The sequence below is a fragment of the Arachis hypogaea genome, chromosome 7 (assembly GCF_003086295.3).
Source record: "Arachis hypogaea cultivar Tifrunner chromosome 7, arahy.Tifrunner.gnm2.J5K5, whole genome shotgun sequence".
Classification (NCBI taxonomy): domain Eukaryota; kingdom Viridiplantae; phylum Streptophyta; class Magnoliopsida; order Fabales; family Fabaceae; genus Arachis; species Arachis hypogaea.
In genome coordinates, this window is record NC_092042.1 from 53164947 (window position 1) to 53304336 (window position 139390).

The 139390-nt window shown below is 35.8% G+C and overlaps 12 protein-coding genes and 1 non-coding gene across 22 annotated transcripts; 9 read left to right on the top strand and 4 right to left on the bottom strand.

Moving 5' to 3' along the window:
- Window positions 1-7069: 7069 nt before the first annotated feature.
- On the top strand, window positions 7070-8560 carry LOC112703073 (large ribosomal subunit protein eL28z). The gene is made up of 4 exons (XM_025754385.2): window positions 7070-7154; window positions 7232-7403; window positions 7651-7814; window positions 8258-8560. Exons 2-4 carry the CDS (start codon window positions 7256-7258, stop codon window positions 8396-8398), a joined length of 453 nt encoding a protein of 150 aa, XP_025610170.1. The 5' UTR covers window positions 7070-7154; window positions 7232-7255; the 3' UTR covers window positions 8399-8560.
- LOC112704327 (small nucleolar RNA R24) lies at window positions 7952-8040 on the top strand. The gene has a single exon (XR_003154960.1). It is a non-coding gene; the product is annotated as a small nucleolar RNA R24 (small nucleolar RNA).
- Window positions 8561-10100: 1540 nt separating the features above from the next.
- On the top strand, window positions 10101-11150 carry LOC112701466 (uncharacterized). Its single transcript, XM_025752216.1, has 3 exons — window positions 10101-10338; window positions 10421-10531; window positions 10798-11150. Exons 1-3 carry the CDS (start codon window positions 10101-10103, stop codon window positions 11148-11150), a joined length of 702 nt encoding a protein of 233 aa, XP_025608001.1.
- A 3173-nt stretch (window positions 11151-14323) lies between these two features.
- Window positions 14324-16254, top strand: LOC112703077 (ESCRT-related protein CHMP1B). Its single transcript, XM_025754389.3, has one exon. The coding sequence runs from the start codon at window positions 15408-15410 to the stop codon at window positions 16017-16019; it is 612 nt and encodes a 203-aa protein (XP_025610174.1). The 5' UTR covers window positions 14324-15407; the 3' UTR covers window positions 16020-16254.
- A 674-nt stretch (window positions 16255-16928) lies between these two features.
- On the bottom strand, window positions 16929-21258 carry LOC112703074 (jacalin-related lectin 19). Of its 3 annotated transcripts, none has more exons than XM_029287980.2 (6): window positions 21037-21258; window positions 19183-20509; window positions 18901-19074; window positions 18612-18792; window positions 17564-17776; window positions 16929-17467 (listed from the first exon to the last, which is right to left on the bottom strand). In XM_029287980.2, the coding sequence occupies exons 4-6, from the start codon at window positions 18675-18677 to the stop codon at window positions 17129-17131; spliced, it is 618 nt and encodes a 205-aa protein (XP_029143813.2). In that variant the 5' UTR covers window positions 18678-18792; window positions 18901-19074; window positions 19183-20509; window positions 21037-21258; the 3' UTR covers window positions 16929-17128. The 3 variants fall into 3 exon arrangements, with proteins under 3 accessions (XP_029143813.2, XP_072055581.1, XP_072055580.1); XM_072199480.1 differs by having other exon boundaries at window positions 18086-18792; window positions 21037-21214; XM_072199479.1 differs by lacking the exons at window positions 16929-17467; window positions 17564-17776 and having other exon boundaries at window positions 18437-18792.
- A 12952-nt stretch (window positions 21259-34210) lies between these two features.
- Window positions 34211-35972, top strand: LOC140174362 (uncharacterized). The gene is made up of 3 exons (XM_072198807.1): window positions 34211-34772; window positions 34886-35070; window positions 35172-35972. Exons 1-3 carry the CDS (start codon window positions 34211-34213, stop codon window positions 35970-35972), a joined length of 1548 nt encoding a protein of 515 aa, XP_072054908.1.
- Window positions 35973-45437: 9465 nt separating this feature from the next.
- Window positions 45438-48866, top strand: LOC112703079 (IAA-amino acid hydrolase ILR1-like 4). 4 transcript variants are annotated; one of them, XM_025754392.3, is made up of 5 exons: window positions 45438-46199; window positions 46509-46634; window positions 47022-47336; window positions 47857-47985; window positions 48317-48866. In XM_025754392.3, the coding sequence occupies exons 1-5, from the start codon at window positions 45849-45851 to the stop codon at window positions 48719-48721; spliced, it is 1326 nt and encodes a 441-aa protein (XP_025610177.1). In that variant the 5' UTR covers window positions 45438-45848; the 3' UTR covers window positions 48722-48866. The 4 variants fall into 4 exon arrangements, with proteins under 4 accessions (XP_025610177.1, XP_025610179.1, XP_025610178.1 ...); XM_025754394.3 differs by lacking the exon at window positions 47857-47985; XM_025754393.3 differs by lacking the exon at window positions 46509-46634 and having other exon boundaries at window positions 45651-46199.
- Window positions 48867-48911: 45 nt separating this feature from the next.
- LOC112703078 (uncharacterized) lies at window positions 48912-53110 on the top strand. Its single transcript, XM_025754390.2, has 11 exons — window positions 48912-49428; window positions 49526-49768; window positions 49861-50022; window positions 50095-50204; window positions 50362-50470; window positions 50839-50994; window positions 51139-51254; window positions 51375-51541; window positions 51922-52052; window positions 52125-52257; window positions 52513-53110. Exons 1-10 carry the CDS (start codon window positions 49084-49086, stop codon window positions 52230-52232), a joined length of 1647 nt encoding a protein of 548 aa, XP_025610175.1. The 5' UTR covers window positions 48912-49083; the 3' UTR covers window positions 52233-52257; window positions 52513-53110.
- A 7142-nt stretch (window positions 53111-60252) lies between these two features.
- On the top strand, window positions 60253-61751 carry LOC112703080 (uncharacterized). Its single transcript, XM_025754395.2, has one exon. It carries the CDS (start codon window positions 60253-60255, stop codon window positions 61666-61668), a length of 1416 nt encoding a protein of 471 aa, XP_025610180.1. The 3' UTR covers window positions 61669-61751.
- Window positions 61752-64893: 3142 nt separating this feature from the next.
- Window positions 64894-69326, bottom strand: LOC112703081 (putative leucine-rich repeat receptor-like protein kinase At2g19210). Of its 2 annotated transcripts, none has more exons than XM_072199484.1 (13): window positions 69042-69326; window positions 68416-68956; window positions 67804-68285; window positions 67572-67707; window positions 67408-67479; window positions 67247-67318; window positions 67071-67151; window positions 66827-66972; window positions 66502-66740; window positions 66255-66381; window positions 66103-66165; window positions 65673-65862; window positions 64894-65384 (listed from the first exon to the last, which is right to left on the bottom strand). In XM_072199484.1, the coding sequence occupies exons 1-13, from the start codon at window positions 69118-69120 to the stop codon at window positions 64949-64951; spliced, it is 2664 nt and encodes an 887-aa protein (XP_072055585.1). In that variant the 5' UTR covers window positions 69121-69326; the 3' UTR covers window positions 64894-64948. The 2 variants fall into 2 exon arrangements, with proteins under 2 accessions (XP_072055585.1, XP_025610181.1); XM_025754396.3 differs by having other exon boundaries at window positions 66502-66743.
- Window positions 69327-86895: 17569 nt separating this feature from the next.
- On the bottom strand, window positions 86896-88879 carry LOC140174363 (protein FAR1-RELATED SEQUENCE 6-like). Its single transcript, XM_072198808.1, has 5 exons — window positions 88728-88879; window positions 88369-88633; window positions 87176-87961; window positions 87016-87084; window positions 86896-86934 (listed from the first exon to the last, which is right to left on the bottom strand). Exons 1-5 carry the CDS (start codon window positions 88877-88879, stop codon window positions 86896-86898), a joined length of 1311 nt encoding a protein of 436 aa, XP_072054909.1.
- A 29071-nt stretch (window positions 88880-117950) lies between these two features.
- On the top strand, window positions 117951-119960 carry LOC112703083 (GDSL esterase/lipase APG). Its single transcript, XM_025754400.3, has 5 exons — window positions 117951-118480; window positions 118595-118725; window positions 118797-119030; window positions 119114-119369; window positions 119456-119960. Exons 1-5 carry the CDS (start codon window positions 118210-118212, stop codon window positions 119650-119652), a joined length of 1089 nt encoding a protein of 362 aa, XP_025610185.1. The 5' UTR covers window positions 117951-118209; the 3' UTR covers window positions 119653-119960.
- A 29-nt stretch (window positions 119961-119989) lies between these two features.
- LOC112703082 (protein CHUP1, chloroplastic) lies at window positions 119990-122762 on the bottom strand. 4 transcript variants are annotated; one of them, XM_025754399.3, is made up of 5 exons: window positions 122615-122762; window positions 122271-122517; window positions 122094-122173; window positions 120985-121629; window positions 119990-120918 (listed from the first exon to the last, which is right to left on the bottom strand). In XM_025754399.3, the coding sequence occupies exons 2-5, from the start codon at window positions 122419-122421 to the stop codon at window positions 120196-120198; spliced, it is 1599 nt and encodes a 532-aa protein (XP_025610184.1). In that variant the 5' UTR covers window positions 122422-122517; window positions 122615-122762; the 3' UTR covers window positions 119990-120195. The 4 variants fall into 4 exon arrangements, with proteins under 4 accessions (XP_025610184.1, XP_025610183.1, XP_025610182.1 ...); XM_025754398.3 differs by having other exon boundaries at window positions 120985-121737; XM_025754397.3 differs by having other exon boundaries at window positions 120985-121740.
- Window positions 122763-139390: the final 16628 nt, after the last annotated feature.

A 139390-nucleotide genomic window follows, 5' to 3' on the forward strand; every position in this document is an offset into this window, starting at 1 on the left:
TTGGTAGAAATTTAGGTACAATTAATTTAATTTTACGTTCAGTTAATAATTAAGAATCGTTAAATAAAAATTTATTTAAATTAATTAAATTATTTAACAATTTTTAATTATTAACTCCACGTAAAGTTGGAGTTTTCACCATGTGAGTTTTTTCCGTTTTTTAAGTGTGTGGTTTCTCTCATCTACTGATCTTTACTTGACAAGTACTGACTCATACACTGCTCTTCTTCTAATAATAATAATAATAATAATAATAATAATAATAATAATAAATAATAATAATGCTATATTAGCTGAGTTATAAGGATGATGGATCTAGTATTACGTATTGGTGACCTCATAATAGGTTCTCAAAAAGTAATAATAACGATATTCGTTGTTCATGCAGTTAAAAATAAGAAATGGTAGAAGAAAAAAATTTCGTATATATTATAAGAGTTATATTAGGTAATCAATAATTTTTTAAACAATATGAACAACTACCAATTAAATTAAAATATACTACATTTTTAAATTATCTACCTAAATCTTAATATTAAAATAACGATTCGCACACCTAATGAAATAAACATTCGATATATCTATTGTTCACGTTATTTCATATTTTCATTGTCTACCTGTACTTTTTCATATTATAAATACTTTCCACTTGCTATGTTATTCATGTTATTTTCTTACTGATACTTAAATTAATAATATTTTATTTTATTAATAGTATTTAGGATTTTATATTTATTAAATACATATTTCTCAAAATATTATTATTATTTTTGTACAGTGAAAATAACATTATTACTCTATGTTACACGGACCTATATATTAGTTTTTTTGGGGTTTGGGTGGTGTTTTCTAGATTATACATTAGTTTTTAACTCGACCTAAATCGACTTATATTTTGTAAACGACTGTCATTTATGTTGTGATAAATACAATAGATATGGATACCCATTAATATCATGGTTGGGTGACTCAGTTCTTATTTTACCAAGAAAGAATTTACATTAATGAAGGTTGAAAATTTTCCTTCATTATGCCTATAAAAGGAGGTTAAGCCTCCGTCAATATTACACAGCAACAAAAGTAATAAAAAAAGGCCAACTCTCTATCGCTTCTTACAAATACTTCTCTTTCTCTTATATATATGTCATTCTCTCTCTTTTTACTTTTAATACTCTTTTCTATCTTTATATATATATTTATGCAATTTTCTCTCTCTTTATTTTTAATACTCCTTTCTATCTTTGTATATATATACACATTACAACATATAATATTATATATATATATATATAAATTATTATTGAACTAATTATTTTAATACTAGAGTCTTCTATTTATATATCTTTATTTTACATATCTTTTATTTATTTTACCACACGTTATCAGTACGAGACTCTGATCAAATCTTTAGGAAGACTCAGGTAATATTTTCATTATGTCGAAGCTCTCTCATCTTGAATTCAATGCTCTTGATATATTTGGAAACAATTATTTATCATGGATATTAGATGCGAAAATCCATCTTGATTCAATGGATCTTGGAGATACCATTAAGGCTGAAAATAATGCATCCCAAAAGGATAAAGCCAAAGCCATGATTTTTCTTCGTCGTCATCTTGACGAAGGGTTGAAAAATGAATATCTCACATTAAAAGATCCTGCAGATCTTTGGAAAGACCTTGAAGAAAGGTATAATCATCAGAAAACGGTGATACTTTCTCAAGCCCGATATGAATGGACGCATTTGCGTTTACAAGATTTTAAATCTATAAATGAATATAATTCTGCAATGTTTCGAATCACCTCTCGAATGAAATTGTGTGGGGAAAAAATAACTGATCATGATATGTTGGAGAAAACTTTCTCAACCTTCCATGCTTCGAATGTGCTCCTGCAGCAACAGTATCGAGAAAAAGGGTTTAAAAAATATTCTGAGTTAATTTCTTGCCTTCTTGTTGCCGAACGCAACAGTGAGTTGTTATTGAAAAATCATGAAGCGCGCCCAGCTGGCGCCGCCCCATTTCCTGAAGTAAATGCAGCAAATCATTACCCCAGAAGAGGTAAATGGCAAGCTTTTAATAACAAGAAAAATTATGGAAGGAAAAAGAATTATGTTCAAAAGAGAGGATCTCACCAGAAGTGGGATAAAGAAAGGAATATTGGGCAGAATAAATCAACCGAGGAGAAATGTTTCCGTTGTGGTGGAAAGGGCCATTAGTCTCGTACCTGTCGTACCCCAAGGCACCTACTCGATCTTTACCAGGCATCTTTGAAAAAGAACGACAAAGGAAAGGAAACAAATTTTGTTTCAAATGAGGCTGAGAACTCCACCACTCATTATGATGTATCTGATTTCTTTGAGGATCCTGAAGGAAATATTGGTCATTTGATCAATGATGGAATAGTTTAATACGTGGGATTGTGAAGTATCTATGTAAATAAATAATGTAAAGAACTTATAGTTAAGTTTTATTTTCTATGTATTTAAGTTTCAAATGTGATGTACATAAATAATGAAATATTAATGTTTATGAATTTTGAAATCATTAAATGTGTTATGTTTTAAAATAAAATTTTAGTATATGACATTATTTTCTGTACAGTGTTTCTTAGAAAAATAATTATGATCAAGTATTCAATTTAACTGTGCATACTACTCATTTTATTATTAATTGTTTTTTTGAAGAGAATGGCAAGGATATGTAATGAAGACGTATGCCTTGCGGATAGTGCAAGTTCGCACACTATTCTCAAAAGTGATATATATTTTACCCATCTTGTGCCAAAAGAGGAATATGTTAATACTATTATTGGCTCAGGCAATGTGATAGAAGGCTCCGGAAGAGCTATAATTTTGTTTCCTGGAGGAACAAAATTTATAATAAATAATGCACTATTATCTATCAAGTCTCTGAGGAACTTGTTGAGTTTCAAAGATATTCGCCGAAATGGATATCATGTTGAGACAATGAATGAGGGAAATCATGAGTATTTATGTATCACAACTCATGATTCAAATAAGAAAATTATATTAGAAAAATTATCCTCACTTTCATCTGGGCTGTATTATACCAAGATTAGTGCAATCGAATCACATGCCATTGTAAACCAGAAGTTTACTAGCTCAAATGAGTTCATAACTTGGCACGACCGATTGGGTCATCCGGGAACAACCATGATGAGGAGAATTATTGAAAACTCTCATGGACATTCACTAAAGAACCAGAAGATTCTTAAAACTAGTGAATTTTGTTGTGCTGCATGTTCTCAGGGAAAGTTAATTTTAAAGCCATCACCAGTAAAGATTGGATTTGAGTCTCCTGAATTCCTAGAAAGGATTTAAGGTGATATATGTGGACCTATTCATCCACCATGTGGATCTTTTAGATATTTTATGGTCCTGATAGACGCATCTTCGAGATGGTCACATGTGTGCTTATTATCTTCTCGCAACCTGGCGTTTGCGAGATTACTGGCTCAAATTATTCGATTAAAAGCACAATTTCCAGAAAATCCAATCAAAGCAATTCGTCTTGATAATGCTGGTGAATTTACTTCCCAAGCTTTTGATGCTTATTGTATGGCTAATGGAATAAGTGTTGAACATCCAGTAGTTTATGTTCACACACAAAATGGGTTAGCAGAGTCACTTATTAAACGACTCCAATTAATTGCTAGACACTTACTTATGAGAACAAATCTCCCAACCTCGGTTTTGGGGGCATGCTGTTTTACATGCCGCAGCACTTATTCGTTTGAGGCCAACGAGTTATCATCAGTTCTCTCCTATGCAATTAGATTTTGGCCAGCAGCCAAATGTTTCCCATTTAAGAATATTTGGGTGTGCGATATATGTTCCTATTGCACTACCTAATCGCACCAAAATGGGACTCCAAAGAAAATTGGGAATATATGTTGGATATGATTCTCCCTCTATAGTGAGGTATCTTGAGATACAAACTGGAGATGTATTTAAAGCCCGGTTTGCGGATTGTCATTTTGATGAATCAAAATTCCCAACATTAGGGGGAGAGAATAAGCTTCCTGAAAAGGAACTTAACTGGAATGCATCATCGTTGATGCATTTAGATCCTCGATCAGGGCAATGTGAACTGGAAGTTCAAAAGATTATACATTTGCAAAGAATAGCAAATGAATTGCCTGATGCATTTTCCGATACAAAGAGGATTACCAAATCTTATATACCAGCAGAAAATGCCCCCATTCGAATTGATGTCTCAGTAGGACAAGTAGCCACTGAAGCAAATTCACGCCAGAAGCGTGCCAGGCCTGTCAGTTCCAAAGACAAAAATCCTCGAAAGAGAAAAGAGGTCAATAATATTCCTGTTGAAAAATACATAGTAGAGACACCTGCAGTTGTCCAAAATTCTGATATAATATTAACGCCAGAAGACGTTCAGGTACCTGAAAATTGTGAAAATGACAAGATCTCGATAAATTATGTCTTTACAGGAGAGAAATGGGACCGAAATAAGACAATTGTCAATGAAATATTTGCATATAATGTGGCATTGAATATCATGCATGAAAATAAGGATCTTGAGCCAAGATCAGTTGAAGAATGTCGACAAAGAAATGATTGGCCAAAATGGGAAGCAGCCATGAAGGCTGAATTAGACTCACCTGCAAAATGTGAAGTCTTTGGACCTGTAGTCCGTACACCTGCAGATATAAAACCTGTTGGATACAAATGGGTATTTGTGAGAAAACGAAATGAGAAAAATGAAGTTGTGCGCTATAAAGCCCGACTTGTAGCACAAGGTTTTTCACAAAGGCCCGGTATAGATTATAAAGAAACGTATTCCCCTGTAGTGGATGCTATAACATTGCGTTATTTGGTCAGTTTATCTGCATATCATAAACTGCATATGCATTTAATGGATGTGGTAACAACCTATTTATACGGCTCATTAGATCGGGATATCTACATGAAAGTCCCTGAAGGACTAAAGATATCTAAACCATCCAAGGAATATTCGCAAGGGTTATACTCAGTCAAATTGCAAAGATCTTTATATGGTCTAAAGCAATCTGGACGAATGTGGTATAATCGTCTTACTGAGTATCTGGCCAAAAACGGTTTCAAGAATGATGACATCTGCCCATGTGTTTTCATAAAGAAAACTACATCTGGGTTCATTATAATTGCTGTGTACGTTGATGATTTAAATATTATTGGGACTCCTGAAGAGATTCCAACAATTATAAAAACTCTAAAAGAAGAGTTTGAGATGAAAGATCTTGGAAAGACTAAATTTTGTCTCGGCCTGCAGATCGAGCATATAAAAGACGGGATCTTTATTCATCAAACAACATACACAGAAAAGATCTTGAAGAGATTTTATATGGATAAGTCACATCCATTAAGTACCCCAATGATCGTAAGATCTTTGGATGTGAAAAAGGATCAATTCTGTCCTAAAGAAGAAAATGAGGATATCCTTGTTCCTGAAGTACCATATCTTAGTGCCATTGGGGCACTAATGTATCTTGCTAATAATACGCGACCCGATATATCATTTGCTGTGAATTTACTAGCAAGATATAGTTCCTCTCCAACCAAAAGACATTGGAGTGGAATCAAACAAATCTTTCGATATCTTCATGAGACGGTTGATATGGGATTGCTTTATCCTTATGGATCCAAGTCACAACTAGTTGGCTATGCAGATGATGGATACTTGTCTGATCCACATAAAGGGAGGTCTCAAACAGGATACCTGTTCACATATGGTGGTACAACTATATCTTGGAGGTCCACGAAACAGACGATTGCTGCAACATCCTCTAATCATGCTGAAATACTGGCGATTCATGAAGCTAGTCGCGAGTGTTTTTGGCTGAGGAGTCTGATTCAATATATTCTATCATCATGTGGACTGATTAATCATAAGATAGCTCCAACAGTCCTGTTTGAAGATAATACAGCATGCATTGCTCAACTTAAAGGCGGATACATTAAAGGCGATAGAACAAAGCACATTTCTCCCAAATTCTTCTTCACTCATGATCTTCAAAATCAAGGGACAATTGATGTCCAACAGATCCGCTCAAGTGACAATCTGGCAGATTTATTTACAAAGTCACTCTCAAAATCCTCCTTTGAAAGATTGGTACATGAGATTGGGATGCGCCGATTTCGAGACATTAAATGATGACGGCAAGAGGGGGAGACTGTACTCTTTTTTCCTTGGTCAGGTTTTTTTCCATTGGGTTTTTCTTGACAAGGTTTTTAATGAGGCAGTCCCCATTACAAAGGATATTGTACTCTTTTTCCTTCACTAAGGTTTTTCCCACAGGGTTTTCCTTTAGTAAGGTTTTAACGAGGCAATAATTCGAAATGGTCATCAAAGGGGGAGTGTTGTGATAAACACAATAGATATGGATGCCCATTACATTAATGAAGGTTGAAAATTTTCCTTCATTATGCCTATAAAAGGAGGTTAAGCCTCCGTCAATATTACACAGCAACAAAAGTAATAAAAAAAGGCCAACTTTCTCTCACTTCTTACAAATACTTCTCTTTCTCTTATATATATGTCATTCTCTCTCTTTTTACTTTTAATACTCATTTCTATCTTTAGATATATATTTATGCAATTTTCTCTTTCTTTATTTTTAATACTCCTTTCTATCTTTGTATATATATACACATTACAACATATAATATTATTATATATATATATATATATATATAAATTATTATTGAACTAATTATTTTAATACTAGAGTCTTCTATTTATATATCTTTATTTTACATATCTTTTATTTATTTTACAACAATTTACACGATATTAATAAATAATCATGTTTTTTCTGATACAACAGCATTATTGTTTTCGGGTCATGACTTTTTTTTTTGTTTAAAGGGTCATGAATTATTATTACATTTTGCTTAAAAAAATGAACTTTTTTGTCATGGAAAGAAAAATGTAGTTCAACCACCTTTTTTGTTTGGAAACGGAATATAATGGACCAATGAATCCTTTTCTAACCCGTTAGTAAGCCCAATTAGGATCCGGTCCATTTCCGAAAGCGATTAGGGTTTGGCATATTTTTAGTACTATAAAACCTGAATGGAAGAAAACCCTCACATTCTCTTCGCTCTCCCTCAAACGCAAAAGGCCGAGCAGGTTTTTCATTTTCCCTTGTGATTCTTGTCATTGCTGTTTCTGATTTCAGCTTCGGATCTCACATTTTCCCGTTTCAGGTGAGTTACTAGAAGGAGAAGAAAATGACCACCGTACCGGGACAGCTGGTTTGGGAGATCGTGAAGAAGAACAACTGTTTCTTGGTTAAGGAGTTTGGAAGGGGCACTCAGAGCGTTGAGTTCAGCAGAGAAGCCAACAATCTCTACAACCTTAACTCCTTCAAGTACTCTGGTACTAGATTGTATCCTCATCCGTCGATTTTAATTTGTGAATCTGTTAAATGTATAATAAATCTTATAAGAAATGTAGTGTTGAGATAGAATTTCTGGTTAGGATTTTGGTAATGTGTTTACTTGTTTGAGGTAAATGTGATCTAGGTTTTTATGTATGAAATGTTTAGTGTTTAGTTTTGTAATGTGGATCCATTGGATCTTAGATTTTGTATGAAGATCAAGTGTTTGAAATGTATGGTATATAGGTTTGGCAAACAAGAAAACTGTTACTATTCAGCCTGCTGGAAAAGATCAGGCTGTGTTGCTTGCTACAACAAAGACAAAGAAGCAAAACAAGCCGGCTGCATTGCTTCATAAATCTATCATGAAGAAGGAGTTCCCTAGAATGGCAAAAGCAGTGAAAAAACAGGTAGGAAAAATTTCTTTGGGTCTGCTTTCTTGTTGATTGTGTGGTATTACTCGTGAGAATTTCATAATTCATAGTATCAAAAAAAAAAAAATTATTAGGTTATGTTTTGTGCCTATGTGAACATGAGTCGGTTTCCATCGGCAGTGATGAGGCTCTAACATGTAAGAAGAATTCCTAATTGGTTTCTTCAGTGAGATGTACTTGTTACGCTTGGCTTCTGAGCTTTTTTCCATTTTAAAGGTCTTAAATGAGCACAATTCTATTCATGTCTTGCTGATTTATCTTTTATAAAATGTGTTGCTGGTATCCTCTGTGTCCTTTCGTTGTTCTACACTTCTACTGCAAATTATTGTTTTTGTTAGCTCCATTGAATATCTTTTCTTTTTGGAGTAATTCCATAAATATTGCTGATGTTTTATCAATGTTTGTGATCTCTGGTGCAGGTTGCAGCTAACTACTACAGGCCTGATCTCACCAAGGCAGCTCTTGCAAGGTTGAGTGCTGTCAATAGGAGCCTCAGGGTTGCAAAGTCTGGTGTCAAGAAGAGAAACAGACAGGCTGTTAAGGTCCATGGCAGGAAGTGAATTGAGAGTGTAAAAATCTCACTTCGTTTTTTTTCTTGCCACCATTTGTAGTTTTTGTTCTAGATTTTTTGAGTCTGGATATGTTTGGAGTTTTGTTTCAAAGGCAATTGTGTTTTCAATATGAGACTGGAGCTACCATGTTATAGCTATCAATTGGGATAATTCTTTTGTGTCTTGATACAAGTTCTTTATGGATTTTAGTTGTGTTCACAAACATTTAAAACGGAAACTCTGAAGCTGAACCTCTTTAAATGCAGGATATTTTTTATTTTTTAAAAGAGAACTTTTGTAAATCTTCAGAAACTGAGTTACGAAAAAACAACATATGATATAATCATTGTTTCGTTGTTTCATTCGCAAGGCATAAAAGAGCTTAGAATTTATACTTTTGTTGGTTAAGAAAATAAATGTGAATTTAAATTGAACAATATTTCGGAATGAAATTATATTCGTGATATTACTTAATCTAATGAGAAAAGGACAATTTAGTCTCTAACCTTTTAACCTGAGGATATTTTTGTCCCTGAGCATTGGAAAATATATTTAAATCCCACGTTCTTGAAAATAAGACTGATCAGTCCCTCCGTTTATGAGCTACCCTCAAAGCAGACGGTGGCTCCCCCTATGCTTACCTAGTTCAATAGCGTTCCAATGTGGCACGTTAGTGGGATGGAGGATTTGAAAACGGGACACATAAGTCCCTCTCACTCAAAACGACGTCGTTCTGAGTGTTTTCCCTTATATATATTGTCGTCTCTTTTTCTATGTACAATCCCTATTACACCCACAGAGCTTTTACAGAATTACATAAAACCCTAAAGAAGATAAAAAATCAAACGTAGGAATACTCTGTTTCTCCTTCCAAAAAAATCACCATCCAGACTGAGAAGGTTCCGGTGTGCATTCAGTGTGAATCCAGTCTGAGTTGTCGTCTTCGTCACTGAAGGTAAGAATCAGTTGCATTGCTTAGTGAGTCGATTATGTAGTTCAGTAGTTATGAAAGTATGAACTGTTGTACGTGCATGGTGATAGTAATGGTAAAAACTGTATGTGCGTTGTAACAGTGAATTTGATTCAATGTTAGGGCAAAGGAAAGTTCTTGGTTGATTTCTATTTCTATTTTTTTGTAGGGGATTGATGTATGAGTGTCTAGTTAGTTTATCGTTGATTTCTGTTTTTTTTTTTCTCCAGATGGTAGATGTGTTTGTGGTGCTAGTTTTCTACCATGGAGGTAGTTTTGTCAGAAACAGTAATGGTTCCCTTGTTTATCAAAATGGAAAGCTAGAGAAATTTTCGAAATGGACCTGAATTTTGTAAATTTTGGGGACTTGATCACACTTTTTAAAGGCTTGGGGTACCAGTCGTACAGGGCAGTTTATTGGTATGATCCAATGAGTGATGACATTGAGTCGGGGCTGCACAGTTTGACAGGGGATGCAGGGATCAATGCCATGCAAGAGAACATAATGAAGAATACAAAGACGAATGAATTTTAGTTGTACTTTGACCACCCTGTTGATGAGCCTGAGATTGTGGAGGATGCTGGAAACAAAGGCAAAAGTCCTGTGTTAGAAGAGATTCAGAGTTCATCTTCAGATGATGGGTATGAGAGTACGGAGGATGAGCCCTAAAGGATTTGTATATTCGGGAGGTGGTTTGGGATTGTGCTAGATGCACCACCATACCCGAATTCAAAGAACAGATGGAGAAGCTCAAAGGCATTAATCAGGGGACATGGGAATATCTTTCCAAGTTTGAGCCAGCTACTTGGGTGAAGGCGTATTTCTCCCATGGGCCAAAAGTGGATAACCTCACGAATAACATGTGTGAGGTGTTAAACTCAAAGATAGTCAACTATAGAAGCAAGCCTATCCTCACAATGTGTGAAGAAATAAAGTGCTATCTGATGCGGAGAATGGTTAAGCATAAAGAGCTACTAAGTGATTATACTGGAACGCTCGCACCAGTTCAGCAGAAGAGGATGGAGCGTCTAACAAAGGCCTAGCAATAAATGGCGTGCAGACTGGACAGGTGATGACGCACGCAAGCGTTTCAAAGTTACTCGTAAAGCTACCAAGGTGGACGTTGATCTCATCAGGCAGACCTACTCCTGCAACAAATGGCAGCTGACTGGTAAGTTCTAAGTTACTCTAACGCATTATTTTAATACATGTCGAATATATGGTTTAAGTTGCTGGCTGATTGATGTTTTAGTATATGGTTTTCAATATTTTAAGTTGCTGGCTGAATGATGTTTTAGTATATTGTTTTCGATTTTATTAAGTTGTTGGCTGAATGATGTTTTAATATATTATTTTCAATATTTTAAACTGCTGGCTGATTGATGTTTTATTACTGGTGCATTCAATTTTGGTTCATGATGTTGTCTTTTGTGTTAGGCATGCCATGTATCCATGCCATAGCAGCAATAAGGAAGAGGCATGATCATCCAGAGGATTATGTGCATCCATGGTTATGCATGGAGTCAATACACAAGACATATGCTCATTGTATTCAGCCTGTGCCAAGTGAGGAGTTCTGGACAAGGACTGAGTACTCAAGGCCGGATCCTCCTATCATAAAGAGACCAATTGGCAGGCCAAAAGTGCATAATAGACAAAAGGATCCAGCTGAGCCAATGATGCAACAAGGAGATAAGTTGAAGAGGTCATTCAAAGTCACTTGTAGTAAGTGTGGTTCATTGGGATATAACTACAAGACATGCAAGGGCGCTCCATCTGATCCCAATTGAAAATCTAAGACAAAGAAACCCAAGAAGGGTTCCACATCTCAGTCATTGGCAGTCATCCCATTGTCACAGTCAGCTCCAAATGATAGTGTAAGTAATTTGCTTTAGGAGTAATCTGTTTGATTTCTTAACTATGCTAGGAGTTTATGTGTTTACTTGAATGTTTATTTACTAATCTGTTTTATATGTTTAGGAGTAATTTGTTTGATTTCTTATCTATTTTGGTCAGGATGCTCCACCTACTCAGGATGCTCTACCTAGTCAGGATGCTCCATCTGGTCATGATCATGACAAACCTAGTCAGCAATCCACACCTGTTGTAACTTACTAACTGTTCAATGTGCATCATTAATTAATTAATGACTACTTTGTCTAATTGGTTTGAATAATTACAATGCTTTTCAACCCATCTCTCAACACAAGTCTCAAGTGGTATCATCACAGGTCTTTCCAATCCTGTGGCAGCAACACCAGCAGCACCCTAAGTCAGGCCAGGACCAGCAACCAGGAGGACACCGTTTAGACCTCCACTCCAAGTTCCATCAACAGCGGCCCAAAAAAGTCAAGCAACTCTACCGAAGATGAAGCCCAAGCAGAAGATATTCAGGCCACCAGCTCTGTTATGCCCCAGTCCATAACCCCCCTCAAAGTCAGCCAAACTCCGCTGGCCCACAACCACCTCAAGTCCTACCAGGAACAAGTGCAGCAGCTACCCAGGAGACATTAGTGGCAGCAAGCACGGCCACAACCAGATTATTCAAATTCATCCCTAATCCACCTACCATTGTGCCAAAGAAGTGAAGAATTGTGTAGCTTAAAGTTATGTTGATTTTGGAGTTTAGGTTTATACCTATTTCTGCACAGTTTGGCTTATGCTTTGTATTTTGTGTTTGAGGCTTACTTTTGACATATTAAACTTCATCAAACTATTCAATTTATGAGACTTGTTCATTTTGGAAAGATTTAGTAAACAATGGCTATGAACAACTTGTTTAGCAATATAACATTCTCTTTCTAAATTATGCATGCAACTACTGCCTCTAATTCCTCAATGTTTCCATGTTTATTTAGATATTCAAAACATAAGTTCAACATACTGATATTATAACTCGAGTTCCATTTAGATTACAGGACCATAACTTGTCAAAATGGCATGTTTCAATACATAAGATGAACCTACAACATACTATTCTCTATCATGATTGTTATAGTTCATCTCTCAAGCAATAGCTACAAAAAAGGAAACAACAACAGCAAATATAATTATAGAAATACACAAGGCTAATGGGTTTTTCTTCTTCTCCAAAGCAATAATCTTCTCCTCCAAAACAACCATTCTATGATCCAATTCATCTTCCTTTTTCTCTACCTCTTCTACAACTTCAACATGTTTCTCAACGAAATGTCTGCTCTCACATATGCAACAATTGCTTCCTATTCTGGCAAGATGCTCATCGACTCAAATAAAAAATTTACAATGAGGTTTCTTTCCCTGTCAAAATCATCAAAATCATCTACTGCCCGCATCCATCTCAGATCAAACCAAAGCCAGAATTTTTAAATTTACCTTATAGAATGGACAATCCAAGAAGATTCTGTTAGGATTGCTGCTAGTCCTCGACATATACATTATTGCATAAACTCCACAAAAGCACCTAGGGGCGACGGCGTCGTTTGGATGGTCAGCATGAACACCACATGGAATTGAGCTTGAAACAGAATTTTCTTCTCTTACTTCACTAATGCTTCTTCTTGAGGTTGATGATGCCCTCTTCGTCGCCATTACTGAAATTTGAACAAGTCTTCTCCTCACCACCAGCCGCCACCACGAAGGAACGACCCAAACGAATTTTAGTATTAGGGCAGCACTCAGAACGACGTCGTTTTGAGTGAGAGGGACTTATGTGTCCCGTTTTCAAATCCTACATCCCACTAACGTGCTACGTGGGAACGCCGTTGAGCCAGGTAAGCATAGGGGGAGCCAGCTCAGCGTTTTCTGTCCGCTCTGAGGGTGGCTCATGGATGGAGGGACTGATCGGTCTTATTTTCAGGAACGTCAGGGATTTAAATGTATTTTCCAATGCTCAGGGATGAAAATGTCCGCGGGTAAAAAGGTCAGGGACTAAATTGTCCTTTTCTCTAATCTAATAAATGATAAATGAGTTGTATCCATTAGAATAAATAAGGAACAAAAATGATTATTAGAGTAAAAGTGATCGAGATAAAAAAGAATAAAAGAAAGATCAATAAAGGGAAGAAGAAAGATTTTGTATGGAGGATGTAAGGATCGGTGATCGATAAAAATAAACTCAGCTTGACTCATTTGTTACCGAGTCATTCCCAAAGTTTGTGCTTCATTTACAGAAATGATTACAAAGTTCAAGATAACTTATGCGTTGGCTTGATGTAGCTATGGGCTAAGCTTTTAGATTATCACGATTTACACATTTGTAATTTGTTGTAGATCATTCACATTATTAGCATCCTTGTGTCTAACAATTTTCTTGTACTTCAACCCGAAAGTAATCAAGTTGGGTTCCATGTGATGTGAGACAGAAGCTAGTGAACTGAAGGTCATATTATAAAGAAAGAAAAAATAGAGAATGTAATGGGAAGTGATTTGTTAACTATAGTTCCGCCCAAATTTACCTATTAATCCTATAACTTGGCCTAAAATTTATCTATAAATCAGAATTATTGAATAACATATACTTCATATTATATTTTTTTTTATTTGAGTGTTGGAGTCTTTTTACAGGTCCCAATGGTGAAGTATAGCTCGATCTGTGCTCTTAGGACAAAAAACTCCAAATAGACGGAAGAAGGAGTTATATCTCAGCACTAGAAGGAGTTATACTTCGACTCAGATGACTGTGTAGAAAGTCAGAAAGAGTAAGTAAGTTGAACTTAAAGTAAACAAAATGCCACTCCTAATATATCCTACTAGCAGAGGACACTCGAGCCGTTGCATAGACTAATTGATGCTTTGTCTATTAACAAATGTTAGCAGTTTCTCTTTGATAATTTTGTACTAACTGAAGTAGAATCACATGGTATTTTTTATGTTAAGACAACCATCTCTTTGGGGTTTTAGTCTTCTCTTTTAATAGCAAAAAATGAAAAAATAAAACAAAAGAAAAAAAGAAGACAACCATCTCTCCAATCCATCATGTTAATACAACCATATTAAATCTAACTAATTAACTAAAATTCCATTGAGGATAAGAGTACTAACGCAATGATATTTGGCACCTAGTGATTGTATCTCTATCAGAGTTCAGGAGTGAAAAAAAACTGAAAAAGTCATACCAGATTACACATAAATGAACATAGACCATAATAGAATTTGTTTACCACCCATTCTAAGTCAAGTGGTTCAAGTCTTCTAACAAAATATTCAAATGTACAGTACCGCTTATTATCCAGAATATATTCAAAGATTATATTCACAAAAAGAAATCACAAATGATATAAATCGAACATTATTAGCAATATATATAAATAAGATAGGGAAAAAATCCATTTTAGCGAAGAACTCACGGTGTTGCTAGTATATATATATGATGATTACTTTCTCCACTACTTTTGCTGTATGACATTGGTTTGTATTTGCATTTAGAATTGGTGTATTGACACTGGAAATTTGAAATTCTGTAAGGTGTTTGATGAGATCAAAGGGTTTATGATTAGTCGTACATCGTTGAACGATCAAAGTTTTATCATACTTATATTTTTGCAAGCCACCACTAGTCTTAAACTGGATCACGTGGTGTTGTGATTGGGCCATTGCAACCCGCTAGGCTCAGGAAAGTCCCCGGGCCATGATCTGCAGAGATGCAGACTCGGTAACGAGTAATCTTCGCGCTGCCAAATTGTCTGAGACACGTGTGGAGCCTTCAATTTGCCGCCGAAGCACGTGGTCGATTTTACAGTGATTCACATAGGTGGGGGTGCTACCACCAACAGAACGGGGCTTACATCCATGTGATCTGCATTTTTTGCATTTTCCAATAAATAAATGGGCCGTGTGCGAGTCTAAAAAGAATATTACAAAAAAAAAAGCAAGTTTCCAAGAGGAAGCCCAAATCGTGTGCTAAAAGCAAAACACTTTCCCTGTTTCCCACAATACAGCTTCCCATCCAAATTCATATTCTCTATCTTGTTTTCTTCTTTCTCTCCGTTGTTTCAAAATTTTCAAATATTGTTTGTGGAAAAGCCCTAGGTATCCTTTTTTGGAACCGTTGAATCGAATCGATCATCATGGGGAACACGGAGAAGCTGATGAACCAGATCATGGAACTCAAATTCACCTCGAAATCGCTACAGCGGCAGGCACGAAAGTGCGAGAAGGAAGAGAAATCGGAGAAGCTCAAGGTCAAGAAGGCCATCGAGAAAGGGAACATGGACGGCGCTCGAATCTACGCGGAGAACGCCATTCGCAAGCGCACCGAACAGATGAACTACCTCCGCCTTGCATCGCGCCTAGACGCCGTCGTCGCTCGCCTCGACACGCAGGCCAAGATGTCCACCATAAGCAAGTCCATGGGGAACATCGTCAAGTCCCTCGAGTCATCGCTCAACACCGGAAACCTCCAGAAGATGTCGGAGACAATGGATCAATTCGAGAAGCAGTTCGTCAACATGGAGGTCCAGGCTGAGTTCATGGAAAGCTCCATGGCTGGATCCACTTCGCTTTCCACGCCGGAGGGTGAGGTCAACAGTCTCATGCAACAGGTCGCCGACGATTACGGCCTTCAGGTCTCCGTCGGACTCCCTCAGCCGGCAGCACACGCCGTGCCGGCCATGGAGACCGAGAAGGTTGACGAGGACGACCTCTCCAGGCGCCTCGCCGAGCTCAAGGCTAGAGGTTAACTTATAATTTTTTCAAGAACGGTTGGAAGAATCGTGTTTTGAATGCAGTGTTACATAAGCTACATTGTTAATTATCGTTACTATTACTAGAACTAAATGATGTTGATGATCATGATTGCTGATACTGAACCTTATTGAGAATGAATGAGAGGAGTGGTTTGTGTATATTTTACTGAATTTGGTTCCTAAGATCTTGTTGCTGTTTTATTATGCAGACTTAGCTTTATGTTCTAAATTTCTTTGTTTATTTGTTTGATTGATAATCTTTTCAGAGATCAAATTGATTCATGCATGATCGTTTAGTTCATAGTTGCATTTGTGCCTCCTTCAATTCCATATGGTCCAAAGCTTCTGTAATTGCTCTCAAATGTCAATTACCTACAATACCCACTCAACTTGACCAATAACTCATTTTGGTCATTGTAGCTTAAACTGTGAGACAAAACCATAATTTTATAGTATCAGAGTGAGATAGAGTGATGATGAATAATGGTTTTAGACGTCTCCTATTCTGAGCTATTAAGCTACAGTTCATTCCATTCCAGTTTAACATGCTACTTTCCACATGGAATGATCGCATTTTCTGCTAGGAATCGGATATATATTATTTAACTAGGCACTTCTATCTATGTATATGGTTAGTGCGCATCAGCTTTTTGAAAATGAAGCGAAGATCTTTCTACATTTACGAATATTTTGGCATCCAATTCTGTCAGACTAAAGCAATAAGCTACTCATGTGGTTTATATTCCGCCAACAAAACCAGAATACAATACCATCACTTTTAACCTACTGTTTATTCAAGATATTTTATATTCACTCGTGTTTCTAAGTGGATATAGATGGTGTTAAGTTCTTTACTAATCAATTACATTAGAAAAACAAAATTACTTAGAAGAATAAAAATCGTATACAAAACACAATTTTATTTTGTTATGGCTTGTTAGCTAACATCACAATATCCTCGTTTCACATAGACTATATTTTATTCTCAAACCAGACGATATTCCTTACATAAACTAGTAAAGAAAAACGAAAGTTTAAGATCACAATTCACAAACATAACTGCATAAGATATCCACACTCTGAGTACTAAATTCCCTATGTTCTTACTGGTTCTCCTTCAGAGACGTAGATCTTGGAGCAGTGCTTGTAAGCCTGTACAAGCCTCTCTGAACCTTGTTCATCAGTGACTTTGACGACGGTGCACTTGCCAACGTGAATGTAAGCGAATCCAAATACCAATCGCTTCGCCCCTTGAACCCCACAACTTGCCCTCCATCTACTGAGAAGGTGAATGGGGTGCCTTCTTCAACTCCGTATGGTCCAAACGTTCTGCGGTTGCTCTTGAACGTCAAGGACCGAATAACTGGGGTGCCACCACGCACAACCGGACAGTAGTGACCACTAACACTGATCAAGTACTCATCTGGATATTGCAGCTTAATCTGGGAGACATCAAATCAAACATGGTATAAGTCAATCCAAGACTTAGCTACATGAATCAGATGGCACTTAGCCTTGTATATTTGTTTTGAACTTACCTCAGCTGTTCTTTTGCCTCCAACTCCTCCATGTTTTTCAGCAGTGAAAGGCTTTCCATTCTTATCATAAACCACACGGATCGAGTCTATACAGCGATCATAAACTAATGTGATTTCTCTCACTCCTGTGAAGTTCCCATCATCCCAGCTTTTCCCTCCATTTCCTCCCCATGATCCCACTGTTATGCTTTTCTTCTTCTTACCTGTTCCTTCCTACAACATTTTTTAGACTATATGATGATGAAAACAGATGAAACTTGACTGAAAAGAAGCATAACAATGTAAGCAGTGCTAAAACTTTTAACAATAGCATAAATGAACAGCATGACCATTGTTATTCAGACCAAAACTTTGCCTTGCCAATTGCTATAGATATATTCTTACAAGATGTTCCTATTTAACTTTGGCAATATAAAACTGGACTAGTCCCTTTGCATGAGTAGTTCTACTGAACAAACATTGAAGACTAAGAAGATACACAAATTAGATTGTAAGAAACAACAGGGAGTTGTTCATACTTACCATAAGGGCAATTAGATTGTGAGATGATGTATAACTGAGATCAAAAGAAGTTATGTTATGACAGCACAACTATTAACAGTGATGGGAACTGATGTTTAATATAGGCAATCAAAGTTGGTGCATTTTATGCAGAATCTGATTCTAAGAGAATATCGCTTTTGAATTATGATAAAGCAGTGTCCCCATTCCCTATGATACTCCATTGACACGCCAAATGGAATACATAACATCTGGCAATATTTGTCTAAGTATCCTGTGTGAAGGATGGTAGGAATCATGCTCAATATAGAAAATCTTCCTCGGAACAAAATTACCAGCAACTTCATGACATGAATTTTAAAAAGGAGACGCTAAGAAAAGAATAGTGCCAATCGAATAAATTCCAAATAGCAGTGTTTAAACAATTTTCTGTCAGCCATTTACAAATTTTGTAGGGTTTCCGCTGTCTCCACATGCTGTAATCGAAAACTCCAGAACAATCTAAGATTAATCATCTGGCACGACCTTGATGCATACAATGACTTACACCAGTTACACCAGGTTGAGCTATGAGGAGCACATTTGTCGTCCCCAACTTCAAACTCCTCACCATTCAGGTTTTTAATCTTGACATCTTTCAAGAAGTGCCGCCAGCATTTATTGCTCGGAGTGCTATAGCTGCAACAGATTGGATCCTCGCCTCTGAACCTTATCATTGTATACACTAACTGCAATGATGTCACATTGGAAATAATAGCAAAGTAAGATTTTGACAGAAATAAAATAATGCCTTGCATAATCACTGAACACGTATTGAAAATCCAAAAAAGAAATACCTTGAGGAAGTCACTGCCACGGGGTGATATAATAGTTACCAAGACAGGATGTGTCCGCAACGAACCATATACTATGTCTTCAAGACGTGCTGAAGGAGATTTGAAAATTTTAATGCTGAGGTCTGGCAATGGAGGAAGGCTGATGTTGGTCAAATCCTCATGTATAGCAATATTCTGGATTAAGCAACCAAGTGAGTAAAAGTATATGAAAAAATAAGATAAGGAAATGGCATAGGATCAAAGCAGCAAAGCAAATATGAGATGAAATTTGAAGAAAAGTACCTTACTGGATTGGAGAACCAATTTAAATCCTTTACTATCGAACTTACGAATAAACGCTCTTGCTAAAAACCAGAATCTGTCACCATGTACAATATCTTGGTCTCGAGATTCTAGAGAAAGTTTGGCATCTCTGAGGCAGAAAGGATCAATACGAACGTAAGGCATTGTTTCACCTTTGTACTCAAAGGACAGAAGATTAGGGGTGTCTATTAGAACAAAACTCAACTTGTTGCTTCCTTTCAAAACAATTCTCCGGAGCTGCGGGTTAGAAATTGTAACATATTTCATCTTATCGGGTAAACTCAAATCCAAATTTTCAAGCAAAGGAAACTTGGAGATTTCATTTTTACAAAACTCACGTGTCACTTGAGGGTGATCTAATGACAACCTTCTCAGAGACTTACAGCCCTCTAAATTAACTTTACAAGATGTTGATTTCTTGCCACGATACCAAAATGTGTCTAGATTAGGAGCACTGAGATCAACCGTATTCAGTTGCTTGCAGTGGTGGACGTCAACCCTATTGAGTCGAAGAAGATTTGAAACCTGTAGATTTTTCAAACCTGCACACTCTATGAATCTTAAATCCTCAATTGAGCGACAGCCAGAGATAAAATTTTGAACGTTGTGCTCAGCTAAGTCAATTTTTTGCAGACAAAGCCTACGAAGATATGGAAGCATTATGTTATCGCAAGCATCCAGTTTACAGCCACTCAACCTTATCCCAGTCAATGTTTTGGACAAAAAGAATGTTTCTGGCAATGAATAGCGCCTGCTGTTTTTTATGCCAAAATGGAGATCCAGTTCTTTGATACACATTCCGCTGGCAATACTTAACCAATGGGCTACCTGTGGAGCAGCTTTTAAGTTAAAGGATGTCATATGCAGCACCAATTTCTGAATGTCCGGATTTTCCTCAATGCGGGTTTGTAGACTGTTAGATACATAATCTTTAAATCTCTTTTTCTTGTTATAACTATTTCCATGTCGAATTCCTGCAATGAACTTTCTTTCATCAAAAACCAAAACAGCATAAGAATACCACAGTGCTCTCCATCTCTTGGACAGTACACTGGTTCGAACTGCATCATCTACATTACGAAGCTGGGCAAAGATGTGATGGATGACATGTTCGGGCAGTTGCGAGATACGATCTATGGATTGAACGCTCTGGTCCATTTGGTTCAAATCTTTTTCACCTCGAATTTCATTATGTCTAGAACCCTCTTCAACTAAGTTAAAACTATCCTCTTGCTTTAGCTTCCTTTTCCTCCCCAAGCGCGTCTGAATTTGCATTCCTCCGGAAACCATTTCAATGGGCAGATATCTGGAGTAAAAACAGCCATAATTAGTAAAAGAATACCATAATAATAGTCTGAAAGATTTGTATTTAACACACCAAAGATTCAAAGAAGTGCACATAAAGGGCCACGTTGAGGCTCATTCTATCCTCCTAGCTATAGAATTGATTAATATTATCCAACTATCATAACAATACGACAGATAATCCAAAAAACAGAGTCCTGGCTATAATCAATTTAGCTACAGTCCTACGCTACTTGAAACACAAACTATTTACCAATTCCCTACCTTACAAATTATGAATATCAACAACGGAAAAAAGTCGAGAACTTCAATAATTAGCATTAACAACTCTCTGCAATGCAGCACAGCCACCCCCCCCCCCTCCTCTCTCCAACAAAAGAAGCAGCAAGAAAGAAAAACACTTTTTCAGAATGATTTTTGACCGAGCTAAGTTCATGAATTCCGGAGTTAAAGAATCAAACTAAAACTAATCAATCAAGCGTAGATGACTTGAAATTGACGACATTGTTGACGAATATGATAACATACCGTGGTTAATAAAGCGAAGCATGCAGCATGCAAGTGAAGGACACCAAGAAATCAGTGCTCGCGTGAACGCACGCAAGGATTTGGCGGGAGAGGAAAGAAAGCCCCGAACTTGACGTAACTTTCTCCACAAGCACGAGCTGAAGAGAGAGCAAGGGTTTCAGAGAGAGAGAGAGAGAGAGTGACATGGAGAAAAGGGGTTTGCTTTATATAGAAATTAGAAATAGAAGGATGAAAAAACCGTGGGCTACTGTTGTATTGGGCCACAAAATTGGAAAGTCAAAGCAAAAATTAATTTGATTTCTAAAAATAGAAAAGTTTTAATGTTTCCTTGTTTCAATTAAAAACTTTCCACTTTTAATTTTCTTAATTTGTTAACAAAATCCATACTAAATACTTTAAAAACATGCAGTATCAATTTAATAACATTATTCGCAATTTCATATAGTTGACACTCGTATAAAATTATTATTGTTATTAATTAATTAATTATATATTTAAATTATTTTATAATAAACAAAATAAATAAAAGTATGTTAATTGTTAAAAAAATATTGATGTCAAAATCGCGTGTCTTATAAAAATATATGATAAAAATTCACATGCAATTGTTTTTATATGAAATTGTTAATGAAAAATTATTAGATAATAATTTTGTCAAACATATCAAATCATCTAATTATTTTTAACTAACAATTTTATATAAAAACAATTACACACGAGTTTTTACCAAAATATATATATATAATATGATAAATATCAATTTAGCTTTAAAAATTATGCATGGCAACTATAGCCAAATATTTTATAGAATAGTTATTAGAATTGAACCGATATTTAAATTGATCTAATTATTAAGTTGCTGGATTATTGGTTAAAATAATAACTAGAATCAATTAATTTGGGCATAATTATATAAATTTTTATTTTATTTTTTTTATTTTTATAATAAATATCTTTTTTAGTTTTATTTTAAATTAAATACTTATTATTTTAAATTTTAATAATTCATCGATTGGTATATATTTATTATAAAAAAAGTTTAAAGACCAATAATATTTATTATTTTTTGTCAATATTTTTAGTTATCAGTCTAATTTTTTTAATTTAATAATTTAATAATATATTTTTATCTTATACTTTTAAATATTATTATTAGCTAATTATTAATATATAAAAATAATAAATTTTATTGATTCTCTAACATTCTTTATTTATTATACTCTTTAAGTATTTATAGAAAGAAAAAAAGATCATAATTATAGAAATTAAAAATATATTACAATTAATAAAAAATATTTCCCTTTTAAATTTGTAAATATAGTTAAATTTTATTTTGTAATATATTTAATAAAAAAATATTATGTATAGCAAATAATAATTTTTTTATTTTAATCAAATTTTATATGGTTTGATCAAGTTTATTTATACAATTTTATCGAATTTGATCAAATTAGACCAAATTAATTACTTAATCGATTTAAATAATTGTCTAACCTCAAGACTAAAGTTAATGATCGGAGGACCGTATTTATAATTATATTTTGTAGATTTATAATTAGAGTAATGTTATATATCATAAATTTTATATGAACTAAATCTAATTAAGTTAGATAATAAAATTTGAAATAATATTAAATATAATTAATTTTTATTATATTAAATTAATTTAGTTAGATTTGGTTAATAAAAAAATTTAACATGCAGCATTATTCCGGTTAATTAATTAAAATAGTAATAATAGAAAAAAACTTAAATGCTAATCAGTTATAATAGTAAGGGCAATTTACTAAAATAAACAAACTGTGTGAAATGTTTACCCAAATACATAAAATGGGATCCTGTTACTTGAATGCGCAAATTCAATTATATGTAATCCGTGGGAGGTTAGAACGGTTTTGCTTTTCTACGTAAACCGTGGGAGGTTCCCACGGTTTTTGAACATTGAGTTGCATGCATAAACCGTGGTAGGTTACCACGGTTTATGAAGAAAATGATATGAGTATAAAATCCGGTAACCTACCGCGGTTTATGAAGAAGTTTGCATAGGCATAAACCCCTCTAACCTCCCACGGTTTATGCATTGTAGTATATAAATATGTAATCCGTTGAAGGCTATCACGGTTCATTTGCTTCACCAAAAAATTTTGAAAGTTGTTGTGTTGAGAGGAGCTTCTGGAAAATCTTTGAAGGTTTGAAGGAGGAATCCGATGGAGCCAGCGGAGTCTGAGGATCGCTTGTACCGACTAAATGGTGTTGCTCACGTGGCAGGATACCTCGATGAAGAGGTAAGTTATTATTATTAACATTGTTATTAATATTGTTAGTAATGTTATTTATATAAATGTTGACGTTATGAGCGTTGTTATTTGTAAAATTATTTTTTTATGTGTTTATTTAAATCGTTATTCTGATTAATATTATCTATATAAATATTGATATTGTTATGGTTATTGTTAATATAAATATAATTGTTTATATAGAAATTGACATTATTATGGCTATGGTTAGTAAGAATAATTTATTTTTATTCTTCTTGTTATTCCTAGAAAAATTATTTATATAAATATTGATATTATTAGGATTATTGTTGGTAAAAATATATTTTCTTATGTTTATCCTTATTGTTACTCTGATTAGACTTATTTATATAAATATTAAAATTATTATTGTTATTGTTAGTAGAAATATTACTCGTAGGTTAGAAATTTCTATGACCATGGTTATTGTTAGTAGAATTTAATTTTATTATTTTTATTGTTATTGTAGTAATTTTTTATAAGTTATTTTTGATGGTTTTAGTGATGGATTTATGTTGAAGGTTTTTTTTACCCACATTTTGCAGCCTGGTAGGGTTATTAGCGGCGTCAGAAGACAACAGAATATGCCGTTACATGATCGGATTATACCCTATCTGGAGACAGCGGGGTTGTATCATTTGGCTAGGCTTAACAGTCAGTGGTTCTGGGTCGATGAGCCTCTCCTTAGCGCATTTATTGAGCGGTGGCGTCCTGAGACGCACACCTTCCATATGCCTTTTGGGGAGTGCAGTATTACTTTGCAAGATGTGGCATATCAGCTTGGTTTGCCGATCGATGGTGAGCCCGTTAGTGGGTGTCTGACCGAGTTTGAGAATTTTATGGAACACGATAGGCCAGCATGGGTGTGGTTCCGGGAGTTGTTTGGGGAGTTACCTCCACAGAGTAAAGTTAAGCAGATGACAGTGTGCTACACATGGTTCCATGAGAGGTTCTGGGTTCTCCCAGCAGATGCTAGTGATGAGACCGTGCGTGTATACGCTCGTGCCTATATTCTGATGCTGTTGTCCTCTCAGCTGTTTGCGGACAAGAATGCAAACAGGGTCCACCTTCGGTGGTTGCCTTATTTGGCATCGTTGGACGACTTGGGTAGATATAGCTGGGGCTCGGCTGCGCTGGCCTGGTTGTATAGATGTCTTTGTCGTGGAACAAACAGAAACGTTGTTAACTTGGCTGGGCCGCTTCAGCTTCTACAGTCTTGGATTTTCTGGAGGTTTCCCACTCTTAGGCCGAGTGGATTTGATAGATTTGGGTTTCCTCTTGCTTCCAGGTTTGGTTTTATATTTTCGGTTCTTGAATTATTCAACATCATGTGTTATTCTTCATTTTGACATCATTTGAATGAAATTCGTAGGTGGGCCACGTTTATGCCGAGAAACGATGGAGGGGCCCAATGCACGCCTTTTGTTGGATCGATTGCGTGTCCATGATGTGAGTTACTTAGATATTGATCTTACTTGCATTGGTTTATGCTAAATTTTCTGTTCTAACGACATTGTAACTGTTTTGATACAGTTTCTGTGGGAGCCTTATTCTTCTGTCGAGGTTGCTGCTGTTATTCATCTCGAGATACTAGTTGAGGAGCACCGTAGGCTTTGGACTGCCCTCACTAGCCTGATATATTTTGCGGCGATTGAGTGGCACCAGGTTGATAGGGTGCTACCACAGTTCGGCGGTGTTCAGCATCTCCCTCAGCCGGCTCTGAACATAGATTGGTTACATGCAAAGGATGGCAGGGGTGGTGACCGGTGGTTCCCCACATATTACCGGGAGTGGCATCAGTATTGGGACTCTCGGGTTCAGTCAGTCATATGGGTTGATCGAGTCCCTGACCCCGGTCCATCATCAGAGTACCTGGATTGGTGGTGCCGTGTGGCGCACAGATTCCTATCCCTGGATGATGCATTCCAGGATCCGAGGCCGATTTTGTTGTCTGAGGAGGCACGTCACAGAGGGTTGTCCCAGGCTCCTCCCAGGGTGCACGTTTACGACAGACCGGATAACAGGCGAGTCGATCGCCGTCGTCGCATAGGCACCAGGACGACGGATCGAGAGTGGCGGGAGTTCGCCCACCGTTTGGAGGAGAACCTCCCTGGACCTGAGCATGGGGATGCAGTGGATTATCGTGTTCCTCGACGCAGAGCCAGACGTCAGCCTGGGCGGGATGGTCGTGCAGGGGCTCGAGGTCCAGGACCATCCGTTGGGGATGATGGCACGCAGCACGCTGTTGGTGAGGATGTAGGTGTTTCAGCGTCAGCTATGGATCAGCCGACGTTCGATGTGGGTAGTAGCTCTCAGCTCTTTGCGAACATGCCCCCACATGCATTTGCTGAGTTTACTACGGCGGCTGTCGGGATGGAGATCGATGATCCCGTTACTCAGTCAGAGTTCTACATGGATATAGCAGACATGCTCAGGGATGATGATGGTACCCATTATAGGCCACAGATGGCTGATGACCCTGCCCAGTTCCCTGATCAGCAGCCACGGGTTGACGACGTTCAGGGTCAGCTGCCTGTTGACCTGAACCAGCCTGCAGCATCCCCGTCTGATCCCTGGTTCACCTTAGGAGGGACACCTGCTTCCGCATTTAGTGCTGTTCCCGGACAGCCATCAGCACCAGCGGCAGATCAGAGGCCGAGGCGACTTAGACGTCCTCCATTGTGTGGCACAGGAGGTCACCTGCTTCGTCAGTTTGACGATGATGATAGTGACACCATTGAGGATTCTGATTAGTTATGTCATATTCTCATGTCTAGTATGAACTTTGTCAGTTTATTTACTTAGCATCTTAGTGAGATGTCTTATCTTTATGGTTTTGTATAATGTTATGTTTATTTTCATGTCTAGTATGAACTTTGTCAGTTTATTTGTACTTGTATAATGTTATGTTATTTCATTCAGAATTATCATGCGCATTTTTAATGATACAAAAGTAAATCAGTTCAAACATATAAATTAAACGCAATTTACTAATACGAAATTAGCGCATTAAAATAACATGTTGGCAGTCATAGACTTAACCAACCATACATGGCTAAAAAAAACTAAAACCACATAGACCACATCATAAACGCAATTTACTAATACGAAATTAGCGCATTAAAATAACATGTTGGCAGTCATAGACTTAACCAACCATACATGGCTAAAAAAAACTAAAACCACATAGAACACATCATAAACGGCATGATCTCTAGGCTTACCCTCCACCAGTCTGTCTTCGCTGGTCACAGTTCCTGCGCGTATGGCCAGGCTGACGGCATAACCCACAGCGCTTAGGTTGGTTCTCCTGAGACTGATCCATACTACCACGGATCCTGGTTGCCCTAGGACGACCCTCCTTTGCACGCCTCAAGTCAGGGTCAGGTATGATAGTTGGCCCTCCATATGGAGGCCACAGTCCTTCAGGGATAGGTGGATAAAAACCCTGCTTGTAAACGTTGAACACCTCACTCATACGATATACCTCGTGAACATATGACGCCCAATTAAGGCGGGAGTATGCGCAACACGCAATGGCATGGCAACAAGGATAGTGTAGCGCCTGAAAGTGGCCACAGTCGCATGTGTTATCTTTAAGGGAAACCCTATAGCTTCCCAGTGAGAAGCTCCCGGTTGGTGTTGTCTCGGCGACCGTGTACTCGGATTGATGCCTGTCATACAACGTCACCGTGAAGCACCTAGAGTCTCTTATATTCCGATCAATAGCCTTGACCAAGGCCTGACAAAACTCATGCCCAGCACCAATTTGTGCCTCTGCTGCCTGTCCGCGGACCACAAACAGCTGAGCAAGCCTCCCGTAAGTTGACTTAGCCAAAGATGTGACCGGGAGGTTGCGAGTTCCCTTTAACACCGAGTTCACACATTCACTAATGTTGGTTGTCATGTGCCCGAACCTTCGACCGCTATCCTCATGTTGGGTCCATTTGTCGTACTCCATCCGGTTGGCCCAGTCACACATTGCTGGATTCTCAGTCCGCATGATGTCGAACCAGTAATAGAACTCTGCTTCAGTCTTTGCGTAGGCAGCATTCACAAGCATCCTCCTTGAGTCCTTACCTTTGAACGTAAGGGCAAAATTGGCCGCCACATGCCGAATACAGTACGCTCGGAAAGCACGGGGAGGGAGCCAGCCGTTCTCCGGTGCCTCAAGCGCTGCCTTGATTCCATTATGCCTGTCAGAGATAACAAGGATACCCTCCTGAGGAGTTACATGCTCTCGTAGGTTGGACAAGAAGAATGACCACGACTCTGCATTCTCACCCTCCACAAGGGCAAATGCAATCGGCAGGATGTTCGAGTTCCCATCCTGCGCTATTGCCAACAGCAGCGTTCCTCCATACTTACCATACAGGTGGGTACCATCAATACTGACAAGGGGCTTGCAATGACGGAATGCCTCAATGCACGGTGGAAATGTCCAGAAAAGTCGGTGAAAGTACACCGTCGACTCGTCAATCTCACCACGAAGCCGAACGGGAGAGGTCTTCAACACCGTGATTGTTCCAGGCATTGTTGACTGGACCCCTAACATCCAACGTGGCAGGTCCGCGTACGACTCTTCCCAATCGCCATATATTTGTGCCACTGCCTTCTGCTTGGCCATCCAGACCTTCCTGTAGCTAGGCCGGAACCCGTAATCAGCTTCTGTAGCTTCTTGCAAAACCTTTACCGTAACCGCAGCGTCTGCCCTAACCAACGGAAGAATCCTTGCACAGATAACGTGGTAATCCAGCTGGCGGTGATCACTCGAAATAGAGGTTGCCAAGCATGTGTGTGGCCCGTTGTACCTCCTAACCTCCCAAGTGCCCTTGCGTGCACGCAGGGCTACTCGAATCAACCAAGTACAACCCTTCTCGAATTCCTTGCATTTTCCATGATACTTCAGATGATCTGATTCAATGACTCTGTACTCAACACCTCGCCGGATGCTATAGTCCTTCACACTCAGCACAGCTTCATCCTTGTTTTGGAATGATTGCCCGATCTGAAATTCTGTAGAAGAGCCCCCGACTATGTTACCTCCGTCCTCCTGTTGAGCCAGAGCATCCAAGTTTAGTGTCGAGAAGTGTGGAGGGTACTGTTGAGAGGCAGAACTTGAAGGCATATGCTGCGTATGTGGATTTGCACCTGTGTCATCGTCACTGTCCCCTGCGATATCAACAGGCTCCTGCTCAGAGTCATCGTCACACATTGCGTTCTCTACTCGATCGGGTCCACCGAAGCCTTCCATATAAGTTAACAGGCCACCCCCAGTGCCGACATCGTGAGGAGGCTCATCGACTGCTGCATTCTCCAAAGTTACAGAACCAACAACCTCTCCTCGGCCTAAATCCACTGCGAATGAAGGGGATGCTATCGGTTGATGACACGGTCTGACGGTAGGCATGGAACTAGATGCACCTCCGGCGGCAGTGGAGCCAGGAACTGGAGCGGATGCCCCAGAACTTTCAACACCGACCTCCAACTTCGCGAACAACTCATGGATTCTGATCTCCGGAAAACTCCTTACGCAATGGAACAAAACCCTAAGATCTTCGTCAGCCTTAACCACAAAGGTATCATACTTAACACCGGTCGAGACAACTGCGATGGGGATCTTGTAGTATAGTTTCTTCACCCACTTGCTACCAAACACGCCAAGCTTCTGCAAGATGCTGTTCTTCAAATCTGATAAGGAGCTTGACGAACTGATGAAAACACTCAGTGGTTCTCTATCAGTGAACTTCACACCCTCGCTTTTGCTTTTTTTAATTTTGCCACAGCAATGCACTAAGGCTAGAAAACTCTCTCCCTCACCTGCCATTGTGAAAATGATCTCTGATGGAGCTTTAATCACTCACATATATATAGAGTTTCAGTGATTGTAAACCGTGGCAACATTCAGGGTATTATGCACAACTCTCCTCCAACATAAACCGTGGTAGGTCATAGAGGTTTATACTCATCTCTTTTTCCTCATAAACCGTGGTAATCTACCACGGTTTATGCATGCCTTGCTTTCTTCATAAACCGTGGGAACCTCCCACGGTTTACGTGTAAACCCTAAACCGTGCTAACCTCCCACGGATTACATATAATTGAATTTGCACATTCACGTAGGAGAAATCCATTTTATGTATTTGGGTAAACATTTCAACCAATTTGTTTATTTTAGTAAATTGCCCTAATAGTAATAATAGTTAAATAATTTTTTAGTTTAATCGAATTTTATCAGGTTTGATCAAGTTTATTTATACAATTTTATCGAATTTGATTAAATTAGACTAAATTAATTAGTTAATCGATTTAAATAATGCTCTAACCCAAAGACTATAATTAATGATCGGATGACTGTATTTATAATTATGCTTTGTGGATTTATACTTAGAGTAATAAATCAAATTCAACCGAGTTAAATAATAAGATTTGAAATAATATTAAACATAAATAATTTTTATTATGTTAAATCAGTTTAATTGGACTTGATTAATAAAAAAATTGAACGTGTAATATTATTTTGGTTAATTAGTTATAATAGTAATAATAGAAAAAAAACTTGAATGCTAACCAGTTATAATAGTAATAATAGTTAAACAATTATTTTTTAGTTTAATCGAATTTTATCAGTTTTGATCAAGTTTATTTATATAATTTTATCGAATTTGATCAAATTAGACCAAATTAATTATTTAATCGATTTAAATAATGGTCTAACCCAAAAAAGACTGAATGACCGTAATTATAATTATACTTTGTAGATTTATAATTAGAGTAATATTATACCTTTAAATTATTTTTATGAACCAAATTTAACTAAATTAAATAATATGAATTTAAAATAATATTAAATATAAATAATTTTTATTATGTTAAATCAATTTAGTTAGAATTAATTAATAAAAAAAATTGAACGTGTAACATTATTTTGATTAATTAGTTATAATAGTAATAATAGAAAAAAACTTGAATCCTAGCTAGTTATAATAGTAATAATAGTTAAATAATTTTATTTTTAGTTTAATCAAATTTTATCAGATTTGATCGAGTTTATTTACACAATTTTATCGAATTTGACCAAATTAGGCCAAATTAATTAATCGATTTAGATAATGGTCTAATCCAAAGACTAAAGTTAATGACCGAATGATCGTATTTATAACTATATTTTGTAAATTTATAATTAAAGTAATGCTACTATTGATCGAAAAATATTTTTGATACAAGTAAGATGAATCAAAACAAGGTGTATGGCCTTTTCGAAGAAGATACAGGATCGGGATGAAGTTGAAAGTAATCAATTCTAACTTAGGATTTGATTGTGTTGTCGATCGGAAAAGTCAAATCGAGTAAGAGTCTCGATTCGAAGAATAGGAAGAGTTTTCGAAGAGCTGTTCGAGTGTTGATGAAAGTGGAAATTTGTGGCTTATATCACACGAGGAAAATATTGGAAATATCCACAATCACACAATGGAAACGGTTACCAAAAGTGATTGCATTTCAATTTGTGATTTTTCATTTAATTGTAATTAATTATCATCAAATTATTCGTTATGTAAGATAGTCTATAAATACTATGAAGTGTTAAGGAATATGAGTTAGAACTTTCACTCAGAAAAAATACTCTAAGCATTCTCACATCTCAGCGATTCCCTGAGTTTGCAATCGAGTTACACTTTCTTCTTTAATTCATTTTCTTTTCTATAAAATTTAACATTTCAATTAAGTTTATTCTTCCAGTGTTCTTTATTTCCTTTGTCTATTTAATCTTTCCGCACTTCATTCTGTTTGATTAGTCTTTCAATTTAATTTAAATCATCGTTATTGCTTTTCTTTTAATTTTCAAGCAAATCTTCCTTTTCATAATTTATTTAGTTTTTATTTAAGAACTTTAATTTCCAAACTGCATTTATTAATTTTACAAATTTATTATATTTTTATTGTCAAAACTCGTCTAATCGAAGACGCTTTGATGCACTTCTAGAAAACCGGTACTCGCATAGAGGAGTTGGTTTCGCTCCCAGACCATTAGAATCGAACCACCATCGATTTGCTAAAAATCGACAGAACAAATTGGCACGCCCAGTGGGACAATTTTAAATCAAAGTGTGTCAAAATAACTGCTTTCTAGTCATTTCTTAGTATATGCGATTACGAAGTGGGAAGATCATTCACATGGCTGATGAATTATCAAATGTGAATGATAGTTCTTCCACCAATAATAGCATACCAGTATCCATGCAACAAGCCGACGTGTCTTCACGTTCGGAAGCTAAGGTGCAATTGGAATTGAAAGCATAGTCGTTACGACTATTCATACTGGAAATGTTGGATGCAATACTCGTCCACGTGGCCTTGCACCACCGTATCAACCTCCATTAACCGCTAGTTGGCTCCCTTATGGTCTTCCTGCTGGTTATACCCCACCGATGGGCGGATTTATGCTACCTATCCGCTTTGGGAATACCAATGGAGTGAATAATATGAAAAACCCACAACAACACTCTGAATATTCTCGTGAGTATCATATGGACTCCACTTCAAATGCTACCAATTCAATGGCAGTATATCGACAACAAGTGGAGGAGAATCACCATGATTTGGTTAATTTATTGACTTAGTAAATGACTATAATCTTGAACCCATGATGGCCGATCATGAATCGAGATTTGAGCATCTTGCTAGGCAAGATGAGAGGATTGCTCAAATCATCGATTATGATAAAGGCGAGAGGCATAATGCTCGAGGAACTAATGAGGGGATGGAAAATATTTTTCAAAATGAAAATCATATTCCAAATCGAGAAAATCCTCGCATGGTTCATCGACATGAGAATGCCGATAATGTTTTACATGGATTACGTGGTGATCGTTATCAGGTCACCCGAATCGTAGAGGAGGTTTTAAATTGGGTTGGATTAAATATTGGTTTTATGAATCAGCCACATTTTGTGTCTGCTTTTTCCTAAGTAGTTCAAATGGCCGAAGTGCTAAGAGGAATGAAAAATCCAAAAATAACCATAAAATTTGCTGTAGAAGTTGGAGAATCGACAATTGAACATGTTTCTCGTTATTTGGTCGAGATTGGGAACCTAGCCAATGATGAAAATTTGAAAATGAAAATTTTTTCTTCGTCATTGACGAAGAATGCATTTACATGGTTCTCGAATCTTAGACCAAATTCGATTACAACATGGAATCAGTTGGAAACTGCTTTTCATGCTCAGTTTTACCGAGTGGAAATGAATGTAGCAGTTACCAATTTAGTAGCTTTGAAACATGAAGATGGTGAAACCATCGACGATTATTTAATACATTTCAAAAATGTTAGAAGTAGGTGCTATGTGACATTACCTGAAAATGAGATAGTGAAAATAGCAACTATGGGGTTTGGATTTTATATGCGCAGGAAATTGCTTAATGTGCATATTCCTGACTTGGCTCACCTGGCTGAAAAGGTTCGGCAGACTGAGCTTATGAAAAAGGAGAAAGAAAAACATAGAACTGAACAGAGGTCGAAAAGTAAACCGTTTACTCAAAAAGAGAAGGTTGCTTATGTAACTATGGAATCCTCAGAGGAGGAAATCGATTTTGAAACAGAAGTCGATTTGGCCAAACTTAAGAAAGGCCCTCCATATGTTTGTTCTTTATTAAAAAAACTCCCTGGTAGTGAAAAGTCGAATGATTCAAAACTTAAAAGTGGAAAGAAATATAGTTTTGATATCTCAAAATCTGATCAGATTTTCGATGTGTTGCTTAAAGATAAACAGTTGGTTTTACCTGAGGGTAGAACTTTGCTTTCCGTAAAAGATTTGAAAGGAAAGCCTTATTGCAAATTTTATCAAGCAATAAGTCATTCGACTAACAGTTGTGTCCGTTTCAGGGATTTAATTCAAGAGGCAAACATGAAAGAATGTTTGAAATTTGATGATGGCAAGAAGGAGATGAAAGTTGATGTAGATCCTTTCGAAACTGATGCAGTTATGTGGAACCCTATTTTTGTGTGAATATGCTAGGAATGTCTTACGATTTTGATGTGGCTCTTGATGATTTCGAGTCACAAGTAAGATCTGTGTATCCTAGAACATGGGATGATTTGTTTGACTTCTAGTCCAGTAAAAGATCAAAGACCGGGACGTATCTCTGTGTCCACGGTGTAATGCTATTTTTGATGCTGAAGCAGCAGCAATTTTCAAAAAGGAAAGAATGAAAAAGGAGTTGGCTCACAGGGAGGAACACGCACGTCAAAGACAGCCAATTCGATGTGTGGAGGGCTCAAGTTCTAAAATCTCTCAACATGATGTGACCACCCCTTTAAGCTGATCTCATGCTATTGGTGTTCAGTGGATTAGAAACTGTCAAGATTTTCAAAGGCGCGATCACTTGTATCGACGTAATCCTCAATGGGGGCATCGAGCACCATCTCGAAATCAATATGCCACTTATCGAGGGCGAGCTAGAGGATACCCAAGAGGAAGAGGTGGAAGAAGAAGTTTCAACCAGAATAAGAAACTTCAAATTGATGCAGGAAAAGAAGCAAGCAAGGGGGCAACTCCCTCTGTGCATTTCCGAATTGTCTTTCCTTCTGATGGGGAGACTTATCCCAAAGAGATTCAATTTCTAGCAAAGATGGAAAAAGGGAAGGCAGTTGCTCAGTCTTCTGGGATAGATAAACATAAAGACGTCGATATCGATGAGGAATATTTTGACGAAGGAGATGATGACATGGTAGGGACGATTTCGATAATTCCTACTGAGTACCTTAGAGAATGTGAAGGTAATCCGGATGAGGATTATGATCAGGAGGATGAATAGGCTTTCTCTTTTATTCACATAGAAGATGAGCCAGGTTTTTTCTCTTGCCCTACTAAGAGACAAATGTCTCATTTGCGTCCCCTTCACATTGTTGCTGTTGTGAATGGGTTCAAAATAAACAAGGTACTAATTGATGGTGGGGTAGTAATAAGTCTCTTGCCTGAAAGAATGTTAGGAAAAGTAGGGAAACATTTCGAGGAGTTGGTCCCTACAAACATCATTGTGACTGATTTTAGTGGAAATTCTACGCCAGCAAATGAGTTGGTCACATTGACGATGAAAGTGGGGTCTTTGGAGAGACACTCTGTATTTGTGGTAGTGCCATCAAAAGCTAGTTATAATGTCTTATTTGGGAGAGATTGGATCCATGGAGTAGGTGCTGTATCATCTACAGTGCATCAGAGTGTGCTTCTATGGACTAAAGAAGGCAAGCCTGAAATTGTCAAAGCAGATTTGAGTCTTTATGTCGAACAGATGCATGTCGATTTTAGGATATATAATCATAAATTGAAGCCTTTAAATGTTGATCGATCTCTGAATTCTTATAATTATGAAGGGTGCTACTTGACTTCAAAAGGACTTTTAGTGAAGTTACGCTATCTGGATATACCCTTCAAGCCGACGGGTTGGGATTGTTCTTCTTGAAGACTTCGAAAGGCTAAACCATGTACCAGGTTGAGGAAGTTTCCGATTACCTGGTAACTTTGCATAATTATTTAAATAATTTCCAAATTTTAGAAAATAAAGATGATTCTTCTGATAAAGTTGAATCAGATAGGAGTAGTAAATCTACTAGTTGTAGTATGTTTGTTTCGACACCTCTAGTCGAATGTAGTTATGATTCTTCTATTACTTGTAATGAAGTTAATGATGTGAGTCGGACTGCCGATTTAATAGCAGAGGCTCATTGTGTGGAAATAAATGTAATAATGAATTAATCAATGATCAAGTTTCTTTAATCTCTGATTCCATTGATTTTACTTGCGATTGTATTTATGATTTGGAGCCTTTGGAATTTGAAAAGTATTCAATCGAAGATGACCATTATAAAGGGTTTGAATCTCAATATCCTTTAGAAGAAATTAATTTGGGGACTCATGATGATGTTCGAATTACATATGTTTGTAAAAATCTTGTTGATCCTTTTCGAACTGAGCTTTTCGATCTGTTACATGAGTTTAAAGATTGCTTCACATGGGATTATCATGAAATGCCTGGTCTCGATCATTCATTAGTAGAACATCGATTAGCATTAAAACCGAATGCTCGACATGTGAAACAAACCCCAAGACGTTTTGCTCCTGAAATCAATGTGAAAATTAAAGAAGAGATGGAACGCTTGATCAAAGCAAAATTTATTCGAACTGATCGTTATGTGGAGTGGGTGTCGAATATTGTTCCAGTGATGAAGAAAAATGGAAAATTGAGGGTATGTATCGATTTTCGAGATTTAAATAATGCTACCTCAAAGGATGAATATTTCATGACAATTGCGGATATGTTAATAGATTCTGCAGCAGAAAATGAAATCCTTAGTTTCATGGACGGTTATTTTAGATATAACCAAATTTTTATTGCGGAATATGATGTGGCTAAAACTGCCTTCCGTTCTCCTGGAGCGTTGGGTACGTATGAGTGGATGGTTATGCCTTTTGGTTTGAAAAATGCTGGAGCAACTTATCAACAGGAAATGAATGCCATTTTCCATGAGTTTATTGGAAAATTTATGGAGGTGTATATCGATGACGTGATGGTCAAATCGATTTCTATAAGTCAACATATAGACCACTTAAGAAAAGCATTTTTGACTATGAGAAAGAAATGATTAAAAATGAATCATTTGAAATGTGCTTTTGGGGTATTGGCTGGAAACTTTTTAGGTTTTGTTGTTCATAAAAAGGGGATAGCTATCGATAAGAATAAAGTAGATGCAATATTATCTTTGTCTGCACCTAAATCGAAAAAAGAAGTACAATCGTTTTTGGGGAAGATTAATTATCTTCGAAGGTTCATTTCGAATCTTTCAGATCGAACAAGGGTGTTTGCGCCTTTAATAAAATTAAAGAATGGTTCAAAATTCGAATGGACCATAGAGCATCAGTTAGCATTCGATTCAATTAAAACATATTTATCTAAAGTCCCAATTATGGTGAATGTTCGTCTATTTGAACCTTTAAAATTGTACATTGCTGCATCTGAAGATACTATATGGTGTATGTTAGCCCAGGACAGTGAAAACGGATATGAGAGGGCTGTTTACTACCTTAGTCGAGTCTTAACCGATATCAAGATGAGGTATTTCCTGATCGAGAAATTATGTTTGTCATTATATCATGCTTGTATGAAATTAAAATGTTATATGGTGGCTAAATCGGTAAAGGTGATTGCACAGACCGATGTCATTAAGTATATACTTAGTTTTCCTATGCTAAGGGGGCGTTTGGGAAAATGGATGTTGGCATTAACGGAATTCGATTTGCAGTATGTCCCAGTAAAGACTGTTAAAGGACAGGTCATTGCAAATTTTCTTGTGGATAATTCGAAAGATCTGAATGACCAGGGGGCAAATATAGTTGATGTAGAGGTCAACTATTGGAAATTGTATTTCGATTGATCTAAGCACAAAGATGGTGCAGGGGTTGGAATCCTCATTATCTCACCAGAGGGTATTCCATCAGAATTTTTGTTCGAATTAAAATCTCCTTTCTCTAATAATGTCGCTGAGTATGAGGCTTTAATTTTAGGTCTCGAAATTTTAATCGACAAAGGAGCTTTAGAGGTTCAAATTCTAGGTGATTCACAGTTGGTTTTAAAGCAGTTGTCAAAGGAGTTTAAATGTAATAATGAGACGTTACAGAAATATTTAGTAACTGCTTGGGAGTTGTTAATGTCTTTTCGAAAGGTATCTTTGGTACATATCCCTAGAATTCATAATGAAATTGCCAATGAGTTGGCTCAAATTGCTTCGAGGTATCGAATTAGCCCAGAAACTATTAAGAAGTTATCTAGTATCCATCAAATTTTATTGCCAGCAAATGAAAGAGAAGTGATATGTATGAATGAGTGGGAGGACTCTGATTGGAGAAAGACTATTGCTCAGTATTTGAAAGATCCCAATACCACAGTCGATAGAAAATAAAATTACGAGCAATGAATTTCGTTTTATTGGCTGATGAATTATATAAAAAAAGGGATTGATGGAAGTTTGATGAGATGTTTGAGTCGAGAAGATTAGAATATTGCTTTGGGTGAAGTTCATAATGGAATTTGTGGTGCTCATCAGGCATGAAAGAAAATGAGATGGGTGTTATATCGCAATCATGTATACTGGCCATCTATGATAAAAGATTGTATTGATTATGCAAAGGCATGTCAAGAATGTCAGAAACATGGGTCGATACAACAAATTCTAGCAACCGAATTACATTCGATAATAAAGCCTTGGCCATTTAGAGGTTGGGCTTTGGATCTAATTGGGTTGATTCATCCTCCTTCATCGAAATAACACAAGTTTATTTTGGTGGCTATTGATTATTTCACAAAATGGGTTGAGGCTATTCCATTAGTAGAAGTTAGTCAAAATGAGATAATCGACTTTATCGAGAAAAATATTATCCATCGATTTGGAATTCCTCAAACTTTAAGTACTGACCAAGGAACTATGTTTACTGGCCAACGAATTAAAAATTTTGCGGCCTCAAGAAATATTAATATGGTTACTTCGATTCCCTATTATGCACAAGCTAATGGGCAAGTAGAAGCAGCGCATAAGATATTGATAGGCTTGATTAAAAAACATATCGGGAATAGGCCTCGAACATGGCATGAGATTTTAAGTCAAGTATTATGGGCTTATCGAAACTCACCAAGAGGTTCGACAGGGACTTCAGCTTATAAATTAGTATATGGCCATGATGCAGTATTGCAATTAGAGATTAATTTAAATACTTTAAGAGTATCGAAACAGAATGATTTTCCTGTTGATGATTATTGGAATGCAATGTTTGATGAGTTGAATGAATTGGATTCAGAGCGAATTTTGGCACTTGAAAATGTAATTTGACAAAAAGAAAGTATTGCTCGAAGTTATAATCATCGAATCAAAGAAAAATCTTTTAAGATAGGAGAATTAGTTTTGAAAGTTGTTTTACCTATGGAAAAGAAATCGATATTTTTGGGTAAGTGGTCCCATAGTTGGGAAGGTCCTTTTCAAGTGATAGGTAAATATTCTGGGAATGTCTATTAGATTAAAGATATTGAGTCGGGAAAAGTGATTAACTCGATTAATGGGAAATACTTGAAACTTTTCTATTGTTGGCAAGCATAAAAAGTTAACATATACGGAAAGCTTAAGAAATAATAACCATTACAAAGTAAAATTAAAAATAAAGTTATAAGTAAAAGGGATTCAAGGTGCCAATAGTTTTTGCCAAATCAGAGCGCAGCTTTGTTCTCTTGTTTTTCAGGAGTGTAAGCATTTCAATCTGCTTGAACTTGTCAGCTTGAATTTTCTCAAGTTATTTTTCATATTCTCCTCGTTCGGTATCGAGTGAGACAAGTTTTTGGATAAGGAGATGCTGCTCTTGTTGGGCTGCAGCAAGAGGTTTGGCTATAGTGGCTCGATTTTGGCGAATGGTAGCAAGTTGTTTTTGAATTTGAGCCAATTCTACTTCGAGTCTTGCTTCTTCTTGATCATGGAAAGCTTGTACAGAGATAGCATGAGAGATTTTCAGATCAAATTCTTCACGAGAAGCTTGAATGGGTTGAGCAGTTGCAAGAATATTGTCTATTTTTGATTTGGCTACGACTTCTTTATTTTCAGTTTCTTGAAGTTGAAACTAAGACGCAACACTCTCATTGAGAAGTAGTTTGAATTCTTGAATCGAAGCAGAATATGGTGTGTTGGTTGGGAATTTAAAAGAGAATTTCAAAACATCAGCCAAGATTTGATTGAGAATTGGATTATTAACCTAGGCGGTAGGAGGATGATCCAAGAGCTTGATGAGTGATCGAAGTTGTCCCCGAGTGGTAGAATCTAATTCGATCAAAGGCCTTGATGTGGTAGGTCTTGAAATTGTTGGTGCAGGTACTAGTACCTTATTTTCTTGGATGATTTTATTTAAAACAGAAGTCAGATCTTCCAAAGTAGCACTGGTTGAAGTGGTAGGAACATTTGATGTTTCTGGTCTTGGTCCTAGAGAAGTTTGGAGTGAAGGATCAGGTTGCAACTCTGGAGGGGTTTCTACAACCTTAGATCGAGAAGAATCTGAATTAGTGGTGTCAGCAGCCTTAGAAGCAGAATCGGAGTCTGGAACCGTTTGGTTCTCTTCAGTTGGGGCAGCTTGATTGTTGAGTGAGGGTGATTCAAGTGGATGGGTTCCTTTTGGAGATTGCTACAGAGGATTTTCTGTCAGGTCGATCACTTGTGTTGCGTGGAGAAGAGGTGGACGAGGAGCAGGAATTGATTGTAGAGATCCTGTGAATTGAATTGAATCATGTGATGTGAAATGATCTGGGTCATTTTGTTGTTGAGGGATTAACTGATCGAGAACTCCAGTAAAAGAAGCAGCATGGGCAACATTAATGGGCTAATATAAAAGGTACACAATTATGAGTTTAAGATCTATTTTAAACTAAGTAAGAAGTGTATAGTGATAGGTGTGTTACCTGAGGAATTCTGGATCTTAGTATTAGTTGAGTGCCAGGATCAGAATTGGCTGCCTCTTCCAATTGAGAGGAAACAACAAGAGAATCTTTATTGGCTGATTCACTCTCATCCGCGCTCTCGCTTGACGATTGCAAAATTAGCTGTTAAAAATCCAAGATCAATTATGTTTTGAAAAAGTACATAAGAGTAATATTCAGAAGATGTTTCGAATTTGAAAGTAGAGTCATGAATAGAAGGATTACTCTGCGAGAAGTCCTAGTAGGAGTTCTTTTGATCTTATGTGGTGGTGGCCGAGCAGCTTTAGCTTTCCCTTTATGTGATCTTTTTGGAGAATTTTTAGTAACAGCTGTTCGAATAGCAGTTTACTGAATGTCTTCTAAGGTATGGGTATATCTTGAGTAATAAGCAGTCCACCATTCGAGACAGGATTTAGTGATAAATGAACTGCGTTCATAAACCAAGAAGTTGAAGCGGTCTCTTCGTTTTTGATTTTTTGAAAGACAAGTATTGAAATCTTCCTGTGAAGTCAGAGTGATTTGGCAGAATGGTTCACTGTGTCGAGGCTGAGGAGTTGGGATAGCATGAGAGAATCCCAATTGTCTTGCGATTAAATGGGGAGCATACAAGGTTATTTTGAATCTTTCTTTCTTGTACTGTGGCAGCCCTATTGGTATCACTTGAACTGCCAAAAGATGTGCCCAAGTTCGATTTTCAAGATCGCTTTCCTTATTAGTGTTTGGAAAGAGTAAACGATCGAGCCAGACAGGACCGCAGTTGCGGCGTAAAAAAGGAGTGAAGTTGAGTTAATCATTATCAAAATTTTTGCAAGAATGAAAAGGATGAAAACAGACCAAAATTTGTCTTCATTCGATTGGGTGTCTAGGAAATTGGGTTTGTATTCGGATAAACGAAAACCCTCGATGTGTTGTTTGTCAGTGCTACCCCCTACAGGTTTTATCATGTAATTTTCGAAAATAGCAGTCAGCCATAATTGAAGAAGTCAAAGTGGACCTCCTGTGTTGTTTATTTTGTTGTCTCGGAGGTCATAGACAAGTAAGCCAAGTTCTTCGAAAATGTGCCCGAGAAGAAGTTTGGCCAAGTTGAAAACTTTTTTCTCATGTAAAAGAGCAGCTAAGGGAAGGAAGATTTTTGACACCTGAACACTTCGAGAGCAGAACAAAACTGCATTTAGCCAGTAGAATAAAAAGGCTATATATTCATCATTAGTGATTTCTGTACCATCTTCGTCCATGTTATGAGCGATGAAGTCACTGTAATGGACACTGAAAGTGACATTGTATTGATGCTGAGGTTGCATGTCAGGAGTGCAGTCTGAAAAATTTATCGGGAGCCCTGTAATAGCGGCTACATTAAGGAGAGACATTCTAATCATTCCACAAGGAAAGTGGAAATTATTGGTAGTTTAGTTCCAGAAACATGTCACTGCTCCAATCATCCAAGGATGTGTAGTGAGTGAAAAGTGAGAAAGTCTCAACAGTTCTTGTATTCCTAGGGTTCCCCAGGAAGCACCCTTTGTGGGTTCGAGGCGTTGATACCAAGTTGTAAAATCAAACCCTCGAGGCTTAATTTTTGGGTTGTTTCGAAAAGGTTTCTGATTGATAAAGTTAGAAATGTTAAAAGCTTGGTTTATCAATAAATCTTCTCCTTCAGCATTTGAGAAGAACGAAGCTTTTTGTTTGCCCTTTCAAGAGTTTCAATCGGCCCGAAAAAACAATGTGTATCTGCACCAATTGTAAAAGGGATAAGAATCCTGTTATCGTTGGTTTGAAGATGGGGGTCATGAATAATTTCATCATTAATTTGATTAAGGATGCAAAGAACTGGCGGTGATGGTGGTGCAATGGCATGGTCTTTATCTTGAGTAGTGGTACGGGAGGAGGAACCAGCCATTGTCGAGGAGAATTGAAGGTTGGAGGTTTTTGTGAGAAAGTTTTGATGCGAAGTTCAGAAAATAATGAATTTAGGAGACTCAAATGAAGTAAGAATGGTGAAATTTAAAAGTATTGCTGTAGCCGTTACTGTGGAAGAGATACAGATAGAGGTAACTTCGTGAAGAAGATGAAGTGGTGGAAAGAGAAAACGTAAGTCTTGAAAGACGTGTCGAGTGGATCAGTAATAATGGGAAGTTTAAATGTCAATTATTATTGGTTTGAAAACTGACGTTTTTTGGATTAAGTGTTTTATTGATTTGATAGTAATATCGAAGCCAACCACATTAATCCAAGGGAGAAATTTGTTGATCAAAAAATATTTTTGATACAAGTAAGATGAATCGAAACAAGGTATATGGCCTTTTCGAAGAAGATACAGGGTTGGGATGAAGTTGAAAGTAATCAGCTCTAACTTAGGATTCGATTATGTTGTCGATCGAAAAAGTCAAATCGAGTAAGAGTCTCGATTTGAAGAATTAGGAAGAGCTTTTGAAGAGCTGTTTGAGTATTGATGGAAGCGGAAAAGTTTGTGGCTTTTATCACACGAGGAAAATATTGAAAATATCCACAATCACACAATGGGAACAATTACAAAGAGTGATTGCATTTCAATTTGTGATTTTTCATTTAATTGTAATTAATTATCATCAAATTAACCGTTATGTAAGATAGTCTATAAATACTATGAAGTGTTAAGGAATAGGAGTTGGAACTTTCACTAAAAAAAAAAACACTCTAAGCATTCTCACATCTCAGCGATTCCCTGAGTTTGCAATCGAGTTACACTTTATGTAGGGTTCCTTCCACTTTCTTCTTCAATTCATTTTCTTTTCTGTAAAATTTAACATTTCAATTAAGTTTATTCTTCCAGTATTCTTTATTTCCTTTGTCTATTTAATCTTTTCGTACTTCATTCTGTTTAATTAGTCTTTTAATTTAATTTAAATCATCGTTATTGTCTTTCTTTTAATTTTCAAGCAAATCTTTCTTTTCATAATTTATTTAGTTTTTATTTAAGAACTTTAATTTTTGATCTGCATTTATTAATTTTACAAATTTATTCTATTTTTTATTGTCAAAACTTGTCTAATTGAAGACGCTTTGATGCACTTCTAGAAAATTGGTACTCGCACAGAGGAGTTGGTTTTGCTTCCAAACCATTAGAATCGAACCACCATCGATTTGACAAAAATTGACAAAACAGTTACACATCTAAATTTTTTTATAAATTAAGTCTAATTAAATCAAATAATAAAATTTGAAATAAAGTTAGATATAACTAATTTTTAGGGCAATTTACCTCTATAAAATAAATCCTGAAAACTTTTACTTGTTTCACTTTCTATATAATCCGTGGGAGCCAACCACGGTTTCAAAATTATACATAAACCGTGGCTAACAGCAAATGATTACATGCAATTCATGCTCAACGTAAATCGTGGGAGGCAGCCACGGTTTACCTTCGGTGAATGCAACACATAAACCGTGGGAGGCAGCCACGGTTTATGAGAAAGATTTTGTGTGCATAAAATCTTGGAGGCAGCCACGGTTTATGCATGAGTGGCTATGTGAAGTTGGGTGGCTGAGAGAGAATCCGAGGAGTTTTGTGGTTTATGGCCTCACCAAACTTGTTTACGTTTTAATACGATTTGAATTGTATTAGTATATTTTTATTTTTTAAAATCAATTTAATTTTATGTAAATAATTAGAATTTTAAATTATAAAATTTGTATTAGTTTGTAATTTAAAATTTAAATAGACATAATTTAAATTAATAATTTATAAAATTGTATGTATTCGTATTATTGTATTCATATGAATATTTGTAACAAACTATAACTAACTATAAGTTTACAAATATAATACTATAAGTTTACAAATATGATACTATATAAATCAATGATATGTGTAAACTTATAGTTAGTTATTGTAATTGTGTAAAATAAAGTACTTTACAAGGATATTTATTGAAACTAATATGTTAATTATTTATATACTTAATTTGGACACTATAATTTCGCATTAAGATAAAAAAACTATTAAAATTATAATGGCTTATTATAATCAACCACTATTAATATTATTGCACATCATTCGGCCACTATATTTATAATTCAATGATTATAATGTAATTTGAAGTAGTCTAAAGTCAAAATACATGATATAAGACATCCAACACAATTACATTGTGAACTTTACATATATACTCAGTAAAAAATAAATAGGCATATTAATTCAAAAATTAAATTATACCACTCAATGATATTATCAGATGATAATTTAAAATGTTGAGGATAAATAGAAATAAAAGATAAAATTAGATGATAATTAAATACATTTATATTATTTTCAAATTAAAAGAATATATTTATTTAAAATAATATGATTACGTTTATTTAAATTTAAAAATTTTTAATAAGAATATATTTATTTAAAATATTAAAATTTAAAATTTTAAATAAACCTATTTATATTAATTTTAAATTTTATTTAAAATAATACGAATATGTTTATTTAAATTAAAAAATTAAAATAATAAGAGTACATTTATTTAAAAAATTAATTTAAAAATAATATAAATGTATTTATTTATTAGTTAAAAACTAACAACTGTTATTTTTTTAAATCGAATAAATATAATTAATCATATGAGTATAATAGTAAAAAAAATCATATGAATACAATAATACGAATACATACAATTTTATAAATTATTAATTTAAATTATGTCTATTTAAATTTTAAATTACAAACTAATACAAATTTTATAATTTAAAATTTTAATTATTTATATAAAATTAAATTGATTAAAAATAAAAATATACTAATACAATTCAAATCATATTAAAACGTTAAAACATAAAGCTCCTCGAATTTTCTCTCAGCCACCCAATTTCACATAGCCGCTCATGCATAAACCGTGGCTGGTTCTAAGGTTTTATGCACACACCATCTTCTTCATAAACCGTGACTGCCACCCACGATTTTCATATTCCATTCTCCAAAAGTAAACAGTGGCTGCTTTCCACGATTTATGTTCAGCTTTCTTTGCACGTAAATCTTTGCTGTCAGGCATGGTTTATGTGTATTTGGAAAACCGTGGTGGTTAGTTCTCACGGATTATATAAAAATTGAAACAAGACATACACGTAACCAGTTTCCAATTGTTGTAATCAGGTAAAAGTTTCTCACATTTATTTTATATAGATAAATTATCCTAATTTTTATTATGTTAAATCTATTTAGCTAGATTTGATTAATAAAAAAATTGTACGTATAGCATTATTCTAATTATAATAGAAAAGTTGAATGCTAGGCATTTATTTTTTATTTAGGAGTTTACTTTAGCAAACATGAAAAGCAATTACATAGTTTCAAGTGGAAAGAAGATAGTAGTAATAGAAACGGCGTGTGATGCCGGCCACCATAGTTCAATGAAATGAAAAGAGGCGTTATTATTATAGTCAATGCAGTAATCAAGCATGCCAAGGAACTATAGGCATTAACATGTGGAATATACAAAGATTTTTTTAACTTAATTATGCATCTGAATAGTGAGTGATGAGTGTAGCCAAACATTCAACATCTTTGACCCTCTTTTCCATCACATGCATACATGGAGTACCTATCATAGGATCCGTACCCAAACGGCACTAAGAAAAAGAAAGAGAAAGACGAAGTATTTACAGTACTTGTCTTAGGGAAACGTTTTGGAAAAAAATGAAAATTGTCACGTGCTGCAACTTTTGCGGTACCGTCCTCGTGAATTGACACGAGTGGCCGCCCCCTTTTCATAATGGCACGTGTTCCACATTTTTTAGTTAAGCATTTCATCTTATTACTAACTAGTATTTATTAGTTTAATCCACACCTGCTAATGCTAATTTATTGAAATTCAATTAAGCTTTTACTACCATTTTAATTATAGAGTACCCAAAACTCAATTAAACTTCAGGTATTCTATAATAGTATTAGCACCTACCCTTCATCCTCTGCTTCCTTTGATTCTCTCTCTCTCTCTCTCTCTCTCTCTCTCTCATTCACTAACTCAGACCCACTTCAATAAGATCAAAGTTGAAGATGATGATGGGTTTGGTCAAATGGGTCAACTTGTTCATCATATTTCATTTGTTTGGTGCTGCAACAACAACAAAACCCATCATGGCAGCCTCAGATTCTTCCAAGTTTCTGAATTTGGCGAAGGAACCTTGGGTATTTGATTGGATGGTTGAGATCAGGAGGAAGATTCATGAGAATCCAGAACTGGGGTATGAGGAATTTAAGACAAGTGAGCTTGTAAGGACCGAATTGGACAAGCTTGGGATCCCATACAAATACCCAGTTGCGGTAACAGGTGTTATTGCTTTCATAGGAACAAAAAAGCCTCCTTTTGTTGCAATTAGAGCTGACATGGATGCTCTCCCTATGCAGGTTCTCAACTAGATTAGTAGATTTCATCTCTTAGTCTCTCTCTCATATCTATGCTCACCATGTGTTTGTTGAATGATTTTGACTTTTTCATTTTTTTTCTTTTTTGCCAAAAAAAAGAGGATTATGAATTTTATCCTGGTTTTCCTTCCTTTTTTGGGCCAAGAAGGTCTTCAAGTTTTAGTCAAAATAAAGTCTTCTTTTCCAATTTGTGGGTCTATGTTTAAATGTTCTGTACTAAGCGGCAACTGTTTCATCTATATTTCCATTTATATTTATTGTTTTTTGATGTTTGGGATATGTGTACCTTAGGAACTGGTGGAATGGGAGCACAAGAGTAAAGTGCAAGGCAAGATGCATGCATGCGGTCATGATGCTCATGTTGCTATGCTTCTTGGTGCTGCAAAGATCCTCAAAGAGCATGAAAAAGATATCCAAGTGTGTGTTTTGATCCCCCCCTTTTTTTGTGCTCCCTAAATAATTATATGTTTTGTTGATAAACTGATTTTTCAAATCATTTACAATGTGTGTGTGTGGTCATTACTCTCCAGTTTGCCATCTTCTAAATCTCAAGAATGTTTGTGGCTCTGCTGTTAAAGTTACTGTCTTTTTTATAATGCATATGTAAATGTCAAACATGGTTATGTGTTTGATACATGCCAAGATTGCTGCGACCATTCTATTAATACATCCATGATTGTTGTTATTGTAACAAACGCATCATCTAGGAGCATTATGGCTAACCATTCTTTTTTCTAAATTGGCATGTTTTTTGGTTTTATGTATTTATGTATCCGTGATATCATTCCATATATTTTTCTGTAGGGAACTGTAGTTCTTGTTTTTCAACCTGCAGAGGAAGGAGGTGGAGGGGCTAAGGAAATTTTAGATGCTGGAGCCTTAGAAAATGTTTCTGCCATATTTGGATTGCATGTCGCACCGAAGTTACCTATAGGCGTAGTGGCATCTAGATCTGGTTCTTTCTTTGCCGGAAGTGGCTTCTTTGAAGCAATAATAAGTGGCAAGGGAGGTCATGCAGCCATTCCTCAGCATTCTATAGACCCCATATTGGCAGCTTCTAATGTGATTGTTAGCTTACAACATATAATTTCTCGCGAGGCTGATCCTCTGGATTCGCAGGTAAACTTATTTTCTTCCTTTCTGGTCATGCTATTTGTTCATATTTGATCTTATTTTATCCTTAATTACTGCCTTAAAACAATCAATTTTTACCACATCAAGTATTTTGCAGAGACAAAGATAAGGTTGCAAATCAATTTCTTCATCTATGATTTGCTTCCTTTGCTTTCACATTCTTATTTAAGTTTAATTTCGAAGTATCAGTTCCACCCTTTTGTTACTTTGCTTAATTTGAGACATTGTGTTTGTTTAGCATTCTACAAAGGCATTATGAACCTCTATTATGAGTTATTTAAGAGTAGAGATTGTTGGAGTCACACTGTCATGTCCACTGTCTTGGTTTTTTGAAGGGGAAAATGTTGGGAAACATTCCATAACTTCATCTTTTCACAAAGACTATTGAATATAAAAACTAAAAAATAAAATAAAACAAAAATATTTTTCCAGATGTAATTCCTTGTCTAGAAAAGCATTCTCCTTTGTCTTTCTGACATAAAACACATAAAACATATCCCCACAGGTTGTGACGGTAGCGAAATTCCAAGGAGGTGGTGCATTCAATGTTATTCCAGATTCTGTCACAATCGGTGGGACTTTCCGAGCTTTCTCAACAGGGAGTTTTATGCAACTGAGACAGCGGATTGAGCAGGTATGTCACAGAGAAATGTGATATGATTTTCTGGTCATCAATTCACCATCTTCTGTATGTTTCTCATAGCAGTGTATTAGGGACTAGGAAGGGATTTGAGTTCCCTAATAAGTTTCACATGTTAAGGTCATGGTGGAAAGAGACTTAGATCTACTCACATTAGAAACTCTGTTGAGCTTTTGCAAAGTCTTTTTGTTTGTCTTTTTGTTTCAGGTTGTTTTCACTGGTTTTTAGAAAACACTGAAAATGGAAACAGAAGATAAAATGCAAAACAAACATATCTTTATCTTCCTATACTATTCTCTTCTGATTTTTTCCAACATTTGTGCAGGTTATTACTAAGCAAGCTTCCGTGCAAAGGTGCAATGCAACGGTCAGCTTTCTGGACGACAAGCCTTTCTTCCCTCCAACTGTAAACCATGCAGAATTGCATGACTATTTCCAAAGTGTAGCCGGAAGCGTGCTCGGCGGCGATAAAGTGATTGACATACAACCATTGATGGGATCGGAGGACTTTTCGTTCTACCAACAGGTCATTCCCGGTTACTTCTTCCTCCTTGGAATGGAGAACACGGCGGTTGAACACCTCGAATCGCCACACTCTCCCCATTTCAAAGTAAACGAAGATGCACTCCCTTATGGAGCTGCACTTCATGCTTCATTAGCTGCTAACTATCTTCTCAAAATTCATCAAGACTTGCCAGTGGTAAAGGAGAAACACCATGATGAATTATAACACACATCATATCATCATGCTTTCCGCTTCACACATACCTTATTTGTAAATCTATTACATTCACAGTGAAGTCATTTGAGATCATTGGCAATGACCATATATATTGGAACAAATATTAGAAAATAATCCACAATTTTTCAGATAATTAATTATTCATTCTTATTATGAGCTTCATCAAATAGATTCCACCGTGAAATATTTCAATTGTAAAAAGAATTTGCAAAATTGAAAGCAACCGTACTATACAAATTTAAGCCCAAGTGTCCAAAAATAAATAAATCAAAACCGCCACAACCCGAACACTAGGCAGTTTCATTTCTCTGCGTAGTGCAGAGCAAGTTCAGCTGCCGAAACGCGAAAAAATGGCGACCATTTCAAGCCACTGCTTCAGGCATCTGCCACCGCGTATCCCAAAGTTTCGAGCTTCATCTTCTCTTTCTCTCTCCACTCTCTCTTGTTCTCTCGCCCAAGAAGAAGACTTGGATCGCAACGGCAACGCAAGCTCCATAACCACCACCAATGGCAACAGTTCCTCGTATTTCCCGAAGCGAGGGCAGACCCTGGAGTTGGTGTGCGAGTCCCTCGCTTTCAAAGGGAAGGGTCTCTGCAAGGTCACTGACACCGGCTTCGTCGTCATGTGCGACCGTGCTCTACCCGGTGAGCGTTTCATTGGCCGTGTCACCCGCAAGAAGGGAAATTACGCTGAGGTGCCCCGTTTTCTTCTAGAAAAATCTCAACTTAAGTTGTGTTGAAATTTTGATTTTGATGAATTAGGGTTCTTTTCTATTTGGTTAAGAAGAGCAGGTAAGTAAGGTGAAGACTATTAGTCCTCCACGTGATATTGTTGATGCCCCTTGTGAGTATGCTTCCCATTGTGGAGGATGCAAGACACAGAACTTGTCTTATGAGGCTCAACTGAGAGCTAAGGAGGACCAGGTTCGTGAGTTGGTGGTGCATGTTGGAAGGTTTTCGCATAAAGAGCTCGAATTGGAAGGTGTTATGAAGCCAATTGTTACATGTCATATTCAGTTTCATTATAGAAATAAGGTTCAGATTCTAGTGTTTCATTTCTTGTTTAAAGCAATGGTGTTATAGGTAGATGCAATTTGGTGATAATCATTATGTTCCTGATTATGCAGATGGAATTCTCATTTGGTCCTTACAAATGGTTACCTAAAGAATCATTGCATGAAAGGCAGGCTGGTAGTGATAATTATGCACTAGGGTTGCATGTGCCTGGTTTTTTCGATAAAGTTTTGAATGTTGACAAGTGCTTGTTGCAAAGTGATCCTGCTAATAAGGTATTAGCAATTTGGAAGTTCATTCAATTCGGATCTTGATTACTTCCGTTTTTGACTTGAAAATACGAATAGGTTCTTGCAGCTGTCCAGGATTGCTGGAGAGATCCTCAACTCGATTTTTCTCCCTATGATGTTCATTCACACAAAGGGTTTCTTAAGCATTTGATGCTGAGAACTGGAAGGTATATGAATTTATGTCTTGTGATCTAAACTTGACTTGTTTTAACTTTTAAGTGCATATACATATGATACTCTAGTTCTTGTATCTATGAACACAGCACATCCTTTATATTTGTAAGGTTTGTCTTTTATCAATATAACATACAATTTTTGTTTCAGGGATGTTGTGACTGGTCATCCTGAAGTTATGGTTAATTTTGTGACCTCTTCCAACAAACCAGAGCTCTTGAAGTTCCTAGTTGATAAACTTTCTGCATTTCCTGAAGTGGTTAGCATTAAGTTTTCTAATTACTTCTGTCAAACTACTTTGCCTTATCCACATTTTGCTGCTTTCTTACCATCCAAGTTGTTCTACCTAACAAACAAAGCTTTTCCCTTGGTGAACTTCAGGATTTCTACAACAGCCTTATCATTTAAACTTCCATAAAATATAGTGAGAGTATGAATTGTTGTTTTTTGTTCTACGTGGTTCCTCAACCTGTTTCCAGTGCAAAGTTTACTCCATATTTAAAAGCTAACAGTCACAGAGTTTTCGGAGAAATTATCCCATGGTTTACTTGTTAACTTGTTTCCAAACTGTGTGTATACATTTTTTTTAATGCTTTAGTCATTTTTTGTTTTGGGCATGAATGACAGGTGAGCATCATAAACAATGTTAATACTTCTGTTGGTAATACATCTGTCGGCGAGGAAGAATACACTTTGTATGGGAAATCATGCATAACAGAGACCTTAAGAGGGCTTACATTCCAGATATCAGCAAACTCATTCTTCCAAACAAATACTCATCAGGTTTGCAATATGCCAACAAAAACTTTTTATTATATATTTAGATACTGGATCTACCGCAGAGCAATTTTTTCCCTTCCCTTTTTAATTTTTAAATTTAACCATGAGACTAAATAAATAAAAAATAAGCAATTTTTATCCTAGTAGGCAGAGGTTCTATATGAGCTTATTGAAGAGTATGCTGGGATAACGGGAGATGGTTCAGAAGTTGTCCTTGACCTGTTTTGCGGAACAGGTACCATAGGTCTCGCACTTGCCAATAGGTAACTTTTTTATAATTAAATGGTTTTACAATTTTAGGTCAAATTGTCAAACACTAAGATTAGTGTAGTATCTCATATAGTTAAGATAAATTCACAACTTACTTTTACTTCTCTTAACAGTGTAAAACATGTCTATGGCTATGAAGTAGTTCCTCAAGCCATAGCAGATGCCCGTCTTAATGCCGAGATAAATGGAATACACAATGCAACATATGTCCAGGGGGATCTCAACAAAATTGATGAGAATTTCGGGAAGAATTTTCCTAAACCTGACATTGTCATTTCTGGTATTTCGGCCTCTAAAATCCTACTTATTTATTCATTATATATACTTTGGTTGTGCTTTAAGTATTTATTTGATTGTAGTCTTGATGGGGATTATCCTTGGCAAGTGTTGTTCATTTTGATCATTTTTTAATTCCATTCAAACAAGCAGAGAATGAGAGAAGTGTTCTGTAAATGAAAAATTATCAATTGTGTTTTACTAATTTGTATGCTACTGCGAGGAACTAGCATATTTTGTTGTTTCTGCTTCAAGAGTCTGACAAACAATTTCCATTTCCATTGAAAGCATTTTTTGAACTGAAGATCATCCATTTCCAGTATTTGATGTAATTGTGCTCGATCCCAATGCATTGTACCTCTCATCATTATGAATTTATTGCAGATCCGAATCGCCCAGGAATGCACATGAAGTTGATCAAATTCCTGCTAAAACTTAAGGCACCTCGCATAGTATACGTGTCATGTAATCCTGCAACATGTGCACGTGACCTTGATTATCTCTGTCATGGTGTGGTATGTCATTTTTCTTATATGCTAGCTCTGGTTCTTTGAGATTCAACCATTTGAGTTGAAGATTTTGTGCAGGCAGAACAGAATATAGAAGGATGTTACAAGCTAGTAGGGCTACAACCAGTTGACATGTTCCCACACACACCTCATATTGAGTGTGTATGCCTTCTAGAGCTTTGTTAATTTGCGATTGCCTTTCCATGCGAAGGTTCGACATTGTCTCATTTTCTCTGCTATGTTTGTGGTTTCTTTGAACTTTTTGGATATCTGACAAATTGATTGAGAATTTTGTGCGAAATATCCCACGTATCCCTTCATTTGGATTGTTTACGCATGTTCTTGATAAATATGAGGGCAGTCCATCTCTAAATACAATCATGTTTCTCTAGAGGGTACTTCATTTGTTTTCCTCTTTACTCCTTGCTTTGTTTCTTGTATTCTAATTGTGTGACATGACTTTCAGGGCATAACAAGCTTGGTACAGGATATAAGTCAAGGTTGGGTGTTCAAGGTAGAGATAGCTGCGGAAACTCATGCTTCTTTGCTGCATGATCTGACTAATGTGTGCCTCCCAAAACCATTCTAAGAGTCTCATAAAATTGAGTTCATGGTGGACACCCTCAAAGGCTGGTTTCATGCTTAGCATAGCAGCCTTCGAATGTGGATTACTGTTGGTTGTTGATTCCAATTCATATGACAAGTCTATCATAAAATGGATCATATTCTTCACTTGTCAGAGCACACTTAAAAGAAAGGTTAAGCAGCAAGTCCATCATGAAATATTGAATGTTTACCCTGACAAGTTAATAGTATTTAGTGTATACTAAAAACAAGGACTATATTGGAAAATTTTGCTGTAGTAAACTGCTAAATTTGAGTTTATATCCTTTCTTTTTCTGGGGATCCAGAATTTGTTCCCTAAAGAAGTGTCCTAGTAGTTAGTACAGAGCACAAATGGCCCATATATGTTTTAGGGCCATTTTTCTTTATTCCCAAAGTACCTTTGTACAAGTGATTTTATTCGTATTTTAATTCTATTATTATTATTATTATTATTATTATTATTATTGTTTCCCATTCCACCGATATAATTGTAATAGAAAGTTTTCAAGTATATCGGTATACTGGTGTTTCAGTGATTTTTAACCGTTGATCTTAATTATATATATTGTATATATTTTTTATAATTAAGATCAACGATTAAAAATTACTGAAATACCGATGTATTGATACACTTGAAAATTTTTCAATAGTAATAATAACTACAACAAAGCCCTATTTCAGTGAAACAACAATAATAATTGAGAAAACTCCAGTGTCATAGCTTTTTGGTGTTTTTTTTCTCTAAAATAAAAGCTAATATAGGCCGTGTTTATATGTCGATGAGTTTTAGTTCATGTGGTATATGTTTTCCTTTCTTATTAAAATGTTTTGGTTCCAGTCTCATCTAAGTCAAACTTGACAAAAAAAAATCTTATATATGTGAATGTAATGTGTGTAATTGTGTATATTATTTAGGATCGGGAATTGTTCAACCCATAGACAAACAAAAAAGACATCGTTTAAACTAACTTTGCGTTGGTTGAGTGGTCAACTCACTTGTCTGCTTAAGTAAGTGTCGGGAGTTCTAATTCCGCCTTGTGTTGGGGTTCACGTTGGAGAACAAAAAAGCTCGTTTGAATGTCTTGAACGTCACATTGTTATGTTTGGCAATTTCTTGAAACCCCTAACCCAGAATTGCTTTCACCTGTGAACGTACGTTCACAAGAAGCTAAAAATTCAAGCTTCTGCGTTCACGTTGGAAAAATTAATAACCGTTGGAAGAGTTAGGTAACAAATTTATTTTATATCTATCAACTGTACCCTTCTTTTCTTCTATAAAAAGGATACCCATAACCACATAATTTCACACAGTAGTAGTTCTTTCTATGTTCTTAGTTACAAAATTTTTTTTATCAAACTCTTTTATTGTTCATATGATATATATTGTTGGTTGTAATTATTATATACTATTTGTATAATTTTTTTTTGTTTTTGTTTTTTATTTTTATTGTACTTTATTTATTTTTATTATATAATAATTATAAGTAATAAAAGAGTCATAAATAATAAAAATTTACAGTCCAAAATATATTAAATTAAAGAGTACTCACAGAACTAAAATAAATTATAAAATCTTTTCTTTTTGTTTAACATTATACAATGTATAGTACTCTCTTTTATATTTTTATTTTTTATTATTTTTTAGTTTATATGAATTTTTTTTATCCTTTACTGTTTTTTATGTTTAATATGTAACGTGTCTTTTTTATTTTTATTTGACTTTGTTTTTTTTATTTTTTACTTATTTTTATCATTGGCCTTTTTTATATTATTTTTCAGTGTTTTAATCTCTCATCTCTCAAATATGTTATTAATTTTTTTATGGTATTTTTTTATTTCTTTCTCATATGAATTTTTTTTTTATGTCCTGTATTTATATTGTTAGTTTTATATGATATATATTGTTGATATATATTGTTTATATGAATTTTATTTTTCTTCTTTTTTATTATATTTCTTTTATTCATATGATATATATATTATTGATTTTATAAAATTTTTATCGTTTTTTATTTACATGAATTCTCGTTTTATATTTTATTATACTTTATTTTTGTTTTGGCTGAAATTTTTTATTTTTTATTCGATATGTAAAATTTATAATTATAATTTTTATATATTATATTTTATTGTAACTTTTTTTATAAAATGAATTAATAAGATCTATTCAAATATTTAAAGTAAAATAATAGAATAATATAAAAAATTATTTTAATTGATGTCTTTTTTAGTAATTTTTCATCTAAAAGTGATTTTGAATAGTATAACCCAAACAACATTTATTTTACTATAATCAATTTTGATATAAAAATTGCCAAACATAAATCACGTTAACACAAACTTACTTTTCATTAAAAACAAGTTTGCAAAATCACTTCTATACAAACTCTCGTTTGTAAACTGAAATCCAAACACACACTTAGTCTTTAATCTGTCAGATTGAGAGATATCATTTGAGTAAACTAAAAAAAAAAGACACCGTTTATATAATACACCGACATGGTAAGAAATGAGATTGTTGGATCATGGCTTATCATGGTGCCTCGAGATCAGCGAGGAATGTGTCAACTTTATCATAATTAAGGAATCCATCTGGTTTTGTACATGCATGTCTCTGTGTAGAGAGTGTAGTAAGTATTATTTGGTAAGAGCGTGAAATACTGTATGTAATTCACAATGATAATGTATGAATGAAGTTGTGGTAGCTAGCTAGGAAGTAGGAACAAAAGAAAAAGACATAGATGATTGTGTGGGGCACGTGGGCGTGTGCACGTATGTGGTGGTCAACATCAACCTCCATTGTAGGGTACTCTGTAATGTATCATCCATTGTGACAAGCCTAAAGATACATGCATGCATAGGATCGGAGAAGTAAAACACTCACTACTGCTTTAATTGCTATATAGGTGAATTCAACAAGCTTGCTTTTTTTCTCTGCGACCACTGATGATGTTGATATATATGTGTTGGCCGACATACATGGTCATTTCAATTCTGTAACAATACCTACCTATATATCATTCATGCAGAGAACCAAGACATACATACATACAATAGTTGGCAATGCCCCACTCTTCAGTTTTGGTATTATTACAGAAATTAATTAAAACTTGGTCTTGTGAATAGGGCTGGCAATGGGGCGGGTAGGGGCGGATTTTTACTCTACCCGACTCCGTTCCGTCGTACAATAATCCGTATAGAATCTGTCCCATTTTTATCCGTAGGTAGTAAAATGTTGAACTCTAACCCGCTCCTGCGGATACCCGCCCCGTCTCCAGGGGCAGAGCTAGAGTAATTTTTAGGAGGGGGCCAACATAAGAGTATAATATTAGAAGAAGAAAAAATTAAAATTAAGGGGGGCTAATATAAAAATTAATAACCTTTATACATTAAAATTTTTTATTTAGGGGGGCCATTGCCTCCCTTCTCTAATACTTGCCTTCGCCCCTGTCCGCTCCTATCCGCCCTTATAATTATTAAAATCCAGTAAATAAAATTAAATTCAAAATTTATATAACTATCATCACATACATAACATAAATTAAAGTAAAAATTTAAATATAATACAATATTATTAATTATTTACTAATTATTTTACATATATTAAACATATTATATATTAAAATTATATATATTATATATATAGCAGGGTGAATAGGGGCGGGTATTACTTAAACCCGACCCCGTCCTTTCCAAAAATCTGCCCCGGTGCGGAGTACGTAATTACCCACCCCAAATGAGTAAAGACAGAGTGGATACCCACAAACTTGGATAATATTACCATCCCTACTTGTGAATAATAATAATAATAAGACCCTAGTGTATTTTTTTAAGTATTTTAATAAATGCGTTACGATTTTTTAATGAACATGTTACAAAATAAAAAATGTTTATTAGTTACTGAGTTATAACATTATTTTCAGAGATACTTTGTCGGTTATGATTGAATTATAACGATTAGATAAAAAACTATTCAAGGATTACAACCAGAGAGATGGATCATAATTGGTAAGACGTCATGGACTCATGGTCCATATAGCCTACCTACCTAGCTATATCTTAACTGCTATTACATCTTTTCTTTCAATCCTTAGCTTGTCTCAATCTATAATAACAACGTGATTTAATATTATTTTGTAGTTGTCCTCATCTAAATCAATACACATTACTCATCTTTTTACTATTGGCCAAAATATAAGACTAGTAGATCATTTTCATGTTAATCTCACAATAAATTCAATAATTAAAGAGTGTGTATCAAATTTGAATGCAATAGCTCAAGTACTTTGATCACCGCCCCTTTTATTATCTTCTGACATGATTTAGAAAACTAAATTGAATAATTAATACCGTACCGCGTAGGTGCGCAGTCCATAATTTGGTACTTGACTTGAGCCAAGTCAACACATACAAATGTTAAGTCAAGTGCTTCACACAGGTATTGTTATTATTAGTTCATGATTCTAACATAGATTACTACCAGAACTCTCCTTCAAAAACTTGAAATATGTGGATAAAAACAATTTAGGACGAAGAGAAAAAATGTTCAAAAACATTAAACATCACATCATGTAATTTGAATAATATAATAATAAAGGGATAATGTTAAGGATATGTAGATGGATGGTGGTTGGATTGGATGGGAGGGTTGGTCCCCATCGCGGTTGAAATTGAAATATTTTCCAACTATGCGGGTGAAGCCTATCTATCTCATTGGAATTTCAACCAATGAGATATTGCCACGTGTAAACATTGGTGCTGAGTTCACGTGTGAGTCGTGTAGCGGGGACCATAAGCAGCTGGCTATATGGAGCCGAGCCGATAAGCCAACCCCATTTGGGCATCCATAAAGCCCGACATAACGAGGCGAATGGTATCCGCACACTGTAGGCCCAAATCTGGGCCCACCAATTTGACAATCTCTTTTGGTCCTATCTCTATATATCTCTCTTCCATTTAAATTTCAACCTCCATCTTCGTCAACAAAAATTTAACTATAGCATTTGAAAATAAGTATGATTAATTGTAATAGGACCACAATTTGATATTATTGTTTATAAGCAAATGTATAGAAGGAATTTAGATATAATTCTATCATTAGTGACTATTTACGTAAAGATGTCTCCATATAAAAATGAGTCAAATAAGTTAAATTATTTAATAATTTTTACCTATTGTCTTTATATAAAAAAATAACTTCATCTGAATAACCACCTTTTATCGTTAACTATATAGTATATAATAGGCAGAAAATTAATGTGGTGTAGTTCGTTCCAATTGGAAGATAAAGCCAAATTATTTGACTGAAGCTTCAGGAACATAATTGTGGGGCTAGAGAACATGACAACCTGAGACAGTTAAGAAGCTGACCACGACACTTGAGTTCAGGAATTTCGGTTAAAGATAGAACGTTAAAAGATGCATGGTGAATTAATTTTAGATACCAAGTCATTTACATGAGTTATTATTGCTACCTATGTACCTATATTGTACATTGTAGCTTACGCTTTTAATTTATGTATTCTTCTATAGTGGATATTATATTTATCTAGGCAAAAACTTTCTTCAACCACTATACCTGCTTTAAATGATTTCTATGAAGAAAGTTGAAGCTCTAACATTTATATATGTCTTGACCTGAATAAAAGGATATGGTAAAAGAAGAACATGAGTTGACAACCTAAGAGGATTTGAGGAAATACATATATGCTATGGGAACCCATTATTCACTGAGCTGTGTAATGATGGGGCGCATGTGACCGATGAAATTAGCTACCTATATGCACTGATCAGAACTCAGAACCATTTCTGTGTCCCCGTGGGAGCAATATAATGCAACAACAACAACAGCTCCTAATAAAGTTAAACTAAATTTGTGATGAGACAAATTTGTAGAAGCAACTTGCTTTGTTTATTTCTCTATCTACTAATCTGGATCCCTTAATTTGCTAGCCTGCCAACACGTTTCAATGTTCCACTACTATATATTTCTTAATAGAAATTATTATTATCCTATGATAACATATTTTTTAGTAACATCCTTTTTATCAAGTTTTCATGTCCTGCAAGTAGTGTACACTTTGCTTCCTATATATATTATTTAATATATACACTAAGTTTTAGGAGTTTCATATATATAGATATGTATTTTGGTAAAGAGAATAGAGATATGTACATACACCAGAGAAGACGAAATTGGGGTCCTTATCCCTTAATATATACAACTCATAAAGCATTTATATGAAAAGCAGAGCTTAGATGCTTAGGAGTCATATATACTAAGTAAAAATCAGAGACTTGAGTCATCAACTCCATTAGTTTATTTTTTTCAACTTTGAAGTGAAAAGTTGAATCTAACTTCAGCAGTATAGTGTGCTTTCTGATTTTAATCAGTAGATTCCTCTAAGAGTTTTACCACCCTAACTTAAACAAATACTGTGGTATAAAGTGAAAGCATCAAAAGTGCTATGATTAAATCTATGATTAACAAAAAAGTGGGTGATATTGTTTAAAGATGCTTCCACTTCCACTGCAGTTTTCACTGCAACTGTACAATGCGCATGGAATATATATAATCAACTCAAAACTGGTCAGAGCTTTCCCACTTAAAAAGTATAATATTTTGTATAAGAAGAATAGATATTTAAGGTGCAGCTGTTTACATTATGGTAAAAACCTCACACATACATACAATATTTTATAAAACAGTAAAATTTTATAACAAATAACATTATTTTCATAAAAATAAATACTGAATAGCACATTCAATCAGTTTTAGATTTAGATTCAAAATTCTTTTCTGAAATCTCATGCTCCTTTCTTTTCAAAAATACAAAGTCCTTATCTTTTTCAAAACCATTAAACTGTTCTAAAACTGTTAAAAGCATACTAGTTTATACTAGCTAGCCTCTTCTTTCTTTCTTTATTTTATTTATATTTCCCCTGGTATAATACATTCCCAAATGCCTATTATTTAATATGCAATTCCTGACATACTTTGTTCAAGTACCAATAACTTGTTTTTATTGTAAAAGCATGTACCTTTTCATTGTTCCTATCTAATCTAATATCTATATATATAAGCTTCTCTTCAACAAACACAAAGCACTACTACATGGTATCTGGAGGTACAGTAATCTTTATTCTCTCATCACATCACATCATTTCCTTAAATATATCTGTTCTCTGCTCTAAGTACTGAAAAATTTAGAGTAGTCCTTAGTTTTACCATTCACAGTATTTAAATTAGTTGTTACATAATTTGTATCCTAATGAATTTTAACAAGGCAGAGTTAATAATACTATCACATAAGCTGACATTTAATCTTCTTACATGTCTTATCTCTTCAGTTGTTGGAAGGATTCTCACCCTGTTGGATCCAGCTTGAGTTAATATTCTGTGTTCTGGAAGCATCTAGATAGATCTACATTTGGTAAGCTCTTCAACACTGCATTTATTTTTTGTACCAAACCACAGTTATATCTTTTTCTGTGCATTTCAATTCTCTTATATATGTAAACATGATATATAGGTAATAACAGTAGCATCACAAGAAGTACCACTTTGTCATTCAAGTTCAAACTACCTAGATCTTCATCCATGGATGGTCTGAGTTGGGATCCTTCTTCACAACTTGCTGTTAATAACATACCAATGTTGGAAGGAGAAGAAGACTACTCCATCTTTGTTAATAATCACATGCAAGAGATGCACAAGTCTCATCATCGTCATGGATATCCAAATTCTGAAAAAGTGATGATGATGATGAGCAACATGGTTCAGTACCCATCATCAGCAACACCAGAAGCTGAGATTGTGAGTTTTCCACAGAGAACAAGAAACAACAACAACAATTTTAGTATGGCGGTGAAATCATCATCATCATCATCAACCGGTTGGGATGTAAAAGAAGCCTTAACATCTAATCACCAATCATGGCCATCACTTTCAGTAGTCAATTATGTGCCAGATTTCAATATGGCCCACCACCACCACCACCACCAACAACAACAACTCATCAACAGCACAACACAATCATCATCATCCCTTGAATCACTCGATTGCCTGCTTTCAGCTACCAACAGCAACACAGACACTACTACTGCTACTACTTCTCTTGAAGAAGATGATAGCATCTCCATCATTCTATCTGACTGCAGAAACTTCTGGAACTTCACTACTAATTATGGAGCCATCACTGCTGCTGCTGCTGCTTCCTCTGCTGAATCTGAAACCAATAATGTTTCCAACAAACAGAACAACATGCAATATCATCATCACCATCATCAGATCAATAATAAGGAGCTCGATGAAACAGTATCTCAAGCTTCAAAGAGGACAATCAATGACCAATATGACCTTATCAAAACTTCTTCTTCTGCTGCTGCAACCACCACCACTGGTCCCTACTTCAGTATCTTCCACAATTCTTCTTCTTCCGCCACTGAAAGCGGCGCCTTCAAGCTTATCAAAGAGAATCCTCTACCAAGATCCAAGAAACCAAGATGGGAGAATAACAACAACAACAACAACAATAAGCATGGTGGTTCATCATCCAACATCAACTTCCAGCAGCCGAATTCATCGCATTCCACCATTGACGAACCAGATCCAGAGGCCATTGCACAGATGAAGGAGATGATATATAGAGCTGCGGCATTTCGGCCTGTGAACTTGGGATTGGAGGTTGCGGAGAAGCCGAAGAGGAAGAACGTGAAGATATCAAGCGATCCTCAAACGGTAGCTGCAAGGCAAAGAAGGGAGAAAATAAGTGAAAGAATTAGGGTTTTGCAGAAGATTGTTCCTGGTGGAAGCAAGATGGACACAGCTTCAATGCTTGATGAAGCTGCTAACTACCTCAAGTTTCTTAGGTCACAGGTCAAAGCTCTTGAAAGCTTAGGGAACAAGCTTGACACCATGAATAATCATAATGTTCCTCCTACCACCACCATTGCTTTCTCTTTCAACCCTTCTTTTCCCATCATGCCATCTTATTTTCCCAACCCTAAACCCTAGCAATCTCATCTTCCACATTTAACGTGTAATTTAGGAATATTTACTTCTTCTTCTCAATTATAACATGTCATATTTATAACTTATTTCTGCATTAAATGTGCTTTAAAAACATCTCCATCTATTTAACAAGACGCTTAAAAACAATATATAACCTCTAAATAAGTACAGAAAGACTATGCTATTTGAGTTATAACTCGTTGGTGCGATTTGATTTTCATGTTCTTTGTATGTTTAATTGTTAATTATTAATTATATGCACACTAAATGTGTTTTAAAAATATTCTGATATATGTAAGAAGAGGTTCAAACAAGGAACCTATAACCTCAAACTTTAATTTTCATCTCATCATGAAAATATGTGTATTATTTTATGCATTAATAATTTAGTTACTGATTTTTAATATACATAGTTAAAATGACTAACTATCACTTAATTTTCATGTTATTTGTATGTTTAATTGTTAATTATTAATTATACAGCATAGTAGTCAATGCGTACCATGCATGCATGAGAGAATATATAGAGTGCTTTTGGTTAATACTACTAAACTATTATTACTAATGCATGCTTTGATGATCATACTTTTTGAGTTTTTTTTTTTCCCCACTGCAGTTAAATTTTCTTTTAGTAGGAACCAAGATGGTTTAATTTACAATGAAAGCAGTGAAAGTAATAATAATGAAAGGTGAATTCATTTACATAACCTTTTAGCTTGCAGAAAGGTGTAGCAATTATAACACCTATGATTAAGATGAAGGGTTAGAAAGTGGTAGTCACTTTATTATTAGGTTTTGAATAAATGCAATAATAATAATGGGTGAAAAGTTGAAAAGTCTTTGCATTATTTTCGTACGAAGTTATTGATTCACGTCAGATAATAATTTAGTTAAACATATCAAAATATTTAATAATTTTTAATTAATAACTTTACATAAACACATTTGGATGTAAATTTTTGCCATAACAATATAATGTATGTAGTTAAATAAAGTGCATTTTTCTTGGAGATATTGAAGAGGTATTATTCTATGGAAGATAACCAAAGCAAGAGACATTCTCTTAAGAGTAGTGAAGCTGAGTCAGTGGTCCTGTCTCCTTGATTCAACCCAAAGCGTGCTCTTGAAAATCACTCTTTAAGACTCATTGCTCAGCACGTGTATGTATATGTGTGTGTGTGTATATTCTTCTTTTTTGGCACCACTGCTTTGTACTATAACCTTGATCTATGTCTTATTTAAAAACATTCCAACATTCTCAAACTCTTAATGAAACTAATGATATTGTTAATGATGATGACTATGATAACGACGGCTACAATAACAAAAAATATATAAATATATTATTGGCTCGAATATCTTGACTAAGCACATGCCTATGTGCTATACTGTTGTTGTGTATCACTGCATGTGACATTTCCCAGTACAAAATTGAAACCTTTCCGCTTTTACTCTGTCATGCTTTAGAACTATTCGCCCTTTTTGCTCAACTTTAATTTCATCATCAAAATATACAAAAGTCTATCCTAATCTCCCACTACTTACCCCTTCTTTCGGTTTCAAGCAGTCTAACAAGTTAATAATAAAAGTCTTAGTTTATTCTATTTATGACAATTGTCTTTTCAGAGAATATAAATGTTGTTTAGTTAAGATCTCTAATAGCAAAAAGTTTTTAAAGTTTTGTATGTATGTATTATAATATGTTCAATTTTATTTTATATCTTGAATGAAAAGTTTTTCATTTTAAATCTTTTAATATGAGCACTCTTAGACACTCTTAGCAAAAAGTTTAATATAGTATAGATAATTTTGAATATTAGTATGTAGTACTAAATAATGTTATGTTATTATTCATTATTCTGTCTTTTGAAATAGAAAAAAAAAATAATTGTATGCTGTTTAAGAAGTTAATATATTAAGATAGAAGATATGTACTTAGCGTTAAAATTAATATTATTGATTCAACATAGAAATTTGTATTTTTTGAACTCTAATAAGAATAGAAGAATATTGGTTGACCTGTCTAATATTTTAGATTCACAACATAACTCTTCCTCACAATTTTTTTCTTTGTTTTTTCCAATTTGATTAAATTGTTTATATTCAAATTTTATAGTAATAGAAAGAATATGTAAGTGTGGGTCATGCATGCTCTTGAAATTGCTGCCAGGAAGTGAAGGTTGAGGATAGGAATAGAAAGAGATAAAGAGTGTTAATGAGAGAAAATGAAAGAGATTATGGTTGTTATTGGTTTCCTTGCAAAATATATAGAATTTGTGGTGTGAAAGGGACAAGATATTTGGCTTGTTTTGGATATTTTAAATTTGAATTTGATTTCTCAATCAAGAAATCAAATTACCGTTAATTCATTGTCTTCTTGCCTTTCATAATAAATGGGAGGAAGCTAAGAGAAGAGAATAAAGACATTTGGACTTTGTTTTCATACATTTTGTTGTATTGTGCTTTAGGCTTCTAGCTAATGATTTCACATGATCAAAATAACATGCTATAGTTTACTTATCAAGTTAGCATATAAAATTATAGTTTAATTTTGATATACTTAATATAAGTATTTTAACTAATGGATTATACGCACATCTAGTGAGACATGTGTATGTTTAAATGATTTTTAAAAAAAAGTAAGTTTGAAATTTTTTTTTGCTTTTCTGACATTGCATATTCTATAAAATTAACATGCATTCTTTCTTATATGTTATATGTCCACGAAAACTTTTCAATTGGATGAAGGGAGATCAAATAAATAAATAAATAATCAAATTCGTCTTTAAAAAGATCAGTTATTTAAATTAATGGCATTAGTCTTTTAGTTATTTTTTTTATTGACAATGACAAAATTTGTTAACGTGACATGTTAAGTGATATTATAATACATATAGAAATTTTAATTGACTATTAGCATGATAAGTTAATGAAATTAGATCAAATCAGAACCTAATTGAGGGAAGAACTTGAGGTATTAAAATCCTTCAATTTGGGATTGAGTTGATCTAATTTCATAAACTTATCATGTTAATCGCTAATTAGGATTACTAGGTGTGTACTGTGGTGTCACCTGACATGTCACATCAACAAAATTTGATGGAAGTACTAAAATGACTAACTTAAAATCTTTGAAAGAGGAATTTGATTAAAAAAAATCTTTCAAAAACTAATTTGGAGAATAAATTATCTTTCTGAGACTAATTTGATGATTTACTTAAATAAAAATAAAAAAATGGAATAAATAATTAGATTTATACATTTTAAAATTTACAAATAATCTCTACCTTTCTAGGGAGCTCTGTCCACTAATTATATCAATAATGCTGCCCGGTAAACTTTGATGAATGTCAGAATCATGCAACAGATGATTAACTACAGTAATCCTATTTTGAACATCATCATCATCAGCTGGCAAACATTTTTTGAGTTGAGCAACAACATAACTCATTGCTGGCCTGTTAATGGAAGCAGCTGCTACACAAGCCATTGCAATATCCAAGACTTTCTTTGCAGAGTCAACATCAAAGTTTCCTTCTAATCTTGGATCCACAACATCATTCACCTCTCTTTCACTAAGCATTGATCCAACCAATCTAATTATGTGAACTTTCTCTTCTGTTTTGGTTATGGCTGGATGCCCTGTAATTATCTCAAGCAAAACCACTCCAAAACTATAAACATCACTTTTTTCACTCAACTTGCTTGATCTGTGGTACCTACACATTTTAACAAGTAATAATATATTTATTAATACACACCAATCTAAATTAAATTAAAAGGGAGTAACAAAATCAAAATGGTGATTACAATATATTAAGATATAACCTTTATTTTTTGTGCTATTGTTATATGAGCTTAATTTTGATGCACCGACAGTGTAAAGTTTACATAGTCGTGCAATCACATAAGTTCTTTTGGATTACTATTCACACGGTCAATATAAAATATAATTATTTTTACTTATGTGACGTTATGTAATTGAATACACGTGTAAAATTACTTACAGCGGATCAAGGTATCCGGGGGTGCCAGCAACCACAGTGCACATGTGTGTATCATTTTCATTAGGGTAGATCTTGGCCAAACCAAAATCAGCCAATTTACCTCTAAATTTTTCAGTTAGTAATATGTTCTTTGACTTTATATCTCTGTGAACAACTCCTGGACAACAACCTTCATGTAGATACTCCAATCCTACATGCATACACTCCAAATATAATTTATGTAAAAACATTGTTATTTTTTTTCAATTCAATATGTATCTAATGAAATTACTTCTCCCAAAAGTTTAAACTAAGAGGAGACAAGGATCGAATTCTAGACATTTAAATCATAAAAACTCTGATACTATGTCACGAAACTACTTATCTTAACAAGTTTAAACTAATGAGAAGAAACAGATAAATAATTATATCTCTAACAATATATACTAACCTTCTGCAGTATCCACTGCAATTTGAATTCTTTGTTGCCAACTCAATATAGTTTCACTTTTATCTGCATTATTTATGAAGTTAATTAATTAATTAACACCTTGGTGATGAAAAAATGGTGATTAGTGAATATAGTATTATATAGTAATTTACCAGATAAGTGGTAGGCTAAGTCTCCATTAGGCATGTATTCATAGATGAGAGCCATGTTTGTGCCATCATCACAATATCCTATAAGAGGTGTCAAGCATTTATGATGAGCTACAGCCAGAAGTTTTGCCTGTCAATCACACTCAAAAATGCAACTTCTTCTGTTAATTAACTAACATATAATAGACTATTGATGTTTATTTTTATGTTAACTAGTTAAATTATATAGTTAATTCTTAATTAAGATCACCTCTGCCTGAAATTGTAGATATGCTTGGGCTGAGTTTGAGTCTGAAGGAGACAGCATTTTGACAGCAACTTCAGTATCACCTACATAGCCATGATACACGATTCCAGATGCTCCTTTTCCCACAACCCTTTTAAAATTTTTGGTAATTTTTTGGACTTCAGCATAGCTAAATTGCTGTTTATTTGACTCTAACTCCATCTTTATTCTTGAATATGCTCTCAGATTCCCCATTTCAGAGGCTACTGTATGTGGAAACAATGCATTGAGTAAAATATAAAGCTAACTGTCTTAGAAATTAAACCAAACATAGATGATTATCATGTACCACTATGTCTTTTGAATATGAGGAAAGAAGTGATTGCTGTTGCTAGAATCACAAAAGCTCCACCTAGTGATGCCACCAATGGAACCACAACTTTATTACTATTGCTGCATGAACCTGAATAGCAAAGACCTTGATTTCCTCCAAAACTTGCATTTACAATAATAATAAAAATAAATAAACATGTTAGTAACATAAAATATTACTATTTGGAACTGAAATTTGAGGTATAAACTATAAAACATACCTGGTTTTGAGCATGCCATTATTTGAATTCTCTCTGAGTTGCATTGGAACTGCTCCTGTTAGCTGATTCCCTTCCATGTTCCTTCATTGGAGAAAAAATGTTGAGTTCTGTCACTTATTTTTTATTTTATAAATTCATTCAGAAATAAGTTTTCAATATGAAAATATCTGACTTACAGAACTCTCAAGGAGTGAAGTTGAGATAAGAAATAAGGCACTGATCCTGTCAAACTGTTGTTTGATAAATCCCTGAAATTGGAACAAATTATTTTTACTCAAGTCTTGAAATTTATACCTCAGCATTTATAATTGTACATCTGATGGATTCAGTGACTTACAAATATTCTATTGACTTCAAATTGGATATGGCTGATGTTATATTTCCAGTTAAACCACTGGAAGATAAGTTCCTACAACCATCATGATTATAAATAAGTTTCATCAATTTCATCCAAAAGAAAACTATGTAGTTTCATCTACTATAAAATTAACCAAAACTTACAAGTATATGATCCTTGGAGAAGAACCAGCATAGCTGCAATTAACACCATCCCACATGTAACTTAGTGGAATGCATGGATCTCCTTGCCAATTTCTTTTTATCCCATAATTTAACTTCACATTCATGATAGCAGAAGCTGTTCCCATAAATATGAGAACTAATAAGTCAATAAGAAATGAGGAAATTCTTCAAGAGCAAGAAAATTTGTAAGTTAATCTATATATATAGTTACCATCAGTTTGGTCTGTTTGTGATTGTGAGAAATTCTTAGTCATATATATCTCAATGGCACTGAAAAGAGGGGGAAGTGTTGATCTGGTTGTTTTGTTAATCCAAAGTTCCAACCGTGGTTTCTCCAAAATTGATATGTAATACACGCTCTGCAGGTACTTAAGATTCACTGGAGAACCATTAAGAAGATCCCCATTCACAAAAAAGTTGAAGTCTCTAAATTGATTTGCTTCAAGTTTCTGGATTTCGGCAACGAAGAAGTACACATAGTATGCAGAGGCATTATGCTTGGGATAGAAGTTAAATTCTATATTAGCATTGTTGTTTGTTGGAATTGCTGCTGTTTCCATCACAGTAGAGGCTGGTAATGGTAAAAAGTTGTATGAAGATGATTCTTTGTCTATAGCAAGAGAAGTGTTTATCTGTTTCCAATCTTTTGAATTGTAAGGTGTCCATATTCTATCATGGACATCATCTGGGTATCTTTGATCAGAAAAAAATAACATCAAAAATAGCAAATCAGAGAGCCTTATTATATTGTTGTGACACTATATGTTTATATAAGTCTTAATTAAGATACATAACTTGGCAATGAGATTAAATCAATAATCACCTGACTGTTTTATCTTCCTGTAATCCTATGTCATACCGGGCGAGAAGCTCGATGGAGTTAATAAGATAGGCATCACTGTCAAGAACTCTAATCTCCAAAGCTGATATGAAAGGTGTACCCTTGTTGGTGTTAACTAGGCAAACATGAACATAATCCGAGGCAGCAACAAAGATGATTTCCTTGGTTATTACACTGGTTGGATCCTTCAACACTACAGATTGCCACCATTTGGTTCCAAGATAGATATCAAATTGAGGAAGTGAATCTTTACCATCATAGTTTCCATACATGAACCTTGCCCTTAGTAGATACTTGCTGCTTCTTCCTTGAGGGACCTTAAGGGTGTAGCAGTTTCTGATTCTTTCTGGGAAACTTCTAACATTCCAGAACTGTTTGGCAAGTGAAGAGGCCTTATATTTGGGTGATATGTTGTGGCATTCACCAGTGTCTATGATGCTGGCATCTGAAGTGTAATATATGGAAGTTGTTTCATCTTTGTAACTTGCTTCATCCACAAGTCCACAATCAATGCTAACAAAGCCTGAAAAGGGGGAAGTGATAAGCACAAGAAACAATAGTTGTGATTCTGATAAAAAAAAAAAAAATCTTATGAGAGATCACCAAACCTGATTGATTCTGGGCATGAACAATGATAGGAAGATTCCACAGAAGTTGAAATACTAAAAGCAGGAAAATTCCTATCATTTTTCCCCCCTGACCTTTATGTGTAGAATTGAGATCTTGTCACAACTTAAAACTCATTTGATATTTGATGTTGGATTATGTTATGGGACTTGTAATCATGACTTCTATAACATATGATTAAGCTTAAGCTTTTCATTTAATGAAGTCAAAAACAGCATTATTTTTATGTAAGTGTTGGACTTTAGAAACTTCCCCTTTGAATTGTCAGAATTGTAGACTGTAGACTATATTAATATTTATCAATAGAATCATATAGCTGTTTTCTCTCTTTTTTAATTTTTTTTTTCAAGGTTTTGCTAAAATATATATACTCTAGCATATGATGCAGTTGACCAGTGTGAATCAATAAACAAAGTACCATACGTCTCCCAAATTTTCAAACGTGTGCCAATTGCCACAATATATAAGACTTCTAGGTATCTTATCAAAATAAATAACCATATTCAATAAAGTTGAGGTTGCCCATGAAGAAGCACAAGTGATTAGGATGCTAAATAATAATATTCATTTCAGTTTCATAATAGTTGGTCCTTGTAACTCTTCTTTCCATGTAAAAGTTGTGTTTCCCTTCCAGAAAGTTTCAACTTTACAAACAGATAACATTTCTACCTGGCTAAAGAACTCTCTCCAATTATTATTTCAATGGAAGCATCATTTGTATAATTACATAGATCATCAGGTACATTGCTAAACAATCTTTCAATTCAGTCACCACTTGAGTCATGGTTGGCCTATTAATGGAACAGGATTTAACACACGCCATTGCAGTCTCTAAGGCCTTCCTGACTGAAGCAGGGCAGAATTATCCATTTGATTATGTGAGTTCTTTCCTCAGTTTTGGATATGGCAGGTTCGCCAGTGATGATCTCATGAAGAACAACACCAAAGCTAAAAGCAAAACAAGAGTTATTTCAATCCAACTGGTTGGTCTCTGATGAAAAATAGGAGACAAAGTGACAAATCAAGTTGAAATGGATAAAAAATGATAATTATAATCACTGTGGATACATGTGTGTCTTCTTCACCAGAAAAGATCTTTGACAATTCAAAATCACCCAACTTAGAGTGCATGTTTGAGGTTTGATATCTCTGTGCACAATTGGCAACCCTACAGTTTAAAAAGCCCAGACTAAGAGGATTGCCAAGTATGTAGAGATTCAGCAAGTTCACAAGGCAAAAGTTTTTTTCTAACCTTCAGCATCCCAAGACTTTTCCACTTTCAGCTGCACCTAAAAGAGAGTGGTTTTTGTAAGCAGTTCCTATTTCTAACACCTATAATATATAGGGAAGCCATCATTAGAAGAACAACTAGTTTATAAAGTGTAGTAAACCAAAATAACTACATAATTGGTCAATAAAGATTCAACAAAAATGTTTTAAGTTTGAATGTTCATTGTATGGAATTAGTTAAGAAACCTGATAAGTCTCCATTTGACATACACTCATGGATGAGGGCCACATTGTTCCCTTCACAGTATCCAATTAGAGCAGTCAAGCACTTGTGGTGAACTTTAGCAAGGAGTTCCGCCTATAAATAGTAAAGCATGAAGAATTTCTTTAGCTTAAGTTAACAAGTAAGTGCCTATTTTCAATGGATTGTTTGTAGTTGTATGTACCTCTGCCTGAAATTGCTGGTTCCCTTGAGCTGAAGCCTGAAGGGGAGAGCATCTTAACAGCTACTTGAGTGTTACCTAAGCAGCTATGAAATACAGTTCCAAATCCTCCTTTCCCAAGAACCCGTGCAAAGTTGTTGGTAATTCTCAGAACTTCCTCGTATGTAACACCTTGCTCGGTTTGGAATGGAAGCACCTTTTCTAGTTCAAGGTAGAGGTTGCTATACAGTTTGTGCCCAATTAAAGTTACAACAACAATAATATAACAACTGTTATTTTGATGATGCATGCTTCTCTGTAGTACCTACCTGAGTGTTTTGTTTTGTATATCAGTGTGGCTATCAATGTTACATTCACCATTCTTGAATTAGTGAATGAGTTCTAATGGGATTGTTCCTGAAAATTAGTGATCCGTTCTTGAATTTCTGAATGAGTTCTAATGGGATTGTTCCTGAAAGCTGATTTCCTTCTAGCTTCCTGCCATGCAAAAAGTATCCATTACCTTTAACAATTGGTTAATACCTATACTTTGAAGAAATCTTAATTAAATTACTAGGCTTGACTTACAGAACTGTCAAAGAATGAAGTTGAGATAGGAAACCAGGCTGATATGAGATGACACATAAAATTACATTGAAATTTTTTTTTCCTTGAGGTCAACAAAGATCAAACTCTAGACTTTTAAGTGTGTGTTTGCATTGTAGTTGGTCAAAATGGAGTTTGAATAAAAGTGATTTTATAGAATTAATTTTGAGTAGAATTAAGTTTGTGTCAACATGATTTATGTTTGACAACTCTATACCAAAATTGATTTTGATAAAATAAATATTATTTGGATAATATTAGTTAAAATCACTTTTAGATAGATAATTACTTAAAAGAACATGATATTAAATTATAATGTTATTTTTTTATGCATGTTTAATTTTTTTTATATTTTTTCTTATATATTTTTTATATAGTATATTTTTAATACTCTTAGTACTCTTTTTTAATACGTTATAATTTTAACTATTATTATTATTTATGGTTAATTTTTTTGTTTAATTTATTTTACTTAATGGAATCAATGAATTCTATTATAAAAAGATAATAATAAATATAATACACAAAAATTATAACTATAAAAATATATAATGTCAAATAAAAAAATTAATAAAAAATGTAAAATAATAAATAATAAAAAAAAAATTCATATAGAGAGAAATAATAAGAATTTTATAAATAATACAATACCATGTACAAAAGATAAAAGTTGGTAAAAGAAAAATAAATGTTGAATATAGTGACTAAAAACATATACAAGTCATAAGAATTCGAATACTATGTCATAAAATCATTTCTTCTGAAAGTTTAAGAGAAACATGAATAATTATATGTTTAACACAAATGTGCAGATGCAACCACTAATTTTAATGGTTTTAATGACAACTTAACCAGGTGAAGCTATCATGAAAATCAAGAAATCTTATTGAATCAAGAAGCACTGGCAAGGAGATCCTTGTTATCCGCAGCGTTACACATGGCAGGGTATTAACTGCAGTCTTGGAGGTTCTGGTCAATTCAAAATCACATCCTTGTAAGCTCTCAAAGCTTTACACTTGTTTGTAAATTTTGTTTTCTTTCTTCTCTCTTCACCGGATCCTTTTATTTAGGAACTTATCCTCCACTGGATTAACTGGCAAAATAGTGATCGACTCGAAATCACTGGAATATTTGTAAGTATCTGATCTTAGAGTCTAAAGTCTCATATCAAGATACTATTAATTTATTATTCTATGCTAATCATTTCTGGAGGGATTTGTCAAATAACAGATTAAATGGGGAAGTACCTGATTTCTTACCTAACATGCTGTCATTAAAAGTCATTCAGAGAGGTTTCATGTGAAATCCTACAAGTTTAACACTTGCTATGAAGACATAGCAGGCAATGAACTTTCTGGAAAAATTCCAGCAGAACTAATGGAGTATTTGGAACCGTCTACCATGGCTATATAAGTAATACTCAAGTTGCTGTTAAAATGTTATCTCCTTCAACTCAGGGATATAAGCAATTTGAGGCATAGGTAGGTGTTGGGTATATGAAGATGGTAAGATGATAAAATCTTATATTTGTGTAGTGGTTTCAAGGCACGATTAGATCGTTTTTTTTAGAGAGATATTTGTCCCCACACTTAGTTGCTATAGGGTTGATGACAATACTCTCCCAATATACAATGAAACCTAAGAATTTCTTAATTAGCAATAGTAAGAAATTCTCAACTCTCTTGAACAAAGAAAATCTCTTAATAGTAGTGTAAATTGTACGCTTAGTATTCCATATCTGAAATAGTGGACAAGGACTTATTTATACATATTGCACGTAGCAATTATGATTAGTTACGTATACAAATGGTTGTGTCATTTCTATTGCCAATAGATACAATGTTTTAAACATATACAACTCTTAAAGAGTTGTGTCCCTTTAGCCAATAGACACAATGTTTTGAACATACACAATCCTTAAAAGGTTGTGTCCCTTCAACCAAATGGTACAAAACGGTTAGTAACCGTTTATTAATATTAATAATATTAATAATAATATTAATAATATTAATTAATCAAATTTGTAAATACCCTTCAATCCCCCACTATTTACAAAATTTAAATGTCATACAAGTATATGCATAAAGAATGTGTCACTAAGATTAAACATTCTTTTAGTGTAAATTTTAAAGTTCTAACGAAGTAATAGGTGTCTAATCGATTAAACCTATACTCCATATGCTAGTACCAAAAATCACACACATTACTTATACCCTCCAAGTTCAAGAGTTTACAATTTTAAGCACTTATATGGCCTTGTGCTCATCCTGGTTTCATGAATATTTACGAGAATAAAACCTCTAAAATTCTCGATTAGAGCGGCACCACTCTTATATTCATATAGGTGGAATCTTTTGATAGATAATATTATCATTCCATTAAGAGTTTAAACTCACCCTCCTAATTTATTGTAAATAGCACTAAATCCTATACCTTAGTGTTTCAATTGCTAAATAACCTGTTATTACCCATTAAACCTTGAAACTAGTGGTCTACTAGAATAAGGTTGGGTTCCCATCATTTAGCAATAATATGTTTTAATCCCATTTTAGCAGTAGTTTCTTTGATTTTATCCCTTGACAAACCTTTAGTCAAAGGGTCTGCTAAATTTTCTTGAGATCTTACATAAGTGATGGTAATTACACCATCATCTATTAGTTGCCTCACAAATTCATGTCTCAAACTTATATGTCTAGACTTTCCATTATAAACCTTATTATATGCTCGAGACATGGTTGATTCACTATCACAGAAGATTGAAATGGCTGTCGTCTGCTGTGGCCACAGCTTTATATCATATAACAAATTTCTTAACCATTCCGCTTCTTTACCTGCGGCTGATAAAGCTACAAACTCAGCCTCCATAGTAGAATGTGTAATACATGTTTGTTTCTTTGAGGCCCAACTTATTGCTCCACCACCTATGGTGAAAATCCATCCTGAAGTGGATTTGTTATCACTAAGATTTGTAATCTAACTTGCGTCGGAATAACCTTCTAAAACTGCGGGATAATCACTATAATGTAATCCCAAGTTTATGGTTTTCTTGAGATAACCAAGAACTCTTGTTATAGCTTTCCAATGTTGATTGCTAGGCTTTCCTGTAAACCTTGATAATTTGCACACAGCAAATACTATATCAGGTCTAGTACAATGCATTGCATACATTAAACTTCCTATAGCACTAGCATATTCTAATTGTGCTATAGATCTTCCCATGTTTCCTTCTAATTTAAGATTAGGATCATATGGCGTATTGGATTCTTTAATTGTGAGATGATCAAACTTTTCCAATACCTTTTTAATATAATGAGATTGACTTAAAGTAAAGCCAACTTCATTCTTATGTACATTTATGCCTAATATTGTATCAACTTCATTCAAATCCTTCATCTTGAATTTAGAAGTTAGATACTCCTTCGTTATACGAATTCCTTCTAAATTTGTTCCGATGATTAACATATCATCAACATATAAACAAATAATTACTCCATAATCTTTAGTAAATTTTGAGTAAATACATTTATCCGCACTATTATGTGAGAAGCCATTTGATAACACCACTGAATCAAACTTCTCATGCCATTGTTTAGGCGCTTGTTTTAGCCCATACAAAGAATTAATTAATTTGCAAACTTTCTTTTCATTTTCGGGTAGCACATAGCCTTCTGGTTGCTCCATACAAATTTCTTCATTAAGATCTCCATTTAGAAAAGCTGTTTTAACATCCATTTAATGTATATGAAGCTTATGTATGGATGCTAATGCTATAAGAGCCCTAATAGAAGTCATTCTTGCCACAGGTGCGTAGGTATCAAAATAGTCTAGACCTTCTTGTTGTCTAAACCCCTTGGCCACTAACCTTACTTTAAAGGTTTGTAATGAACCATCAGTATTATACTTTTTTTCTAAATACCCACTTACATCCTATAGGCTTTGATCCTGGAGGCAAATCAACCAAGACCCAAGTATTGTTAGATAATATTGAGTCCATTTCATCATTTATTGCTTCTTTCCAAAAAGCAAAATCCCTTGAAGCCATAGCCTCTTTGAATGTTTGAGGATCACCCTCTATGTTCATAGCAATAGGAATCTTGTTTGTTACAGAATTCCTAGTTCCTTCTACCAAAAAGGTGATAGCCTGAGAAGAAATAAAATCTGGACCCAAGTCCTTTTCTTTTCTTACTCTCAAGCTCTTCCTTGGTTTAATAAACTTTTTGTCGCTTAGACGTTTATTATTTTGATTATTTATTTCTTGTGAAATATTAGTATCATTTTGGGGATACTCTGAATTAGAAGTTGAATAATTGATAAATTTATTTTCAATAAATTCTACTTCTCTTGATTCAACAACTACATTAGACACTAAGTCTAATATTCTATATGCTTTAGAATTTTGAGCATATCCTATAAAAGTGCCTTTTATGGCTCTTGGCCCCAATTTGGTTCTCTTTTGATCAAAAACTCGATAAAAGGCTAAACACCCCCACACTTTAAGATAATTTAAATTAGGTTTCCTTCCTTTCCAAATTTCATAAGGAGAAACCTTTCTATGTCTTGATGGTATCCTATTATTGATATGACATGATGTCAATAATGCTTCATCCCACAAATTGTAAGGCAATTTTGCATTTAGTAACATTGAATTAACCATATCCACTAAGGTACGGTTCTTTCTTTCCGCCAAACCATTTTGTTGTGGAGTATATGGAGCGGAAGATTCATGCACAATACCATGTAATTCACAAAAGTGATCAAATTCATTAGAAAAATATTCTCCACCTCGATCACTACGAAGAACTTTTATTTTCTTATCATGCATATTTTCTACTTCCATTTTATATTTCTTAAACATTTCAAAAGCTTCATCTTTATTTCTAAGCAAATACACATAAGTAAATCTAGAACAATCATCAATGAAGGTTATAAAGTATCTTTTTCCTCCTCTAGTAATATTGCCATTTAGCTCACAAATATCACTATGAATCAATTCTAATAAATGTGTATTTCTTTCAACCTTAGGAAAAGGTTTCTTAGTAATTTTAGATTGTATGCAAATATCATATTTCTTACTAAAATCCTTGTTACTAAGATCAATATATTTATTCTTTTGCATATATTCAATTGATTTGTAATTTAAGTGTGCTAATCTACTATGCCATAAATCACAAGAATCAACAACATACAAGGAAACATTCACTTTATTAATACTAAGTTTAAACATGTCTTCAGTACAATATCCTTTTCCTATGAATACATCATTCTTAAGTAAGATCACTTTATCAGATTCCATAACAACTTTGAATCCTTTCTTACACAAGAGACTAACAGAAACTAAATTTTTTCTCAAATCTGGAACATGAAGTACATTTATTAAACTTAATTTCTTTCCAGATGTAAAATTTAATTGCACACTTCCTTGACCACAAACTTTGGCTGAGTTGTCATTGCCCATCAAGACTTCTCTATTGTTCACTTCTTCATATGTTTTGAATTGGTTGCGATCATTGCAAATGTGAACAGTAGCCCCAGAATCTAACCACCACTCAACTGATTTTCCTTGTGTTGCTATGTTGACTTCTGTAACCATGCCAATATGCATGTTTTGTACTTTTTCTACAACCATAGCAATTAGATCCTTCTCTTCCACTAAGTTGGTCTTTGGTGCTTCCCTTTTCAGAAGTCTACATTCTTTGATATAGTGTCCTTTCTTGTGACAATGATAACACTCTCTTTGTCTCTTCTTATCTTGCTTTGAATTTTTTAGAGAACTTTCTTTCTTCTTATTGGTGTTGTTTTCACCAATATGATTCACTTTAGAACTTTGAGAAAGATACACAACATCACGTTTTCGAGTTTCCTCCTCTATACGTATATGCCTTAGTAATTTCTCAATTTTGAAGTCCTCACCAAGATGTAAAAGTTTCTTCCTATAACCATTCCAAGATGAAGGCAATTTTGAAATAATTGCTCCAACTTGTAATGATTCAGGGATCACCACTTGTAGATCACGAAGTCTACTTACAAGGATTTGTAATTCATGAATTTGATCCATGACAGGCATAGTATCATTCATAATAAATTCAAAATATTTCATCATAATAAACTTATCTGTTCCTTGTTGTTCGGTATTGTACTTTTCTTCCAAAGATTTCCAAATCTCTAATGGTGATTGAATTGACATGTAGAGATCATAGAGTCGGTCGGATAAAGTATTGCGAATATGACCTTGACATGCAAAAGTATCTTCATCACGTTTCTTTTTCAATTGAACAATCTTTTCTTTCTCTTCCTGTGAGGAATTTTCAGCGGCATCGGCAATTGGTGTAGTCTTTGGGTCAATCACATATGCAAGATTGAGAAATAAAAGAAGAAACATCATCTTGTCTTTCCAACGGTTGAAGTTCGTTCCATCAAAGCAATCTAATTTGACAAACTCTTGATTCATGACCTTGAACGTGGTGTTTTGATCTTGTGCCATCTTCAACAAATATCACTCTAAAATTGTTGGGTATATGAAGATGGTAAGATGACAAAATCTTATATTTGTGTAGTGGTTTCAAGGCACGATTAGATCGCTTTCTTTAGAGAGATATTTGTCTCCACACTTAGTTGCTATAGGGTTGATGACAATACTCTCCCAGGATACAATGAAACCTAAGAATTTCTTAATTAGCAATAGTAAGAAATTCTCAACTCTCTTGAACAAAGAAAATCTCTTAATAGTAGTGTAAATTGTACGCTTAGTACTTCATATCTGAAATAGTGGACAAGGACTTATTTATACATATTGCACGTAGCATTTATGATTAGTTACGTATACAAATGGTAGTGTCATTTCTATTGCCAATAGATACAATATTTTAAACATATACAACTCTTAAAGAGTTGTGTCCCTTTAGCCAATAGACACAATGTTTTGAACATACACAATCCTTAAAAGGTTGTGTCCCTTCAACCAAATGGTACAAAACGGTTAGTAACCGTTTATTAATATTAATAATATTAATTAATCAAATTTGTAAATACCCTTCAGTAGGTATAGCAGTTAATATTCATGCTCATGTATATATTCATTCAAACATTAATATCATCAAGTTTTTCAAAAAGTGAGTATATCACCAGAGTTCACCACAAACATTTAACTGCACTCCTTGGTTATTGCTATGAAGACACCAACGTAGATCTCATCTATGAGTATATGGAAAATGGAGACTTAGCTGAATATTTATCAGTTAAATCTATGTGAGGTGCACGAGCATCTTAAACACTTTTCATTGGCATTTATTATAGAAAAGTGATAACTTTTGCTTGATAATTATACTATTTTTGAAATTATTCAATTAGTATTTTGATTTTCTTGGTTTCATGATTTTTGTAGGAAAATGTTAGGGAAAAAAAAAGAAAAAGCACAAGGAGGAACCAAGAATTGAAAACAAATGAAAAGAAAATTTGTGGATGCTGTCACCCTAATCTCTTCACACTCCAACAAGCATAACTTGAGTTACAGATGTCCAAATGACACAGTTCTAACCATATATAATAGATTACTCTCTGAACTCATGGCCCTAAACATCGTGAAAGTGGCGCTAAACATCAAATCGCATCCCACTCACCATTCCATGCGGGAGTCCCAGTGCTAAATGTCAGACAAACAGCAAAGAGTCACGAATATCATCAAAACTGGCGTCAAACGCCACCCAAGTGGCACTAAACACCAGCAATACGGCCCAGAGCCCAATTTCATGCTAATATAAAAGAAATAGTGCTGATTCCGGACACACACTCTCTCTCTCTTCCGTCTTTCATTCTTTTAGTTTTAGGTTTTACATATTAGATTATGATTTCAATTTTTTTGCATTATGGACAATTAAACTTTCATTGTTAATGTTAGGAGCTCTATTTATTTTGATGGATTAATATTATTGTTCTTCTATTTTGATTAATACATTAATTTTTATTTAAGAATTGAGTTTCGTTTTTCATTTTAAGGATTATAGTTTATTGGAAAATAACTATTTTCTGAATTGAATTTCTTTGAATCTGAAAAAAGTTAAATCGTGGAAATTAAAGTTTGAAACCCTTTTCTCATAATTCTTCGATTACGTGGATTTAATGTGATATGTGACATATAATCAAATTATTTTTGGGTTCTTAAGAATTGTGTGATCTTTAAACCAGAGTTTGAACTTAATCTTTTAACACAATTAATTGATCAAGAAATTAACAGTTAATTAGGTTAGAAGAGATTGAATTGCCAAAGAATTGAAATTCCATTACTTAGGGTTTGCCATGAATTATATCTTTGCATGATCAAAGTAAATAGCAATAACTATTAATCCTGAAATTTAAATATTTCCACACTACCTTAACTATCTTTATCATATTATTTTTTTGAGGAAGTACAAGGAGCAAATGGAGTATCTGTACAATGTATACAATGGGATTTAAGGATGTTCGATTTAGTAGGATATCAGATGTTTATTATCTCTGGTATTCGGATGGTTATTCTAGATCGTATAGGTGTATTATGTTTGAGAAATTAGTAGTATTTTATGCTGGATGTTCATTTTTTTAACTCATATTGGGCCAAATAAATAGCCCATTGTACACCTTGTACAAATATTCAATTGGCTCCCTAGTGGGATTCTATTTTTTAAACTAAATTTAGTTCTTGTTTAATTTTCGAGCACCGCTAGGGAGACAATGAAATATGTATACAATGGGCTGTTTATTAGGCCCAATTAATATTAATAGAAAGAATTAAACCATTAATAACCATAATCCTATTATGGCTGTTTAGTTTAATATACCACCTAATTTCTCATATTTACACTTTTTCCCTAAATCACCCAACCCTTTTGTTTTGGCATTTTTCCCACCCCCCACACCCAAACACTCCCAATCTTTGCACACACCAGTAACGGCGTAGAACCTAAACCCTCCCAATCTTTGCACACACCCAAACCCTTTTGCAACCGAGGAAGGTCACCCATCAACCCATTAATCCTCATCATTGGCATCAAGGACGGCACGCACTTGGTCCTGAACATCCCGCCGTCTCTGCAACGAAGCCGCTGGGCGCGATGCCGCCGACCAGGAACACAATCAAAGAGTCCTCACCCACGAACCGAGCAGCATCAGAGTTCTCCTCGCGTGGGCGCTTTTCTCTCCTATCAACGGAGCAGTCGACCCGGGAAAAAACACCCACTTGCTCGTCAACATACAGTTCACCGGAAACACAAAGAACATTATCTCTAGAAGAATCATAACTATCCAATGTAAGTGGGTTTCGTCGTTCATTTTTGGATTGGTAATCGCTGTTGCATGTTTGAATGTAAATATATTTTGTTGATTAAATCCCTAATGACCCATGGTGAAAAGCAGTGGTTGCTGTTTATTATCGCAAAGACTGTGGAGTATGTAGTTAGTTTAGGATCTTGATATCCTTGTTGATTTAATTTTGGCGCGGGAAAGGTCAAAAATGTTTGGGATCGTGTTTATATAGCAGTCAAATTTAAATCTTTTTTGTCCCTTTCCGTGTGGACCATGTGCATGCAACGTGACGTATACTGGCTGACCATTGTTGAAATTTGGTTTATATTTGTTGGATGGTTACTTTAATAGTATATTGGATGGCTAGTCTTCAATTTTTTTTAGTGTCGTCAATTTCTAATTATTGCTGTGTTTCTATTGCCATTGCAACCAAAAAATTAGCTGAAATTGTTGTTATTGGTTTGTAATAAAGTTAAAATAATTTTCATAATAGGCCTGGACCATTAGATTTTTAAACCCAAACGACAAAATTGCATTTAGGACACTCTAACAAGGTATTATATGCTGTATAGATCTAAGGAAAGGTTTGATGCACTTGAGGTGTAACTTGTGTGGTATGCTGTTTTGTGCAAAGTAAATGTGATTATGGGTTTATTTATTGTATTTTACATCAGTTTCTAATATTGCCATCGTTGTTGATAGATGATGTTAACGCTGGAAGCTTGTGATAATTTGTTTTGTTAGACCGTGTATGATATGTGGTTGTTTTTGATGTGTTTGTAATTGATGGTTGTGCTCCTCCTCATGGGTTGTGAGTAACTTCTTTTGTACAATTTGGATGGTCACCTTGATAGGGTATTGGATGGTTGGATTACGTATTTGCTGCTATGTCTTCATGAGTTAGCTTTTTATCTCATTTATAGATGGTGACAAAAGGGAAATTTTGAGGTTTGATCTTTATATGAAACATGCTATAATCTTTGTGTCCAATATTTTTTCATTTGTCTGGATACATAAGTATGATATTGTCGTGCCATATAGCGTCCAATGATTAAGTTTACATCAATTGCAATGTAATATAATGCTATTATTTACGTGATTTGGCTGCAGTTTACCAGCTTCTTTTGTAAGACTTTACGACTCAGATTGCCGGCTGAATATTGCGTGTGTAAATTATCACGGTGCTCGACCAAACCAATTCCTAAACCGGCCGACGACACACTCAGATGGGTAAAAAGGTATCCCATTGATTACATGAATAAATGAAATTAGTTGGTTATTTTTTATGAAAATATGCTGATCCTTTCTTGTTTTGCTCAACAGAAACTAGTTGAGACACGATGCTCACCCTGTTACATTAACAACTTATTTACCCATTTGGAATGACATAATGAGCATGCTAAGTTAGCGAAGATTGAGGTCATTGGATTTGACTTCCTGTGCCGGGTACTACAATGGCATGTAAAGCAGATCATCATGCTCCAACTAGCTAGGGCCTATGACGTGGAGACAAACACTCTAAGGGTCGACGCCGGGGACATTCGCATTTCCGCCAAACTTATCGGCAATGTATTCGTCATACCTTCTGAAGGTTAGTGTAAGTTATGTAAGATGTAAAACTCCCGGTTCGTGGTTATGCTTTTTCCCATGTTGACACGTACTGATTGTGATAAACTATTTCATTTCGCGCAGGTGACCCAATACCAGTATTGCAGAAAAAAATGAATCGAATTTGGCAATAAAGAGAGAATTTCAGAAGAAAACTACAACCCAGTTGCGGGACTTTCTCTTTGCCTGTCCGATGGAGACCGAGCAACAGAGGATGACCTTTAGAAGATACTTTATCATAATTGTATTGAAGATGTTTCTTAACCCTACAAGCCAGCAGACTATTTCTCCATGGCACCTCCCTCCGATATTGGACGTCTCTAACCCAAGAAGATTTCATTGGCCATATCAGATATTAAAGTGGTTGCAGGATGCGATAAGGAAATTCCAAGATGAGAAACGGAAAACATACGGCGGGTGCATGTTCGTGTTGCTGGTATTGCAAAAAAATTACGTAAATTTAAAAACGATCTATGGCTTTATGTTTAAGTCCTAATATTCAAATTACTTGTGTATAGGCTTTATACTTTCACCACCTAAAGCATGGTCCGTTGCATGCATGTCGTGTACCCGAGCCTTGGATTGTTGAATGGACCACTAATGAACTTGATAAGAAGGCCGACCATGTCATCTCACAGGTTCAATCTCTACTAGTCTCTTTTTAACAGTATAGTGGAACACAGATGCAATTGGAGGTTCACGTTGATGTTTTTCATCTATTTATTGTCCCATGTTGAACACACAGGGTTGCATAGTCAACAATGCAAGGAAACAGAAAAAAGGAGAAAACAGACTCCTAGTGAAGCAGTTAACGATAAAGGAAGGAGTAAAAGACCCCGAAAGGACACTGACCAATCACCGTCTATCAAAGGCAGCACTACATCTCAGCCAAGCTATATGGAGTCGGATAAGGTGATCTACTTTCTTTACGATATATTGTGTGCTTATTTAATTGGATCCTTACTTATCCGAGCGGATGGTTGATTCTTATCATATAATTTGCGTGTACAATTTTGGAAAGTTACTTCAGTATGTGGCTGCATGGTTGGTTTTGATGTATGGTGTTTATAAATGAAAACTTTGAAGAGCTAACTTTAGTGACCGTGAATCTATTTACATGGTTTTATTTTGAATGCTTGTTTGAATACATTTGTCGTGTCTTATTTCTATTGAGTTCTTAGTTTGGTTGAGTTTAGTAATTAAACAGATGCAGCTAACATGCTCAACTTACGTTCTGATCTGAACTAGATATATAACTTATGATTTATTTATTTCCATGGCTTCTTAAGTTTGAAATAATTTATTTGATTTCTTTCTACCATATTATCTATATTATCTATTCTATAATTGTAGTGCAAAAAGTTCTCCGCCGATTCGTTCTAATCGAGCCTCTCGATCTGTTTGCTTGTACGTTCATCACAAAAGATTTCTAGATCCCAATAGACCCAATGTCAGATAGCCGCCAAAAAGCACAAGCCCGTTATACCTCTCGAAGTAGAAATAATGACAATTCCCATCCCCCCTAAAATTCTTGGAATTTGTTGATAATTATGCGGCTACCAAGTTGATGGAGTGTGTGAAAATAGTTTACATTGTTGATTGGTGTGGTTGTATGGTATGGTTTTATCTTGAATGCTTGTTTGAACACATTTGTTGTGTTTATATTTGTTAAGTTCTTAGTTCGGTTGAGTTTGGTAATTAAACAGAGACAGCTAACATGCTCGACTTAGGTTCTGATATGAACTAGATATATAACTTATGAGTTACTTATTTCCATGGCTTTTCGTGTATGAAATAATTGATTTATGCGGCTGCCAAGATGATTGAATGTGTGAAAGTAGTTTGCATTGATGATTGGTGTGGTTGTATGGCATGATTTTATTTTGAATGCTTGTTTGAATACATTTGTTGTGTGTTATTTTTGTTAAGTTTTTATTTGGGTTGAGTTTGGTAATTAAATAGATGCAGCAAACATGCTCAACTTAGGTTCTGATGTGAACTAGAAATATAAATTATGATTTATTTATTTCCATGGATTTTCGTGTATGAAATAATTGATTTATGCGGTTGCCAAGATGATGGATTGTGTGAAAATAGTTTTCATTGATGATTTGTGTGGTAGTAATTGAGAGTTTGATGCTCCACGAAGGACATTCTTGTTTTTTGTAGCCCTTTTGGATGTTCACTTTAGTGGTGTTGATGTTCGCTTTAGTAGGGTTTTGGATGTTCACTTTAGTGGTGTTGTTGATGTTCGCTTATGCTCATGTTTTTCATTCAAATGACAATATCTATTACGAAGAGTTGTAGTATTCCTAGTGCAAGTGACGATATGTATGAATATACACAACAAGAATACAGGCCTGGTACGAGGAGAAAGTTGCCTATCCGCAGAAGTCGATCTAGAATCGGCACCAAGAAAGCAATTCCAAGAGAAAAAAACCTAGTAAGCAATGTTGCACCATTGGTAGTCCCGGACTCTGATGAGGATGACCACATGCCGCTTGCTAGAAGGATACGATTATTCCAACAGCGGCCTCGGCCACATGATGTAGAACAAGCAGAGCCCGTGTGCAAGGGCAATCATGAAAGTCCACAAGAAGAAAACCCTGACCACACAGATGCATCTCCTCACACGCCACCAGCAGCACATGTCCAGTTCAGTGACTATGATTTTGACCGGTTAGTAATTTCCAACTAACCATGCGTATATTTCTCTTCTTTATTTGTCATACCCTGCCTTGTGATTAGCCGTCTAGCTAGTCATAAATTGTTGTTTTAGCTAACTTCATGTCACATTCCTTTGTAGTGAATTCGACATCTCGATTGTTCAATGTCCTGAATTTGAGGAAGTTCTGAATAATGTTGAACAGGGGTGCGAATCAAAGGCCATAGTTATGCAGCCCCTACAAACTGTACTACCCAACAAATCAGGCTACCATACACCGAGTCCAGAGAGACCTAGCTTTTCACTCGGTTTAACTCAGTTTGAGAAGACTCCAACCCCTTTCTCTATTCAATCAATTCATCTAAGCCTAAAAAAATAAGGTTGGGGGAGACTAAGGAGAAACAAATCATAACATGGATAGTGGACTCGTCATTGAACAAAGATCAAGATTTAGCTAAGTATGAAGGACGGTACTACATGGTATTACAAAGGAAGGACTTCTGGTCCTTGAAACCCTGCAATTGGGTCGACAGCTGTGTAAGTATATGAACTTGATCATGTGTTTTAATTCCCTGTCTTTATATCGGGATATAGTTTACAATTGCTAGATAAATTGTTTAGGTAATTCAATGGATGTGCTATTCTTTCAACGACATCGAATCATCTAGATTCAAGCGAGATTTCTATTGCGTGTCTCTAGAAATCTTGGTAATTACATTCTTCTAATTACACAGTGGAGAAGTTTTGTTTGGATTTTGACTATGTGTGTGGGTTTGCAGGAATCAATGACACGAAATGATAGTCTGGCTTCATTTATTGACGGTGTGAGGTCAATTTATGCTGGTCTTAGTCCAAGCTTCGGTGAGGATACAAGGTTCTTTGACAAAGTAGTAGCAGCAAAGAGAAAATGGGTAAGTTGCTTTTTCAGTTATGAAATGTTTTACCATGATTTGTATATGTGGCCTCACGCGGTCTTTGGATTCAAATATTAAATACATGATTAAAGTTGATTGAGTTTACTATAATATGCTGTTGGAAATGGGTTATCCTATTATGTGAGGATGTTGTGGTTCTTGAATGCTCGAGGTAGATCAATATGCTTTTTTTTTCTTCAATTTTTTTTCTAACGAGATAGAGCTATTCATATGCACTGTTTGTTGCAGTGGTTATTTCCTTATTGTCGGGGGATCATTGGTGGGTATATGCATTTAAGGTGAATGCGAAGCGAATAGCTATACTCGACAGTTTGCATTTTGCACCAGTAGATGATGAACGAGATAAGCTCGATGCATATGTGGTAATATACTATACTTTTTTTATTTAGTATACAGCTATATTATCTAATACGATAGCATGTTATAGGAGATTTTTTCGTTCCATGATTTTCAGGGGAGACTGTGTGAAGATATGGCAAGCATTGCTATTTCTGCCTTCGTTCGAAGTACGTACAGCCCAGCTCATTCCTACGCCAAGGTCCCAATGCAACCGAACAAGTGAGATGAAATTATAACCCAAATTCGAGAATTTTTAAGTTTTCTTTAACTAATGTGGCATAGCACGTTACAGGTTTTTGACATCCTAATTGCAATAGTATTTTATTTTCCTGTAGCTTTGACTATGGCATGTGTGTTATTAAACTAATGGAAAGGTGGACAGAAGATCGTGAACTCTACGAATGAGACGAGGTTTGTTAAGTAAACATTTGCCCGAATGTCATTATTCATGTTGTATGAATATCACTGTAACGGTTCTTAATACCAAATCGCCTGATAAATGTTTTCTCAGGATTTACTCAGTTCAAACAAGATGGAGTTGATGCTTGACATTATTTGTGGCCAACACAATGCATTGATTCACCAGCTTATTTCATTTTTAGAGGAAATAGTTAAACTTGTTCGGCGCAATGCACCACGGAACAAGAAGAAGGACGTTAGTTCACCATACACTGCACCTAGCATGAGGTCATTAACATGCTTCATGTAATCAATCCAATCTTATTCTCTGGTCAACTACATATAAACTTAAACCCTATATGTTTATCCCATGAAACCAGCCTCTTCCACTAATCTTGAAAAAAAAAATGAATGCATTGTATAACAAATCTTAACTTTTACTAAAGGAGCTTAACAAAAACATGAAGCCACCAACTTGTTCGGGATCAGCCCGGCCTACAACACCACCGAATTTTACATCTTGAGTTGACTCCGGACAAACCACCTGGTTAACAAAACAAAAGGTCAACAGTTAACTTCTTCCATAGTACTATACCAAATAAAAATGCTGGGTCGAGGTTGATACACACATTTACCGGGGGGTCATGCTTGTTTTTCCTCCGAGCAGATTTTTTAAATGACTTATCCAGGGCAACGCTGAGCCTCTTACTCTTTGGCCGGCCCTTTGTGTTGACCTTCGATGGGGCTTGGATGTCCATCACAGCGGCAACAGTCGAACTTGTTGAGCTAATATTGTTGTGGGAGTCCGCCACACTCTCGGACCTCTTCTTGGCACGGTGAGCAGTCAGCTTAGCTCTTGTTTCTTCCAAAACAGCATGAAACAAGGCTGTTTCTTCATCCTCGTTTACAAAATCCTGAGCAATGTTGTAGAAGTGTGCACATAGTCTCCTGAATGCAACATGACTTTCATCCGACCGATGGACATCGTGACTACTCTTGACATAAGTATGCTTGCGCTTTATGTTCTTGCTCCAACGAAGGAGAACATATCGATTAGGTGCTTTATACACCTTGTAAGAATGGAAGACTTCAAGACAATGACAGCATAACACTCCTGAACTCTCAAATAGATTGCACTCACAACGAACCTCCTGTGTGGATCGATCGAAGTGGACATCGTACGGAACACAAAGAATATTATCATTCACTAGTTTTTCCTCTTCAACCTTCATGCATACCACTGGCCCCTCTTCAGCAACAACAGAGACACTACAATTAGCCTTCTTGACAAACTCAATTTGAACATCCCTAAACATGCAGGCAGTGTACTCCTGCTGAAATTGTCTCTCCATCGGTGAGGTTGTTGCACAAGGGATAACCCTCCTCGAGTCTGCTGCATCATCCTCCAGTTCCCTTTGCTCCTTAATTCCAAGCACATTGTCATATTCGTGAACAAATTAGATCAAGCTAGTCCGACTGTGTAAGAAATTTTCGTAAAATGAGTGCATGCTCTCACTCCTTTGCGTGCTCCTCAAGGCAGCCCAAAATTCACCCTTGAAGTATATTGGGACCCACATACATCGATCATCAAAGAGGTCTACATAAAGAAAAAGAAACTTCTTATTAAATCATATAAAGTCACCTACCAAAAAGATTTTAATTAATGAGCAAAAAATAATTGTACACTAACAGAGCTGACAGCCATGTGTTGTTATGTAAGTTGTGCTCGTCTATGAATTCATACCAGTTATCTTCAAATGACTTCTCGGTCCAGAGTTTCACACAATATCATTGAACTCATCATACAACTCTTTGTACCGGCGATAACCTCCAAGCTTGTGCAGTAACTTCTTCGTAATGTGTCGATGCACCACCGGTGGCGTGTATCGAGTAACACATTTTTTATTGCACGAAAAATGGATTTGCATTGATCAGTAATGATTCGCTGTGGAGCAGCTCCCATGCACTTGACCCATTGGCGGAAAACCCACTCATAACTTGGAATTTCCTCATTTCCAAGAAGAGCACAACCAAGGACAGTCGACTTACCATGGTAGTTGACACCGACGAACGACGCAAACGATAATCCATGCCTACATGCAAAAATAGCGACAAAAAACAAATATCAGTCACGACCAAACTAGGAAAAAAAAGAAGAAAACAAACCCCATAGTAACTACTCCATACTTGTTTGTGTTGTATGTGCTATCAAGTGACACAACATCTCCATAATATTCGTACGACGCCCTACACCTTGCATCCACCCATACTGCACTCTGAAATTTATACTCATCGTCCAAATTCACTGCATAGAAGAAGTTTGGATTGATGTCCTTCATTCTCATGAAATAGTTCATCATCTCTCTGACATCCACGTTGACGTTGCTAGTTCGGAGCCTAGCTGTAATCTAGTTTCGTAAATCCTTTTCTGAGTATCCCAGGTTAGATGGCCCCTAGACTCATTTGCCAAAGCTAGGAAAGTCTTGTTTGGTCGAATTCCAGCCTCATCATTATCCTCGATCACGTGCTTTGCATGCATGGTCAGCTTCCTATACTCATGGTAATGCATCGCCTTTCTCGCTGAACATAGGTGCGAGTGACTCAACTCCACCTTGAAGAAAAACCAGTCTTGCGTCTCCTTGTCAAACTTCACGTATATCCTTGCCTTGCACCCAGCGGCTGAGATCCTGTTCTTTCGTGTTGACGCTTTGACATGAGACACATAGAACCCATCCCTATTACAGTGAATAGCTTGGTTGATGGGTTGATTTGTGATCTTATCACAGGTTGTCGTCCGTATCTTAGTCGCAAACCCGAATTTCTTTGCGTATGTCACATAGAATTTATGAGCCATTTGCAATTGCTCAAACTGCATTCCAACACATGGTATTTCATCTTTTCGAAGGTCATCGTGATCTGGTACCTAAGTATCAAATTTATTAAAAAAATAAAAAAAATAAAACAAAACCGTTAATGTTCAAATCAACCATGCGGTTCAAGACTACCAAAAATTAAACTTGAGTCCAAACCTGGTGACCAGGATCCATCTCTTCACTTCCAACCTCCGAAAGATCCAAAAGCGGTATGTCCTATAATCGCAAAATAAACGAACAAATGTAAAATCAGGATGGTTACTGTCCCAAGCATTATAATACAAGATGAAACTAGAATCCAAACCTCGTAACAAATATCCATCTCTTCACTTCTAACCGCAGTAACATCCAATCTTGGCATGGCCTATAATCATGAAAACAAACACCGAAAATCAAATTCATGAAAACTATTTAGATAATCCACTAGTAAATGAGATGTACAAAAATCCTTTCCAAACTCCATAGATAAGGATACAAAAATATAATTGGATCGCATCATCTTACCCATATTAATTTGGAAAAAACATGCATCGGTATCACCTATTGATAGAAACTAAATTTCTTATTTTATTTAACATATTATATAAGCATTTTAACTACTACTATTCTCTGTGCTATATTACACTGTGTACTACTGATATCAAAAAGCAAAACATACAACCAACATGCACTTATTTCATTACTGAGATTATGAATCAAATGTAACTAAAGTGGCATTTTTAATGCATATGCCATCTATCATGTATACTCATACGTATATTCCGAATATAAACATGCGTGCTCTTATTATTCTATTTAGCTTACATTTTCAGGAAAAGTCTTAACAATAACAATGCAGTTAGTTTTATTTTATTATATTTAACAATATCATACACTAATAATATTATTCTCTAGGCATCAAGCACATCATGAGTGATTACTTCTAAACTAGCCACTTGTCCATTGTACCAATTAAATTGCTTATACATGCAGTTAGTTTTATTTTATTATATTTAACAATATCATACACTAATAATATTATTCTCTAGGCATCAAGCACATCATGGGTGTTTACTTTTAAACTAGCCACTTGTCTATTGTACCAATTAAATTGCTTATACATGCTGGTTTAAATTTGCATATTAATATTCCATGACTAATTAACGCACTCATATCCTCCATACAAAGATGAACATCTAAATCTTGTATAAATAAGCATCCATGGTGAATAATTCAACGAACCATTCTCACCTTATTAGACTGCTGACTATCAGCGACAAAATGGTCTGGAGCTTCTTCCAGTGGTTTCGATGGATTGTGGTCAGGAATGGATGATGGAACATGACACAGAGACTGCACGACCTTACACGCCATTTACGAACTACCACGCGGTGATGGACGTATCAAAAGAGAGACACTATTAACTCCTTTATCTTGTATGGTGAATAAACCGAATAGACCACAGGCCGGCTGGGCAGGTATACTTGATGCGGTGCCGCCAGAAAAAGCCACACGCTGGGAATACGCTTCTGGGCGTTCACCGGTGCAGACCTCAACGTCTCCGGGAGCAACTTTCGGTGATAACACACGAGCCAGTGAGAAGATGAGATAGTAATGTCGGCGAGAGGGGTTGCATTCTTGGTTCTGTCGGCGCCATTCATAGAGAAATGATCATGGTTTATGTTTTCGTTCAACTGAATCCTAATTTTTTTAACCATTCAAATTAGCAAATCTTCATAATTAATTATTGTAACCATAATTCAATTTTAATTTCAATTAAACCCACATTACCCATAATTTAATTTTAATTTCAATTAAACTCCCATTGTATGCATTGTATAATAAGAGCATTGGTTCCTCATACTTTTCCTTAATTTTCTGTTTTCATGTTATTTATTATTAAAATCATTTTTTTTATTGTTTTACTAAAATAATCAATTGACTATTATTCATAGAGACATTAAATCGAGAAACATGTTGCTCAATGGGAAACTTGGTGGTAAAATTGTTGATTTTGGATTATCAAAGATCTTCCCTGATGAAGGTGACACCCATGTGTTCACAATTATTGCCAGCACACATCTGTATGTTGATGATCAAGTCTTGTATACAAGATAGTATCATGTTTTGGGTTGTTTATAAATTGATTTGGGGCTTCAATTTTGTTATATTGATGCAGGTATTGTGTGCCAAATAGGTTGAATGAAAAAAGTGATGTTTCTACTTGAGCTGATTACTGGCCAGCCTGCAATAACTAAAAATGAAGAGAAATCTCACATCACACAATGGGTTCATGGATCCAAGGTTACAAAGACTATTTGAGGTTAATTCTCTGCAATGGCTTGTGTTGCTCCCACTAGCACAAATCAGCCAACTATGAGTGAAGTGGTGATGGAATTGAAACAATGTAGTTCATTGAAAATGGAACATAGCATAAATGATTGATCATTAATAACCATAACGCGCCTACAAAAATTCTTAGTACAGTGTCGTATAGAACCATAATCTGAAAAAGGATCATTTAGATTCTCTCTCAGTATATGTACTAGAATTTAGAAGCCAAATCTTACAGCATTCAGCATATATAGCTAGTTAGCTACATACTACTACGAGCCTCAATATTTAGCCTTTTGTAGCAAAGAAAGATTACTCTCCAATTAATTAACATATTATTGTAATACGTCACTTTTCACTTGCAATTATGTCTTGATCTTATTTAATATTACCCTATTAACAAGCTTTATCCTAGACAATCAAGCTCTTCATTTTGTACATTCACAAAGACTAGTTCAACCGATGAATCTCCATTACTTTTGTTGCCACCACCACCATATTTTATTCGACTTAATTCCATTGCCAAAGCGTTCTTGAGTTCAATCAATACCTCACTCATGATTGGTCTTTCATTAGAGCTTTGTGACACATAAGCCATTGCGCTATATACAATAGTCCAATTAATAGTTCTTTTTTCTAATATAACATTACATAATTGGATCCACATGTAAAACTGTTTGATAGTATATTACCTCTGCTTGGAATTCCTGATAACCTTGAACTGAGGATTGAGAAAGCATCTTCACTGCAACTGGAGCATCATCAACATATCCCATATAAACTGTTCCAAATCCACCTTTACCAAGGATTTGACAGAAGTTGTTGGTGATTTTAAGGATATCAGAGTATGAATAGATTTTATTCTTGAACTTGAGTGATACATCATGGTCTTGCTTGATCTCCTTTGGAGTCTTTTCTACTGCCACCAATGTCAATTAATAAATTATCATGCAAGTATATGGATTTTGCAGTTAATGTAGTGAGATTCATATCTATTACCTTTGGTTTTTCTCCTTTTAAGACTCCCGACTACAGCTGTGGCATACTAAGAATGGATTTGTCTTCTTTTTCTTCTTTTTTACTTTGCATTCTCCATATTCACATAGTAGATATGGATTTTGATCAACACTATCATAGAAGCATGCATTATGTTTAATTCTTAAGAGTTCCAGAGTTAAGTTTACGTGTGATTAATCTTAGTCTACTTTAAAAATTAATATGATGTTAATAATAATTTGTTGAGTTAAGAGATTAACAATATTAATTAATGATGACAAACATTATTTTTGGGTAAAATAAATAATTAGTGTTGAGTATTAGTAATTGTATGTTGCTAATTATTTATTAAATATTACAGGCCAAAATTTAGTTTAGCAGCCCAATTGAAATGAAAATAAAATAACAAGGCTGATGGGCTGATAAATCAAGCAAAGCCCAAAGGAATCTAGACAAGAAACCAACGGGAAGAACATGATCAAAACCTGATCCAAGCCCGATTTGATTTCAGCAAGAAAATTCCTCTCATTTGCTTTACAAAAGCAACGTTCACCTTTCATCTTGGTCAGAAAGCACAGAAGAGAGAGAGAGAGAGAGAGAGAGAGAGAGAGAGAGAGAGAGAGAGAGAGAGAGAGAGAGAGAGAGAGAGAGAGAGAGAGAGAGAGAGAGAGAGAGAGAGAGAGAGAGAGAGAGAGAGAGAGAGAGAGAGTTTCTTCCATAAGCTAATCACCAAAGAAGCAAGAAAGAGAAAGATTAAGCAAAACGTAGAGGTCTAATCACCCACATCAATCTATGTTAAGAAGAAGCCAGAAGCCAAAGGTGATTTTCATTTTCTTCTACATGCATCTCATTTTCTTTTCTTCATCTTCAACTCTCTGCCAACTCTATATTGGGATACATGGAGAGATGGAGTCTGTTTCCTCACTGCTGTGAATCGGTGATCACAAGTGTGTCTTGGAGACCAAGTTATTTTTTAATGGCCAAGATCTAGGTTTACCATTGAGGATGTTTGTTTCTGTTGATTTGTGGATTTCGGTCAACAAGAAAAGGTCAGAAGCAAAGTTCCTATTTTAAGGATAAATGGGAAAAAGTGAATGGCTGAGTTGGTGAAGCACAGAGCTCAAGAAGTTGACCTAGAAAGAAGAACCCAGCAACATGCAAGGAGATAAAAGAAGACTTTATGTTCATTCAAAAGCAAGGAGAGAAAACTAGTGTTATTGAGGTTTTGTTCTGTGAAGAGTTCCCTGAAGAAGTTTCTCTACTTGGATAATGCTTTCTTTCAAAGAAGCATTCGGCCAATACTGAAGAACTAAATCAGAGGCTTGCAAATCTGGTTTATCACATAGCAAAGAGGCTGTTGATGAAGTCAATCTCCTTCATGTTTTTACAGATTGTATTTTACTTTTTAATGTTTATCTTTCTGTAATTTCTTGAGTGAAAAGGCATATTGAGAAAGCTCAAGTAAAAGCCATGAGTGAAAAAAAAAGTTGAGTGACACACTTGAGAGAAAAGCCTAGAGTTATTTCAGATTTCTTTAAGTTGATTAAGTGTCTTATATCTTGTACTTATTAGGTATCCCTTTCTTAGTTGGGTTAGCACTAGGAGTGAAGAGTTAGGCATTAGCATAGCCAATGTCAAGTTAGGTTAGAACTTGAGTGTGAAAGGATTAGGTCAATCTTGTGGAATTGGTGTATGTAATACTTTTAACTATAGTGAAAATTCCTCCATTGTTGTGGAGGAGACTGGACGTAGGTTGCATAGCACAAGGCAACCGAACCAGGATACATGCTGGTGTTAGCTTTTCTCTTCTCTGCTGTGTTATGTTTTCTGATATTCATGAGACAAAAATAAATTGTCTCATAAATTTCTGCTGTTGAGTACAAAAAGAATCAAAATTGAAAGTTTGTATTAAAGGGTCTTTTCAGTAACTTAAAAGGAAGGCATAGATTCAACCCCCCTTCTCTAAACCTACCACAACCTTCATAATTACATAAAAAAAATTATGACTATTTTCAACATGAAAATATTTATTTGCGTGATTTGAAATAAAATAAATTTAATTTGATATCAAACATTTTTTAAGTATTTTTTTTACAGAAAGCTATATTATTTACACAAATTTAGTATACATATATTTTATCAGCATTAAAAACAAATTATCAATTTGTTTTCTCAATATTTATTATCCGATAATTGCTACTGTTTTTAAAAGGTGATGCTCTATCAACTGAGATCTTTTGATTCAAGCGGCATTTAGCTTCTTCTAAGAAATGTAATAAGGCACAGAAAACTATGGAGTTATTGCCTTAGAGACTATAAACAATCAAAGGCAATTTGGTATATATTGGATTCTAGTATCTTGGACTCGACGGCTAGTACTGTTCCTGACGAGTGGTTTCGAAAGGCCTGGCTAACAATAAGGCGTCTTTCAGTGCAGGGTTTTGGTGGGTATGGAGACATAGGTGCAATGACATATTCAATACTGACAATCCTTAGGCAGACCACAAGGTTATGGCCTTGCCAGAATTATCGCCAAGGACTTACATGTTTACAAGAATCGAAACAATGTCTTTAAGTCTCTCCAAAATTGCCTGTGTTGGAAACCACCGGCAAGCAACCGTTTTAAAGTTAATTGTGATGCAAGCTTGTATCTGGATTCAAATTTAGCGAAATTTGGGTGTATTATTAGAGATTCTAAAGGAGATTGGATCTCGGGCTGCTCCGAAAGTATATTCCCCCTAATCTATCATCAAATGTGAATTATTTACTGCTTGGAGGGACCGGTTTTAGCTTGGGATTGCGGTTTGAGGGATATTATATGTGAAACGGATTGCCTTGACATTCTGTCCATCATGCATGATCTTACAAGTGGATATTCATCTGAAGTAACAGATTTTGTTCACAAGATTCAGGAGCTTTTATCTTATCCTTGGCTTGTTCACGTTGAGTGGGTGTTTCGGGAAGCAAATAGAGCTGCGAATTGGATGGTTAAATATAGTGTTAAGAGTAACTCTAATCATGTTATTGGTCTGAGCCTTATGTTAATCTCCAGCAAATTATTCGTTCGGATATAGAATAAAGTTTGCTTTGTTTTTTTCCATGTTTAGATAAAAAAAGGTGATGTTTAACTTTCAAAAACATTAAAAATTAATATCTAATTTAAAAAATATAAAAACAAATAATTTTTAAATAATTAAAATTTACTAAAAAATAAGTTAAACAAAAATTAAACACCAATTTATAGGTATTATAAAATTGATCTTATTTTTAATATAAAAAACGTATAAAATGTACATTAAAAAATATGTATATAACATTCTTTAAATAAAGTTAAAAGATGAAGAGTATAGAAGGAAGATTTCATGAAACAAATTCATATATACTTGAGTGATAAGAAACCTTCGTTAGATTTCTCAAGTAGTGTTGATGGTAATGAACCACCGAGGTTATTGCCCGCCAAGTTCCTGCCAGAATAATAAAACTGCTATAACATTCTTTTCTTTTTTTGTTGCGTCATTTATTAGATGAGCTGGAGTAATAAAACAACAAAAATATTTAGTAAAAAAAAAATACAATTATAATTTAGATTTATAATTTAATATTTATTAATTATTGTAATAATTAATAAATATTAAATAAAATAAATGTTGACTTTTTTTTCTTTCTTTCTAGCATGATTGTAAAACAACTTACAAGATCTTTAAGTTTCGTAATTGAGAGAGAAACTCCGGAACTTGGCCATTCAAGTCGTTGTTTGATAAATCCCTAGAAAAACAACAAATTTAAATGGAAGCAAATTTTGTATTTAGATTATGGGATGAACTCACAACTTTTCTAGCACAGTGAGGTGTGAAAAAAAAGGATCTATAGCTCCCGTAAATCCACTAGAAGATAAATTCCTGCATGAATAGAAAACAAAGATTTAAATAAAGACATTTAAAATGTGAAATGAACTAATAGTTGTTAATTATCTATAGGAAGTGACTTACAAGGCAATAATCCTAGGGGATTCATTTAGATGAGGAGTACAATTGAGACCGTCCCACTCCCACCTGTAGCCTGCCGGCCCGCATGCCACTCTTCTCTTATCGCCAAACCATAGACGGACTGGATCCTTGTGATGGCATCCACTAATAGTAGTAGTATTTATTATTTTTAATTTCAAATAATATTGGGTTGAAGAAACTATTAAACAAACTAGGATATATATAGATTTAACAAATACCATCTGCTTGGAATATATCTGTGATATGACCAATAAACATCGGTTACAAGTTATAGCTCGGCAACACCTAAAATCCGATCATAACTGATGATTTCATCACGACCATAAATAATCATTAAATCAATAACGTCGGATTTACAATTAATCCTCTTCCTGGGCGTTACAACCCAAGGAAAACAGTCGACCATTTACGCTAATATAAAGCAGACAAGGAAAGCCGAGAAAGGTACGTCGCTTTTCTAAATTAAGAACTACTATCCCTTTGATACTAACTTGAGCGTCGGAGTGCCTTTGCAGGTACCCACCCTCGCCGTTCATCCGTCGCCAACGTATACCTCAGTCCACTCTAGGAGTCCGCCGACCTTATCAGAGGACGAGCTATACCTCGGAGTTACCAGGCAAGAACATTTGGCGCCCACCGTGGGGCCGAGCAACTTGAAAAACCATTCGCAAAGGTCCCAAAACACCCTTAAAATACTACCATGGCTGACATTCCTCCCCCGACCCCATCTGAGCTCCTTCGGATGGTGACCGAGCTTCAACAAGCAAACCAACAAATGGCGGAGGAAAACCGAAGAATGCAGGAACAAATTGCGCAATTGGTCACTAATCGGCTGGAACACAACGATGATCTTCATAACCGAGAGGAAAATCGTGAACGTCGGTCAATGCCAACCCATGTTTCTGAAACACCTCAACAGGAGGAGGAAGAAGCCCACCAAACAGAAAGGTCCCAACCAGAGGCTGAGGAAGAAGAGCGCGACAATTCTGCCAGACCGTTTACGGCTGACATTATGAATTTCCAGCTCCCCCGACAGTTCACCCTGCCGACCACTCTGACCCCTTACGATGGATTAGGAGATCCAAAACAGCATATCAAGAAATTCCGATCTATTATGATCGTTAACGGTGCATCTGACCCTATTTTATGCCGTTGTTTTCCATCTTTTTTAGACGGTCCTGCACTTGACTGGTTTTGTTCTTTGCCTGCAGATTCAATATCGCGTTTTCAAGAGTTGGCAAAGCAATTCGAAGACCACTTCGCAGCATCTGCAATATACCTGCACGATTCTGACTACCTGACGACCATCAAACAAGGCCCACAAGAGAGCCTGAAGGACTATATCACTCGTTTTACAAAGGTCGCCATGAGGATCCCCGACCTTCATCCTGAATCCATCTCCATGCAATTAAGAGCGGCCTCCGTCCGGGCAAGTTTCAGGAGACAATAGCTGTGAGTAAACCGAAAACCTTGGCCGAATTCCGTGAAAAGGCCAAGGGACAGATAGATGTTGAAGAACTTCGGCAAGCCCGCAAAACAGAAAAGTCAACCGCGGCCAAAGACGATGATAAGCCCCGTGACAGTAAGAAAGCATTCAGGCCAGTTCCCCGTTATGAGTCATACACTCAGTTCAACACAAAGAGAGATGACATTATTAAAGAGATACTCAACTCCAAATTAATCAAGCCTCCTCGTAAAGCCGGCGCTTACCCGGAATCCAAGACCGTTGATAAATCCAAATATTACACCTTTCATCAGAAACACGGTCACACAACGGATGAATGTGTGATCGCCAAAGATCTCCTAGAGCGCCTCGCAAGACAAGGACACCTTGACAAGTTCATTGCCGGGCGTATGCAGAAAAATACAAGCTCGGCTTCCGACCTTGTGACAGCAAGTCCCTCATCAAAAGAAAAAGATAAGACACCAGCCCAACCCAGAGGAATCATCAATTGTATTTCAGGAGGATATGCGGGAGGTGGACATACTAGCTCAGCACGGAAGAGAACTTATCGGGCCATGTTGGCCGTCACAGATGCCCCTTAAGTTCCTCAGCCGGTCCAAGATTTTCCAGAAATGACTTTCGGATCAACCGACTTTAATCATACCGATGCTAATTATGACGATCCGGTGGTGATTTCCATCCAGTTGGGGGATTTAATAGTCCGCAAAGTACTTCTCGATCCCGGAAGTAGTGCAGATGTCTTATTCTTTACCACGTTTGAAAAGATGAAACTAAGTAACAAAATTTTGCAACCATACCATGGAGACTTGGTCGGATTTTCCGGGGAGCGAGTTCCTGTTTTGGGTTCCGTGTGGTTACAAACCACACTCGGTGAGCAACCATTATTTAAGACACAAGACATTCAATACCTTGTTGTCGACTGTTTTAGTCCTTATAATCTCATATTAGGTAGACCATTTTTAAATAAGTTTACAGCAATTGTCTCTACAGTTCACCTTTGTGTTAAGTTCCCTGTGTAGGATAATTTAGTGGCAACGATACATGGTGACCTCCATGAAGCTCGGCAATGCTATAATACAAGCCTGAAGCCCATCAAAAGGAGCAACATGGTTCAGGTCAACTACATACAACCCGACCAACCAAGTTTAACAGAAATCGACCCAAGAGCCGACTTTGAAGATCGGCCCATGCCGAACGAGGATTTAACAAAGGTGGCCCTGACCGAGGACCCCGCCAAATACACCTTTATGGGGACATCAATCAGCAAGGAGGAGAAAGAATCACTCATAAAGTTTTTGCGACAGAATGCCGACTTATTTGCCTGGACATCTGCCGATATGCCCGGAATAGACCCATCTGTTATCACCCACAAATTGGCAATTAATCCAGAAGCTCGCCCAGTTTCTCAAAAGAAAAGAAACCTCGGAGCAGAAAAACGCCTTGCGTCCCTTGCCGAGGTCAAAAAGCTCATCGCTGCAAATTTCATCAAAGAAATCAGGTTCACAACATGGCTCGCCAATGTTGTTATGGTAAGAAAGGGTAACGGTAAGTGGCGCATGTGCGTCGATTTTACTGACCTAAATAGGGCATGTCCCAAAGATGCTTATCCCTTACCTTGCATTGACACTTTAGTTGACAATTCCTGCGGTTATGATTTATTGAGTTTTATGGACGCATACTCCGGCTATAACCAGATCCTCATGCATCCATCGGACAAAGACAAAACTGCCTTTATAACTGAATATGGTAATTACTGCTATAATGTTATGCCTTTTGGTCTAAAGAATGCAGGTGCGACATATCAGCGACTAATGAATAAGGTCTTCGAGAACCAGATAGGTCGGAATATTGAAGTTTATGTGGACGACATGGTGGCCAAGACCATGGTCGGCAACTCTCATATTCATGACCTAGCCGAGATTTTTGGGCAGATCCGACGATATAACATGAGACTGAATCCTGAAAAGTGTGCGTTCGGTGTTCGCGGAGGAAAATTCCTCGGATTTATTCTTACCAGCCGAGGAATTGAAGCAAATCCTGAAAAGTGTCAGGCGATCCTTGATATGCAAAGCCCAAAAACGATAAAGGAGGTCCAATGGCTAACAGGACGACTCGCGGCCTTATCCAGATTTCTGCCCTGTTTGGCAGCAAAGTCTTTTACCTTTTTCCAATGTTTAAAAAAGAAAACAAAACATTTTGAATGGACTGAAAGCTGTGAATCCGCATTTCAAAATTTAAAACAATTCCTTTCAAAACCACCTGTTTTACAAAAGCCAAGACCTAATGAGCCATTATATATTTACCTGTCTATTACTGATACAGCAATTAGTTCTGTCCTTGTAACAGAAACGCAGAAAGGTCAACAACCGATCTATTTTGTAAGTAAATCACTGCAGGGTGCCGAGCTTCGCTACCCGAGGTTAGAAAAGCTGACGTTGGCCTTAGTCTTCTCCTCAAGACGACTCCGACCATATTTCCAGGGGCACACTATCATCGTCAGGACCGAACAACCCCTTTGGCACGTCCTCTCAAAGCCGGAATTAGCAGGCAGACTTATCAAATGGGCAATCGAACTTTCTGAATTTGATATCCAATACCAACCAAGAGGATCCGTCAAATCCCAATACTTAGCAGATTTCGTGGCAGAACTTACCCAACCAAGTATGGAGGAACAGAACTCGGACTGGAGCCTATTTGTGGACGGAGCCTCAAACCCCCAAGGGTCAGGGGCAGGAATATTACTTGAAAGTACTGAAGGTATCATCCTCGAACATTCTCTCCGATTCTCCTTTAAAGCTAGTAATAACCAAGCCGAATACGAAGCCCTCGTCGCCGGGCTCAGGTTAGCAATTGATTTACACATTACCGCCTTAAAGGTTTATTGTGATTCTCTATTAATAGTCCAACAGGTTAATCAGGTCTTTCAAACTAAAGATCAGCTTTTATTGAAATACTTAGAACTTGTACAGCAGTTGGTAAATGGCTTTCGAAAAATCGAAATTTGCCACATTCCTAGAGAACAAAATCATAGGGCTGACATTTTATCAAAACTAGCTACTACACAGTCACACACAGCAACATTATTACAGTCAACTTTAGACAAGCCGAGCATATACGTCATTAGCACTTTAAACGCTTTCAATGAAACAAGTTGGTAACTACCTTACATACAGTATCTAAAAGATGGTTCTCTTCCGAAAGAGATCTCAGATAAGAAAAGGTTTCGACGACAAGCTTCTTTCTTCACATTAATGAATAACACTCTGTATAGGCGGGGATACTCCCGACCACTTTTGAAATGTTTGGACAGGAATGAGGCCGATCTTGCGTTAGCCGAGGCTCATGAAGGAATATGCGGCATACACTCGGGGGCAAGAAGCCTAGCACAGAAAATACTGCGAGCCGGTTTTTACTGGCCGAGTCTGTGGGAGGATAGCAGAAAGAAGGTCAGAACTTGTGACCAGTGTCAAAAGCACGCACCGATCATTAACATCCCAGCCGAGCAGCTTCACCAGTCTGTAGTAAGCTGGCCATTTAACCAGTGGGGGATTGACATCCTCGGCCCGTTTCCTACCGCACCTGGGCAGATGAAATATTTGGTCGTCGCTATTGATTACTTCAGCAAATGGATTGAAGCACAGCCCCTGGCAAGAATCACATCCAATCAAATGATATCCTTTGTTTGGAAATACATAATATGTCGATTTGGAATTCCACAACATATTGTCACAGACAATGGTCGGCAGTTTACCGATCATAATTTTAAAGATTTTTTGCAAAAATTGAAGATAAATCATCATTTCTCATCGATCGAACACCCACAATCTAATGGTTTAGCTGAAGCCGCCAACAAGGTCGTCTTGCACGCATTAAGGAAAAAGCTCGACAACGCTAAGGGGCTCTGTGCCGAGCTAGTTCCAGAAGTCTTATGGTCATACAACACTACAGTACATACATCGACAAAGGAAACCCCATTCAGATTGGTCTATGGATCTGAGGCTATGATTCCTCTGGAAGTTTCCCAACAATCCTTACGAACAATATCAAAGAGTCACGATCAAGCTCGCCGAGCAGAACTTGACTTAATAGAAGAAATCAGGAATACAGCAGCTATCCGCCACCAAGCTCTACAGCAGCAACTGCGCCGAAGACATGCAAAACGAGTCCAACCAAGATCCTTCAACATCGGAGATCTGGTGCTGAGGAAAACAGAAGAAGCTCGCTGACCATCTTCCCATGGGAAGCTTGCAGCAACATGGGACGGACCCTACCGCATAATAGAAGTCCTCGGGAGAGGAGCTTACAGACTAGAACATTTGGATGGAACTAAGATCCCAAGTACTTGGAATATTCATTCTTTAAAGCAATATTACAGTTAAGGCACAACAGAACGCTAGTACTCTTTTTCCTACCTTGAGATTTTTCCCAAAAGGGTTTTGCTCAAGAAGGTTTTAACGAGGCTAGCTTGCCAACATTAGGTTGTTAAGGTACCACTTTGAATAAAACTCATTTACATTATTTGATAGAATATTCTCTTTTAAGCTATATTTCAATTTGCCAAACAATCATGAGAGAAGTTAACCACAACTCTCAACAGACAAAACAGATAATATGCAAAGCCATATTAAGCATACAGTTCAAAAATTCCCACATATGGGTACCAGACAAAAGTAATTAGAGTCATACAAAACCTAATTACAACCAACAGTCAAACAAAATAAAGCAGTCATGGGTCATCACACCCAAAAAACAGATAACAAACGAAAGTTATACAAACCAAGCTAGTTAGCTAAATTATCCCCCCTTCCTCAATAACCTCTTCATCATCCACAAGCTGACCATCCCGAATCACCTTACTTGGGTCCATAGATGAAAAGTCGCCATCGGGCATAAGAAACTTCGCCTGAGTCACAGCACGTTCAAAACCTTCTGCGAAGGCATCAAGAATGTCACCTTCCCTTCCCGCCTCGAACTCCTTCATTCGTGCAGTCAGGTCAATAACTCGTTTATTCACCTCCTCCAACTCAGTTTCTTTCTTCTTCAGAAGCTCGCTCGCATTCTCACGACTTTCCTTCTCAGCCTTCAAATCCTTCTCCAGATCAGAAAAATTCTTCCTTAACTCGGCAAGGACGAGCTCTTTCGAATTTAGTTGTTCCTTCAAAATAGCACATTGCTCAAGCTCGGTAACAAATTTTTTGTGTTTCTTTTCTTGGCTTCGGCCTATACTAGCCAAACGAAAACCCAACACCTGAAAATTACAAATTTAAGAGCGTAAATTATACAATATAAACACCCAAAGTCAGATAGGTAAAATAGAAAACCTAACCTGCAGAAATTGATCAACTCCCACATCTCCAGCCTCTTCAACACGCGATATATCTGAGAAAGATTGGACAACCTCGTCCGCAACAACATTAAAGGGAAACCCTCGATCCCAAACAGAAGAGCCATCCCCACCGTCATCAAAAGCATGAAGCTTATCCTGTTTCACAGTGAAGCTAGATAGGTCCTCAAGTTGAATCACACCCTCTTTGTCTTGCTCCGCTCCAGTAATAGCAACCTCAGTCTTCCTTTTCTTAAAAACTATTCCCTTTTTCTTCGGTGGGGGCTGGTCAACTTCACCCCCTATATCCATTTTTTCAGCATTCGAGGATGAACCTTCAAAATATTTTGACTTAAACCGAGCCCTAAGGGTAGAAGCCGAAACTCCAGGAAATTTCCCAGCTGCACACATACAAAAATAAGCAAATTAGAGAGAAACATTATCCTATCCAAAACTACTTAAGACAAAGCATAATAACCTCACCAAAATAATCCACCATGGCCGACTTGTTATCTTCCAAAGGAAGCAACTCGGACACAGAAATCAGTCCCCCTTTATCCACCATTTCCATCAGAAAAGAAATAATACACTCATTCTGGCCAGTTATCAACTCAGGACCTAAGATCTGTTGCGGCTGGCAACACCAGTACAAGGGAAATTTTTCCCCAAGATGCTCATCTAAATAGAACGGGAAATCCTCATCCACTGGCTTAATTTTCAAAAACATTTCTTTGAAATCTTTAAAGGAGGATTTATACAGTTTGAAAACCGAAAAACCTGGTGTGCTGTTTAGATTTACCCACAAACCCTTCCACACCCCTTTAGCTTGAAATAAGGAAAAGAAGAGCTCCAGCTCCGGTTTAAATTCCAAAAAATCCATTAAAACCTGAAAACACTTTATGAACGCCCAACCGTTAGGATGAACCTGTGATGGTGCACAATTCATTTGCCTCAGAACGTCACATTCAAATTGACTAAACGGAAGCCGGACCCTTAGCTCCTCTAAAACACAGGTATACATAAAGAAATTTTCGAAATCCCTTTTTCTGTGAAAAACACGATCGGAACGGCTGCATGGCAGCAATTCCAACCGACAGCCAGGTTTCACTATCCTAGCTACACTAACCTGATTAACGCTATCCTTATCTACAAACAACGAAGCCCTTATCTTGACATCCTCCCCAACCCAGTCGTACAGCTCTTCATTCCCAATCTTGGGTAAAGATTTCCCCTTTTTCTCACTCATCATTCCTTATTGATTCAGAAGAATAGAAGTAAGGATAAAGTCGCAGAAAGGGTAGTGTTACTAACCTCTAGTACTCATAATGAGTAAAGGACTCTGAATAAAACCCTCCAGTATTCCGCAGGAAGAAAAATGCAAACCATTCAGTTACTTAACTCCTTCAATTTAAGGTGTAATCAAACACCATTAAATGAATCACACTTTCAACGGTTACAAAGAAGCCTTGGAACTTGCACCTATTTAGAGTTAATAATGACTGCAATTTTACACGTATCGAGGCTTAAGACAATAATTACAGTGACCAGTCTTTTCAGTTACTAGAGGTAACTTTGAAAGAGATATGCTGACCTGGGGGCACAGTGTACCGAGCTATAACTCGTCTACCATAAAAGCTCAACCTATCTCTTTAAAGACAGGTCAAGCTTGGGGGCTGTGATATGACCAATAAACATCGGTTACAAGTTATAGCTCGGCAACACCTAAAATCCGATCATAACCGATGATTTCATCACGACCATAAATAATCATTAAATCAATAACGTCGGATTTACAATTAATCCTCTTCCTGGGCGTTACAACCCAAGGAAAACGGTCGACCATTTACGCTAATATAAAGCAGACAAGGAAAGCCGAGAAAGGTACGTCGCTTTTCTAAATTAAGAACTACTATCCCTTTGATACTAACTTGAGCGTCGGAGTGCCTTTGCAGGTACCCACCCTCGCCGTTCATCCGTCGCCGACGTATACCTCAGTCCACTCTAGGAGTCCGCCGACCTTATCAGAGGACGAGCTATACCTTGGAGTTACCAGGCAAGAACAATCTGATTGGTAGAATTGAATTAATCCATAAATTTTGATGCCGTATATTTATGTACTCCTGTGAAGTTATATGTATAATCTCTTCGGCCTTGTACCTGTCGGAGTTATGGTTGACTGCTCCAAAGCTCACTGTATCCCACTTGTTAATTCCGAGATACACATCAAACTCTAGAAAACTGTTAAGCCCGTCATAGCAAAGGTAGATTAGATATTTGGAGCCCATTGTGATGTTGTTTATCTTGTACCAATTTCTTCTTTCTTTCGGAAAGCTTCTCAAAGTCCACAGACAGTTGCTGTGGTTTGAAGATGTTTGTGAGGTTAGATTTCACTGATTTAGGTATAAAACCCGCATCTGAAATATATTGTTAAGGTATATCAATAACCAAAAGGTAAAATAACAAATCAATTTTATTTACTTTAAAGTTGACTTGGACTGACATTTATAACAAGTCGTCAAAATAACAGCAATAATTATCAACCCCTCCCAAAGAATGAGAGGTGATATTTAAAAAACCCGAAGAACTTTAATCCAAAGTCTTAATACAATTTCGTATTCAGCAACTAAGTCCACTAGAATAACAAAAAAATTCTGCTAATTCTGGCCATGTGAACTTATCATGCTAACTGAAATTCAAGCCAATAATACCAAATAATATTATTCAAAAATAAATCTCAATTAATGGAAGTTCCTCATCAAATAAGAGAAATTTAACCCACATTTCCAGTGGTCTATGACTCAACATACACTACAAGTTTTGGAATCATCCTATATAGGTTAAAACCTGATGTATTATTCACTTCCATTTGCTTGTATACCCTAAGGATCTGATGGTCAATTTGAACTATTAAATAGTATTAGTAATAAATATATTTTTTAATTTTTTAATAATTATTAAATAATATTTTTATTAGTTAGTCTTTTATATATTATTTTACTCTAAAATCAACTTTTTCTTTTATAAATTATTATTTTATTATTTATCATTTATATTTTTATAATTGTATTATTAATAATTAAGAAAAAAATAAATCATTTATTAATGATGATCTTAATTATGATATATGAATACGATATGAGATCTTTTAACTAATTTGATTTCTAAAACTTAAATTTTTTTTGTAAAACTAAGATTTAATGTTAAACATTCTTTTAAAGTGGAGAAAAAGAAAAAACAATGTGAAATGTTTGCGATTAATCCAATCCATTTAATTTGACACCAATTGAATTAATAAGTAATAATTAGTGTCAAATAACTAGATCATGTTAATCAATTTAATAGATAAAATAATCCATTGTTTTTAACCAAATTGATTGAAATAGTGAAAGCAATAGTATGTTTTCTCTATTCCAATTATTACTTGGTCAATGATTGTTAAGTAAAATAACTGATGGTCATGTTTTACAATCTATAAAATCATACACTATTTCAAACTTTCATCTTTTTTTTTTTCTTTTGAATTATGTGCATAAATAATTAGATATGAAGATACATCAGTCTAGGTCATTAAGAAACTTTAGTTATTGAATATTTATATGTTGAGATCATATTTATCTATTTATTATTTGAACAATTACTTTCATACAATTAGTATGTCTTAATTAATTATATTTTCATTATTTTGTATAGCATCTTTAAAGTATGAACGGTCTTATTTGTCCATTAATAATTGTTAAATACAAAAGTCATGTACAAAATTCCAATTGAACAAATGCATGAACATGCCTATATTTTTTGAGATGATCATACATTTATGTTATATAACTCAATCGGTAAAAAATCTATGTTTTTAATTATAGATAAATAAATTAAAAAAAATATTTTGCAAAGTAGTATAATTAATTTATAAATCTGCACATGACACTGATCTCACTCTAATTAAATCTTAAATTTTGATGCGAATGATGAAACAAAAAGATTGTTAGATCAGAAAATTGATTTTTTGACTAATATCATTTGAAAAATTATTTGATAGATCGATATATGATTGGGATATTCTTTAAAGCATATTTCTACTGCATATGCATAGCTTCTGAAGTTTATCTTAAACATGCATGTTTAATTCGGTCTGGGGCGTTTCTTTTTTTCATAAAAATAATTTAATATAATATTTTGTTCAGAATAATTATGTCATATATTAATATGTGTATAAGTAATTTATACATTAATACGAAAAAAAGTAATATTATTATTCTCTTCAAATTGCTCATTCATATCATTTTTTGGTATTGTTTTCATCCTTATGAACAAAATATATCTTACAAAAGTAATATGTGTCCTTCTTAAATATATCTGACATTTTAAAATTGACTATTAAAAAAATTAATTGAGTAAACTAAGTTATATAATACTATAACAAAATAAAACCTATATGATAATAAAACCCATATGATGAATAAAGTCTTAGATAAATCTTTCAAACAATCAGTTGTTTGTACAAAAAAAAAAGATTCCGAGTATATATAATCCATTTTTTTAATTAATCAATTAGATAATTCAACCAATTAATTAGATTCTTCTCAAACAATCAATTGGATAGATAATAAAATCGATTCACTTACAAAGTAAAACAATTGGATTACTATAAAAAAATATTTTTTTACTAATCAATCAATTTTTTGAATAAAATAAAATCTATTGTTTTACGAGCAATTGCAAAAAAAAATCTTCACTAACCAATTAATTAACTAAATGTAAAAATTGATTAATTTTCTGAACGTTGTAAACGGTAAAGGACTTCTGTTCACTAACCAATCAATTACTTCAATAAAAAAATCGATTAAATTTCTGCAGATTGCAATTTATACAACTGTAATGATTACATACATGCTTATTCATAAACGATGATTATTAACAAAATTGATAATCACAATGAAAGGAAATTCATAAAGGATTAAAATTATAAAACTAGATAATTGAAAAATAAATTGATAATAGATTATGAAATTAATAATCTTAAAATTGAAAAAGAGATTTGTTGCGATCCAACCCAGCTGGCCTGTTGGCCAACCCAACCTGCGCGGTCGGATTAGTGGGCATAATCCGTCCGATTTACAACCCGGACACAAGCAACCCTGCTGCCAGCTACCTTACTCTAAAACCACCTGGATACCTTCTGACTTGGACGTCGGAGAGTCATTGCAGGTAGCACCCCCTCACCTCACGAAGAGCTCGGGAGATCGCCAACCCCCACGTCTTGCACACAGATTCAGAGTCGGGCTGATCCCTACCTCCTCACCCGGGACACTTCACCAACCCATCCGGAATCCCGAGATACCGAACAAAATTGAAGATAAATATTTATAGAATTTTAAAATAAAATTTTAAAAATGAAATATTAATTTATAAAATATAGAATAAATTTTAGAATTAAATAATATATAAAAAATTAATTAATAAATAAAATTAAATAAAAACTATTTAATAATTATTAAAAAATTTTAAAAATATATTCTAATATTAAGATTATTTAATAGTCTAAATATTTTGAGTCCATCCAAATCAGATCCATGAAATTATATATATCTACTTTGGTTCTAAGTTACATTTGTAGATGATGGTTTATCAGTAGTTAAGAGAATGGATGTTGAATCTTAGCCCATTTTTCGCTTAATAACACGTGCTGTCCTTTTAGAAAACTTGAGGAGATATTTCTTGTTTTTGTCTCGTGCCTAGTCAAGAGACTTTTTCTTTTTGTCTCGTAACCAGCCAAGAGATATTTTTCAGTTTTGTCTCCTATGCAATAGAAACAGAAATGGAGTGGAAGAGAGAGAAAATCACACCAAGATGTATCCTGGTTCAGCGGCTAAGTGCAATGCAGCTTACATCCAGTCTCCATCACAACAATGATGGGATTTCACTATAATCATGATTACATACACCAATTCTCCCTAGGAACTACCCTTCCTATCCGGGACAAGTCCAGAATCTAGTCCCAACCCTGAACATGACTTGATAACCCACCAAACTTTCAACCGCTAAGTGCTAACCCAACTTGCAAGGAGATTCCCATAGAATCATGAACACAACACAGATGTACAAAGGACCTCTAAGGACATCTATGGATTTTTCTTTTAATTTTGTGCACTCTGCCTTTTTCCGCTCTATGGCTTTTTCTTACAAACCTCACTGTTTGCCTTTTTTCATGAGACTCAAGATAGACAAAATTAAACAGAAAAATACAAAATGAAGAACATTGAAGGAGAAGAACTTCTGTTAGCTGGGGTAGCTATAGGAACACTGTGCTTTCACTCTTTTTCTTTTCTCAAGCCATGGCTGTTCTCCCTTATTTATAGAAGGAGAAGCCTCCAAGGTTGAAACTCTTGAATCGAGCTAAACTTCTTCTTCTTCATGAAAAAACTGGTTCGACCAGAGAGAGAGGAGAGGAAACTGAATGTAAAACCCAACATGTAATTACCTCTATGTCTTCCCTTGTCACCAATCTTCATCAATCCGGGCATTCTATCTTGACTTGCATTCCAAGAAGGATTCCTAGCCCTTGATGAGTTCTTGATGATGACAGCTCCATCTGCTCTAACTTCTGCCTCTTCCTCCACGTAGCTACAGTAGCTACCTCCTGTGGTAGTTAATCAAAAGTTGAGACGAGCCATACCTCCAAGGATTTTCTTTCTCTGACCGAATGGATCTTCTTCCATTTTTAGTTATAGAAGGCTTGAGATTACTTTACTATATCTTACCTTTTGTGGTAAAGATCTCAGCCACTCCATACTTCAGATTTTCTTTTTCTTGATGCCATCATCACAATGGCCTTGCTACTAGCTTCTTCCACCTCCTTCTGATAACTTTCTTTAGCTTCCATATTTTCTGTGAGGTGACCGAAGCTTGAAGAAAGAAGAGAGAGAAGAGAGAAATTAAAATGCTTTTAGTGGGACTAAGAAAGAGAATGAAATGAATTAAGTTTTCCAAAACCTATGCCTATTAGCATGTAATACATTGAAAGCTATCAAATCACTTTTTTCACTTTCTCTTTCCTATTTCCAATGTCTGCATTAACTCCACTTAACAAAAATTCGAATTCCACCAAATGAAAGAAGTGGTATCCGTGGAAGCATGCATGGTTTCCTCTTTCTCATTTTTCCAATTTGGACCCAACTAATAGATCTCTTCTTCAAAATTGATTTGGGCTAATAATAATTAAATTTTGGCCCAACAAGTAACAAAACAATTTTAGCCACAACATTTAATATTTTTGATAACTAAGGCTGATCTTCTTAAATCATCTTGGGCTTGTTATTTTTCGGTCCAGTAACAAAATATGCACAACAAAATTATTAATTAACACATATGAATTAAAATTAAATTAATAATTTTACAATTTGTTATATTAATAATATTTTATCATCATTTTTTTTCTTTGAAATTTGACAAAAATTTAGGATTTTCATAGCCAACGTCTCTTTCCGTACAAAGTTTCTTTTCTCTCCGTACACAAGACCTTCACTTGCAGGGAATCCATGGAAGCTCCTAGCGAGCAAACTGAAAGAAGGGCGTCTGAACAAGAGCTAGACCTCCTTCATTGGAGCAAAAAGAAAGTTAGAAAGGAGGGAGAAGGTTTTTCAGAGATGGTGACTAGGGTACCGAGAGAGGAGCCATGGATGGTTGATGAAGAACCAAGAGGAGAAACAAGAACATGGAAGGGAGTTAGATCCTTTGCTGAAACTGTTAAAAAGGGACCACAATCTAATTGGATGGAAGAGGAGGAAGAGAACCCAATGCTGGAAGAAACAGAAATAGAGGATAGCTCAGAGGAGGAGGTGGATTTCGAAAAAGATCTGGAGCAAAAAGATGCACCTGAAGGCGAGTTTTCTCCATCCGAGGATGTCATTGTTACCAAGGTAGAGGAGGGGTTGTATAACCTGCGTATAAATGAAACAACCATCAGAAAATTATGGAAACTGTGGTGGAATTCATTAATAGTAAAACTGGTGGGAAGGAAAATAGGGTATTCTGTGATGAAAAGATTAGAAAACATGTGGAGTGGTAAAGGTAGCATAGATGTAATAGACTTGGGACATGATTTTTATTTGGTCAAGTTTTACTCACAGGAAGATCTAGACTACGCTCTGTTGGAGGGACCATGGAAAATATATGACCACTATCTTGCTGTCCGATGATGGAAACCAAATTTCAACCCTCTCTTAGCTACAATAGACAAGATTACAGCTTGGGTAAGACTCCCAGGCCTCCCGATAGAACTATACGACAGAAGCATACTTAGAAAAATTGGAGAACTCATAGGAAGGGTAGTCAAAGTGGACACAAACACTGAAAATATGTATAGAGGTAAGTTTGCTAGACTCTGCATGGAGGTTGATTTAACAAAACCCTTTATAGGAAAATATATGATCAATGGAGTGTGCTTCAAAGTGGAATATGAGGGACTTCACCAAATATGTTTTACTTGTGGAAGAGCTTACCATGACCAAAAAAATTGTATAGTGGAAAGGAAACAAATGGGAGAGGAATTAGGATAAAATTCAAGAAAAGAATGTGAGAAAAAAATAGACCAAGATCTGCCGCATGAAGAAAATAAGGAAGGGGATATTAACAGAGCTAAAGAAAAAGGTAAACAAATTTTTCAACAATCGAGCGATAATTTTGGGCCATGGATGCTTGTCCAAAGACCAAAGAGAGAGAAGAAAAGTGAGGGAGACACAAAAAACGAAGCAAAAACTAGCAAAATAGAGGGAGGAAATACAAGCAATTCCAGATTTCAAGTGCTGTAGATAGAAGAAGTAGAAAATGGAAACAAAGGGGATGTAAATATGGAACCAAATGAGAACACAATAGCAGATGCACAAAGAAATTTAGCAGATCAATCAGTCAAGACTAAAGCAAGAAATAACAGGAATAATAAAAAGAAACAGCAGATGGAAAACAACCAAAACACCTCAGATATGCACACACAAGACCAAAAAATAGACAATGCAGAGAAAAAACAGCTTGAACCAAAAGGAAGTAAAGAAAAGGAAGCAAACCAGAAGATTACAATACAAGAAAATTCCATTATTCACCATCAAGATAATTGGCAGAAAAATAACTATGAGAGCCCAAACACAGATCACATGTAGGAAGAAGTGGATATATCTCAACAAGAAAACCCCCCAAATGAAAAGTCCCCTGACCCAACAATAGAGGTTATAAAGAGAGATGCAAAGAGAGACATAGAGATGGAAAAAGCTATTGTGAACAACATAGACTTCACCACCCCTACCATTAAGGGGGTAGGAGAGGAGGAAATGCAGATTAACTAAGTGTCCAGCCATGTCTTTAGTGATGATGTTTCGTCAATTCATTGGTCTATACAATCCTTGTTATTTGTTTTTCTTAATGATTATCTTAAATTGGAATGTAAGAGGTGCGGCTAGCAATTTCTTTAGTTGCATATTCAAAGAGGTAGCAAACCAATATAAGCCTGATTTAACTATCATTGTGGAACCAAGATGCGGTGGGAACCAAGCTAGTAAGGTCATCAAGAGTCTGGGTTCAATAATTATATTATTGAGGAAGTTCAAGGCTTTTCTGGTGGTATTTAGATTTGCTGGAATAGACAAGACATAAAGATTTCGGTGGAAGAAACTCATCCCCAATTCATTCATGCCAAGATCAATTTCAGCGAAGGAGATGAGTGGTACCTAACAGCTATTTATGCAAGTCCACAGCCCCAATGAGAAAACAACTTTGGTCTAAAAATCGATCTATGACCCCTAATAAAAATAAAGCCTGGCTCCTCTCTGGTAATTTTAATGAGATAAAGGATGTTTCGGAGAAGAAAGAGGGTGCAAACATTGACAAAAAAAGCTTGTACTTCTTTTGCTAATTGGATTAACGACTACGGTCTGATTGATCTGGGGTTTATTGATTCTCGATTTACCTGGAGAGGTCCCCAACGAGAGGGGCAAAAGAGAGTCTTTAAAAGACTTGATCGAGCCCTAGCTAATGCGGAGTGGAGGATAAAATTTCAAGAAGCAAAGGTGAAAGCGCTCCCAAGGATTGGATCTGACCACCACCCTCTTCTTATAACTCTTCAAAGTAGAGATGTCATGCAAAGAAGGGATAGACTGTTCCGCTATGAAGCTATGTGGGAGTAGCATTCAAATTTTAAAGAATTTATTAAGCAGGAATGGAACATTAATCAGAACCTGAACCCCACCCTTTACCACTTAAAAGGGAAGCTTCAAGATTGGAATAAAGACGCTTTTGGAAACATCTTCAAGCAAAAAAGAAAGATCATGAATAGACTGAAGGGCATACAACGCCACACCACCTATGGCAAAAACAAATTTTTGGACAGATTAGAAGCAAACCTACACAAAGAAATGGGAGAAATTCTCAAAAAGGAATAGATCTTTTGGTTCTAAAAATCTAGAGTTCAATGGATAGTTAAAGGAGATCGCAATACAAAATTTTATCACACCAAAACTATCATTAGAAGGGCCAAAAATAAAATCAACAAGCTTAGAAACAAGCACGGAGAATGGATAGAAAATGGGACCAAAACCAAGGATCATGCTGTTCAATTTTTCAAAGACCTATACCAAGATGAGGTAAACATCATTCCTTTAAATTTTATGGCTCAAACAAGTCCTAAAATAGATTCAATTTTTTGTAGGGATATGATAAAGATACTGACTCTAGAAGAGACAAAGAAGGCAGTTTTTAGCATTGGTTCCTTGAAAGCTCCAGGAAGAGATGGTTTTCGGCCCTTTTCTTTAAGAAGAATTGGGAGATAGTGAAAAACAAGACGATGGAGCATGTGACAAGGTACTGGAACAACCCAGAAGAAATAGAAAAAGCCAATACAACTCTCATAACCCTCATCCCAAAAATTCAAACTCCAGAATTTATCACTCAGTTCAGACCGATAGCGCTATGTAATGTCAACTATAAAGTGATTACCAAGATTCTTGTCAACAGAATTAAGCCAACCTTAAACGACATCATAGCTCCTTACCAATCCAGTTTTGTGCCGGGAAGAAACATCCAGGACAACATTATTATAGCAAAGAAAGTGATGCACTCTATGAAACGGATGAGAGGAAAAGCCAAATTCATGGCGATCAAGATTGATTTTGAAAAGGCGTATGATAGAATCAACTAGGATTTCTTAGAGAAAAGACTGTTGGAGATTAATATGCCTAAAAAATATGTTAGCATTATCATGAAGTGTGTGAGAATAGTTAAATACAATCTGTTGTGGAATGGGAGCATGACAGAGGATTTCTCACCTAAGAGAGGAATCAAACAAGGAGATCCCATCTCTCCTTATCTTTTTGTGATATGTATGGATGCCCTATCCCAACTTATAGAAAAAACCGTTCAACTGAATAATTGGAAGCCGTTCACTATCGGAATAAGGGAGCCTGAGATTTTTAAACCGTTCACTATCAGAAGACTCAACTTAATGAATGATGCCTTTCTACTAAAAGTCATTTGGAGGTGGAAGAATAATCCAAACTCCTTATGGGCAGAAATTTTAAACCGCAAATATGAGAGAGATCAAGGAATGGATGACATCATTCAGTCTAGAAATTCATATTCATCTCTTTGAAAAGAAATGACCAAATTATGGACAACCTTCCAGGAAAACACCATTCATTATTTAGGGAATGGGCTTGTGACAAAATTCTAGACAGATTATTGGTTGGACAAAGACAAATGCTTGATCAACTACAACCAGAACTCAACATTTGATGAGGACAACTTAGTTTGGGAGTGGACAGACAATGAAGGAGATTGGGATCTGAGTAAGCTCAAACAAGCTTTACCAAATCAGATAATCGATAAAATAAGAGCAATCCCTCCACCAAACTTAGAACAGAAGCAAGATACCATGGGCTGGATGCATTCTTCGGATGGAGACTTCTTTGTGGCAAGTGCCTATAAATGGCTGGCTGGATGGACAGAACCTAAAAGCTCTAATTGGGACAGAATTTGGAAGTGGAAGGGCCCTCAAAAAAATAAAATCTTCATGTGGTTGACTATGCATCAAAGAATTCCTACAAAAGAAAGGATGAAGAAAATTTGTGGTGGGAATGGTTGTTGCCACCATTGCCCAGATAAGGAAGAAAACATCCTTCATGTCTTAAGGGACTGCACCAAGGTCTCTAGGATTTGGACCCAGCTAATTAAACAAGAAGCTATTGAAAAATTTTTCAGCCATCAACTATCAGATTGGGTTGAGCAGAATCTAAATCAAGAACTAGGAAAAGAAAACAACTACAATTGGAGGAACATTTTCATGACAACATGCTGGAGAGTTTGGTTTGGAGGAATCAGGAAGTGCACAATCAAAACTATCAGAGACCTAAAGAAGCTACCAATGAAATTATCCTACAAGTACAACAAAATAGTGAAGCCTTTAAGAAAGATGAGCACCTGATTGAGCAGGAGAGAAGAACTGATATTTTTGTATCCTGAAAACCACCTCCGAAAGGCTGGGTGGCTCTCAACACAGACGGAGCTGCAAAAGGGAATTCTGGCTTGGCATCCTGCGGAGGTGCGATTCGAGACCATCGGGGAAGGTGGCTGGGTGGTTTCTCTCGCAACATTGGCCTTTACTCCGCTTTCAATGCTGAGTTATGGGGAATTCATGACAGCCTCAACCTTGCTTGGACTATGGGAATGAGAAAAATCATCATATATAGCGATGCCACTGCTGTTATAGCCCTTATCAATAATCGGCGAGAACTCCATAACCATCCCAATCTTTTGGTGCGTTTAATTGTAAATTGGAAGAAGAAGAATTGGAAAATTTGCTTCAGCCACATACTCAGAGAAGGTAAATAGAATGGCGGACAAATTGGCGAGAATCGGCGCTAAAATTAATCCTGGTCTTGTCTTTTGGGGATGTTCCGCCACAAAAAGTGAATGACTTTGTGTGTGAAGATGGAAGAGGGGTAATGATGCTTCGTATCTCCAGGCGCTAGTGTGCTTGTTTTCCTTTGTTTTCTTTTGTTTTTTTTTCTTTTTTTGGGCCTATGGCCCCTCATATCATAAAAAAAAATAATATTTGATCATCACTAATTTAATTTAGAGTTTTCAAACTTATCAGTAGAGTTTATGAAGATTTTGCATGGTAAAATAAATGAGCTATTACATGTCTCGTATAGCTTAAATTATGATAATTATAATTAATGGCGTTCGTATTTAAACAAATTCAGACAAAATTGTTCGTGTTCATTCATGTTAATATAAAATGTATTAGCCCATAATAAAAGAACTAATTTAACTCACGTTAATATATTTTATAAACTAAATTAATTTAGGGTCAGACTAACATAATATATGTATAAATATATGAGTAATGATACCATTTAAATTTTTTTAAAAATTAAGTCTAACTAAATTAATTAGATAACAAAATTTAAAATAATATTAGTCATAAGTGATATAACTAATCAATGTTTTTTTCTTTTGTTTTTGAAAAGTTCAAATATAATTCTTCTCACACAAGTCACAACAAATAACAAAAAGAAAAATGCCCGCAAATCAATAATTTTTATTTATATTAGTCATTATGGCCAATTTTAACCACCACGCATATTTTATTAGTGTATGTAAATTCTAAAGTTAACGTCAGTTTATAAAATAAAAGTGTTATTCGTATGTTAAAATTAGTCATTAAAATTAATTATTATATATTTATATATAAATATATATTATTTAACTTATTTAATATATATTTTATATTTTAATATATATTTTATACTAATAGTTAATTTTAATGGTTGATTCTAATATATATATGTAGTATGGTTGTTAAAAATATGTTGATTGCCAAATATTGAAAAAAAAAAGTAAATTGAACTGTAGCGTTCTTTTAAAAAATGTTATTTAACTAATTTAAATTAATTGAATACTTAATTCATAAATGTTAGATATTCAAATCTCATATATATATATATATATATAGTAATTTATTGGTCAATAATAAATTTAGAGTTTAAATTCGTTTTTTCATCGGTCGAGCTGACAAATACGGTAGAAAAAAAAATATTTTTCATAAAAAAGAATAGAATTAATTACTTTGAGCAACCCACTCTCTTATTACAGAAGTGTAAAAGTATACTCTTATTTAATAGTGCAAACTGTTTGAAAAAAAATTACGTGTTAAACCTTATAAGACAAATAAATAATAATGCCTAGAAATAAACATGATCACAATATATTGGGGAAAAAATGTTATCCTATTAAAAGTGTATTGATAAGGCAGACCTTTTTGAAATTGAATTACAGATGAAGATCTTGAAAGCATGCACGCTGTTTTGTTTTAATAATTTGTGGTCACTGCTTAAAACTTTCCATGCAACAACCAGAATAACTCTTGGTGCATGCAGCAGTCTCGTGAGCAAGATTATTATGCCACCTCCTACACATGCAGAGTTCAACAACTTCCCTCTACCCACACTAAATGAAAACAAACTCATAATGTTGATATAAGGCAAAGTGACACTGAAAATCTAACATAAAAAAGCATCATCATAGTGTGGTGTACATATGTGACAGCTATACTATAAGTGTTCACATTTAATAGCCTATAACCAACTTCCATCTTCCTCCTTCAATTGCCACTCTATTTCTTATTATATAAACACCAGAAAGCATCTGAATGGTTATTGAAAAGAAGATGAAGATGAATAGAAAAGAAGTAGAAGTAGTATTTGTGATATTTGCATTTGTCTTACTTGTAGGATGGGGGAATGCACAAGACACACTTGTGCCTGCAATGATAACATTTGGTGACTCTGCTGTGGATGTTGGCAACAATGACTACCTGCCTACAATTTTCAAGGCTAACTACCCTCCTTATGGAAGGGACTTTCTCAACCATCAACCCACTGGCAGGTTTTGCAATGGCAAATTAGCTACTGATATTACTGGTAAGCAAAATAAACTTTAAAGAGAGACAGAATTACACAAATTGTGTCTTTGTCTTTATCAGCTACCATGTATTTGTGTCAATTTTCAATGTTGTTGAATGCTTCCTTTTGCAGCTGACACACTGGGTTTTAAGAGCTATGCACCTGCATATCTTAGCCCACAAGCATCAGGGAAGAACCTTCTTATTGGAGCGAATTTCGCTTCAGCTGCCTCTGGTTATGATGAAAAGGCTGCCATCTTGAATGTAAGTTTGTGAGCTAAGATTTGCTTCAACAAACTTAACTGTCTTCTAATAACTTTCTTTTCTGTCATTAGCATGCAATTCCATTGTCCGTACAGTTGAATTATTTCAAGGAATACCAAGGAAAGCTGGCCAAGGTAGCTGGTAGCAAGAAAGCAGCATCAATCATAAAGGATGCATTGTACTTATTGAGTGCTGGAAGCAGTGACTTTGTCCAAAATTATTATACCAATCCTCTCATCAACAAACTTGTCACTCCTGACCAGTATTCTTCATACCTAGTTAGATCATTCTCAAGTTTTGTTAAGGTATCTCCTATTGTTTTTCTATAAACAAAGACAAGTATTTGGAAAATATCATAAACTTGTAAAACCATGCAATGATAATACAGGATTTGCATAAATTGGGAGCTAGGAAAATTGGAGTGACTTCCCTTCCACCATTGGGTTGCCTACCTGCTGCAAGAACCTTGTTCGGATTCCATGAGAATGGTTGCGTCTCAAGAATCAACAATGATGCCCAAGGATTTAACAAGAAAATCAACTCAGCTGCAAAAACTCTCCAAAAGCAACTTCCTGGTCTTAAGATTGTTGTGTTTGATATTTACAAGCCTCTCTATGACCTTGTTCAATCCCCTTCAAAATTTGGTAAGACTAGAATACAATAATCTTGCTGAAAAATCATGTGATTTATTCTTCTTATTAACCTGTCTGATTTAAAATGTGCAACATAGGTTTCGCCGAGGCAAGGAAAGGCTGCTGTGGAACTGGGATAGTTGAGACAACATCCTTATTGTGCAATCCAAAATCACTAGGAACTTGCTCCAATGCAACTCAGTATGTGTTTTGGGATAGTGTCCATCCTTCTCAAGCTGCAAACCAAGTTCTAGCTGATGCATTGATTGTTCAAGGCATAGCCCTTATCTCATAAGTGCATATGAAGTTATGATTCATGATTATATCTCTGTAGACCATTATAATATACCTGTGTGTACCACTAGTACTATTCATCATGGAAGTGACGCATAAATGTATCAGTTTGCATATTTTTATAGATTCTGGAGAAACATGTATTTTATGAATTAAATCTAGTGAAATTTCATATTAACTTGTTTGGAAGAACACTGGATATTGGTTGAGTTCAGTGGTTTCTGTTTTAATGGAACTCAGCAGCAATGTTTTTTCCCCATTGTAATGACATTCAAAGCTTAATTCATGATTCACCTTTCATGTTGTTTACTTTGTCAACTCAAAAATTTTCCATAACATTTTCCAATAACAGTTAAATCTTATATATATAAGTTAATGTCAGATAAGCAAGAATAGAAACAAACTAAAACATTATTGGTGAATGCCTGCCAATGTTACAAAATGCATTCTTATTTGATACAGAGGTTTGGATTCTGAAACTAGTCCTTAAGGCTAATTACACATAGTCAACTGTGTAGTGTATAGTGTATTAAGGCTATTTTCACTAACTATATGATGTTGCTCTTCTGCGCCTCTGGTGTCGAGCGCTCGCACTAGAATCTTCTAAAGCTTTTGCATATTTCTCCAAATCAGAAGCTTCTCCCCTTGGACTGATTTTACTTGAGCCTCCCAGGACAAAGCTATCTGAGTTTCTCCTATCACTTTGCTTCATCCTAGTCAATACAGATAAATCAAAGGAAGCTCTAGATGTGACGGTGGGAGTTGTAAACTCGCTTCTTCGGCTCTGAGCTCCAGAATTTGCTTGTGATGAAACCTGACTATCTTTGCCATGTAAGATTCTCCTAAGCTTGCTAAAGATTTTGGTCTTTCCAGTGGTGTTAGTTCTGGCAGTTGATGAATTATCCATGGAAGAAGAGTCATCATACTCTCCAGAATCTGTAAGAGAAGAACCTTGGGAGGAGAACCACTGGTCTAAATCAAAATCCACAATGTTCCCTTCTCCATTGCTATTTGCATATTCAAGTATAAGCTTCTTGGCCTTCTTCTCAGATGTAGGACTTAAGCTTCTACTTAAATCCTTTGCAACTGTCTTACCAGGTTGGGGCTGGTAGTTCCTTAGTTCATATCTTAAACAAGCATTTATCCATCTCAAATACACTAATTCTTCAACATCTGAACACCGATCAGCTTGTAGTTGTTCCATTTCCTTCATCAACCTCTCGTTCTCTTGTCTAAGGCGTTCGATATCTTCCTTCCGAGTATCCCCCTGCAATCCAAAACCATAAGGTATTTGACAAAGAGAGACTAAAAGTATATAATATAACCTTATTACCTCTGCTTCTTCCAGAACAGCATTTGCAAGGATCTGTGTAGAATCCAATCTTTGAGCTAATTCAGAATTTTCCAGCTGCAATCTGAAATTAGATTGCCTCAACACTTCTACTTCAGACTCAAGATCCTGCAGCTTTAATTGAATATCATGATCACAATAAACAGCTTTGCATTCTTGTTCTTGTTCTTGCAATTTGGAAACTCTATGTTGAAGAATTATGATCTGCTCCCTATTATGTTCAGCCTCATGCTTAAGTTTCTTCTGCAATAGTTCAACTTTGGCTTTTGTGGCCTCAAGCTCAGCAACCACTTTTGCATGATCAGTCACCTGTTCCTGTAATCTATGATTCTCTGATTGTAAGGTCTGAACCTTTAGACTGAACATCTTTGCCTCCATATTACTTATCTTCAATCTATTTTGCAGTTCCTTCACTGATTTTTGTTGCTCTCTAAGACCACAGCACTCAAGAAGTTGAACCTCAAGACTATGTTCCCTTTCTTGAAGCATTGAAATTATGTTTTTGAGCTTTGTTACCTCTTTTTCATAGTCATCCTTCTCATGACTTACACATGCTGTTGCTTCTACATCTTTCTCTGAAGACTTTCTGTCAAGGGTGGCTCCAAATTCTACTTCTTTCACAAGATTCTGAAATTCAGCAAGGAATAACTCATTCTTATCTTCATTTTGTTTACTGCTATGAGAGATACCTATGGTTGAATTGTTACAGATCACCCTGTTGATGCATGTATCTTCCTGCTATAAGAAAAATTCATAACTATCTAGGTATAATATTTATAAGTATAATATTTAAAATTCTAAACATTATTTGTTTCCAGAACTAATCTTAAGGCTTAGGTTAGAATCTAGCTAGTTAGCTCCAAAGTCTATTTAGTAGATTTTATGATTGACTAATAATTACAATAAGATATAAACTATTTTGTTTTTCTCCCCACGAAATTCCCCAATCCAAAAAATCAAGGACTAATCCAATCCATTTAAGGGTCCGCTATTTGAAACCCCAACACTTGATTAAGTGAACGAATGAGTTAACTACTCGACCAGCAAAAAGTTGATTAGATATAAACTATTTTCATAATTTAAGAACTTACACTATGTGAATAATTTCCTTCTGAAACAGAACCTAGTGCTGCTCCTATGCCTTCTCCCATATTAGTGTGACTCCCTTGACCTGAGAATCACATTATTAGACATATGAAACACTAAATTCAGAATTCATGGAAGCATCTACCTTAAAAAAAAAAAAAAAAAAAAAAAAAAAAAAAAAACTGAAGGAGGCCCCTGAGTAGAGGAAGTATTATTGCTGGGTTTGACTCTTTTAGCTCTGAGGTGAGAGTAGATGAATCCAGCAAATGAAAGAGCTAAAGCCAAGCCTAATTTCACTATGAAAGGCTTTGGTCCCTTCTCTTCTCTCATCATCACAATCAATCAAGTTTCTTTTAGTTCATGAAAACACAGAGAAAGATCCTCATCTTCGTCCTCCATTTCATACCCAACTACTCAAGTGATTCATCCCTATAATCATCACAACAAACATCACAGATATTAGAATCCAACATGACCACATCACTAAGCAAGCAAAGTCAGCTGAGATTATAAAACACAAACATACCCAAAATCAAAGTGAAGTTTGAAACCAAGGAAAGTTTCTATGTTATATGTTATAAGTGTTTATTATGGTGATGAACAATATAATGATCAGAGTGGAGACAAATAGAGAAAGATAAAGAAAGAGTAGAAATTGTCGTTTGGCAACAGTTTTTGGTTGCGTGTGGGTTGTCTCACTCATGCAAATGCAATGGAATGCACTATTTGGTTATCATAGCAATCTTAAAAAACTATATTATGTCTTCAACATAAAACAACGACCACAGCTTTTGTCTTACATAATGGTCGGTACGATGTGAAAAGATTAAAGGAATACAATACTATTAGAATTTAGAAAATGCGAGATAACGCATTTACATCACAAGCATATTCTTATCTTTCTCCTTCATTATTCACTTCAACCGTATATTAAAATATAAATTACATATTAAATAATATATATTTACACATAAATATATAATAATTAATTTTTAGTGTGGATGTAGATTTTTTTTTTATTCTCTTATAGCTCATGCAACGCACATAAGATATTTATTGTAGTAAAATATACCATTATTATTAAAAAAGAATACACTATTATTACCATTGATTAAAACATTATTCGAAAAGTTTAAAGTCACTACCAAGTGGTGGTAGCTAAATTCATTTTCTTTCCTTCTCTTAAAGGGGTGGAAAAAACAGAAAAGTAGAGAAGAAACAGAAAGATTTGAATATGACAAAAATTAATTAACTATTAAGAGAGTTCCTTACTTGCAATTGTAGTCGAAAGGTTATTAATCTCCCAACAATCTTTCTTATACCAAAAAAGTTTAATACATTAAATTAGAGAATTATTTACAAAAGTATGTATACTATTTTAAAAAGAGCAATACTAGGGGCTAATAATTTTTGTGATTGTTAGCCATCAACTGGCCATCAATGATAATTTGATGGTGTGAGATTGGTATGAGATTTCATCCAATGACTCACCTTCCTCTGCTGGTTACATGCTAGCCAAAATTCAATAAAATTACTGGCTCTCTAGACTTTTCCTTTTAAAAATATAAGTGGATCCGATTATTTACATATATATATATATATATATATATATATATAGTAAAGTAAGAAAGCAGCAGCTAAACTTAGCTGGGACGATGGAAAAAAAATGTTAAGCCACGTGCATTGATCAAATCATATTCAGTATTATTGGAAGTCCTAGGAACTAATGGTGAAGCTCCCTTTGCTCCACTTGTTTCAATTTGATCCATTAATATTGTTAAGTAGATGAAGTTAGACGTGTAACTCCTCATTTATTTATTCAATTAAAAATACAGTTGCACTTACCTCATTCATTTATTCCTTCCCTTCATCCAACTCATAAAAATATTAGAGAGCTACTCTCAGTCTAGTAAATCAAAGATTAATTCGCATATATAAGATTAATTTAAATTTTTAACATTTATTTGAGAAGACTAATAAACTAATTATTAGAGTAACTCAATTTAGTTGCAGTTGATTTAGTTAATTTTTTTGTGTCAATTATGGTTTTTTTAGTATAAATGTTTTACCAACAACATTTTTTTTTTTGTACATACTATTACATGAAAGTTTTTTTTTTTGTCATGACTATTACATGAAGTTAACAAAATGATGTGGGGGTTGATTGTAAAGCCCATTTTGCATTCCGGGGCGCCCATTATGCGTTATTGCTCAACATGTACTAGTAATCCAAGCCCAAAAAAAGTGTAATTTGACTTAATTACATAATTTTGGATACAATGACATCTTTTAACTACATAAAAATTGTTTCACCAACCCAAAGCGCCTACATCAGTAGAAGGCTCATTCAAGACAACATAATCATAATTCAAGAAGCATTGTACAGTATAACAGGTAAAGGGAAAAAGCCACTAAGTACTTAGCCATCAAGTCCGACATGTATTTATGATCAATGGAGCACTATTTAAGGAAATTATCCCGCACAGAAGATTAAGACAAGAAGACCCTCTTTTTCTTTATTTTTTTATTATAGAATAAAGTATTATTTTTGTCCCTAATATTTAGAGTAAGTCTTAAAATTATCTCTAATATTTTAATCGTGCTATTTAAGTTTTTAACGTTTTAAAATTGACTCAATGCTGTTTTGCCTTTGAGATCCGTTAACAGAATTGACGGAAGGACAAAATTGAGACGATTTTAAAATGTTAGATAACGTTTGTTTTCAGAGACTGGACCTAGAGATATGGACAACCCATGTTTAAAAAGTGTTTGGAAGCATGGACACTGAACACATTGTCTCTGATACAGTTTTTTATACTTTTGTCTCTACTCTTTTACGAAGGACAATGATGGAAATGAGATTTAGAAGAGTGGACACGGACTTTTTTATAAATTTTGTTTTTCTTTTTGTCCATAGATATTTTTTATTTTTCCACCATTACCCCTTCTTATTTTTCCTATTGCGTTGTTCTTAAAGAGATACTTTCTCTATCTTTGCGTTCTCCTTCTTTCTTTTTTTCGGGAACTTTCTTTTTTTTTTAGAATTTTTTATTGGCTGGCTAATTCCTTCCTTCTTATCCTTCTTACTTCAATACCATTTTAACTTTCTATTATATTATTTGATTTGCAATAAAAATAATAACAAAAATAATTAGTCTTAAAACTTTTGAAAGATAAATATTATCAAAGGTAAAATTAATCTTTTAAAATACTAAAAAATAATTTATAAGTTGTAATTGATTTTATATAATTTAAAGAAAAATCAGTTTTTAGATAAAAAAAATTAGTTTTTTAAATAAAAATAGATTTTTATGTGCAAAAATAATTTTTTCATGTAAAAACGGATTCTCTTTTAAAACTGATTTTTTATTTAAAATTAATTTGACTTATTAACCTAAACAAAAAAAATTTTAATCAAACTCAAATTTATTTTTTTATTAATCTTAACCATACATATTCTTACATATTAATAATAAATTTAAAAATAAAATAAATATATTTATAAATTTTATTTTAATATAAATACTATTATATATTTTTTATTAAATTTTTTTTGCCTCTTTAAACATTTTTTTTCAAGTTCCATCTGTACTCCTACGTATTCTCATTCTCTATTAAATTAGTTTGTACTTGATGTAGAAAATTTGGAATCACATGACTATTTTAGTCATTTCATATAATATTTTAATCTTGTCCATGTGTATCTAAACATAATACTAAACATTACATTAGTGTCTTGTATATCGTATCCAAACATAATATATAATGAATAATTTTGAGTGTCTCCGTCCTATTATTTCTGTCATGTTCTGTCCTGTCTCTAAAAACAAACGCAGTCTTGGGACTTAAATAGGACGAAAATGTTGAGGACAAAAATAATACATAAAATAAATTTTAATTTTATCTTTCAATAATATCAATTTTTTACTGTACATAGTATTCAATTATTTTTTAATCACATCTAAATAAATTACACTTAATCACATTACTTTTATTTTAAATAAGTTTATTTTTTTATAAATAAATAAATTTTACACTTTCATTCTAAATAAATAATGTAATGTGATTAGAATGCAAGTGTAAAATTATAAAAAAAAATTAAGTAATGTGATTAAGTAATGAAAGTAAAATTACATTATTTAGAATGAAAGTGTAAAAGTTATTTATTTATAAAAAAATTACATTACTTTAAGTATAAAATTATAAAAAAATTAATTTATTTAGAATGAAAGTATAAAATTATAAAAAAAATTATAAGTAATGTGATTAAGCAATGAAAGTAAAATTACATTATTTAGAATGAAAGTGTAAAATTTATTTATTTATAAAAAATTACATTACTTTAAGAGTAAAATTATCAAAAAAAATAATTTATTTAGAATGAAAGTAATGTGATTAACTGTAATTTATATAGATGTGATTAAAAAATAATTGAATACTATGTAAAGTAAAAAATTTATATTATTGAAGGATAAAATTAAAATTTATTTCTACGTATCATTTTTGTCCCCAACGTTTTCGTCCTATTTAACTTCCTAACGTTTCAAAATCATCTCAATTTTGTCCCACTGCCAATTTTGTTAACGGATCCCTAACAGCAGGACAACATTGAGTCAATTTTAAAACGTTAGGGACTTAAATAGGACGGTTGAAACGTTAGGGACAACTTTGAGACTTACCCCAAACGTTAGGGACAAAAACGATACTTTACTCTTTTATTATAGCTTCTGAGGTTTTTACTATTTTAATGGATAATGCCTTAAATAAAAAGATTATTTCAGGGGTTAAACTAGCACCTAAAGCACCAATTATCACTCACTTACTATTCGCTGATGATTGCATCATATTTTCAGGGATAGAAGAGGAGGAAATCTATCAATTAAAACAGATTCTGAACCAATATACCTCGGCCTCTAGACAAGTAATTAACTTAGAAAAATCAAGAATAATCTTTGGCAACCAAATTCTACTCCAAACCAGCGTTAACATAGAAGACATTCTCAATATTCCGACTTGGGACAGCCCAGGGAGATATCTAGGACTCCCAGCACATTGGGGAAGGGCGAAAGGTAAGGCTCTAGAGTGGATCATGGAAAAAGTGGAGGAAAAAAATAGAAGGATGGAAAGAGAGCCTGTTAAATCAAGTTGGGAAGGATGTTCTTATTAAAACAGTCATACAAGCAATTCCAACATACGCTATGAGTATACTAAGGTTTCCCAAGTCTTTTTGCAATAAATTAAATGCCAAAGTCGCTAAGTTTTAGTGGATGAGCCAAGGTAAAGAAAGAGGGATACATTGGAAGGCTTGGCCGAAGCTATGCAGGAGTAAGAAAGAAGGAGGACTCGTTTTTAAAGAGTTTCACCACCAGAACACGACATAGTTAGCCAAACGGGCCTGGAGAGTGATCAAGAACCTGGAAGCCATATGGGTACAAGTGCTGAAGGGCCTATATTTTTCAGATTGTGATTTTTGGAACGCCCCGAATCATCAAAAGGGCACATGGGTATGGAACAGCTTATTGCAAGGGATGGAGCTTATAAAATGCAAAGGGAAATGGAGCATAGGCAAAGGAAGTGGAGTGAAAGTTTAAGGAGATAACTGGATTCATGGAATCAATAAGCCACTCAATAGAAAAAGTATTGACAATCAAAGAGTAGAAGAATTACTAACACCTTCCAGAGATTGGAATAGAGCTATAATCCAAAGGAGTTTTTCTCCGGTTATAGCAGAAAAAATATTCCAGACCCCAGTAAGTAGGATCTCAAAGGAGGACAGGTTATGGTGGCCCCTCGGGAAGGATGGAGAATTCACAACCAAAACAAGGTACTATGTGGCAAAAATAGAAGAAGACGAAAGAAGTCATAACAACAGACCCTCATCAAGCCTTGTATTGGAGGATTATGGGAAGGAATTTGGAATATAAAGGCACCTCAAAAAATCAAAATGTTTCTCTGGAAGGCCGCACACAATATCTCACAGGTAAGAGCTAATTTAAAAAAAAAAGATTATTGGTTAATAGTGTTTGTCCAATCTGTTTACAGGAGGAAGAGACCAGCAAGCATTCTCTCCTGCTTTGTGAATGGACAAGAGTAGTGTGGTTCGACTCACAATCACAATATACACCAACAAACCGAAATGTCATATCAGTGGGTGAATGGCTGCAGCAAATGTACATAAATTGTAAAAAAGCTAGCAAAGCAAAAGCGGACCAGAATTGGAGTAGAATAGGCATCACTATGTGGACAATTTAGAAGGCAAGGAACAACCACGTATACAACAGCATAGAGCCGAATCCAGAGTCAACAATCAATCATGCAAGGAGGATAGAGCTAGAGTACAACAACCAAACAAATTATCATATCTACAAAGTTAGGGTGGACAACAGAGGCAGTACAACACCTATCAAATGGAGACCTCCTCCTCAAAGCTAGCTCAAGATAAACTCAGACGCTTCATTCTCCAAGGGGACCAAGTCAGGGTTAACAACTTCAGTGATCTGAGACCATAGGAAAAAAATCCTAGGGGGATCAGCAACAGAGATTTAAGCAAGCACAAGCCTATCAGCAGAAGCACAAGCAGTAAAGGAAGCTGTAATTCTAGTAGAAAATTTAAATATTCAAAAAGTCATCATCGAAACAGATTGTCTACAGCTTGTTCAGACTCTCAAATCAGAAAATACAAATTGGGAAATAGACTCAATCATTCAAGACATAAAATCTATTCAGAAAAAGACTTCCGAATTATGGATTTACCTGGACCCCTCATGCAGAAAACAGACTGGCACATTCACTAGCAACCATGAAATACCAAAATCAGTTTCCTGCTACTTGGCCAATAACCCCCACTCCCCCGGCCTCTAATTGCAAACATCATCAGAAGGGAAGCAATGGAACTTCCCTTCCAGAATTCTATTCAGCAAAATTGAAGTCAAATTTGGAGTAGTCAATAAAGCTCACCATGCTAGCAGGGCTTGATCACTGCTAAATATGAATAAACAAATATAAATATATATAATTAAGTTTAAAAAAAAAGAAAGAAGAAGGGGGCTTACTTTTAATTATAAAAAAATTGTGTGTGTGTATGTGTGTGTGTGAATTAGGATAGTTGAGAGAAGAATGTTGAGAGGGAGAGGCAGTTCTGTAGTTTGAATTAGGATAGTTCGGTAGGGCGGGTCTGGATTTCAAGTTCTTTATGTGTGTGGGCCGGGTCTCTCTGGCCTTCACTATGTCCAAAAAAAAACTATATAAAAATTAAAATAATTCACTTTTATTCATTACCAGGAATATAAAATAGGAATAATCTCAGCATATAAGCGATTAACACTTACAAGTGTTTCAAGTCCTTTACCCTTAAACGCGCCTCTTGTGGCATGTGTGTTTCACGCGCCTCCTTAACAGACTTTTAAATCAATTAACGCGCGAATATATAACTTTCTTTTTTCAAAGGATTTCGTTTCCTCTTTCGAATTTTTTGCCTTCTTTGTTCGATCTCATTTGTGCGTTTCTTTTTGCCTTTTCATTCATTGTTTACATGTGTTTCTCATTGGTTTCTCCTTCGTCATTTACGTGTGTTTCTCTCTCTGTTTTCTTGCTTCATTTTTCTTAATTTTCATGGTTTCTGAAATCAAGCTTTAAAATCGTTTTGAAGATAATGGATGATTCAACTTCAGATTGTCAGCTGAACCAGGGCGAAGTGGATTTTGAATTTGAATCAAATGAAGTTCCTGAGGTGTGATTTAGTTTTAATTAATTATTGAATCTGAATTTGATGTAGTTAGTCATTTATGATTGTCTAGCTGAATAATGCGTGAACATTGACTGTGAAATTAATACGTGAACATTGACTGTGAATTGAATCTAATGTACTAGTTTTGATTAATTTTGTGCATTTTATACCATACGTCCGGGTGTAGATCAGAACTATTTGGGTGTATTTTAGGAAACTTTGAGTGTATTTACAGTTTATGACTTTTCTTATTATTTTAGTTGAGTTGTTGTCGTTCGAGTGTAGATCAGGAATATTTGGGGGGTATTTAAGTTGAATTGTTATTTTTTTATGACGTGCAGAAACTCTATAGTATATCCTTGTTTTTAACATGGTGTATTTTGCAGTCCCTCTGTATTGTTGATGACTAGTTTGTTTTCAAGGTTGGAATGACTTTTAACACCCTTGAAAATGCTACAAAATTTTGCAAGGACTATGCGAAGGCTGCAGATTTTTCTACAAGAGTTTGGAGCACAAATAAGAAGGGAAACAAAACCCCTCCTACTTACCCATTCTGGTCTCCTTCTCCCCAGCAGCAACAAGGCAGTGGCGGAGCCTTCACAGCAACGGCGGCAGCTCATCAACGATAGAGGGGTGGCAGAACCTCCTACCACCATCGCGCCTCATCTTCCACGCAACCTCCTTCTCTCTCCTCGAAGCTCGACGGCGGCAGCAGTCCGAGGCAACGACGACAGCACATAGCGGTGCGGCTCCGCGCGGTGGTTCGCGCTCCTCCTCACGTGACCTTCCTTCCTTCTCGCGCACAAGCCCGCTCGTTAGTCTCCTCCTCTCTCGCCTCAGTCCCAATCTGTGGCGGAGACGACCCCGCGAATAACAACGGTGGCATCAACTGGGCAGGGATGGTAGGACGCGATGGCAACAGTGGCGCCAGGCCGGCGATGCCCTTCTTCCTCTCCTTCTCAACGACGGCGCGACGCGCCTCCCTCTCTCCTCCTCCCGCTGGCTCACTGTTTCTTTCTTTCAAGGAAAAGGAAACTTTGTGTGAGTTGTCAATGGGAAAAAAAGGAATGGGGTCGCGACTACAGGGTTTCAAGTCTGTGAGTTTGCTGAGGGTGAAAGGGGGAAGGGTCTGCTGCTGCGGCTGTGTGTGTGGGTGAATGGAACCGGGTCGGGTACAGGTCACTGGGTTAGGTTTCCTCATTTTGAAAATTAGGGTTAGGGACATTTTGGTAATTTCAAATAAAAGTAGGGGTAATATAGTAATTAGGAACAAATTTAAATCCAACAAAATTAATGTATAAAAATACTATTTGCTCATCAATTTTTACAAATTATTTTCAATAAAATGTTCCAACCAAATAATTGGAAGTAATATACTTAATTTCTTCATATTCTAAAATAGCAGTACTAATATTTTAAATATTACTTATTTTATCCAAATCATATGAAATTTTTATTATTTCACAACTACCAATTTGATAATTTAAATATAGAAAATAATCCAATAATTATAAAAATTGGATAATAATCATAACTTGTCTCAAAATCAATAGGTCACAACTTGCCTTAATTATCTTTAATAAAATAGTTTCTGAAATTAAGGCTATAAATGACTATAAGATTTGAGACTTGATCATAAAAAGACTTTTCAAAGATTCTGGGTCTTACATTCTACCCACCTTATAAAAATTTTCGTCCTCGAAAATTGATACAAAACGAAAGAAATCTCATAATAGTTCACCCTTGAACACATTTAAGGAAAAGCAAAATTATCTCAACATACAAACATATATATGGTTTTCAAATACTTGGGTTGTCGTAGGCATAAAGATACAAAGGTAGGAGTGTGATTGCAAAGCAAATGTTACAGAAAGGCTCCATGCAAAAGAAGACATGGTTCAAACATGTGATAGTAAGGTGAGGCATCGAAGGCCATAAAACAGGTTGGGGGTAAAATGATGTGCTTAACATCTACACACTAATCTCATATCAACCTCAAAGCTTCAACTTTCCAACTCCATCAAGCACTTTACAAAACCCATATTCGATCATAAGCCTGACAACCACAAACCCGTTCGCAAGGAACAAAACACCCACAACTCATAACGTTGCACACCTACCGCTTCAACTGTTGTATACACATATCACATTTTAAAGAACTAACGCATCGCATTACTATGTCTACAAGTCACACGTGATATCAAAACAATTCTCAAGTCTACTCAAAAGGATACAAGATTTAGAACAGAGAGTCAAATGTCAAGGATAGTACTCATAGATATGAAGGAATGTATGTAACTCCAGGTAAATAGAGATGCTCAAGCAATGGAGTTTGCTAGAGACAATTCAATTGACAACTCCAAAGGTAACCCTTGGATCAAAGAAATTCAATAGGACCAATAAGCAGAAGATCAGCGCATTAGTTTGAAACAATTTCAAGCTGAGTCGAAGAAATATGAGGTTTATAGAAAAGAATATCTCAGACCCAAGACAAGGCTCATAGAACTCAAGAGCACGATTAAAAATACTCCCGAATACATTGTTCATAAAAGAATCGAAAACTTGCAAAAATCACTTCGCAGTCTGAAAGAGAAGTTAAACAACAAACATCCTTCAAGAGAGTAACAAAGTATAAACGTGGCTTTGCTCTAATTCAATTTCATGTTGAAGTAGATTATGTATAGTTTTAAAAACAAAATGCACACAAATTTGGCTAAGAGCCTAAAATATTTTCTCAAATATGTTAGAAAGATAATTAGGTGCACAACCTAACCAAAAGCAATCATAAAACTCAGAAGAGAAATCAAATGTTTGTTCAAAAATTTTCAAAGTCCATATTCAAACAAGCGTGTATAAAAGTTTTAGCAAGGACGAAAGAGAAAGTTAAACTCTACTTGGAAGAAAATATCTGAGGTAAAAGTTTGCTTATAAATTTGTAAAGGAAACAAGTGGTGTGTTACAAACGGACAGGTTTTCATTAAACAATGAAGCTATTCAAAAATTCATTTAAAATAGCGCATGCCAAATTTAAATCAACTTTGTCAAAATTGAACAATGGTTTCAATCTCAATCAAGCAACAGAAAATAAATTCCATTTAGAATTTCTTCAAAGAGAATTCAAAACTTCCTTAAAAGTTCAAAACAAGACTCCAAAAGTGTACTTGGAATCACCATTTCAAAAGGATATTCAAGAATATTAGGATGTACTTAAAAAGGAGTCAAGCCACACAAGAAAGGATCCTAAATCAAGATAGTTCAAACAAGATCCACTAGGTATGAGACATCAAACAAGCTTTCAATTGATTCAAAAGAATACAAAAGTCATAGGAATAGACAACTCAATCATTAGTAATTCCTCAAGGATAAATCTTTGACTAAGAACTCTAATAGAGATAATGAGAGGATAAACGATGCACTAATTTTGAAATAATCAAGCTTACTCATATAAGGATGAGATTCACAAGAGAGGAAAACCAAGATCAATTGTAATGTCCACAAGATGTAAAAGATTAGTTAAAAACAAAGTCAAGCATGACATTCATGGAGATGGAGGCTTACGAGATACGTTAGTCCGTTCATAAGAAGAAAGCTATGAGTCCAACATTTTCAAAGAAACAGCAATGGCACCAACAAGGTAGTATGCTAAACCAAACTCCAGGCAAAAATAAATTAGGTAAAGTTTATCAAACGAATTCAATCGGGATAAAAGCAAAAAAAAAAATCCTTCCTTTCCAAAATTTTGAAAAATACCCAAATACATAATCAAATGAAGATGTGCATTGGAACTATAGTAAAATTACTAAAAAGTCAAATTGTAATTTAAAGTAAATGCAGTTCCATAAACCAGTAAAAGCACAGGCAAGGTATTAGAAATAAATAGTTGCTAAACTGTATAAGAAATCTTCAAAGTTCATATATAGATAAGTATATATCTATTCAACAGCAATTTTCATAAAAATCTCAAAATTGGCTGTAATCATTGTCAAATAAGAGGAAAATTGAATCAACAGGTTCTCTAAGAATGGACTCGGAACCCGGAGTCAAAAGGCACATCACATTAAGACAAGTTCAAGGCTATATCAAAGAATACAGGAGTAAAAAAGAACTCAAACAGAGGAAGGTAGATGCAACAAGGATCTCAAACAAGCATATGCACTTAAGATCAAACAAGAATGCCTATTGTTCATACCCTGACCGGGCTCCTCCAACTCGGCAAAATCATAAAAGGTCCGACCTCGTCCTAAGGCTCACGCCTAAAGGTCGGACCTCGGACAATAAAGCAAGAAAGGCCCATCAAAAGGAACGCAGCCCAAAACCTAAAGGCCGAAAAGGCCTAGAAAAGGCGGTTCCACAAAGATAGAGATAAAACTCCCAAAGATAAGATAAGATAAGAATATCTTATCCAGGGAAGATCACGGCCAACTACTATAAATACACTGGAACACCCAGGTATGGCATTCATTCCACATTCTACACATATCTGCTTGGACCCATGCTAACTTAAGCATCGGAGTGTCATTACAGGTACAACCACCAACCACTCTGCATATCAAGCTCGGGTCCCTGAACCCCCACCTCGGGCCTCTCCAGACGACCGAGCTACACGTTTCAGGTAACCCTCGGAACATTGGTGCCGTTGCCGGGGACCTGGAAGTCATCCCTCTACCATGGCGGACGACCCTCTCAACAATGACCACGCCGCATCTGAACAAGAGGACGAAATTGACACCGGAGAACGACCGGACAGCCCTCTATCACCACGTACTCCAGGAGGAAACAAACAGAATCGCCCAAAAACATCACTCCCAAACAAAGATCCACAAAATTCCGAAAAAGAGAAGAGCTCGGAAATTCTAGAAGCAGTCCGAGCACAACAAGACCGACTAAAACGACTCGAAGAGGACATAAAAAAGCAGAAAGAAACTGAACAAGATCTGAAAAGGGAAGTTCGAAAGCGCAGAGAATTAGAAGAAAAACTGCGGAAAATAGAGGCCAACCTGAAAGACCGGACAGAACGCGGCACCACCACCGAAGGCAACCATGATCCCTTCACGCAAGAGATCATGAAGGAAAAGGTACCGCGAAACTTCAAACCACCCGACATGGACCTCTACGACGGCACCACCGATCCGAGTCACCACCTCAGCAACTTCAGAAGCAGAATGTACCTAGTCGACGCCTCCGACGCGACTCGGTGCAAAGCCTTCCCCACCACCCTCACCAAGTCAGCCATGAAGTGGTTCGACAACCTGCCACCAAGATCAATCACCAGCTTCGAAGAAACCAAAAAATTCCTAACAAGATTCTCTATTCAAAAGGACAAGACAAAACATGCCCCCAGTCTACTCGGGATCAAACAAGGTAACCAAGAAACTCTTCGAGAATACATGGAGCGATTCAACAAAGCCTGCCTGGACATACAACACTTGCCCACTGAAGCAGCCATCATGGGACTAGCAAACGGCCTAAAAGAGGGACCGTTTAGCCAATCCCTATCCAAACGATACCCGACCTCCCTATACGAGGTACAGGAGCGGGCAGGAAAATATATCAACATGGAGGAAACCTCCCAGCTAAGAGACTCTTCTAGGAAGGAATCAACCTACCCACTCCGAGATCGGGATCGGGAACAGAAGAAGAAAGAAGAACCCAACTCGGACAAGCCACGGAAGTACCACAACTACACTCCCCTCCGAGTCTCCCTGGTAGACGTCTACAGAGAAGTGTGCCACACCGAAAAAATCCCACCGCCCCGACCGCTAAAACACAAGAAAGCGGGGAGAGATCGGTCCGAATACTGTGAATATCACAAGCTCTACGGTCATTCTACTAACGACTGCTACGACCTAAAAAATATTATAGAAAAGCTAGCCAGAGAAGGAAAACTCGACAGATACATAGCAGAGAAAGGAGAAGAGACCAGGAAGAGAAGGCGGGGAGACAACGAAGATCGGGCCGAACAAACCCCGCGAACCCCTGAAAGACATGTTCACATGATAAATGGAGGTTTTGCAGGCGGAGGAACATCCAAATCCTCGCGAAAAAGACACCTCAAAGAAGTTTATCACGTCCGAGAAGACAGTCCCCTGCCCGAATTACCTACTATCTCATTTACCCGAGAAGATGCTCAGGGGATAATTCCCGGACACGACGATCCAATGGTAATCACCATTATCCTAGCAAACGCCAACTTACATCGAACCCTGATTGACCAGGGAAGCTCAGCAGATATCCTGTTCAAAACGGCCTTCGACAAGCTCGGACTTGAAGAAAAAGAACTAAAGGCCTATCCCACCGACCTATTTGGACTAGGGGATACTCCGATCCATCCCTTAGGATACATCTCGCTACACACTACCTTTGGAAGAGGCGAGCAATCTAAAACATTAAGCATCGACTACATTATAGTCGACGTCACTTCAGCATACAATGCCCTCATTGGACGACCAACCCTAAACAGACTGGCAGCTATAGTTTCGACCCCACACCTCTGTATGAAATTCCCTACCGCAAAAGGAATCGCTACCCTAAAAGGCGACCAAAAACTAGCGCGGCGATGCTACAACGAAAGCCTGAGCCTAAAAGGGAAAGAGGTCAACACAATAGAACTCGGACGAGTTCAATCCCGAGAAGATCTTCGACCACAACCAGAGGGAGAAACCGAAAAAGTCCAGATCGGGAACACACCTGAAAAAATAACAAACATAGGAGCAAACCTCGAAACGGGCCTAAAAGAGGAACTCATAACCCTCTTAAGGGAGAATTCCGACCTCTTCGCCTGGAAAGCCTCCGACATGCCAGGCATAAGTCCCGACCTGATGTGCCATAAGCTATCAGTTTACCCGGGATCCCGACCTATCCAACAAAGACGCCGGAAGCTCGGACCCGAGCGCATGCAAGCGATAGAAGAACAAGTACGAGCACTGCTAGATGCAGGGTTCATTAGGGAAGTAAAATACCCCCTGTGGCTCGCAAACGTGGTCCTGGTGAAAAAGCCCAACGGAAAATGGAGGATGTGCGTCGATTACACGGATCTCAACAAAGCCTGCCCCAAAGACCCATATCCACTACCAAACATCGACGCCTTAGTAGACGCAGCCTCAGGCTATAGATATCTTTCCTTCATGGACGCATACTCGGGATACAATCAAATCCCGATGTACGGACCCGACCAAGAAAAAACCTCGTTCATAACCCCAAGGGCAAACTACTGCTACGTAGTAATGCCCTTCGGGCTGAAGAACGCAGGGGCAACCTACCAGAGGCTAATGAACAAAGTGTTCTCAGAGCACATCGGACTACAGCTGGAGGTGTACGTCGACGACATGCTGGTAAAGACACAAGAAGACAGAAACTTGCTAACCGACCTCACCAGTATCTTCGGCACCCTCAGAAAACACAACATGAGACTTAACCCGACAAAGTGCACCTTCGCCGCAGAAGTCGGAAAGTTCTTAGGCTTCATGCTGACTCAAAGGGGCATCGAAGCAAACCCGGACAAATGCCAAGCGATACTCAAAATGAAGAGCCCGACGTGTGTCAAAGAAGTACAACAACTGAATGGAAGGCTAGCCGCCCTATCAAGATTCTTGGCAGGATCAGCAATAAAGTCACTACCTCTCTACTCACTCCTAAAGAAAGGGAAACCCTTCTCATGGACCCCGGAGTGCGAAAAAGCCTTTCAAGAATTCAAGGAATTCCTCGGGCAGCCACCAATCCTAACCCGACCTCTAAAAGGAGAAGAACTCGTACTATACCTCTCGGTTGGAAACCGAGCAGTCGCTTCCGCGTTAATACGAGAAAATGACCGAGAACAACACCCCATATACTTTGTAAGCAAGGCACTACAAGGGGCCGAATTAAACTATCAGAAGATAGAAAAATTCACCTACGCCCTAGTGTTCACAGCTCGGAGGCTCCGTCCCTACTTTCAAGCCCACACCATCAAAGTCCGGACAAACCAACCAATGAGACACATCCTCCAAAAAACAGACCTGGCAGGACGAATACTGCAATGGGCGGTGGAACTGTCCGAGTTCGACCTCCACTATGAAACCCGGACTGCCATAAAATCCCAGTATCTAGCCGACTTCATCGCAGAATATACTGAGACCCCTGGAACCCCACTCTCGTGGAACCTGTATGTCGACGGGTCCTCGAACAAAACTGGAAGCGGAGCCGGGGTTATACTCGAAAGCGACCAAGGAACACGGATAGAACTATCCCTAAAATTCGAGTTCCAGGCTTCGAACAACCAAGCCGAATACGAGGCCCTACTAGCAGGTCTAAAGCTAGCCGAAGAGGTCGGAGCCCAGAAAATCACGATCTTCAGCGACTCCCAAGTCATCACATCACAAGTAAATGGAAGCTACCAGGCCAAAGACCCCACCATGAAAAAATACCTGGACCAAACACAGGCACAACTACACCACTTTTCAGAGATACAGATTCAGCACATACCTCGGGAACAAAACGCCCGGGCAGACGCCCTCTCAAAGCTTGCCAGCACCAAGCCCGGAGGCAACAACAGAAGTCTCCTCCAGGAAACCTTACAAAGCCCCTCCGTGCTAAGAGAGGAAGAAGCCCTAAACATATCCAACCAACAGCAAGGATGGATGACCCCCATACTCAACTACCTGAAATCGGGAACTCTCCCCACCGAAAGGAAGGAAGCTAAAAGACTCACGAAAGACGCCCAGAATTATACACTGATTCACGACATATTATACAGAAGAGGATTCTCAAACCCCCTCCTTAGGTGTATCCCGACCTCAGAAACAAAGAGCGTCCTCGAAGAAGTCCACGGAGGCATGTGTGGGAACCACCTTGGAGCTCGAGCATTATCCAAGAAAGTAGTCCGAGCCGGGTTCTACTGGCCGACTTTGCAAAAGAGACGCAACGGAATTTGTGAAAATATGCCCCCCTGCCAAAAACACGCCAATTTTCACAAAGCACCACCCGAAGACCTCATCAGCGTCACCGCACCATGGCCCTTCGCTAAATGGGGACTTGACCTACTCGGCCCGTTTCCCCAAGGACCGGGGCAAGTCAAATACCTCATAGTAGGGGTCGACTACTTCACAAAATGGATCGAAGCTGAACCCTTAGCCACCATCACGGCTCAGAAAAGCCGCAAATTCCTATACAAAAACATTGTCACAAGGTTCGGGGTCCCCTACTCCATCACCACAGACAATGGAACACAGTTCACAGACACAAGTTTTCGGAACTTGGTGGCCGAGCTAAAAATCAAACAGCAATTCACCTCAGTCGAGCACCCACAAGCCAATGGACAAGCAGAGGCCGCGAATAAAGTCATCTTGGCCGGGTTAAAGCGAAGACTCCAAGAGGCCAAAGGGGCATGGGCCGAGGAGCTCCCCCAGGTACTGTGGGCATATCGGACAACTCCACACTCTACAACGGGAGAATCGCCATTCCGACTAGCTTACGGGACGGAGGCAATGATTCCTATCGAAATGGATGAAGGGTCACCCAGAGTCATCTTCTACAACGAAGAAGGTAACCCGGAGGCTCAAAAGGAAGAACTCGACCTCCTCCCCGAGGTCCGAGAAAAAG

Coding starts and splice junctions, on each gene's coding strand:
- LOC112703073 (XM_025754385.2), top strand. CDS start 7,256: ATGACCACCGTACCGGGACAGCTGGTTTGGGAGATCGTGAAGAAGAAC. Junction 7,404..7,650: donor TAACTCCTTCAAGTACTCTG/GTACTAGATTGT, acceptor TATGGTATATAG/GTTTGGCAAACAAGAAAACT. Junction 7,815..8,257: donor CAAAAGCAGTGAAAAAACAG/GTAGGAAAAATT, acceptor TCTCTGGTGCAG/GTTGCAGCTAACTACTACAG.
- LOC112701466 (XM_025752216.1), top strand. CDS start 10,101: ATGGAGAAGCTCAAAGGCATTAATCAGGGGACATGGGAATATCTTTCC. Junction 10,339..10,420: donor TAAGCATAAAGAGCTACTAA/GTGATTATACTG, acceptor AATGGCGTGCAG/ACTGGACAGGTGATGACGCA. Junction 10,532..10,797: donor CAACAAATGGCAGCTGACTG/GTAAGTTCTAAG, acceptor CTTTTGTGTTAG/GCATGCCATGTATCCATGCC.
- LOC112703077 (XM_025754389.3), top strand. CDS start 15,408: ATGGGGAACACGGAGAAGCTGATGAACCAGATCATGGAACTCAAATTC.
- LOC112703074 (XM_072199479.1), bottom strand. CDS start 20,493: ATGGTTTCCGGAGGAATGCAAATTCAGACGCGCTTGGGGAGGAAAAGG. Junction 19,075..19,182: donor TGGTTCTCCAATCCAGTAAG/GTACTTTTCTTC, acceptor TGCTTAATCCAG/AATATTGCTATACATGAGGA. Junction 18,793..18,900: donor GTGGCAGTGACTTCCTCAAG/GTATTTCTTTTT, acceptor ACATCATTGCAG/TTAGTGTATACAATGATAAG.
- LOC140174362 (XM_072198807.1), top strand. CDS start 34,211: ATGTCTCATTTGCGTCCCCTTCACATTGTTGCTGTTGTGAATGGGTTC. Junction 34,773..34,885: donor TATACCCTTCAAGCCGACGG/GTTGGGATTGTT, acceptor TCCAAATTTTAG/AAAATAAAGATGATTCTTCT. Junction 35,071..35,171: donor CTCATTGTGTGGAAATAAAT/GTAATAATGAAT, acceptor GAATTTGAAAAG/TATTCAATCGAAGATGACCA.
- LOC112703079 (XM_025754392.3), top strand. CDS start 45,849: ATGATGATGGGTTTGGTCAAATGGGTCAACTTGTTCATCATATTTCAT. Junction 46,635..47,021: donor AGCATGAAAAAGATATCCAA/GTGTGTGTTTTG, acceptor ATTTTTCTGTAG/GGAACTGTAGTTCTTGTTTT. Junction 47,986..48,316: donor TGAGACAGCGGATTGAGCAG/GTATGTCACAGA, acceptor ACATTTGTGCAG/GTTATTACTAAGCAAGCTTC.
- LOC112703078 (XM_025754390.2), top strand. CDS start 49,084: ATGGCGACCATTTCAAGCCACTGCTTCAGGCATCTGCCACCGCGTATC. Junction 50,023..50,094: donor AAAGTGATCCTGCTAATAAG/GTATTAGCAATT, acceptor AAATACGAATAG/GTTCTTGCAGCTGTCCAGGA. Junction 51,542..51,921: donor ACCTGACATTGTCATTTCTG/GTATTTCGGCCT, acceptor AATTTATTGCAG/ATCCGAATCGCCCAGGAATG.
- LOC112703080 (XM_025754395.2), top strand. CDS start 60,253: ATGGATGGTCTGAGTTGGGATCCTTCTTCACAACTTGCTGTTAATAAC.
- LOC112703081 (XM_025754396.3), bottom strand. CDS start 69,120: ATGATAGGAATTTTCCTGCTTTTAGTATTTCAACTTCTGTGGAATCTT. Junction 68,957..69,041: donor TCATGCCCAGAATCAATCAG/GTTTGGTGATCT, acceptor CCCCCTTTTCAG/GCTTTGTTAGCATTGATTGT. Junction 68,286..68,415: donor CAGGAAGATAAAACAGTCAG/GTGATTATTGAT, acceptor TTCTGATCAAAG/ATACCCAGATGATGTCCATG.
- LOC140174363 (XM_072198808.1), bottom strand. CDS start 88,879: ATGAAGGACATCAATCCAAACTTCTTCTATGCAGTGAATTTGGACGAT. Junction 88,634..88,727: donor AGCACATACAACACAAACAA/GTATGGAGTAGT, acceptor TTTTGCATGTAG/GCATGGATTATCGTTTGCGT. Junction 87,085..87,175: donor AAAACAAGCATGACCCCCCG/GTAAATGTGTGT, acceptor TTTGTTAACCAG/GTGGTTTGTCCGGAGTCAAC.
- LOC112703083 (XM_025754400.3), top strand. CDS start 118,210: ATGGTTATTGAAAAGAAGATGAAGATGAATAGAAAAGAAGTAGAAGTA. Junction 119,031..119,113: donor CATTCTCAAGTTTTGTTAAG/GTATCTCCTATT, acceptor ATGATAATACAG/GATTTGCATAAATTGGGAGC. Junction 119,370..119,455: donor TCAATCCCCTTCAAAATTTG/GTAAGACTAGAA, acceptor TGTGCAACATAG/GTTTCGCCGAGGCAAGGAAA.
- LOC112703082 (XM_025754397.3), bottom strand. CDS start 122,421: ATGATGAGAGAAGAGAAGGGACCAAAGCCTTTCATAGTGAAATTAGGC. Junction 122,174..122,270: donor TACTCAGGGGCCTCCTTCAG/TTTTTTTTTTTT, acceptor TGTGATTCTCAG/GTCAAGGGAGTCACACTAAT. Junction 120,919..120,984: donor CTGTTCTGGAAGAAGCAGAG/GTAATAAGGTTA, acceptor TTTGGATTGCAG/GGGGATACTCGGAAGGAAGA.